Below are 144,179 nucleotides of genomic sequence, written 5' to 3'. Positions count from 1 at the left end.
GCTGATAAAAACAGAGAGATATTTAAGAATTCTAGTAGCAGTGCAGTTTTCGTGGTACAGCAGGGTCACAGGATATAACTGATAAAAACAGAGAGATAGTTAAGAATTCTAGTATCAGTGCAGTTTTCGTAGTACAGCAGGGTCACAGGATATAACTGATAAAAACAGAGAGATAGTTAAGAATTCTAGTAGCAGTGCAGTTTTCGTGGTGCAGCAGGGTCACAGGATATAACTGATAAAAACAGAGAGATAGTTAAGAATTCTAGTAGCAGTGCAGTTTTCGTAGTACAGCAGGGTCACAGGATATAACTGATAAAAACAGAGAGATAGTTAAGAATTCTAGTAGCAGTGCAGTTTTCGTGGTGCAGCAGGGTCACAGGATATAACTGATAAAACAGAGAGATAGTTAAGAATTCTAGTAGCAGTATAGATTTCATGGTGCATGTTAGGGTTAATGATGTAGGGAAAGAATATCTGATTATCTTATTGATAAGTATAAAACATTGATAAGAGCTTTTAAGGAAAAGGGTCATAAGGTCATAACTTTATTTTGTCAGGAATACTGCTGAGAATAAACTGTGGGAATGAGATATTAAGTAGGTCACTAGGATTTAATGCTAGGCTTAAAATCAACATGTAGGGATGAACAAACAGGCTGGTCGGATTTGTGGGATAATTTTAATGGAAAGTTAATGTAGAAGTAGATTTAAACTAGGGTTAGATAGAAATGAAGACCATGATATTAGGAAGACAGAATTTATAACTGACAGAAAAACATGTACAACACGCATAAAACATACGTATTTAAATATCTGTCATTAATTGTTACTATTTTAATACAGGAGTATTTGAAATAAATCTCATGAGTTCAAAGCAGTTGTGGAAACTGAAATGTTGGCATTATATGTATCACTGAATATGAACAGTTTTGATAAAATAATTTGTTTAGGAAATACCAAGCTGCATAATGTTTACTAGTGATAGAGTATTGAATAGAAGGGGAGGAGTAGCTATAAATGTGAGGAATGAATTACATCCTGTTGAGTTTCATAATAAATTTAAAAGAAATTAAATTTACTGGAAATAATAAGGACTAAGAGGACTATAGGAAATCAAGAGAGATAGTTACAAAGGAAGTTAAAGGGGGAAACGGTATATTAAAGAGGACTGCTGACAGAATATATCAAACAACAAATATATATTAGGTAATGATGGGTAGGCAAAATATTAGGATGGACATTGGGCCTGTGAAAAATAGTGGGAAGCTGATCTCCGAAGATTACACAATGTAACAAAATTTTACTTTTCTTGTTCCTAGGTAGAAAGTGTTATTTCCCAATTGCTTATACCTAAAGTAAATGGAAGAGACCTAATTTTCTCTTCAAACTTTGCTTTTGTGACCTGGGTAATGAAATGTTCAAATTTACCCATTTTCCAGAACATTTCAGGTAGATTCAGTGCTGAGTAGCTGATAGAAAATTTTCTCGAACCTACAAGAATTGTTAATAACTTTCTAGAATGTTGTAGAATCCTCAAAGTTGTGCTGCTCCATAATGGGAATAAGTATCCTTCTCTTCCTCAGGCTCATTCGGTGCACCTCAAAGAGGAATACAACAGAGTCAAGACCTTGCTAGAAACCTTGAAGTATGATGAGTATGACTGGGAAGTTATCGGAGACCTCAAAATGGTGGCATTCCTTATGGGTCTCCAAGGAGTCTTTACAAATTTTCCCTGTTATCTTTGCCTCTGGGGCAGCAGGAACACCGCGACGTACTACAACAGAAAGTACTGGCCACAACGGACCTAGTTCACTGTAGGGAGGCACAATGTCAAGTGTGAGCCACTAGTGAACCTACAAAAGGTGTTGTTCCCACCATTGCACATAAAATTGGGTCTTATGAAACGATTTGTTACAGCTCTTGATATGGAGTCTACAACCTTCAAGTACCTTCGAGACTTCTTCCCTAAGCTGTCTGAGGCAAAGATCAAAGCTGGTGTCTTCGTTAAACCATAAATAAAGAAGATCCTGAAGTGCAGAGAATTCCCCAAGAAGCTCAGTAGGAAGGAAAAAAAGCTTGGGGCGGTTTTGTCAGTGGTTCGGGGCTTCTTGGGCAATCAGAAAGCCGAAAAGTATGTGGAACTGGTTGAGGCTCTGGTGAAGAACTACAGCAAAATGGGCTGCAGGATGTTCCTGAAAGTTCATATTCTTGACGCTCATCTTGATAAATTCAAAGAAAACATGGGAGCATACTGAAAGGAGCAACTCGAGCGCTTCTACCAAGATATACGGGACTTTGAACGCCGCTACCAAGGAATATATAACGAAAACATGATGGGAGACTATATTTGGGGGCTGATACGTGAAAGTGATTTACATTACAGTCGCAAGTCTCGAAAAACTACTCACTTCTAAACATTTTTATATAACTTAAGTATAAATACATGTAAATCTTGATTCATATGTTGTTTTATTCAGATCTCATGTAAATGAAAATGTGCAAATTTGCCCGTTTTTATATAGAAAACAGGTTAATTTCTAAATTTCATTATCCAGATCACAAAAGCAAAGTTTGAGAGGAATAATGGTCATTTTCTGTATTTTTAGAACATAAGCAATTAAGAAATAACACATCCTATCCAGGAACAAAATTTGTGTTACATAGTGTTATGAGTGATAAACTTGTTATGTGTCTTCTTCAGTTTTTACGAAGAAAGATGCAAGGAGTATGCCCTAACCAAAACACTTAATGTATGAGTAAAAATACTGATTTAAAATATATCATTTTATTTTCTGAAATTGTAAGAGAATAGTTGAGAAATCTCAAAATTGATAAATCCCATGGACCAGACAACTTTTATCCTAGAGTTTTAAAGTAACTTAAAATTTTATTTGTGAACAGCTAGCTAATATTGTCATTGAACAGTGGAAGAGTATTAGAAGATTAGAAGTTGGCTGATGAAGTGATAAACATTATTCAAGAAATTATAGAACAGTTAGTCTTACTTACTAGAGTTTTAAAGTAACTTAAAATTTTATTTGTGAACAGCTAGCTAATATTGTCATTGAACAGTGGAAGAGTATTAGAAGATTAGAAGTTGGCTGATGCCAGACCAATATTTAAAAGAAGTGATAAACATTATTCAAGAAATTATAGAACAGTTAGTCTTACATCAAAAGTTGGAAAGATTTCGGAAATTGTGATTAAAGATGCATTGTAGAGTCGCTTAAAGCTGTTTGATATAGTTTCATCGAGCCAATATGGTTTTACTAAAGAAAAGTCTTCTTTAACAAATTTTCTGACATGCTTTGACGATGTTACTGTAAGACTTGACCAAGGAAGTACTATGGACTTAGTTTAAGTTGATTTTTCAAAAAGAATTTGATAAATTAACCCACAAGAGACTTATTACGAAAATGAAATATGTTGGTGTAGAGGAAATGTTATTAAATTGAATAGAAAAAATTGGCTTCACATTAGAAAGCAGAGGGTAGTAATAAAACGAACTAGATATGGCTGGATCGCAGTTACAAGTGATGTTATTTATATTAATGATATTAACTCTGGAATGACTAACATAATTTCAACGTTTCCAATTCTGTTAGTCATTCCACAGTCATATGGAGATTTAGATGATTTGATGCATTTAGGCAGCACTTTGCAGATGATGATTAACCATCCAAAATGTAAGGTGAAACATGTAGGTTTTCACAATTGAAATTACTGTTAAAATTTCTATGTGAATATATTAAATAATGCGTCTAAACAGTGTATTGTAGCTATCAACATGGCTAATATGATTTTGGGTAGAATCTATAAAAATATTGAAGACAAGACAGCGAATATCATTGTTTTACTATTATATCTCTTTTAAAACCTCATTTATAGTACTTGTACAGTTTTTGGCTTCTTTCATCAAAAAGGACATTGAAATGTAGGAGAAGATTCAGAGAAGAGCCTCTAGGCTCTTCGTGATATAGTACGTGATACGTGATATAGTAGGATTGTTTTATGAGGAGAGATTAAAATCTCTGAACTCGTTTTATCTGGAGTGAAGAATGATCAGAAGAATTTTATGGAAGTACTTAAAATTATTAAAGGTACTGATAACACAGATCCATCCAATTTTGTGTTTAACTGTAAAAATAATAGGATAATGGGGCATAAATTAAAATGTTGGCAAACTTCAAGTCGTCTGTAGTTTAAACAGTATCACTTTTCAAACATGGTGGTTGGTTTTTGCAATAAACTTCTTTCAATTGTGGTGGATGCAGAAAATTTACTGAGTTCAAAATATTGGTTGTAGTTAGGAACTGAAAGGAACATTATTAATAAATTCCTTTCTGTCCCATTAACATTTTATGAAACTTATGATTACTTCCTGATTACTCTTGACCATTAGTGTTACTTTGTTAGAACATCCTTGACATTTTTATGTGTAAATGCAGAAGTTCCCCTGCTTAGCATATAACGCTTGACTTCAATTTTTCAGTGTAGGTATTTTTTAATATTCATAATTGTGAATGAGTCAAAATAAGGAAAAAAAGTTAACTCAATAGGAAAATGATATTTTGTGAAATTTTACTATAATAGACCTGAAAAACTAAAAAATGGATTATATATATGAATTTGCACTTGAAATGTTATAACATTGATGAAAAGCTGGACAACTTACCAACTTGTTACTTAAACACTTTACTGATGTAGTTTTATTCACACATGTAACACTGAAACATTAAATATATACATGTTACCTAATTTGAGTAAGAAGTCATTGTTTGGTAGTCAATTCTTACGCCATTTGTGGCATGGGCTACCTTAAACTTAGATGATATGCAATGCGTTACTCATCAGCAGTAGTTTGATAAAGTTATCTTGGATCCGTTCTTCACCAAATGTCGCATTACTTCATCACCACGTTACACAAGACTTTTCTTCAGTAGCTTGACGTTATGTTTTCTAATAAGCTGGAAGGAGAATTTTCACATTTAATGTATTTTGTTATTCTTCCTCATGCATTCTCAGTATGACTCCTCGGCTCTTGCATCTGAGATACTGCGTTAATACTGGAAAATTCAGTCTAACTTATCTATACGTATTTTTCACTAGAGATTTGGAATTAGTTTCCTAACCTACTTATTTTTTATTTAATGTATCACTCTTGAAAGATTTTGAAACCATCTTTTACATTCTAAGTTATACGTAAACAGTCCTAATGCCAGTTTAAAGCACAAGTAATTTCATAAACAGTTCCTCTCAACTGACTGTTATTTAGCCGTTGGGATTGAACTTGCTATTCCTTTATCATGCTGAAATGTTCAATATATTGGTTATTATTTACCATATTCTTAACCAGTATATACTTGATTCATTTTCGATCAAATACACCTAGGTAATATCTTCTTATATTTAATTAAAGTAACAGAGTTTACTGAGGTAACTTGTTATTTTCAATTAAAATACATGTTTCTTCAAAAGATTCAAAACACATATTCTGACATCCGGAAAACAAAGAGGGAAATTCATTGCAAGAACTCCATTTGTGGAGGGAGAGAAATATTAAATCAGAACTTTTTATTATGCACGTCAATAACATATGCCGAAAATGTGATTTACTTATTTTGTTTTAGAAAATTATACTTTTCATAATTTCTTTGTTAAAAGTTAAACATTTATCTTAAATGACGCAGGATAAATGTAAAGCCTGAAATTCAGTGTCACTTTTAGATTATATTTAGAATAGGTGTGGTACTTCTATCGTGTGGATAATAATTTTGAGCATATAATTATACAAGGTATGAACCTGTACGCTATCGTCGACACTCCTTACTGTGTGTGCATTGCTAGTTTTACAACACATACATGCACACATACACAAAATGTTCCAAAAATACTTGGTGAACTAGTTACATAGTACCTTTTCGTTGCAGGTATTATTCATAACATGATAAAATGTTTGTTAACAATGGAAGGAGAGGTAGTGTATCATTTAAGCTTTGTTTTTTAACAAATAATTAGTTTGATACAGTAAGAGTAAAAATTCTAAAATGTATTTGAAGTTCGCCATCAGTAACAGCTAGTTAAAGTGGGACCACTCTATATCCAGAAAGCTTTGAATAAAACTGAATAATTTGGTTTAATACATCATGTATCCAGAAAATAATACCATTCAAGTACCGTTAACGCAGAACAAATCTATGCAAATGACCTGGTTTAAAACCATTAGAAAATGTCCATAAAGTAATATATTTTAAAGTAAAATCTAAAAAAATGCTAATATATACTTATAATTTAGATGTAACTCGGTATGAAAAGGATATAAACGCTAAGGCGCTCATTGTAAATAAGAATTTGCTGTAAAATATATAGAAAACTGTAATTTTCATTTCCCTACTTCATATGTAAATTCTATAAATTTTCAAATATTTTCTGATATATTAAAATAATTATTAGTTTTTTAGTGAAAGATTAATTTCTACGTTCTACTGGATATTTTCTATAAACTTGATGATGTTTCAAAAAAAGAGCAAATATTTATGTAAATAATTTGTATTCTGTCTGCTTTAACCTCATTTTGTGCACTCATGAATTAATATTTATTGTGTCTTCAGCTATGTGAAAAAATATAAAAAAGCAGAAAAAACAACGACAATATACGATATATAAAATAAATATAATTAATGCATTTTCAGTGTTATTTACAATGGCTCAATTTTCTTATTCTATTTGTTTCTCATAACACAGGAACGGAATCAACAAATGAAACAATCTTAATATTAAAATTACTAGCAAAACACACCCTAAATATATATAAATCTCTCTTCCAAGTTGACGAAGTGTTCGCGACAAAACAAGAGGTATGAAGCACCGTAATCTTAAAATTAACTATTGCACTACTTGATATACAACTTCCGAATAATAGACATTCTAAACGTTATTCAAGAACGTTTGATATTATTCTATTATCGTGTGTACATTTTAGACACCTGTATCAATGTACGATTAAATTGTGTTAAAATTTACTTTCAATTTCGTTAGTGAACATAATATTGACAACATTTTATGAAATTGTAAAATGGAAATATTGAGCTACAAGAGATTCATTCTTGAGATATAAATCGCTATTTTACTGACCTTAATACAAATGTTTTTTTTTTCAATTACATTTCATGTAAATACTTACAGGTATGTCGCTAACAAGATCATTCATTACTTTTAAATAGTTTAGGTTTTTTATCTCGGCTTCTGCTTCTATTAGAATCTGTGATATATCTCTGAAGACAACATGTAAAACTAGTGCTTAAAAGAAACAATTTTCAAACGATGCACAAGTAGTTTTGAAAATTGTTTTTTTTTTAGTCAGAGTGCATTAATAAGAAACTGCTGGGTATAATAAGTATGTCTTTATTCATATATACATTATACTGATGTAATTATTGATTTATTAAATAACAACTAACAATACTGTAATGTAGCAATCTGTCTGAAGCAGTTTGTTTTCTTACAGTAGAGGGGATATAATCACATAATATTTGAAATTTATGCCAATTTTCTTCAATGTTTGGATAATTTTTCAATAGTTTGTGTATATAATATGTCAAAATAAATGAAATTTTATCAATCACCATGTATGTGGCACCTATTTATTTGTATTTTTGTTATTAAGCATAGACATATACAATAGGTCATTTATGCTATGCCCGCCACGGGTATCGAAAAACTAGATTTTAGCGTCATAAACTTTCAGAATTACTGTTGAACAACTATAGAGCATGTTTCACCTTTTGGCATATAGTAGTGTGCAGTGTACGGTTTGAAGAATATAGAAATTCATTGTACATGCTGTATGAACTCTAAACTTACACAAAAGGAATATTACTGAGTATGTCAGAATAAATTTTACATCTGATTAGATTAAAATACTCCTGAGAAAGTGATATTACATAAACAACTCAACTATGGGATACTGACATAAAGATAGTACGTTGTCATTCACAGGTTAGTATACAAGTACGTTTTTGAACTGATGCAGCTACTGATATATCTAGATATAATATAACATTTACTTAGAAACTTTGTAACAGTCAGTAATTTTTATTAATTTTTTAATATCATATTAAATATTAGAAAAGTTTGTTTGTTTGTTTTCTGAATTTCGCACAAAGCTACTCGAGGGCTATCTTTGCTAGCCGTCCCTAATTTAGCAGTATAAGACTAGAGGGAAGGCAGCTAGTCATCACCACCCACCGCCAACTCTCGGGCTACTCTTTCACCAACGAATAGTGGAATTGACTGTCACATTATAACGCCTCCACGGCTAAAAGGGCGAGCACGTTTGGCGCGATGGGGATGCGAACCCGCGACCCTCAGATTATAAATCGAACGCCTTGGCCATGCTGGGCCATTGGAGAAGTTCGGTATATAACATTAAAATACAATAACAACGAAGTCTCATGGCTTCTAACATAACTTTTCTTTCTTAGGAATAATTTGAGTACGAATACTAAAAACCTTGGCTGTAGCTACAATGAAAAAAAGAGTTTTAATTACTAAAAACGAGTTGTTGCTTTACAGCTCTAGACTTATCTTCAAAATTTTTCTTCACCATTATTTCTTACAGGACAATAATTTTTACTCCTAAAAATGGAGATAACATGTTTCCGTTTTATAGAGTAATGATGTAAGTAAATTTTGAGTCTACTAGTTTCACTTCTGTCACAATCTATCAAAGAATAATTTCACTTCTGTTCAACGAGAACCCAAAAATAAAATAAATGTTTCCAATTACTTCCTATCTATATAGTTCATGTTCTAGATATAAAACTACATTTTGATTTAATGACCTTAAAGTGCCTTGTAATAATTAAAAACAAAATCTGTCTACTGTAAAAGTTGCTGGTATTGTACTTGAATTAATTAAACAGTTTAAATAATTCAAAATAATAGCGATGTGTTCTTATGTATTTTTGTAAACATGACCACGTTGTAAAAAATAAGAATATAAGAATAATGAGCTTTTGATACGAACATAAATATGATGAAAAAATATTATTTTAAAACCAAAAACAAAGATATGAGTCATTAAACGTTCAAATCTAATAAGTGTGTGACAGTAAATTGTAAATGGTGCTATAACCGTTATAAAATCTTTAGATTTTCAATAAAGCAAAATGTATTAAAAAGTCCACATATACTTAAGTAATCCTGACATTTAAGGTGGTAATTTCATTTGCATGTTTACTGAATATCTGATTGCCAGAAATTGCCTGTACCTTTTGTACACGAAATTACGACATTTTTATTTCAGTTTCAATCGTAAAATATGAATTCAATTTGGGCAAACCAAGCTCTTTAATAAAAGTGTTGTAACTTCACTTTTATGAACCTCACCCATTATCGATGAAGTTCCATACAACAATCTTAGGTAAGGATCTAAATTTCATTAATATATTATTCTCTACACATGTCCCGAGATATACTGTGAACTGCAAGTTTCTTCATACCTTTCCCTAGAAGCTCTAGATTAAATGCGATGAAAATTTAGATACTGAAAGCATTTTGACTTAAACGAACTTCTGAGGTTTTCTATTACATATCTGGACAAACCAGACTTACACCTATTTAGCCTAGCACACACACTCATTCTTCGCTTTCTGTCATCTATCTGTAAAATAACAGCCCTGATTCAAACGCAATTATTATTTTTGTGTATTTGTGGTTTAAAGTTTTCAGCAGTCTAAGAAAGGTCTTGTTTTGTAGCTCTCAGCTTTATTTTCTGCTTATTTGTAGAACACTAACGGCTTTCTCCTTCTGAATGTTGTGTCGTTTGGTTTTCTAAACTTGTTTGTTTTTAAGATATGCTAAAAATTATGCTGAAGTGAATAAGATATATTGATGTTAAATATACTGCCATTTAGTACTTAAATGACTTTAAGCAAGCACTCTATTATATGTTTAAACATCCGAGCATCCCACACAACAATGATGAAATTTGAATTAACTTTTATACCCACAAGTACAAATGTCATGGAGATATATTATCCCCTCCACGAAAGCTACATTGGAACACTGCGATGAAAACCTTGGCAATGTGCATTTACCACATTATTGTGACACTATTATATCTCAACCAAATACCTTTTAACAAATTTCTACAACAGAATCAACAATGACATTACAAAATTATGTCTTAAGTAACTTTCTTTCAACAAATTTCTGCAATGGAAACTACAATAACATTCCAAAATTATTTTTCAAACAAATTTCTTTTAACAAATTTCTACAATAGAATTAATAATAGCATTCCAAAATTATGTCTTACCCAACTTACTTCTAAAAATGTACACGGCGCCAATGTCATATGAAACAACAGCATATATCAGTTACTATTTATAAAATTAGTGAATTGTCTAAATCAGTAATTAGAAAACATTTTTTGTATGTGTGACTGTATTCCGCTGTCGAGAGTAATTTGCTTTAGATATATCATCTCACCTTTAACTTATTATTTAGAATAAACCTAACTTGTATCAACAACCCTAATTAAAGATAAATCAAAATATTTTTAATTTATCTTTAAGTTTTAATCTTAATCATTAAAGATGAAAGGGCGGTGTTGAGGTTTAATCTATTTCCTTCTGTCTAAATTAGATAGAGAGACTAACAGATTTTCTAATATATTATCTTTATAAAAATATTTTGAAAATTAATTTCACCAAATGATTGTTATCTTATTAGAATAAAAGTATAGCTTTCAACATACACAGTATTTAATCAAATACTCAAACAGCTATTTCATTAGAAGAGAACTATGAAAACTAGCATAGTTGAATTTATATAAACACCAGAGTGGACACTGCATAATATTAGCACTTCAATCATGTAATGTTGTTATATATATGTTTTTACTTTATCAACCCTTGAAATAACATCTGTAAAAACTTTTAAACAATATAATCTTGCAATAAAAAAGGTCTTAGCGCTCTGCAGTAAAATTTATTTATTTTCACATACCACATTTAATAGTTCAAATACTCAAAGAATACAACAGTGTTTTGTCATAAACAAAAAATCTAAACAGAGAAAAACTATATATTGTAATTTCAAACACCATCTATTTTTCAATGTTGATATAAATAAGTGCGTTCATGCACGTTTGTCTTTAAAAATGTTACACTTAAAATGTTACATTAAAAGATAAACTAAAACTCTTGGGAACAACTGTTCACAAAAACGTAATGCATAAAATGGTGATGGAATATTTATGAAAACACTTCTCATGAGCGCTCACAAGGAAACAGCACTTTGATCATGGAAGGAAACGAAAGTAATAACTTTAACTTCCATACCAAGTTTTGTTAAAATCAGAGGAGTAGTAGACCTATAGAATATTAAGGATCTACAACCCATCACATTCATCGTACATTAAAACTTCACGTGTGGGAGTATGGATGGGCGTGATAATTTTATATTAAGATAAAATATGTTTGTTTGTTTTTGTACGCAAAGTTACACGGGGGCTGTTTGCGGTAGCCGTCCCTAATTTAGTAGCTTAAGATTAAAGGGAAGGCAGCTAGTCATAACCACCCACTGCCAACTCTTAGGCTACTCATTTACTAATTAATAGTAAAAGTGACCGTCACATTATAATTTTCCCACTGCTGTAAAGGCGAGCATGTTTGATACGACGGGGCTTCAAACACGCGACCCTCAGATTACGAGTCGAGTATCCTAACCACCTGGCCGTGCCGGCCCCGAGAAAATAGGAGTGCTCAAGCTCATAGTATCTCAAATCTAAATCCAGTGTTCATCCAGTTTGGAAAGGCAGTTTTTTAATAAAATAATAATGAATAAATAAAACAGATAAATGAAAACACATTTTTAACACTGAACATGCTAGATAAGCATGTTGCTCCTGATAAACTTGTTGCTCCAGTCTTTAATAGTTACAGATTGGAATTTCACCTGAAAATGTTCCCCTGGGGGACAGCAGCTAGTTTACTAATTAAAACACTAAAGTCCAGAGTTTGATCCCCAACATGCACACAGCAGATAGCTTATTGTCGCTAGGATCAAAACAAACAACTATTACTAACAACAGAATAATCTGGCCTGGCATGGCCAAGCGTGTTAAGGCGTGCGACTCGTAATCTGAGGGGGCGTTATAATGTAACGGTCAATCCCACTATTCGTTGGTAAAAGAGTAGCCCAAGAGTTGGCGGTGGGTGGTGATGACTAGCTGCCTTCCCTCTAGTCTTACACTGCTATATTAGGGACGGCTAGCACAGATAGCCCTCGAGTAGCTTTGTGCGAAATTCCAAAACAAACAAACAAAACAGAATAACCTTCCATCCTGATTAATATAGTATTTAAGTGCACTCTTAGTGATTTAACTTATTTACAAATACGCAATGCTATTGCTCTATTGTTTAATTGACAAAAGTTTCGATCCGGTGTACCTATTTCAAACTACCCTCTGTAAATGTTACCCCCGTAATTTGAAATAGATTTCATCTTACCCCTTGATTTCAAACTACTCCCTTCCTGATAGACTCGTTTCAACGGTTTGTTAAGATGCTAGACGTTTTTATCGCACTCAATTTGTATAAATGAAATTAACACATTAATAATAATGTAAAAATTCGAATATTTATCATGTTCTATATCTCTTGCTATCAACCACTCATTTTTATTTCAGTGCGCAAAAAGAAATATAAAAAAATTAATATGTATAAGTTACAAAATATTGAATGAAGACAGTATGTAGACCTCGTGGTCTGGCGAGGACGAGCCCTTAAAATACCTTTTATCTTATATAAATCATCAATTTTAATAAAAGAAGTAATAGGCCTCTTGCCTATTATCATGTACTTTGATACGTACTCGACACGTACTACAAATATTAAAAGCAGTCATTATGTTTGTCGTTTTGGCGTTAGAAGAGGGGGTAATTTAAAATCGATTTCATGTTACTCCCCCGGTACTCTGAAAACGATTTCATATTACCGGGCGGTAACTTGAAAACGGGGGTAATTTGAAATCGTTACACCAGCAGGGCAAAGTGGTTAGAACGCTTGACTCTCAAGCTGAGTGTTGTGGTTTCAAATACCCATCACACCAAACATGCTCACCTTTTCAGCCGTGGGGACCTTATAATGTGAATATTAATTCCACTATTAGTAGCACAAGAGTTGTCAATAGATCTTGATGACCAGCTGCCTTCCCTCTACTATTTCACTGCTAAATTATGGACGGTTAACGCAGATAGCCCACGTGTAGTTTTGCGCGTAATTGAAAATAAATTTTATAAAGTATGAAGTTTAATCTAAATTTAATTACCACTTATTAAATATTTTCAGCATTTGTTTTGAAAAGATTAAAAGAGTACCCATTAAAATACAGTCCATGGTAAAGAAGTATTGTTGTTACGGTCTCTTTGTTTTAGCTGTTAAATGTACGATGAATACCATACGTTATTTATATATTTATATATACATACATAAAATCTCTTCATGTGCCCGTTTGTTTTCACATGTTGATGTGAGGAAATTTTCGAAGAAAAATCGATGAAATTCAGTAAAGAAACGTAAATGGATTCTACAACTGAGTTTTAATGAATAATGGACTGAACGAGCGATTTTTATAAAACGACCATTTCAATTTTAAAGCAATAATTCATAAAAAAAAAGCTCAACCGAGCTAAAAGATAAGCAGCCAAAACAAGATATTAAGCGTTAAACTAAGATGACAGTTAATTCTTTGATTAACGAAGATATTTCAGTATTGAAAGAAGAAGGTGGTCCAAACCCCCTTTATAATATTATTTTTCTGGTATGCATGTATCTAAAAAGATTGTACGATTTAGAATTGCAAGATGAGAAAAAAGTTAAGAGCCTTATTAATGAGGTCCACACAAACTGAACCCATGTTAACAGTGGTGTACCTCCGAGACAATTGACTCGGCCTTTGATTTTTTTTATATACAATAATGATATTGATGAGAGTATAGATAGTAAATTAGTGATAGTTATATACTCGCCCTTTTAGCAGTAAAACATTAGAATGTAATGATCGCTCTCACTATTCAGCTAGAGTACTACAAGAGCTGAAAGTAACTAGTGTTGACTAGTAGCTTCTCTCTTGTCCATCACTGCTAAATTAGAGTCAACTAGCGTAGATAATAATCCTCAGACAGCTTTGCGCAAAATTACTAAAAACTTTCGTAACACATTTATTAAATATTGTGCTAAAGAACAACGGAAACAATTTGATAAGTAACAGTAGATAATAATTTTAATAAACTTCAAAACTTCAGTTTATTGTTTGTTTTTATTTCAATTTTAATTGGTGTTTTTCATTTTCTCTTTGTGACCATATTAGTTACATCTAAACATTTCTAATGATGTTAATTGGATTGTGTTTAGCTGGAGACAATGTTCTGGAAACTTATTTGACCATCTGCTATGCATAACTTGTCTTCGTTCCCAGCGTAAAACTTTAATGAATAGTAGTTGATGCATGCCGGATAAATTAAGGGCGGCTAGCGCAAATATCCCTTGAGTAGCTTGGCGCAAAATTAAAAAGAAACAAAAAACAATCGTTGGAAAAAATCGTTGTTAAAGGTTTAACATATTTCATTGGATCGCAATAAAATAAAATCTCTTTAGGTAATCTTGAACTTTTTAAATATTATTGGAAATATAAAAAAAATTTGCGGTAAAGCGACGTTGATGTTAATATTCTTCAAAACTGTCCTTTAACACACCAGGTATTGAATAAACAATTGAATGGCATGACTTGTAATGATTATTTGAGAAGTGGAGAGCTCACGCTTGTGGAAGAATTAGGAATATATAGATTATCAGTGATAGTTTCAACTCTGTGCGGCCCGGCTTGGCCAAGCGTGTTAAGGCGTGCGACTCGTAATCTGTGGATCGCTGGTTCGCATCCCCGTCGCGCCAAACATGCTCGCCCTTTCAGCCGTGGGGGCGTTATAATGTGACGGTCAATCCCACTATTCGTTAGTAAAAGAGTTGCCCAAGAGTTGGCGGTGGGTGGTGATGACTAGCTGCCTTCCTTCTAGTCTTACACTACTAAATTAGGGATGGCTAGCACAGATAGCCCCCGAGTAGCTTTGTGCGAAATTCAAACAAACAACTCTGTGCTGTATAGGTGGCTTGGTCTCCTAAGAATAGGAATGTTCAGCATGTGTGGATGTAACAACTCGTGGAAAAAGAAAGGCAAAACTAATGAATATAAATTGCTAGGAGTTCAATGTTGCACACGTAAAGGTTTTAGTGACGTTAATGACCTAGAATACTTTTTTTCCATGTCTATGAGTCACATAGACAATCCCATTTTTTTTCGCGTGATTGAAGCTATGACTTACTACTGTTTGTTGCATGGCTGTTGTGACAAAGACATCTACGCTCACACATTTCTGCATGACCGCAAGCAACTTTTGTTGGTGAATTCTTTACCATCCGTTCTTAGGGCTACGTGTATTACTTAACAGCTAGCATTTGTTCGTAAAAAGAGGTAAAATCGTGTAATTAAATAAACTTCTCAGTTCTTAGACAATGGTGGTTACTTATCATCACAGGTGTGACTCTTTTCTGCTACGGTTTAGGTTCTAGTCACTGCAATTTTAAATGTGTACTTTCTATGGATCTTATGTGACATAGCATCTGTTAGTTGTTATATCTGTAAGATTCGTTATTGCCACTGTTATGCTGGCGAGAAAAATGAATTTTTCAACAATACGAGAGTAGAGGATTGTTTTTGATGTTCATAAACATGAGTGGCATGCTGCACATGTAACAATGATAAAATAAGGAACCGAAATGCATACGTTAAGCTTCGTCACTAATAATTTTCATGACAAGTCACACTTTATCAACACAATCTACAGTAACGAAAAGCGATGACTCAAATGACTGTTATTACCCATATGAATTTGTTTGTTTGAAGTTAAGTACAAAGCTACACTATAGGCTATCTATGCTCTGCCCACCATGGGTATCGAAACTCGGTTTCTAGCAGTGTGAGTCCGCAGACATACTTGTGTGCCACTGGTGGGCAACCTGTATAAATACCTATATTTATCTATTTGTTAATAATATGTTTTGTTATGTTTATAATTGTATCAAAAGTATTTAAATCAGAACATACTCTTATTAACATATAGGTTCGTACATGTTAATGGTCACCAAGTAATAAGCAATGATATTTTACGATATTAACCTGTCATAAGTGATTTATGGTATATATCATTGTATTTATCGAAATGTTCACCCAAATCTGACAAGTGTTATCTCAATATCTTACTCTAATCCTTACTTTACAATATAAATGTTGAACATTTCAATTGTTTGTAATTTGTTGTTTTTATGTTTCTTTACTATTTCCAGAGTTTTATTTGAAATATCTAACAAACAGTCTTAGAGTTGTTACTGCCGTAAATGCGAATATTGCAAAAATATAACTGTATTTAGGAGTGAATATTATAGAACGTCTGTTTATTTTTTTATAATTTATAGAAAAATGTGAAAATAAGCGTACTAACAAATTACTTTTTACTACAATAAACATATACACGTTTTAAAACTAAATAATCAACTAAAATTAAATTTTAACTTGGATGTTTGTGGATAAACAACTAGTTTCAACGTATTTTAAACAATTAAAATCTTATCTCATATTCGTTAATTACTGAAATTATTGGGAAGGAAAAGTTCCAGTTCTGTTTTTCTTAATTTTGTTTTTAGATAAACAAACCTCACAATGAGCTTATTTCGCTGTGCTGATAAGAGATATCGAAATGGGTTTTTAGTATTATAAGCCTTCAGACTTCTCTCTGAGCTAGAGAAGAGTAACGTGAGATAGGTTTTATGAAGCCTCTTTTTTTTTTACTTAAAACAACATAAATGTACAATTCGTCATCATCTAAAGTATTTCGAAATTTCGTTTCTGAATTAAATTTACAATTTTAAACCTCAGCATCATTAATCCTTTTAAATTGCCCAACTGCACGAATGTTTAGATACATAATGATAAATTATGTATAGTAAACCTGCACACAGCATGCTAATTACTATTTACTTACAATTTAATAAGCTGTAAATACTCCACATTTCCGAATAAATTAGACACTATACATTTTTATGTAAATTATTGAAAATAAACAGCCTCCAGTAGAATGCTACCAGATATTTAATGCAAGCAGACGTTCACAATATTATTTTTAATCAAGACTTTTCATTTTTGGAAACAAGTTCTGTGTTCCTGTTTAACACAATTTTTGTATTATCTTTGTTTTTATTACATTTATATTTTTGAAGTATTAATAAAATCTTAACCTGTAAAATAAAACCTATGAATCTAAACTTAAGAAATGTAAAAAAAAAAAAAGATCTTTAGAAGAATAATTACAATTCAGATGCTCCGAGGAAACGTTTTTATAACGTGCACGTTTCTTATTCATAGAAATCATAAAGCAGAGAAATTGTAAAGAGAAAATCGAGCATTCTTCCTGGTATTGGGTAAAAGGCCACATCTACACAGTAATTGGCAGACACAATGTAGTTGCCCTATTGATATTCTGTACTTTTACTCAAAGGTTCTTAGAATTCCTTATTTCTTCTCACAGATATTTATTCTTTTCCATGTATGTAGCATTACAGCTGACACTCATTTTTCCAGGTTAAAAACTTTATCGCCTTTCATGTTCTTCTGTTGGTGTGATTTCTATTTCAAATCATCAAGGTACAAAAAGTCACATTTTCAGTAATAGTTCTCAATGAGATAAACGCTAAAACATTATTTTATTAATATCTTTCATTTTTATAATGATGTGTATTTTGTGAAAAATTAAATAATTAAAACTCGTAATGTCATTCTTTAATTGTTCTCATTACATAAAAACTTAATGTGTATATTTAGAACAGGAGTTGCGATGGTTAATACCATTATCCTAACTTTGTTGTTTGTTTGAGTTTTAGAAGAAAACCACATTGGACTATCTGCTTTATTTATTACAGTAAATCGAACCTGATCTTTTAGCTTTATAAGTCCATAGATTTACCACTGTCCTATCAGGAAGCTTATCCTTATAATAAAAAAGATACATGATGATTTTTTCTTATAACTCAGTATCAGTTTTATGCAATTATTGGCCACCACATCTTGAAGTCAAAGTGTAAATTAACAAGTGGAGCTGAACGATACCCAGTAGTTAACATGTTGAACTGTGAAGTTGAGTTCTGTTGTTTGTGCAATGTTATCAAACATGCTCTCTGCCTTTTTAGAGACTAATGTAGGTTAAGAAAAAGGCTCCATTGTGAACCTAGGAAGATCTAAAGGTTGGTTGAGCCAAGAAAGATCAATGATCTTTCTTCTTTACATTCGTGGGTGCGTTATATAAGTGACAGTTAATTTCCACTATTTGGTTTTGTTAGTTTGTTTGTTTTAAATTCATGCAAAGCTACACGAGGTCTATCTGCGCTAGCTGTCCCTAATTTAATAGTGTAAGACCACATGGAAAGGAGCTAGACATCACTACCGACCGCCAACTATTGAGCTACTCTTTTACGGATGAAGAGTGGAATTCAACGCCACATTGTAACACCTAAACAGCTGAAAGGTCGAACAAGTTTGGTGTGACAGGGAACTGGACCCACGGCCCTCAGATTACAAGTCGAGCTTTAACGAAACTGATCAAAACCTTTCTTGACTCTTCATGTAAAACGAGTATGTAATAGATTTTCACGCGAAAAAATCGCAAGAAAACCTTTACTACCTTCATTACTTACATAATAAAACATATAACGTTTTCTCAGATTTATCTCTAGACAATGCAGAGCATGCATCGGAACCAGCAAAGGGAAAGTTAATCGCTCGGATTAACGCGTAGACGTGCGGTCGAACGCACTGACTGTTTGTCCGCCGCTCGTCCAGAGCGTGCACCGAAAACAGTCACCGGTATATTTTGCCACTGTGACCTCTTTTACTGAGGAACGTCAAAAACCATCATCACGGGAAGCGTCGAATCCACCGTGACAGGTAAAACGACAATCTCTCCGTGACAGGAAAACGCCACACAGTGTTTCTTGAATATCCTTCATTCAGCGTTCTTTTGCCCCTGTAGTTCATTTTCAAATCATCATTATAGGTATACTTCCACTCCGCTAGGGAATATCCAGACACTATCGGCAGTCGTTTTTGTGTGAAAACGAACCGGAACAAGCCCACAGGCCCCGACCATGCCGGAGAAATAGCTGAGAGGAGGCTGAAGATTCATTGTGTCCAACTGAGTAACGTTTCTCTTGAACAAAATAGACTTGTTTCGCATATTCAGCATTACCGTTAATAGACAAATACCTCTGTTAGAATGATAAAACTTTACTAGCTAAAGATTACTCTTTTCTCAAGTTATACTTGTGTCCCATATCCCTTCCATTCTCACCATTTAGTAAGATTAAAAATAAAAAATGATGCACAACAGTATTAGATCCCTCAGCAATATTAAACACTTACACCAAAATAATTCCCAACTCTTTTTAATTCAAGAGAAAACAGTTCCAGATATAATAAACTTTTCATTCTGGCATCAACCTAGAAGTCCTCTGAACCCTTTCGAACAAAGTACTAAGGAAAAGCAGCAAGATGGAATTCAATACTGTAAATGTGCCCTAACCACAGACCTGTACAATGAATTTATAGCGTCTTTGGAATTGTATTCAATATTTCTATATGTAAACCTAAATTCTATTTGTCATGCCACTAACAACTACACATTTCTTGAATGGCTTAAATCACTGATTAGTTAAACTAATATCATTTTCTTTCATAACACTTTTAAGATTATTCACATCATAATATTATTCTTAATTTGAATTATGATATCTAATATGCATTCATTACCTTACATTTGTTATAATGAAAATTCATCTGATATTTATTTGCCAAGTTCATCGAATAATTATTCTCCTGTTTAGTAGCAGCAACATCCTCATAACTAATAACATCCCAAACCTTAATCTTATTTGCAAGTTTAAATAATTGATTAAAAGAGCGTTGAGGTATTTAACTCGTGGCATTAATATAAATTGACTAAACTCCATTTATAACAACCATCAAACACATTTTCTATCCAATCAGTTGCTCCACCTCACACTCTTATATATATATCTTAAAAGGCCTTTTCAATGTCCTCTGAAAATTAAATTACACCAAATCCACACTCACAACCCCATCTACGTAAGTAATAACCTCTTCAAGCGATACCAAGATATTATGTCATAAGGCAAGTTTGTTTTGTTTTGTTTTGTTTGTTTTTTTGGAATTTCGCACAAAGCTACTCGAGGGCTATCTGTGCTTGCCGTCCCTAATTTAGCAGTGTAAGACTAAAGGAAAGGCAGCTAATCATCACCACCCACCGCCAACTCTTGGGCTACTCTTTTACCAACGAATAGTGGGATTGACCGTCACATTATATAACGCCCCCACGGCTTGAAGCATATTTTATAAGATTTTCAAAACTTTTCCGTTACTGATGTAAGACTAATATACCTATAATTATTGGGAAAAATGTATTCTTTCCATAAAAAAATAAGTCACATTGAACAATTTCCAGTACTCTGGCACCTACACACTATTCGTGCAATTAAATAAATAGTAGAAAGTAGCTCACATATTCAATTCATAAACATTTTCAATTGTTTGTTTATTTTGAATTTCGCCCAAAGCTACACCATGGCTATCTGCGCTAGCCCTCCTTAATATAGCAGTGTAAGAAGAAGGAAGGCAGCTAACCATCACCATCAACCGCCAACTCTTGGGCTACATTTTAAGAATGAATAATGGGAGTTATTGTCACATTGTAACGTCCAAGCGGCTAAAAGGGCCAACATGTTTGGTGGGACGGAGATTCAAAACTTCACCCTCAGATTGCGAGTGAAGCGCTCTAACTATTTGACTATATCAGGCCATAACTGCTTCAATACTCTAAAAGGAAACATTATCTGGTCCAGGAACTTTATCGTACTTTCGTCTTCCCATTCCCCCCCATCAATCTCAAAATTAATGTTGTCATCTGTTTTTATTTTTTTCCATCTAGCAACTGTTCAGGGTGAACAATATTTCTTAAAAGTTTCATTAGTGAAAAGCGAAAAAAGAAAAATCTACAAACTCTTACTATTAATTTTTACATTTTCATCTACTAGTTCTTCATATAGTTTTATATTTTTTTAAATTTTCTCTTTGACCAACTCTCTTGATTCTCTACAAATTTCTAAATCTCTTATTAATTAAAACTTCTTAAATTTGCAATACCTTTGTTTTTTAAGTTTTGTTTTTTATACTCATTTTAGCCATTATGGTTTTTATTTGATGCCACTATTTTCTATATGAAACACGGTTATCTTAAATGTGAAAAAATATGCATATAATAAACGTTTTCTACTTTTACTAAGTTCCGTGCAATTAATTCAGTTGTCCAATTTACAGCAAACAATTCTTGTTGGATACCAACAAATTTTGAATTTGAAAGCAAAACACCATTATTTATATGCTTACATACACAAAACATCAAACCTAATTTAACAGTTACGACTTTTACCCAGATATTTTCTAGTCTTTATCCTATTAACAATTTTTATATTAGAAATTTAAAGTATATCTAAATTAGCGTTGTTCCTGGTAGAAAGAAAGACATTTTTAACAGTTCCTAAAAATGTGTCCCCTCATGACTTGACATTGATACTTCATAATATTTATTTTAGAAATTAAAATCCTCCATTATTATAACGTAATTAAAGCTCAATTACTTAGCTTACTGTATAATTTCTCTTTAAAGTCATCATATTCATCTGGTAATCATTAACAAATTACAACTAATTACTTTTTCTCTTTATTACCTCAACAGAAACCCAAACACGTTCCACCTCTTAATGTTAGCACTTATATCTTACATATTATTTACTTACACAATCACTCCTTACCTCTTCTAGCACTCTCTTCCTGTCAGATAATTCATAACCCTGTACTTAAAAGAAATTCCTGTCATCAAAACTTTATAAGTTTAAACAAGTTTCAGTTATTTCTACTACATGAAAATCCTCTGTATCGACTAGCAATTTATTTCTTATTCTTCTAGAATTACAGTAATAACAGGTTAGTCTACTATTAAATTATATATCTACTCTTCCTCTCTGTAAATTTCTCTACATCTTACTTTCTTTGTTATTCTGGCCCATAATGCTGTTTAGTAATGTTTCAAGTTGCCCTAATAGCTAATTTTACAGCTATATAATCTAACCAAACGCTATTTAACTCTGAACCATCCTCTCTATAAATATCTCCTGACTAATAGAAATAGCATCATAAATCATATTATTTAACCCGTTCATCCAGAAACATTAACCAAATATTATCTTCCCTGGTGACTTACTTATGAATTCATTTCCACAATTAAGTCTTAGTATCACTGGCAAAATTAAATTACTATATTTATTTAAATGTTTTTATCAGTCTCATTTGATATATCCTTTCCTACATTATTGGACCCAATGTGTATTACAAATAATTCATCATCGCTAACACCCTTCACTGTATCACTTCCACCCTAATTCCTGGATAACATAAACCAATTATTTTCTTATTTACACCAGAGTCTATCGTATCTACGTGCTGTACCAAAGATTCACTGATATCTACAATTTACTTCTAATTATCATTTATTTTATTATCCCTTCGTCTTGTTCTCTCTCCTTCTTCTGCTCACTCATCTGCACAAGTTGAAATCTCTTACATAACAGTTACTAGTCATTGCAACTAACTTTACCTTTTTAGCACTGTTAGTATAAGTACTGTTTTCAACTTCCTGAAAATACTTATTGCCTACTCTACTCTTTGTATACAGAAGTTAAAATTTTACTTTCGCTTCCCACAGTTCCTTCTTTATCTATTGCCTCTACTCCATTTAGAATAGACATTTTTTCTACACCCTGCAAATTATTCATACAAAATGCACACCTCCACAAATACCTTCCTTAACTGCTTAAAAGAGCATGCCGATCCCGAGTTCCAAAATAAAGCCTACTTCTTGTACTTTTCACACCTGGTAAAGTGTAAGCCACACAATTCTTAACCATTGTATACTGAGTTGTAAACTACATTAAATACAAAATAAACAACGTATTGCCCTTACAAAAATAACATTCTATACCCATTATACAACCTATAGCTCTATATTTGAAAACAAAAATTCTGTTATCAAAGTTGCTTAAACTTTACCAAGTTTCAGCTATTTCTACTCCCACAAAATTCTCTATTTCGACTGCTGCTCTTACGTTATTTATTTCATATATTTCTAGCATTACAGTAATAATTATTTACCCTACCATTAAGAATCTTCAACTTTCATATACGCCTTATAGCCACCCTATTTAAATATAAACTATCATTCTAAAATAATCTCCTTTCAAAGAGAAATAGTCACATAAAACGAATCATCCAAACTGGTCGTCCATTCTGCCCAAGTGACTTACTTATAAAATTCATTCCCATAATTTACTTTCAGTAGTATCACTGACAAAATTACGTTATTATGGTCATTTTCTTTAAATGTCTAAATTCTAAACTAAATGTATTATCGACTTTGGATATTTTGGTTTGTTTGTTTGAATTTCGCGGAACTCTACACGAGAGATGTCTGTGATAGCCGTCCCTAATTTAGTAGTGTATGACTAGGGGAGAGAGAGCTAGTCACCACCACTCAACCCCAACTCTTCGGATACTCTTTTATCAACGAATAGTGGAATTTACCGCACACTGTAACGCTTCTAAGGCTGAAAGGACGAGCATGGTTGGTGTAACGGGTATTCGAACCTACGACCTTCAGGTTGGGAGTCGAGCGTCGTAATAACCTGCTTATGCTAAGCCAACGCTGTTTTTTTATTTAAAACGTTATATTTTATAATTACATTTTCATATCAATTTTAAGATTGTTTTATTTAAATAACATATAGTTTCAGTCATAAAATACATCAGATAGACATTTCACTGGTAATCTTTATCGCTTTCAGAAACTTTGAAACTTTTAAAAGTATAATAAACACTTAAAAGGAAGAAATAAACTTTTTTTTTCAATTTAAATGATAACGAATAATTACTTTTACTACATGTTCAAGTTGACTTTAAGTTTCTTAAAGGATCAAAATTATTACGTTAATTGTTTTTATGAAATGTAAAGTCTATTATAAAATATGTATTTTTATTTCATAATTACTAAGTACAAAGTAGTATTCTTATGCCCCACCTGGCACAGGGGCATGTCTGCAAACGCCCACTGCTATAAACCGGCTTTCGATACCCGTGGTGGGCAGAGCACAAATAGCCCAATGTGTAGTTTGTGTTTAATTACAAACAAATAAATCATTCGTATGCTCCTAGTGACTCAGCGTTAGACTGAAGGCTTATAATGCTAAAAATCAAATTCTGAAGGAAACGGTGAGCCCAGCACAAATAGCCCACTGTGCAGTTTTATGATTTATGACAGAAAAGTTTTTGTTACATTACAATTAACAAAGTTTGGCTCAATACCTTAAACAATAAAAAAGCCTCTTTCGAATTATTAAAATAACTTTTATATATCCTGAATATAATTAATGTTTTTTTTTGTTTTTATTGTTTTGTATTCAAATGCGTGAGAGTATATAAAGTTCACTTTATGTTTTAGTTCAGGTAATAAAGAAAAGGTAGCCAAAGTGAGATTCGGTTAAGTTTTGCCGTTCCCGCGTTTTCTAGAGTTGGTTAAAAGTATTAATTAAAAGCAAAATTAGAAATTAAATGTATTCATATATTCAAAAAATAGTTTTTCCTTTGTGGCTTTTAAAAAGCATATAAGGCCTTTAACTTTCCGAGTTGAATTAACATGATTACAATAGACTTTCTCTCCTGAAAGACCTATTTGAGTAATAGCATAGATTTTCATGTTCAGAAAGTAAAATACCCATTTTACTTAAAACAAAGAAAGCTAATTTAATTATTATTTTACTTTTTCCAGTCTTGTCTAGGAAAAACTTATTAATTTAAGTTCCTGAAATAAAGAAGGTTAAAACTATTATACAAGCTTCCTTAATAATCATAAACGCATTAATGCAAACAAGAAACACAATAACTAACCTTTGAAAATGACTTGAAATAACGAGACATAAGCTTCTGATTAAAGTTATTTGTTTTTGAAAGTAATTTATTCATTCTGTTTACTTAATCTCTTGATAAACGCATGAATTCATTGCAGCTTGTACGCAAGACTGCAACGAGTTGATAATTTCTTCTCCATCTGGTGTTAGCAAACATTACTTGTCTAATAGGATTATTTCTCAAGTATGATTAACTTATTTTACATTCCAGGTCGAAACGATTTTACATTCAACTGTTGTTGTTTACACTTCCCGTTTGTCCTACATCTCAGCCCTAAATATTGGAAACAACAAAGAAAATGTTTCAATTTCTTGGCAGTTTAATATTCTTTGCAAGACATAATATACAAGCTTGATACTTCTTTCAAATGTTTAAGTTGAAAACATAACAAACTAAGTTATCGATACGTGATGTTAAACTTCAGGTTAAACCAGACTGAGATAACACACATATCCAATTTGTTATAAAGGATGTGGACAAAAACAAGTGTTCTCCTTGAAAATGTTGCTAATTTGCTATATCTTTTATTAAATAACATAAGGAATAAGTAAAATTGTATATTTTTAGAATGCACTTGGTGATATTTGTTCAATTATAATCTCAAATACTTATTGTAACACCCTTTTCATGAATTTACTTACATTTTATCATAAAATAACGTTGTTCATCTGCTTATTCTAATTAACCTTCAAAATACAATTAAAATCTTAGATTACTTTTATCTATTTTTGGAAATCTATTTGTACTTTATACTCTATGCAATAAAAAAATTTAAATAATCAGGTCTGTTTTTTTCAAGTAATTTGAATGCTAAAAGAACATTTAGGAAATATTTATATTTATGCTGAGTTAGTACGAAGCGTCTGTCACACAAATTTACGTTTTCTTTTAATTATGTATTTGGTTAAGCACATCAGTAGATATTAGTCTCCATTTTATTAAGTTACATATTATAATTTATCTCGGACAAGCTTCCGATTTATTATATTACGTATTACTATTTCACATAGCCGGAAATTTTAATTTAAAAGTTATTTGAATGTCGATATGCATCAACTTTATGATATTTACCAAAGAGACTAATATTTGCAGATTTTTTTCTTAACACGAATGTATTTCTCTGTACAAACAACAATTTTATAACAACATTTATTACAAATAGCTACTACAAATAATGATTTGTATAGAAAAGGTTTAAAAACGTACAAACAATACTGAGTATTCTACCTGGTCTGGAACTGAATATTTTATAAACAGTTCACGATGAGCGAATTTATTTTGTGTTGACACACAGGTTCGTTCCACTTGATGGGACATCAGCTGTCTTCTTCACAAGAGTTATTCTTATCGACTAAAATATGTAATGCCCTTGTGGAAATGCTAATGTCCGAGATTAATTCTCTGAAGTTAAACGGTTTGTACTAATCGAAATCTATAAACGTTCCTGGTCAAAAAATCTGTAATTTTTCTATCAGAAAGCTTTTTCCACAATTACAGCTTTTGAGATTTTTAGTATACTAACTGTATCAAAACCAACAATAATATGAAAACTACCTTTTGGCGCGTCGATTTATAAACTTTATGCAAGGTTCTCGAACGTTCAATTGACAACAGTATTTTACTTACACACATAGTACATTGTTGATTCTTACAGTAGAATCTTCTACAAATTTTAGGAGTTGGCGGAACTTTAGCAATACACATTTAACAATATAATTTACATGAATTTATAAATATATATTAAACTGAAAGAAACATAGATTTTGAAATATATGTACAATATTAACTCTGTTACAAGTTGTTAACTTTCTAAGTTCATATTTTAATCCTCAATTTATGAACCTTTTAATTAAAAATTGAAAAGTGCAAAAGACGTCATTATAGTAGTTTGAGAATCTTATCGCGTATCGGAAAGAAAAAGGTGCTAAGCCATTTCATTTCTTATTTTCAAATTTCCAAAATACAATAAAGACTATAAGGTATATCAATAGTGGTATATTTTATAAGGTAAGGCCTTATTATATCTGTGTTCTATAGCTAAAGTTTATTCTCTGACGTTGTTTTCGAAAATAAGACATGTTGTTCAAAAATATTTCATGATTTTACACAAAAATATCACATTTTTATGAAAAAAAACCCTTTTGAGCTATGTTGTTATTAGGTTTTATCTGGTGTTATTTACAAACAAAAAATAACATTGAACAAAATGCACTTTCCTCAATAGCTTGAATGTTTGAATTAGTTACATCTACATAAAAATAAGCCCTGGGCATGTTGCCTCTCTTATAATCATAAAACTTCTAGTCCTGTGCCATATCCAGTGTCACTTTTCCTCTAGGTTCAGGCTGCTCATCTTACAAGGTAAGAACTTCTCTTAGGCAAGAGGTTTAGAAGTCACGCAATATTGGATGTATCCCATTTCCTTTAGCTCAAAGAAATTAAACCGTATCACTTTTACCGTAATTTAATGATAGGTTATCACATATAAGTGGCTTTTAAAGGTCACTAGATTTACACTGGCAAAGTATGTGGCGAATATAATTTATATGATACATGACTTGGAATTTATTCCGATTGAATTTATGTATTGTTTGTTTGCAGATAATTTTGTTAATATTTTGTTGTATAAAAATTATCATATGTTTCTCATCTCTGCAATAATTATTCTCTAACACATTTTCTTTCAGAATTTTTGTGCATACTGAGCTCATACTCTAGACTTAGAAAGTCAGTCAACCATTAAGTTCTTCTTGTAACAGTTACTCATGGAACTAATCCAGTTTGTTAGTGTATTATGCATAATTTCATGAGAAAGAGTGCCTGCTATACTGTAACGTAGTGCCTTGTGTATAGAAAGCACCAGTAGGTGAGATGATGCACCCATAAATGCAACATCTGTTATACTCTAGAGAGAGTGGCTATCAGTGCAGTGGATGATACCTATATCTTAAGATGCATACATTTTTCTCTTCCCATGTCACTCGTTTTCGTTTTTATAATGCCATATAGAAAATATCTATCATTTTAGAACAGGGCAAATGAGATAAAACTACTTTGAAATATATTCAAATTTAAACACAAATATATCTCAAAAAATGTATCAAAATCCACTTTCCTTAAAAAATCTTTCTTTATACATGAAACTATCTGAATAAATAGAAAATCACCAAACTATTACTCTTGTTAAAAACACACATTGTGATCTGCAGTTGGTTGATGGAGCCGTACGACACACTACCATGTGCTTTGATTACAAAACCAGACCCACCCACATTCTCTCTCTTCTGGCGAACCTAAATTAACATGAGGTACAGACTACCAAGAACAACCACAATTGTGTGAAGCTTGAGAGAAAAAGATCTAATGTAACAGTTTTTATAATACTCTTAGGCAGTTGCAATATAGAGCAGTTCTACCCTAAACTCTGGTTGGTACCATTTGCGACCATCAGAGAGAGGCAGTAAATGCTGCTGGTGGACTACATCCATTCACAAGAAGAAGTCGTTTAGTTAGCAGGTGACACAGCAAGAATAGACTGATGAAGGTGAACCCAGGAGTAAATACTGAACCACTCAGGACAGGGAGGTATTCTACCACGGAAGTCATGAGTCAAAAAGAAGCCTAGATCATAGAATGTCAATAGATTAACCTGATAACTTACTATTCTATAAGTAGAGGGCAATAATCTAACACTTATCCACTTGTAGAAATACCTGTGTAAACTCACTTCACTAAATTCCTGATGGTTAGTACATCACAAGCTGAAGTGTGCTGAGAATTTTTGGACAAGAGATTTATGTTAAAAATACAGTGTAATGATGCAAGAGCTCAATTAAATGTCACACTGATATTTAATGATGCATTACAAAAAAGAAATGCAGTCTTTACTGTGAATTTAGATGGATCAGCTTTCATTGTTATTAAGTTCTTCCATGAGATATAGTTAAAACCAGTGGCAGCTGGAATAGTAATAGCAGAATAAAAACGCAGAAGGAATAGAAATGAACTATTGTTCTGTTCCATGAAACTAATAAGGCCCGAGTCGGAACTATTTGTCAACTTGTACTGAAATTTCGGTTATCAAACCATCTCTATTATAGCTGTATGGGGCTTGATGTGTGTTTGTAAAGACGCGGTGGTAATAGACTTCCTGGTTGATACAAAAGTTTTAAAATATGCTGAGTGATTTCACCGTCTATAAGACTCTCTGAGTTAGCTAACTGTTTCATGGTATTACCTGAAAAGGAGAGTGAAACGAAAGGAAATGTTGATGTTAATACATTTTTGTAGTGATTGGTCTATTTTCTACCCTATTTTTTTCTTATTATACACAGGACTCTGTTTTTGGAACAGCCAAGCAGCACATAAAAATACCTGATTGCATTTAGGGTAGTTGTGAGTTTTTATTAGTGGATGGCAAAAGTGGAGAGAATAGGCTGTGATAGGCCCAATACGAGTCCCAATGAGGTTTGGTGGTATGGGATATTCATAAGTAAAAAAATTCATTTTCCATATATGGTATATATGACAGCACATGTAATCCTATAGAAATGTAACTGTAACATCACAGCACCTTTCTCATTCTCTTTCTCAAATAACTTTTCATGAGGGATTATTGTAAATACGTTATTGCAATTTTTACTGACAATTCTAAGCAATGATTGAACAGAACTTGCTTAATTTTGCATTTTAATCCTATTTTTGCTATATAATATCAAGTTCTTAACCTTTCACTGTATCTTATTTTCAAATATTTTATTGGGGAAATATTTCAGTTGTGATGGCTGACTCAAGAAACCACTTTAAAATATAGAAAGTCAGTATTATGAAAGTTTTGAGAAATTTCTGGATGCACTACTCAGTAGTCTTGACAACTACGATGGCCGACCTAAAGTTCAGCAAGGTAAAGTTAAAACCGATGGGCATAAATGAGTTGCTTGCTAATTAATCAGATATATAGACTCTGAGTTGCCCGTATATTCAGTGGATCTTATATCCTAGATCACCAGCCATTGGATTGTAAATATAGTATTAACAGAGAAGATACTGCTACGGACCATGTCACCTATTAACAACTCCATCCCAACTGAGCCCAGTGTGCTTAAGTAGCACACACCAAAATCTAAACGGATCCCTGTGAATCCAGAGTCAGTTAAGTCTACCTTTACTCATCCCAGTATGCTGGAACGTCCAACCAGTGGGTGTCAGGGAGAGAATTGCCGCAGTATCCAGAATAATTAACATCTTCGAAACCAAAAAACAACCATCGCGTAACATGTATTATAATAAAGTTCATCCAAGTGCTGGAAAAGTTCAAACATGTGAGAGATGACTCACCCAGTGATGGTTGTACAAACATTAGCAGAGGAAGCTCTCACAGTGTTCGACCACAACATAAAAGCATCCAAGTTGATTGTTGTACCTTCTTTACCCACCAAAAGGTCTTAAACATAGCATCTTTGTTTATTGATTTGCAAACTGCTGACAATGTTCCTAACTGAAATTGATTAAAGAGCAACTGCCAAAAACAAGCAGGCAAGTTTTTTGGAGTATTGTTTGTGTTCGCAACTGCTTGAATAAAGATTATTCCATTGTGTAATATATTGCTTCCAGTTTCTTTCTATGCTTCAAACTTAATCAAAGTGATACTAATTCAGATTTTGCTGCATTAAACATCTTCTAATGGACTCCAGTTATTATCCAGTTCCTACTGTATTGGTTAGATGAAAATAATTTACTCGAGAAATGTCAAAATATGTAAACAGGAACTTCATAATAACGCAGTATTTCTATGTCTAAATAATACAGAAATAATGCTAAAGACTTGAGTGTTGTTTTTTGTCTTTAATATTAGGTTCCAGAAGCTATCTGAGAGTTCTGGTGCAATTGATGATCTATTTAAAGTTAATTTCTTTATGATTTTTGTTGAAAATATCATTATCAACTTAATTTTATCAATTACTATTATTAGTACCTAAAAACACTTCCTAAGAGCTAAATCTTAAATGTGATTTTGCATATAAAGATTGATTAATATTTGGCCCGGCATGGCCAAGTGTGTTAAGGCGTTCGACTCATAATCTGAGGGTCGCGGGTTCGCATCTCCGTCGCGCCAAACATGCTCGCTCTTTCAACCGTGGGGGCGTTATAATGTAACGGTCAATCCCACTATTTGTTGGTAAAAGAGTAGCCCAAGAGTGGGCAGTGGGTTGCGATGACTAACTGCCTTCCCTGTAGTCTTACACTACTAAATTAGGGACGGCTAGCACAAATATTCCTCGAATAGCTTTGTGCGAAGTTAAAAAACAAACAAACAATGATTAATATTTACTGAAAAGTCTTACTAATAACTTTAAATGATCAACATCATGCATATGGACAACATTATCATTCTGATGTAACAAAAGTATTCGCGCATTCATTCCGTTGAACAACAAACAAAAAAACATTTGTTATGGCACAGACTATTGTGCAAACATCTAGCAGTTTGAATTCAGTGTTACATCAAAATATTGACACATTTGGTTTCCTTATGTCCTTTTTCGCTTAAAACTCCTCTACCACAATGGGGTACTTGAATACAACCTTTTAATAGTTTATATATGCCTACTTGACCATCTGGGTTAGAGAGAAAGTTGCTAACAGGTGAAATGTTATTATTATCATTACACAGCTTTAGGCACTTTTAAATCAGTGTTTTAACACCTAACCACTTTAACTTTAACATATAATAACTTTTAATTAAATCTGCGAATTTGATCTTCAAGACATTTTACAAGACCTGCATCCTATGAATGTTTGCATTTAAATACCCTGTTTTTTAATACAGATGTGATACAGATGTATGACTGATGAGCCTTTATTTAACTGAAATGATATATAGATTAAAAAGAACTAATCAAATGTGTAAGGCATTTTATGTAATAATATTATATGATTCTATCGGATATGTTCAACAACATTATTTATGTACCTGAGTTTCTTTGGTGATTTAGTGTGCTAATATGTTCTCGGGATGACTTAAGTGTTAGTATGAAAAAACTGAACTAAAACTTTGTGAAAATCACAGAATTAAATCTCATAGAAAATGAGTTTTGTATAAAGGAAAGAATGCTCCAGCTTCTTAAACTTGTGAGAATAAGTTTTAAAATATGATTTTTAGACACTTAAATGGTCAAACAGCAAAGGCTAAATGTAGGCCGAAATGTGTAATCAGTGCATGCTACTAGTTAATGAACTTAGTCAGCTTTGATTCTCTCGTTAAATGATACAAGAGGGTGTCTGAAAATAATGCCAAAAATTTGGACGTAGCAACCAAAAAGTAAGTCTATTAATAGATCTGCTTCTGGAATGTTACTAGTCATAATCATCTCTAGTTGTTGTTTATCGAGGAAAAAAAAATACGAATCAAGTTTTTTTTGCATTGTATGTACTGTTTTTTGAGTAGCCATAAACATGTATATAAAAAGATCACATATCAACAGCATTGCCAATATGGATACAGTACGTTATTAAATTATAATTATTAAATATTAAACTTTAATATGATCAAAATTTATTGATGAATGAAAATCTGCCTCAATGATATAAGACTTCTAAACTGAACAAAATGAACACCTTTTCGTCCTTTTGAAACGCCACCCGTAAAAGAGAAATTGTAAATTATCTTTTTAACTTTAGCAACATAGTTTAGATTATGTCTAGAGCCAGAGCTAGGGACACTCCGCACTAGCATCCCCGTACCAATCAATATACGACATCCCACTTGAAACAGCTACTAATAACTCTTATACACTACAAGCAAGAATATCCGTCCCTAGTGACGCGAAAAGATTAAGTTAGTCTATCAGCTTAAATTATTTCATGGACTATAAAATCTTAACTGTGTTGAGCATTTCAGTCACGCTGAGACTCGCTCAGTAATAACGTATGATAAATCTACATGTTCATTCTTTAAGATACGTCATATTTTGAATAATGAGTCCCACAACAGCACAGTGGTATGTATGCTGACTTACAATTACAAAATCCGGGTTTCGATACCTTTACCTTTCGTTAGCCAATTGTGTAGCTTCATGTTTAATTACAACAACAATTGAAATGTGAATTGTAGTGTGATTAGTTCCTAACAATTTAGGGTACAATTGCCTGCTTACGAAATAAAATTTGGCGTTAAAATAATTTATTTCAGAATTCGCGACATAAATATATATGATTATTCTAATAATAACGATATTTAACCACTTATAATTAATATTACTACTAACTTGTGGTATATTTCTTAAACAATTTTTACTTTCTAATCTTTACAATAGACATATTTTAAATATTCTTATCATAGTAATACATTTAATACCCATACTATTCTATGAGCTATTGGTTCTTATTAAAATGTAGTCGAATTTCTAACAAACAAACTGTTTCTTGCGAAAGTATTTGAGTTGAAATCATAAGAAAATATTGGTAGTTTTAAGTATTACAGGATACAAGCACCAACTAGGTTATGCATTTTATTTAGAAAAAAAAACAAGTAGACACACTTAGCTTGACAGAGTTTAATAAAACGGTGAAATGAGAAAATAAATGTCACTCAGGCTAGCACAGATAGCCCTCGAGTAGCTTTGTGCGAAATTCAAAAACAAACTGACACGTGATGAATACCTTTTAAGCTTTACAATAAAAAGTTTTGTAGATTTTACGCAAAAATATTGGAGTGCTATCTGCGTTAGCCGTCCCTAATTTAGCAGTGTAAGACTAGAGGGAAGGCAGTTAACCATCATCACCCACCGCCAACTTTCGGATTACTCTTTTACCAACGAATAGTGGGATTGATCGTCACATAACAACGCCCCACGGTTGAGAGGGCGAGCATGTTTGGTATGACGGGGATTCGAACTCGCGCCCTTCGAAATACGAGTCGAGTGCCTTAGTTAGCTGGCCATGCCGGACCAGGCTTTATGGATAAGTTCCCGTAAAATAAATAAATTTACAATTCGATTAAATTAGTGATAATTACCACTTACTATTCCTATATTACACTTACGTAGGACGTATCGGATTCTTATTATAGCAGAACAAGCACTAATTCTTTTAAAGAGCTTGTTTGTTTTTTGTTTGCTTGTTTTTTGTTTTTAATTTCGTGCAAAAGTACACGAGGGCTATCTACGATAGCCGTCCTTAATTTAGCAGTGTAAAACTAGAGGAAAGACAGCTAGTTTTCATCATCCACTGCTAACTCTTGGGCTACTCTTTTACCAATGAATAGTAGGATTGACCGTCACATTATAAAGTCCATTTTTAGTGTGAAAGGTAATTCGAACTCTCGACCAACAGACAGAGCACCCTAACCACCTGTTCATGTCAGGCTCTTTTAAGAAGCTATAAAAATGTGTCCACCAAGAGTATTAAAACACAAACTTTAGCGTTATAACTCACGTTAGTGGACTTGTCGTTTACAATAGTTATAGGAGGATCAGGGTTATGTTTATTATTTACAAGATCAGAGATCTAAACCTAATGAGTCGTCCTCCTGTTGGCAAAGAACTTGTATCAAGGTGTTTCTTAAAATATGTCGTTTAAAGTATGCTTTCACAGAGAAGAAAGCACCATACATGTTTGATAGGATTGACATCTGGTGATTTGTCTGCTTACAGGAGTGTCATAAATAAGTCATTCGTTTAATAACTCTGGTTGAATGAGAAGTCTCATCCTGCTTAAAAGCGTTAAATTAAAAAGGTAGATGACTTGATCAGCAGCTGTATATATTAGATGCAACTGTCCTTTTGCATACCACTAGTTATAGTTACCAAATTTCACACAGAAGCAACCTTCACGACAATAGAAACACTTTTGTATTTTACTATGGTTTGAAAGAGATTCAGCGATATCTTCTTGGAGTAAATTTGTTGTATTCATGGATGTCAAGTGTTCGGAAAATGCAGATTTATTCAAAATCAAACTAAATTCCAATGTACAATATTCCTGGGAGATGTGGGATAACTTCCTTTCAAACTACTCTGCCTGTGTAGTATATATTATGAAGTCAACCTGTGATGATATTAGAGTACATTCACATCTGTGCTGTTACAATAGCGGTCATTTGACGCTAGCCATTATCCACACTTCTTCTTACAACACGAATAACCCTTTCTGTTGGTTCTAGATGCCCTATCGTGAACGTTTTTGTTGTTATTCTAACTGGAACTAAACTGTCAACCATTGTTGCTACGGGCAGTGGTACTTAAGGTGATTTATTACTTTCATCACTCTTCCATCACCCACCTGTAAGACCTCGTGAAAGTACGAATAGATCTTAGAATAGTGCCTTTTTTTATGTTTGTGCGTATATTGTGCTTTTTACCGAGCTTTTCCAGGATTTATGCGTCAAATGGCTTCGTGTAGATGGTCGGTTAATATTTTTGGAATGTCTTTTTATTCGTTTACCATGCATACATATATATTTCTTACACGCCATTACCCATTTAATCTGTTGCTCTAGTTTTAGAGTGATATTTATGTTTCTACGCCTACTGGTTTATTAACATTAGAATTGCAGCTTTGATGGTATCATGATATATATATATATATACATTTAACAAAAACACAAAATGTTTCCTCTTGTGCATACAAGTACCAGAACACTAAAAGATGATTTATATATATATAGACATATATATATATGCTAACACTTCATTGGTGTTTTAAAACATTTACCTATAATAAGTTAAATGCTAACAAGATGAAGAAGGCGATGTAAGGCACCATATTATTATAAGGTGTTAAAGAGAGACAATTTTTGGATACAGAGTGACTAACAGAAAACGAATACATAAAATCAAACCTTTACACACAGAGATGATCAGTTTATATTTACCAGGTTCCCCGCTGGTGCAATGGAAGTCTACTGATTTACAACGTTAAAATCAGGGATTCAGTTCTTCCTAGATTGACTCAGCAGATAGTGTGAAGTGACTTTTGCTATAAGAAAAACACAAACACAGTATTTACCACAGAATGTTAAATGGCAAACACATTAGTCCAGTGTAACGTAACTTGTAAATTAACATGAGAACTACATATTTTAATACAGTTACAAAAGCTGAAACGTAACCATCTTAACAAGATTCAATTAAATAGTGATGTCGAAAAAACCCACTCTTAGAGAAAAATATATATGTAAAAACAATGATGGAAGAAGGTCGAAACGTTGTTCGCTCCTCTACGTAAAAAATCTTCTCAACCCAAACCAGCCGTTTTTACATATATAAGATTCGGTTACTTATTCCATCAAACCAGTAGATGACGTTGAAAGAAAAAAAAACATATTAAGGATGATGTTGTTTTCGTTTATGTGAGTCAATTACTTTAATACGAAACTACAGACAACGAACTAACTTAAATCATCCGTAATTTCAAAAAAGGATATAATACAGTAAAGTGTTAATGTACGTTAGTTAAGTTTCCCGGTGCGAAAACGGTTAGCTTGTTTAGTCATAACACTAAAATTCAGAGTTCGATTACCGATAGTGCACAGAGGGCAGGTGGCTTTACGCTAAAGAAGTGAACAAGTTTAACAAAACTATACTGCTTCAGTTTCTGTACAAGATTAACCCAAGGAGAGTAAATAGCCTTTTCGTATTTACTCTCCCGGAACACTGGTTTTGGTTAGTGGAGTAGAAAATAAAGCTGACACAAGGTGATATAGCTTAAAAACATAAATACCTGAAAATGCTGACGTATTTTATAAAAAAAAAGAAAACAAAACTTCCATCATTTCAAAAGGTATTTAGTAACTAAGAAATGTAATTTTAGATAAGTTCCAAGATACAACTGAAATTTGAAACGTTTGTAGACCTCAATTTACTTGTTTTGAATTTCACACAAAGCTACACAAGAAAAGGCAGCTAGTTATCATCACCCACAGCCAACTCTTGGGCTACTCTTTTGTCAACGAATAATGAGATTGACCGTCACATTATAACGCCCCCACGGACGAAAGGGCGAGCATATTCGGTGTGACGGGAATTCGAACCCCCGGTCGTCGAGCATCTAAACCACTTGGCCATGCAGAGCCTACTTCAGTTACAACCGGACAGAAAGTCTAATATTTCAACAAAGGTAACTGTTGGACCAAAAATTAAGAAGAGTTAGTTTTGCAAGCGAATACAAAGAACCTGTATTTATTTCCATGTATTAGTCACGGGAATATGTAGTGTATATCGTTATATTGTACCTTACCAGCTAATGAGGAATGTACTGGTAAATGTTTATGGTGTACAATTTCACTACAAAGAGGAATTTATTACAAGATTAAAAAAGAACGTGTTTCGACAACTAGTAATCAGATACAGTATATCAAAAATTTTACAATTAATGTGTTTTAAGCCCTCATGAAAACTTTCTACTTATTGTATTTCCTTATTTGTTTATAATAATGTAATGGCTCACACAAATTATAAGTTATGAACTTACACGTTATGCTACTTACAATTGTTTTACTATCCAAAAATGTAATACGTTTATCTCTTTTAATGAATTTCAACGTTTACGACAAATTAATCTATTATTTTTCCCTTTCATGTTTTAAATAATTAATCCTTCATTTTTGTAAACACGTAAGAACATCATGCACTGGAATAAAATGGATTTGTTCATAGCTTTCTATAAGTGGTTAAAACGAGTGCAATGCGCAAGCGTGTAGCACGTCGCATATGAATTAGAGTGTTAGGTGGAGAAATTGGCGGCTCACGTGGGTTAGTAAAACAGAACACGCCTGGTTTCCCTCAGTGACGAAGAAGACGAGAGAGTGAAGACACTACCGCAAACCTTGAGATATATTTTGTTGGTTTCACTTCCAGTTCACCTCATCACTTCTTGAAAATAAGAGAACAGTTTTGTATCAGGTTTGTCCAACATTTTTAGAAATAAGTTATTCTTTATAGATTGAATATTGCATTATTTTAAAATATGGTCTATTCCTTTGCGACGAGTATTTTAGTAAATACGCGAAAAACGTCCTTCCACAATAAAAATATAATCACTTTAACAATAATTTTTTTATTGTAGTGAATTGAACTTGCCTTCTGCTGTCTTCAAGAATTGTGGAATATATATTTTCCTCTTACGATTAATCTTCGAAAAGAACTTAAGGAGGCCCGACATGACCAGGTAGTTAAGGTACTCAACTCGTAATCTGAGGGTCGCAGATTCGAATCCCCGTCACACCAAACATGCTCGCCCTTTCAGCCGTGGAAGCGTTATAATATTACGTTCAATCCTTCGTTGGTAAAAGAGTAGCCCATGAGTTGACGATGGGTAGTAATGACTAGCTGCCTTCCATCTAGTTTTAAACTGCTAAATTGGGGACGGCTGGCGCAGATAGCCCAAGAGTAGCTTTGCACGAAATTCAAAACAAACCAAATCAAACTTAAGTAAATTATTCTAAAAAACTAATCACTTTGGAGCATTTTCTAATAAGGTAAATTCAGTACTAGTTATTTTGAAACATTTTAAATACTCCCCCGCTGGCACAGCGGTAAGTCTACGGATTTACTACGCTAAAATCAGGCGTTCAATTCCCGTCCGTAGTCTTAGCAAATAACCCGATGTGGCTTTGCTATAAGAAAACACACATTTTAAATAAGGATAGCAAAATAGTTAGTTTTTTTTTTAATTTAACGTAAAGTTACTTGACAACTAATTACACCAGGCATCCATAATTCAGAAGTGATTAAAGAGGTAAGCAAAACTACCTACTGTCAACCGTTCTGTACCAACAGAGTCAGATTGAACGTCATGTTATATATATTCTGCAGCTGAAAGGCTAATGATGTTCGGTGACAGGATTCGAATCCTCGGTCAGTAGATAGCAAGTGAAGCATACTAACCATTAGGCTATGCCAGTTTGATAAAATAAGTACACCGACCATAAATATAAAATAATAAGTAAAGACGATTTTTCGTATTCATCATATCGTCACGATCTTTGAAACACATCGTGTAATGCAGTACTTAGCACAGCAGACCATGAATGCAAGGGTTCATGGTTTGCTATGCTAATTATTAGATCATTTTGAGACCGGGAGGTGTCTGGTGAAATCCTACATTTCTATTAGGTTAACCCAAGAGTTTATTGTGAGTAAAATGGGCTAGCCAAGATAATTCTTATGTAGGTTTGCTCGAATATTCGAAATTACACAAATATGTGCTCTTTAAAACTGAAATATCAAATTGATTTGCCGAGTAATGCTTTTCCACGTTAGTTTTTTTCTTCATTCTGAATTTGAAAAAAAATCGAAATATCGATCATTTTTATATATACTGACAATATTTCAAATTTTTGTTTCGTTGGTTAGACGAAGGATCACACTGATCAAAATTTACAGCATTTATTAAAATAAATAAATTACATTTTTTATCGATATATTTTTAAACAAGCAATAATTTTGTTTTAAATCTGTCAAATTAATACAAATTAAAATATATTTTTGCTGGTTTTCTCTCTGTTTAATTCTTAAATTGTTAATCTGTAATTTTGAAATTGGTAATTATTGTTATTTTTACTCGTTTAAAGAAACGTCGACCCGTATTGAAATGGGAGTTTTGAAGATCGTCTAATAATCTTTATTAGCAATTGCTTTAGTATTAAATTATTCTTACTGTTGTTCAGGACTCGAATTAGCTCACAGAACATGTTCGCCCCTTCATCTGTGGAAACATTTTATTGTGACAGTCAAGCTTACTTTTCTTTCCTACAGAGTAGCCGAAGAATTGGTAGTGGGTGGTGTTGAATAGTTGTCTTCCCTGTATCACTTCTAATTGAGGAACGGCTAGCACAGATGGATCTCGACAAATGTTGTATGAACTTAAAATCAAATAACTAAAATCAACTATCTGTTACAAAAATAGTTAGTTCTTAAGGTAAAATAAATGTAAAATGTTTAAATATATACATATATGTACATTTATTAATCATAACAATAACGAATTCTCTCGAAAAATAATTTAGAAACTGAACAAAAATTATCAATAACTAAAACTACGTTATCTGTTATAATGTTTGTTCTATTATCTAATCCCAACCACCCATAAAAATAGATAAAGTCATCTAAATCAAAGCCATTTCCGTGAATTTTTCTAAATGTAGGAAAAATGTAGGAACCATTGATAATGTATAAAAGAAGACAACTTATCTACATTTTCATTATAGGATTTCCACATAATTATTCAAATTACGTAGATTTTCTTTCAGGATAATGAACAAATATTCCAACAAAAATATTTAAAATACTTGGTTTATCTCAGTGATTGCACCAACACATTGATTTCTTTAAGTAGAAGTATACTGCCTTGCCAGAGGTAGAAGTGAATTATTTTTATTGATGTTCCCAGTGACCAGGTAATTTATATTTTCTGGCATCTTTTTGGAAGCATTTTATACTTTCTAAAAAAATTTGTTTGTAATTCCTGACATGTGACGATTGAAATACCTTACCACCTGTGGTTTACTTCTTTTACTTTTGTAATTGTTATAACAAACTATGTTGGAGGAATATTTAATGGTGTTAACGCTTGTCTTTCTAAATGAGCAATTTGATGTTTACTATTGGATTATTTTACTTTAAAAATAATTTCAAACTGTACATAAGAACGCTGTTATATTACTTGTTTGTTAAATCTGTTAATGTTTTGACTAGGTGCTGTTGTTAAGTGTGCATGCTTAAATCTGTAATTTTATGAGGTAATGGTGTATTTGGAGTGTTTCAGACAAGTCTTGATAGTATAAATGGCACAGTAGTAGTGGTAGTAAAAAGGAGAGAAAAGTAGGTTCAGCTAGTTCACATGATAAAGCAAATGATGTTCGAGGTTGAATTTTTTTTAAAGATAAGCAGAGAGGGCTGTTGTTGATTTGATTTTTCATCTCGCCAGTTCAGTTTCCAAACGCCTTATCTTTTAGACACTGAATAAAAATCATTGATCTACTTCTAACCTTGACTTACATCCTTCTATTCTGTCTGTTTGCTCTATTGATGACATTTTATCTTGATTTGAGAGGCATTGCTTTATACTTTCATTTCCACTTCATTGATGTCCATTTGCACATTTCCTTGATCTTGTGTTTGGTTGGATTGATTTTTGTTATAATTCTTCTTTAACTATTAAATCTGATCTCGTATCTCTTCCCTTAAATCGATATCTTTCGCTTCCAAATGATCTTTTCTCTCTCTTGGTCGTCATTTAGTTAGGTATCTTTCTTCTGGATCTTTTTTCTACTGTTTTATCGTTTGTATTAACTTTTCAATCTTATTTCAATACGTGATATTGAAGATTCTGCTATTCAAAAATATTCACTCTTTTTGACATTTATGTTGTAATGGCTTTGTATTACTGAGCGAGTTTTTTTTAAATTATTTGTTAAAAAGAAGACTGGAAACACTATTCAACCTAATCATACTGAAAGTATCTTATTTGTTTGACTAAAAATTTCACAATGAACACTTTTCATGCGTTGAAAGCACATTTACATATTAGGTTTCAAATTTTAAGAAAAGAAATAACTGTATTACTTTAAAACCTCTTTACGTACTAGGATTTTATATTTGATGTTTTGCCATTTTGTAAAATATACTTAGTGAAAATTGCCAAAAACAATGTATAAAATTAAAATTTACATTTTTGAATATCTTTTAAATCTGTCACTCTCAAAGAATAAATTCTTATTTTCTAAGAACCTATCATCCCTGAAAAATACAGTTAAACGTGTCTTGTTTTTATCTCGATTTTTTTTCTGACTATTTATTATTGCAGGCGTCTATTAATAAACATAGGGTAAGGTAATAAAATATTGGGAAGAGCTAGTAACTGAAAAACATATTTCAAAATATAGTAGTAACAAGCACATTTTATGTATCATTGCATAAAACATGATATAAATTACTTGTGTCTAGTGAATAACTCGATGTGAGAAGTAACTTATAGTTCTCATGAGAATATGAATAGGTGAATAGCCTGCAAAGAAGAACAATAGAATTAAGTGGACAGTTAAACGACTTTAGAACAAACTACACGCCTGGTATTTCCTATAGTATTTTAGACGTTACTTTTGTTCACTAATTAAAAAAAAATTACTAGTTTGAAAATACAATAACAAGCCCTCAGGTATGTCTTATAAAAATTAAAAAGAGGAAGATAAAAGAAGCATGATATTCTAGCTACTCCAGTATTTATATATTCAATGTTAATTATATTCAAACAACGCATATAAGTAACATAACTTCTAATTGTTTGATATTTATTAGACATAAATTATTTTCAACCAAGAATATCGTTTGGAAAATTTTATTACCCAGTCTAACCGTCTTCTAGTGGAATAGCGTAAAATCTACGGACTTTCAACTTCAAAATCTGGAGTTCAGTTCTCCACGGTGGACCCAGCGTACATCCGAGTGGTGCTTTACTCTAAAACAAACAAACTAACCTATCAATAAACCTGACATCATTTTGAATGGTCAGGCTTCAAGTCACTGATACAATTGTCAATTTATAAGGCTTTCTTGCAAGTTGTAATTGAAATCGTGACTACTTCAATGGCCAAAATAAAGTTTCAAAAATATTTTAGAAAAACAAAGCAAGTTGAAACGTATTGTATATATAAAGCTAAATGTTGTGAATACAAATTAAAAATGAAATGATTGTTTGTAGTTTAATATAAAGCTACAAAATGGGCAATCTCAGCTCTGCGCATCACGAGTGAAACTGTGAAACGAAATGAAATGTTTGTCATGTGTTTTTTTAATTAAATCCATTCAAATGTTTTTAAATTTCGTGAAATACAGAATAGTCTGACCCATATCAAATTATACGGATCTAAGTCGATTTGGGGTAATATTTAATTAGCTTTCCCTGCGTTGAACATAACTTAATTGAGTAGTTACGCTCTGAGAAGCAATAACCGTGACTCCCTCTCATGTATAGAAAGGATTAAGTCAAAGTTCATGTCAGTCTTCATATTACTTAATGTGAAAATATGTTAGGATTTTGTATTTTGACATGACTTGTTGACGGTTGTTTGTATCTGCTAAATCTTTATTATTGTTTGTAGTAGAATATGTGCGATAAGTATTTAGTTTTGTGTGTAATCTTTTGTTATTTTATTCTTTGGTGGATATTTATAAAAATTTCTTTTGTTTGTTGAAGGTAGTTGGATGTTTTAAGGATTTATTTGTAGTATATTTTATTAGATTACAACAGTTTTAAAGTATTTTAGCACTTACATATTAATCTTTCTCCTATATTTTACGTTTTAGTTTTAACTACGCAATTGTTATTTTGTTCCCTCTTGTACAATATACGTAATAAAACTGTTATATGTATCACTTTTTAAATTTATATCATATTATTTTCTATCAGGATCCGTCTTTTCTCAATCACAGATTCTTTTATTTTCTACTCGTTGATATTTTTTTCAAAATTAACAAGTCAATTATTGGAGATGGCTTGAATAATATTGAAAAATGTTAGTAATTAATCTTCTAAAAGGCTTTTAGGTTTATCAAAAACTTATATTTTAGATGAATTAAAAACTATCTTCATCTGGAATTGATCAAATAATGTATAAATTCTACGATTTATATTGTTCCTTTACAGTTTATAGTTATTAACAGTAATTTAAAAAACAACCATCTAAATTACACTTCAGAGGCTAATTTTGTATATCAAAGTTAAGTCGAAAATATTTTCCAAAATATAGTTTTTAATAAACGGGAACAGAAACCCATACTAAGACGTCAAGTTTCCTGTCATTGTTTGCATTTGTGATATAGAATTTATAAAATATACTTGGCCCCCAGTGATTCATCAATAAGACTACATTCAGGCTAATAACCATAAAAATCGGGTTTCAATAATTATTGTGGACAGAGAACAGAGAACCCAATGTATAACTTTTTGCTTAGCAACAATAAATGCAACCAAATCAAATTATAACTTTAATATTATACATGAAAACCAATTATCTAACCTGAGTTCGAGGTCTATTATGTATATAAATTATACCTTTTTTATTTCGGATCAATGAGAACTAAAGACAAATGTATCTTAATTCACGCTTAATTATATCACTGAGAGCAAAATTTATGGCAAAGGTTACTTATTTAACGTTTATTGGCGCAATGGAACTAAACTAACTGCGCCAAACAAGTCATAAAAATGCTGTAAGTGAAATACAATAAAATCTAAAAAGAAAATAGCTTAAAAGGGAAACAATGCTCAAGTATTAGGTAAGAACTAAATAGAAGTAAAAAGGCTAATGAAAATCAAAAAACATAAAACACAATGAAGTTGGACTATGTCTCCATCGTCGTCCAATGTCAGTCGTAAATAAACCCTTAAAAAGGTGCCTTTAAACTGGTGCCGCTGCTGACGTTTGTAAGGTAGCACGAAAGTAAAATGTGAGTATTTAAGACATCAATATCACAAAGGCCACACGTTGGTAGATCTATCCAATAAGAAAGAAAATGATGAATTAAAAAGTGTGACCAGCTTATAGCCTAACTAATACAACTTTCCCCTTCCAATCCTTACGGGAAAGAGATAGTTAAACAAGAATACAAGGTTTGGTTTGAAAAAGCTTGTTATGAAGATGCTCAACCCAAATAGACTGCCAGTTGGCATAAAGCCCAACCTTGATCACAAGACCAAAGTCCATATATGGGACACGCACAGCTCTTACAACACCAGAGCAGACAGATTTAGTTGCAATGTCAACATACTTGTTCCATAGAATACAGACATGGATAGGCATCCAGAGAAACTGTATAAAACAGAAGATATAGAAAACTGATCAATCCTTTCACAATGTCCATAAGAACAGGGTTGAAACTAACTTTTAGCAGTTCAGGAACCAGTAGAGAGTTAAACAAGTCAGTGTCAATAGTACAGTTAGTGTACCGATTAGTTTCTACTTGATCTAAGACAGAGAAATGGCATACAGTTCGCCAGTGACACGGAAAGAGTAGAGAGAATCCTGTGATTCACCACTGAACCATCCATATAAGCAAGAACAGAAGAATGGTTCATAAGAGATTCAGTGAAAAATATATAGTATTTCAGATACGCAGTATCTGCCTTCCTCAGATTACTTAAAGAAAGGTCACAGGTGGGGGATGGTAATGAGCTAAAGCGGAATGACCTGATCATTGGACTCAGTAATGTCATCCAATAACAGACATAAATCAGCCAGCTCTGCCGGATACAAAGAAAAAAACAACCCAAGGTTGGTTGCGGTGGTGAGGGTCGAAGCTTGAAAGCATATTGCAATATTTGTGGGACTCAGTTTACACACACTGGACTGGCAAAGTGCAGAAAGTCTCCGTGCAGTGCTAAAGCCCCAGATAACGTACAGGATCCAATATCTTCAAGGCAAAGAGTCTGGCAGATTCACAAATCATTGACAGATCTATGAGGGCGTAATAGATCTTGAGCATGGAATATTTACCTGCTCCTTAAGAGGCAGAATATAGAGAAGATGAAGGATGTTCGGTACATTTGTACACTTGACACAATGGTGCTTAAGGTGAGAAATGAAAGTAAGCTTGTGATCAAAGATAAGCCCACAGAACGTCGCCTCAGAAACCATAAGAAAATAACGCCACTAGGACAGAGCTCAGGTTTGAAGTTTAAGCCCTTTTGGTGGCAACAATGAATTCAAAGGGATATAGAAGAGAAGGTAAAGCCATTTACTATGGTCTACTTCGACAAGCAACTGTGGGGTGTCTGAAACAGCTGCTCAATAAACTTCATATTGTACCACTGGAAAGAAATGTGAAATTCATTAGTATAGAGGTTTTGTGCTTAAACTATAAACAAGTAAAATTTTTTCTCAATGCAATACGTGTAATCTCAAAATTTATAATTTTAGTCATTTGTTCTCAAGTTCAACATTCATAATGGGTTATCTCTGCTATTGCAGATGAATATTTTGTACATGTGGGGCTAGACCGTTATAATTCATCTTATTGAACTTCAATATGGAGTATGATACCAGGATAGCAAATGTATACTTGAATGCTTAAAAGTAGTGTTGATAAGGTCCTGCGTCGTTATCAATCAATCCTTTGAAAAAGCTGTTATCAGATCACTTTTAATGCTTGACGCTGCCTAAGGAGAAGTGACGCATTTCTCCTACACTCTCAGTGAGGTCGTGTAGCTGAATACCAGTTAGCGTGAATACAACTTTATCCAGCCAATATACAGTTCTTAAAATTTCTAAGTTTCGTTATACACGAGGGCCAATTACACCAGCACGTGGCAACACCAAAGGCTACTTTTTAGGATGTAGAGATAGATACATACTAAAATCGTTTTATTGCACTTCATACCTCCACTACTACAATATATATGTTCCTTTATGAAAACTGGCAGATCTGGTTCTCATCAAATGTGTTTAAACCTGATATTGGGCTGCTTAGTAAAGGGCTACTAACTTTTAAAAATATTACCGCTCATGTTGCTGTCACCTTGAAAAATAATTATACATTACAAATGTACCATTTTATGTTTTGCTATGAATAAAATATATTTTGCTGAACATTTGTTAGATAGACTGTCTTTTTGAGGTTTTATTCAAATTATCTGCACGCTTACAAGGATCTCGGGTGTGACTTCGAATATCTCATTCAACACCAAAGCATTGTCTCTTCGATTGCTGCGAACTCGAAATAACAAATAACAGTCGTTTCATTGTATGTTGGATTGTCCACTGTATCCATGTGTACAAATTACCATCTATTAAGTTTGGAATCATTTCCATATTCTGCTAATGACACTTGGAGGCACTAGAAACGATTTGCAACAGCCTAATGAAAATAACTATCTTCTATTTATCCGATTAATGGATCTCCCAAGGCTGTTCATGAAATATTGCTAGATCTCTATGTATTTTCTTTGAGATCTAGCAATGGTGCATGAAAAAGTTGGAGTAATTTCAACTCTGTAATTCACTTCAAAGTGACGAGTTAACTTTTTTATTGATTCCACTATGTGTGTGCATACTCACATAGTATTAGCTGATCTACTAGTATATTGTATTTCAAACAGATAATTGATCTTCAAAAAACTGACTTCTACAAAGACGAATTCACAAGATATTTGTGAAGGACAGCTCAGTAAGCTAATACAGTAGTAAATTATATTTCTCATTGTTGTTCTCAGAAACTGTTCTTTGATAATTTACTACTTAATTGAAGGCTAACGAATTAATTAACATTATTTCCACAACATTTTCATTGCTTGTAGATATCCATTTAATTGTTTACAGAAACATATATACGTCATATTCTGATCCGAGTAGAAAATTGTAAAAGTACGCAGCCAGAATGTTTTCATTAGAGGTCAACAACTATGGAGAAAATCTTGTGATTTAATTGGTTCTGTTTAGTCTACGGATCAATGATATCATAAATTAATGGTGTTACTTGTTTTTTTCTCTTGTGCGTGGATGATATGATTTATCTGTTTTACAGTCGTTTTATTTCTTAATAATTTTACAACTGCTCCAGTCTATCTTATATTCCATTTCAGTTACTCATTTAGTAGTAGTTTAAGTGCTGGATTCCTTAAGAAATTGTTCTGTGTGTCTTCAGTTTTATTCTTTTCTGGGAAATTTGCACTTTGGTTAAAATACTGACACTGGATATTATGGACAAAACAGAAATATCACACAACTTATGTACATAAAAAATCTTAACACAAACATTGAAATGGAGATCTGTAATGTATGTTTGCTCTTGATCCAGAAACATATACAGCCCTGCAATACATCAGACAATTAAAGGCAGAAATATGAAGACCCCTCCTTGATTTATTTCTACATTATAATGATATTTAATAACTACGTCACATGTACCTAATATATTGTACTATTTTCACTAATTTGGCACATTTGTCAATGAATTATTTCGGAAAACTGAAAACACATGTAACATTATTGTAAGGATAAGAGTGCAATTTGGGAGCCACAATAGATGTTATAAGAAAGTCACAAACAAGCAGCATTAAGTAATATTCGGTACCGAACATACATCTTTTCAGACGCACTATAATGTATTAGAAAGCTGCGTAGCGACTTCGTAAATATAGCGTTGACTATAGCATTTAGCCATCTACAGAGTACATTGATATTACGGGAAGAACTGTTTCTTCGTTGTACACAGTGAACAATCTATGCGCTCCCTTCGAGGATATCAAACCTGATTTTTAGCATTGAAAGCCTTTAGACTTATCTTTGAACCGCTGGCAATATTATGGGTAGGATTCAATCAATTTTTTTTATTATAGCTTTAGTTTTTTGTTGTAAATATTAGCATAGCTAAAACAGTCTTATTGTAAGAGCTAAAACTGGTAATGTTCCACATTTACGTTAAATGTGACCTGTATAATAAAACATTCCTTTTTTTTTTTTGCAATTCCGGACTATGACTGTTAGATACAACATATGTCCAGAAACTAAGTTGATATAAATACTTATTTGTTTCATTAAACTCGTTAATTTTTTAAATACTAGTGATGTTTTTTTAAGTAGATAAATTTCCTAAATCTATTTAGTGGACTTTAAAAGACTAATAATAAGCATATTCTCCAACTGAAATATTCAATATTTATATTTTCAACAAAGCACTCGCAAAGTAACAAATTTTGAACAACTGGTTAAATCATAGTTTGCAATTATTGAATAAAGTAAAGGTTAATATACTATTAGGGGAAAATAATAGTACAAAACTGTGAGCGTGCAATTATTTCGCAATGAATGGTGGACAGACAAAATAATTGTTAAAGTGAAGTCTGAGTTGTAATATTATATTTTTGCAAACCCTCTGTAAAACAACACATGCCCAATGCATAGACAAGAAAATAACATATTCACATAACATAAACAACCCAAAACCTGTTTAAACAGGCACATACAAAACACACGAATTGTAAAAGTAATATGTTATTGCTTTAGCTTAATATAGTACCAAAAGTAATAAATAGTAGCCATAGAGAATAAGTGTTAAATATACAAGACTTTTCAGCGTAATAGTTACTATTTAGCTTATTTAGTGACCACATAGTTAAAATATTTCTTTTCATTACAAGAGTTTTAAAAGTAATTATTTAAAGGTGATAGTTATGACAGTTTTCGTTAAGTAACTCTGTTCGAATCGCTCTTTTTTCATGTAGGTTAATTGTTGTAATTGGCTTTTGTTATATTGTTGGCGTCACATTACTCGAATCTTCGATTTTTTCTCGATTTGATAAATTGCACAAACAAATGATAATTTATAAATGATAGACGATGAACATAGCTTTTCAAACCTATATAATATGTTAAGTTCGCGTTACGTTTTCTAGCAAATCATGGAAGTCAACAATGGTAAGATGTTAAAAGTTCATGTCGCCAACAGAAAAAAATAATTTCAAAGCAATCTCAACATTATAAATCCCAAAAACTTATAAATATGATTCAAGCATTTACTGAGATGATTCCTTTACATTTTCGCATAAAAAATATTCAACGTAACGTTTTGCCGTAATCAAGTATTACGGTTGTTTAACTTCAAAACAGATTCTAAAATAAATAACTTGATTTGATCACCTCCAAAACTCACATTATCAAAAGATTTTTTAGGAATATTCATTTGGAACTTATAATATTTTTTTTAAGCACATGAGCTCCTTTACGCATATATCTCAAATGTTCCCCAGTTTCGCAGTGGTATGTCTGATAACTTACAACGTTAGAAACCAAGTTTCGATACCCTTGGTAGGTACAGCACAGGTGGCCCATTATGTAGCTTCGAGCTTAATTAAAAACAATTGCTATCAAAGTAGTAATTAATAATTTTTATCATTACAATTAGAAGTCCCTTTCATAAAATTACCACATACATTCCGCTTTTAAAATAATCTAAGCTCTCCAGTTATCTAAGCTTCCCTGTAACACAGCGGTATGTCTGCGGACGTATACTGCCAGAAACTGCTGCTCAAATTATCATTTTATTATATCTTTATATACAACAGCCTAGATGTTTGTTATTATCAATAACTGAAATTGTAAGAGCAAATACCATTCTTTACTGAAAATCGCTAAAGATGAAAGTGCAAAAACACCTTTACATGTTCTCCTTTACGTCGATTTTCCTTCGGAGAGAAATATAAAAAGTGCATTATGCTTTTCCGGCGAGATTCAGTTTCCACTACGTGCAAATAATTAGAGTAGAGTTGATTTGAATTGTATTAGTCACAAATTAACTCATTTTTGTTCAAGAAATATCCTTGAAGGTGGGATTACATAACAGGTTTGTGTCTCTTTCATTGTAAAACTAATATTCAGATGGGGCCCGGCATGGCCAAGCGTGTTAAGGCGTGCGACTTGTAATCTGAGTGTCGCGGGTTCGTATCCCCATCGTGCCAAATATGCTCGTCCTTTCAGCCGTGGGGGCGTTATAATATGACAGTTAATCCCACGATCCATTGGTAAAAGAGCAGCTCAAGAATTGGCAGTGGGTGGTGATGACTAGCTGCCTTCCCTCTAGTCTTACACTGCTAAATTAGGGACGGCTAGCACAGATAACCCTCGAGTAGCTTTGTACGAAATTCAAAAACAAACAAAATATTCAGAGGGTGGGAATGGTAGTAGTTTTTGGTTTAACTGACTGATAAATTACAAAGATAAATCTGTAAGTGATAATTAGTGGTATATTTATAAAAACACATTGTGAGATGCATTAAAATAAGTTCACAAAATGGGTAAATTTGATCACAGTTCTGATTCAACTCTACATATGCCTTCCAGTGACGGAGCGGGCTTCGATATCGGTGGTAGGCAGAGCACAGGTAGCCCATTATGTGGCTTTGGGCTTAACTACAGGCAAACAAATCTTTTGTATGGCCGACATGGGAAGGTGGTTAAGGCGCTCGACTCGTAATATAAGTGTTACGTGTTTGAATCCCAGTCATACCCATATGTTCTCCTTTTCAGCCGTAGGGACGTTATAAAATAACAGTCAATCCCACTATTAGTTGGTAAAAGAGTAGATCAGGAGTCGGCTGTGGGCGATGATGACTAGCTGCCTTCCTACTAGTTTTACACTGGTAAATTAGGGACGGCTTAGGAATATGTTTAAAGTTTTGAAAAAGAGAAACGGAAAGTAAAACCTTCATATTTGATAATTAATTTTAAACATATAATATTCAATGATTTAGAGATTTTTAAAATTATTCATCAATCTCTGAACAATAATATTTTTCTTTGTAATAACTTAAGATCTACCGTCAGTTATAAATATAAAGTTCCAACTGGTCCATTAATATACAATTATAAGTTTTTAGCTGATTTAAATGTGTATTATGTTAATAATTTATCTTGTGAATTTGAAAATAGTTGATTTATTGATACTTTCATAAACATATTATTGCTGTAATTTAGATATTATATAAGACAAAATATTACGTGAAATAATCAAAAAGGGGCTAAATACAGATTAACAACAAAATGTAATCAAAATAATATTCTAAAATATCTTGAAAAAATATCGATGAATATATTTTGAAACGTAATTATATTACAGCTAATCTCCCTAGATGGTGTTTAGAATGGAAGTTACATATACTTAAAAAATAAAATTATCCCACATAAATTTCAAAAGTAGCATATAGATTTATCATTTAATCAGCTAAAAATAATATTAAAAAACTGCAATAAATATGTTATAGTTCCTATTGATAAAGCTAACTGTATTATTGATATAATTTACAAACAAATTCTATGTATTAATTATAATAAAATATATTAATAATACACAAACTTTTAAACTTGTTAACCAATCCAAAGATACAGTAATTAATAATTTCGTTAAATCTTATCATAAACTTTTTCTAAACATAATTCTTATGCATATTTGCCGTTTCTTTACGCTATTTTAAAATTACATAAATCTCCGATTAAATTTAGGTTTATTTCAAATTTAATAAAAACAATTATCAAACAACCAGCTATATTATTATATAAATTGCTTAATATTTTACTCGATAAAATAAAAGATGTAAGTATTAACAATAAAACACATACGTTCTGGATAATAAAAATAACCAATCTCTTTTGGATTGTAAGAACGTGTGAGCAAATAAATAGTATTCAAACATTTGATTTTACAACATTATATTCCACAATACCATTAAAAGATGTAATATTTGTTTTAAATTCATTAGTAGAACAATATTGTTATATTTTTATGGAACTGAAAAAAAGAAAATATAGTTTAAAATCGTAAAAGATATATTTAATTTCTGTATTTATAATAATTTTATATTTTTCAATAAACAGGTTTTATACAAGTGATGGGAGTTCCAATGGAAGCTAACTATTCAATTTGTGTAACAAATTTAGATTTATGTTACTATGAAAATATATTTATTGAAAACTATGCAAATCCAGATATTTTTACTTTAACTTACAGATATATTGGTGATTTAATCTGCATAAATAATTCTGAAATATAAAATGTTATTGATACTATTTATCCAACGGAATTATAAATTGTAAATACTTTGATTTATAATACAGATGTGCAATATTTAATTCTACATAAAATATTTTGATTCTCCAATTCATGGTTTACCCTCGTTATACAGTAATGTGCTATACCAATTTATTATAAACATTATATCTTCACAGTTATTCAGATATTGTAAAATTTGAAATAAATTACAATAATTTATTAATAATGTTGATATATTGTTACGAAACTTAATAGTTAATGGATTTAATAAAGAAATTTTAGATAAAAATTATTAAATTATTCTGTAATAAATACAAGAAAGTAATATCAGAGAAATATTACAAAATATTATTTTTAGTGAAAAATAAGGTCATCTAAGAACTTGACACTACTTTATGTTGTTGTAAACCTTAAGTCGCATATAAAAGCACGTCAATCACAGTAAACTATCAATTTACTGATGTGGTGTTAATTACTGCCGCTACCTTATTCTCATTTTTTATTTATTTATTTGTAATATTTTTTATGTTTTTCTTTTCCTTATTTTAACGTCGGAGAACAGTCATCTTCACACAACTGTCTGCAGGCAGTGAAGGATGATATAGATGTGGAATGTTGTGGGCTTGAGCACCATCATTTCCTTATTCCTAATTTCTATTTTTTTTTTTTTTGCGAGACCAGCGAATTGGAGATTAAGACTGATAGACTTAATGTGGATACTACTCCCGCAGTCACCTCCAAAACCTAGGGTACATTTTATAATCCCACGTTGTAGCTTGTACCCTAGAATTAGTTTCTAGTCACCTTAATTAAGTGTTTTCGAGTGTTTTTATTATTGTGATATTTCACCAATGTAAGATATGTTACATTTAGATACAATACGTCAAACAACAGTCACACCAATATATTGTCCTCTAGTGATAACAGAATATTTCAGTTTGTTGGTAAATTTATGCCTAACTAATTACTTGTGAGACACATGTATCACTTACAAAGTCTGTTTCTGTTGTTGTCGATACGAGGATTTTATATAGGTCTCTTACTATAGAGCATTAGCACATCTTTTAAGTATTGTATGCATCTGTTATAAATTAATGTTGTTTCTTTTTTGTTTTGTTTTCTTCAATATTGAAGTTAATATGTTCTCGAGCTAATGCATCAGAGATATAAAAAAATATTGTATAAATACAACAGTTTAAAGGATGGTATGTTGAAATAAATAAATTGGTATCTGTTAAAGTTACTCTTTCATTTATTTCATACGTTATGTTCATGATAGAATAGAAACATAATTATTTCTAATGTTGGTGTTACTTTACTCAGATACTTACTATTCTGTAGCAAATTAATGATCTTTTGTGAAACAGTGTTAAATGTTTCATTCTTCAAGAAATTTTTTTTAGATTTAAGTGCTTATCTTCAAGAAGAACAACTTTCTTGATGTAAGATTAATTAATCCATGATGAAGTCAATACTGCCTCTATGTATCTCATAATCATTTTCCATTACTTATCTTTAATGCCGGGGTTAAAGTAAAATGACTTCGTTGTTAGTGAGTTAATGGCTTTAATTTAAAGTAAGGTGACAGCTTTAAAGACGATAAATTTTGAATTCACAGAAAATGAAAGAGGTAATGCTAGAGGTGCCGTCAATGTCCTTTGTAAAAATACAGAGATTTACAGTTGTCCAACCAAGGGATAACATTTAACGTTTATAAAGTTATTAACTTTAATTTTCTTCATATTCACAATTGTTGTTGTCTCAATTCCCAGACATTAATATAAAATAAAAAGGTGGAAAATGAACTACATTTGTAAGATATATTCTAGGTCTCTTATTAACGATTTTTAAAATGTTATCGTATAGATTCTAGCAAAAACTCAAATGCATTAGATTTCTTTGAAACTTCTAAATTGTTATTCTTTCTAATTTTAAAGTGATTTTAATTATTATTCAGTCCCCCACTGGTCAGCGGTGAGTCTATGAATTTAAAACCCTAAAATCAAGGGTTCGATTCCCCTCCGTGAACTAAGCAGATAGCCCAATGTGGCTTTGCTATAAGACAACGCACACGTACATAGTTCTTATACAGAATGCCTTTCAATGTCTGCTGACTAGCTTTGGTAGCAATATTTTTTTGCCTGAAAATGACATAAATTGCACTATCCCCGTGGGAATAAGTTTACAAATATAAACAGACAGCTTATTCTGGGGATGTTCAGAAGCCGAAACTAATCTGTAAACTCCTTTTGATCTTTATAGATAGAAATTGGTGCATTATAATTTAACTTGTACGTTTCAGAGTTATAGAACATTTAAGAAAATAAATTTAAATCATGACACTGTATGTTGTTAACAGGAGTGATAGTTTTAGATTTTAGACCTTCTGTAGTTCAGACTGTGGTAATCCAAACTATCACATATTTTCAGTCAACGTGCATTTTAGGTTTTTTACTTCATACACCAAATTTCGACACAATCCATTAAGAAATATTTCAGATATATCATCTCTAATTTTAAATAAATTTCTTCCTCGACTCGGCATTTTTTGTTAAATTTGAAACATGATGGTGGGTGAAACAAAATATGCCACCCGGCAAACTAATGAATAAACATTTACTGTAAAAATTTAGTAATTCTATGATTATAGGGACGAGTTTGTTCCTCAGTTTTGATTTCTTTCTTTTAGATCACACAGTCAATCCTTTTATGGCTGAACTTATTTTAATACCCAATTACGAGTCTCATTTCGTGTAAACATAAACCACATGTGTAAATTTGTTTAAAAAAAAAACAGTAACATTATTTACCAAAGCTTTACCTAAGAGTAAAATTGCAATGCTTTTAGTATTTTTGCCATTCTGATTAAAGACGGCTGGCTTAGAACTGCAAATTTATAAAACGATATGACATGTAGATACATAAGTATTGGTTAGGCCAAAGTAAACAAGATTGTAAATCTATAGCTCAAGTGTTCAAAATAATTGTACAGGTGGACGGTAGTTATTTATTATTCACTTCTACCTATTCAGTACTAATTGCTCCCCAGTGGTACAGCAATATATCTGTGGACTTACAACGCAAAAAACCGAGTTTCGATACCCGTACTAAGCAGAGCATAGATAGCCCATTGTATAGCTTTGTATAATTCAGAACAACAACAACACATATTTATTAACTTTTGTGAGATTATCACAATTAAAGAGCGTTTAGCATCACGTAATATTAACTTAAGCAATTAGTTTGAACAATTAGTACATCTGTATCAAGCATTATTAGATACTGTTAATATAATTTTTGTGACGTCAGTATAAAGTAAGATATTAACACTTTTATATAGGAGAAACTGTCAACATATATATTAAAAAATCTGGCTGGTTCTGTACGGTAAAGGAGTGTTCCAAATAATAGGGTTGGGATTTTAAAGCTAATGTAATGTTACTTTCTTATTGTGTTTTGTTGTTGTGTATTGACAAAATTTCATTATACCTAATCAAAAGCATCTTGGGTGTTAAAAAACAAAACTAAACATTTCTTCGTCACATCTTAAGTGTTTCGTATTAGAATACCATTACCTCGTCACTACATAGCCATGTTATTTTGTTCTTACTTGAACAGTTTTCACTGTAAACGTATCCAAACGCATATCCAATTCTCATTATTCACCATTAAACCATAGTGAACACTAAAGTTCTACGTTCTTAATGAAATGACTAAATTCAATGAAATAATTGTGTTTTTCAATATCGAATTTTGAGGCGTGTTTTTGTTGCTTTTAGTCAAAATTATATTAGGTTTCTCAATCGTAAAAAAGGCAAAACATTTCGGTAGTACATTATTTTGTTTTCATAACAGTCACAATTATACAACATACACACAGTTAGATCAAGTTTATTTACTCTGACGAATGTAAAGTAATAAGGTATTTCCATACTTACCGAAAATGAACTTACCAATGCTCAAAATTCTATTCTAAAATGTGTCTGTGAAAGTTTATAATTGCTAAATTAATTTGCTACTTCTAGCTATAAAACCTAATTTAAGTTTTACAAAATCTTCACGGACTTCTTAAAAACAATTTCGTTTTTAATACTAATAGTGCAGGGGTGCATTTATTAAGGTAAACACTAAAATAGTGTAATATTAGCAACAGATACGCTTTTCTGTGTAAAAAGAGGGATTTCTATAGTCTAATTTGTTTGTTTGCTATTAAACGCAAAGCTACACAACAGGCAGTTGGTGCTGTGCCTACCGTGGGTATTGAAACCATGTTTTTAGCTTTATGAGCCTTCAGACTTTTCGCTGAGCCACTGCAGTGATACAGACTAATCATTTCTGGTATGAGCTTTTTTCTATTCGAACTTTACGAACACCTAACATATTTTATTTCTTTACTTAAAATATAAAAAAAATTAGAATACGTTTCTACCTTGCTAGTTTTAATACCAACACCAGCTGTCTTTGCAATACATTTTTACTTGTTGATATCTCTTCATCATGAGAATTTTCTCTGTTATAGACTTTCACTTCTTATTTTAATTGTGCACTATTACCTTGAAAGAACATGGTGCATTTTATGTGCACAAGATTCATTATTTACTTTTTTATTTTAATTTCGTGCAAAGCTACTCGAGGGCTATCTGCGCTAGCCATCCCCAATTTAGCAGTGTAAGACTAGACGGAAGGTAGCTAGTCATCACCACCCATCGACAACTCTTGAGCTACTCTTTTACCAACGAATAATGGGATTGACCGTCACATTATTACGCCCCCACGGCTGAAAGGGTGGTCATGTATGGTGCGACCGGGATTCGAATCCGCGACCCTCGGATTACGAGTCAAACGCCTTAACACGCTTGGCCATGCGGGACCCACTATTTTCAAACGACAAATGAAACTATATAAATGAACAGTAATGCAGTTTAAATTTGCTTTCGTTTAAGCACAAGAACTCGTGGCAAGAAATAATGAATGTTTAAATACATCATTTCACGCAAACTAATCTAGGAATGGAAAAACAAAGTCGTGATATCCGTTTCAAGAATTATGTCAAATTAATCATAAATGGTGCTTGATGACGGCAGGAAGTCACGAGCGCCTTTTTTATGCAATTTGAATTACTTCCAAAGTGCACACAAAAAGAGGAGTGAACACAAGCTCACGCCCATTAAAATTTGCAAAGATTGGGCGTATCTGAAAAATGGGCGAGGTTCTGTGTTTAATGCATGTTTTTATACGTAAAAATTAGACTCATAAGTTACAGTCAACGATTGGAATGGTTTGCATCATAAATGAAATTTTCGTGCATTTTGCACAGAATTGCCCTTTCTTCTAGTCAAACTGCTTTCACGTGTATGCACAGAGTAAATCCTCCTTTAATAAAAAATGTAGATTGCCACGAGAATTATTCGAAATTATTGATAAGTTCCATTACAAAATATGTGTTTTATTAATTACTGTGACTAAAGTATTGACAATATGATCTGTTTTGTTTTGTTTTTGTTTATCCTGTTTCTATTTAAAACTTAAATGAAAGTACATTATGCTAAAGATAATAATTGAAATGAGTAGTTACAATGATGCATACCGATATCCCATTTTTACCTGTCTTTCATTACATAGCAAATTATAACATTAATATAATAACCATAACAAGTGATTTCCTTCTACATTATATTTATTCAAACATATAAACTCAGAAATCTATTAACATGAATCATTAACTTAAGAACATAAAATCGCTGAGCTTCTTATCTGGTATGTTCACACTGAATATTTATCTCTGTTCTCTACTTATGATTTTTACTCTAGCTACATAACTGGTGAGAACAGCATGTAGTTCTTCAACAGTTGTTTTTCATTTGTCGGTGAGTCTTTAAACATGCAGTTCTGAACACGGTAGATTAAAATTTATTTTAATGTAAAACCGGCAAACTACTTGACAACCACAGTCAATTTTGGCATTATTTTGTATTACGTTGGTTTGTAGCTAAGCTCAATGCTACACGATGAACTATCTGTGCTGTGCCCGTCATAATTATGTATCGAAACACGGATTTTAGCATTATAAGCCTTCATACCTACCACTTTGGCACTTACATAGCTAGTGTAATTCCCGAGAACAAGAGCTTTTGAGAAAGTTATTTAACAGCTATTTCGGACACAAATTGCTCGTACTTCTAGACAATAAAGACGTGTTCAGGTATGGATATAGAATGTCGAAGACGGGTATACCAATTATACTTAAATGTTTTGAATACATAGGAATACGGATCAACATAGGTAGAGATTCACACAAAGACACAGAATTAGCTATTTACACTCTACTCACTGAGAGAAATCGTACCCAGAACTTTAGCGATGCAAGTCCATAGACTTACTTCTGACGAGATGGTAGATTTAATAAGGAGATCTCCAACACGCTTCACTACAACGTGATAAGTAAAATGCAAATTCATTTTACTTTTAAGAATCCATGAAGACAAAGATTAATGATATAAGCATCTAAGTGTCCTGGGTAATAGGATATAACTTAATCAAGGAAGATATACGCCTGGAAAAACAACACAAGTCAGTGAACAAGATGCTCGAAAGCCATATCATAAGTTTCATTTCAGTCACTTGCCTCAAGCACCTGGAGAATAAAACGCATATTAATGATATTCTATATGAAAAAAAAAAAACATCAGTCACGTCAGTATATGCAGCGCCTCTATATTTTTATGTAGATATACTGTTGAAATTGGCACTGGAAAACTGTCTTCCCTGGTCAATAGAAATATTATGAAAAGATGCTGCGGAGAGAAGGAGTGTGCACTCAGTATCAAAACTTTAGGATGACACATTTTGCAATAGAAATTGTGTTTTAGGATTATTATCAAGATGCATGGTCTTCAGACAGAACATGACCGAACGTGATGACATAAACTGTAAAATCTTGGTGACGCTCCAATATCGTTTAAGTATAACGCACTCAACCTCCGCACTACATTGTTTGTTTAAGGGGTATAGAACTACAGTTTTGTAGTTTAATTTACTAACAAGTATAAATATTTAGATTAACTATAGCCATTTCCAGAGTAAATTGCCTTTCTGTATTTCGCAAGATATTTATATATATACCTCGATATCAACGCTAGAAACTGGGTTTCGATATCCGTGGTAGGCAGGGTAGAGAAAGCCCATTGTATAGCTTTGTACTTAACCACACGTATATTTGAATCTTACGTTCAAGTATTACTGAGATACTAAGATATGTTTCACTAAAAATAACAAAATTGTTCAATTTTTCCAATATTTTGAAACTTAATGTTTTAGACAATGATGTTTAAAACAAACTTTCTCAAACTAGAAGATCTGAATAAAACTGTAAAATAGAACGAATTTGGAAGTTGTAAAGTCATGGTATGATGAATTGAACTTACTTAAAGATACTGGCAGGTAAAGTCAATTAAAGGTCTTTCAGTAATGCCTAATTGTATCTCATTTTGAGTGTAATTAACAATGCTGACGTAGTTTAATGCAATCGGAAATAAACACTCATTTAATGCCTCGCTGACTATACTGGAATTAATTTATGGACGCGTACAAGTGTGCTCCAATATTTTAGCGGATATCCACCTCATAGTTAACTTAGCGTGATTATTTTACACTTTGTCGGTATGCAAATTCAACATGAATAATATAAGAGAAATGTTTAATTCTGAGATCCTTATACTTTACAAAAATACAAGTTATGAACGCGGATTGTTGTCCGTCGGGGTTGAACTTACTCATTTTTTCTGTAGATCTATACAGGGATTAGCCATTCGATCGATTAAATTCCGTATCTGTATAGTTGCAAATATTGAAAATATAGTTTACAGGGAAGTTTTGTAAACAACTTCTTCAATATGAATTTGATAGTCCTTAAAGTTAGACTGTGGCCTGAAATACCACAACCATGTATATATTTTGTAGAATTTCGAAATGTCATAATTGCAGAATATCATTTTGGGAATCTGTGTCTTTTCATCTTTCGTATATAAAAGAAGAAAAGAAAAAAATAAATATGGAAAAATTATATATATGTAGGTGTAAGGGCTACTAAAAGAGACTCTATGGATGCATGTTAATTTCTGTGTATATTTTATTAAATTTAACAACTTATCTACTGCAAAATATTTGAGTCATAATTCTTATGTAATGTTTTGAAAATAAAATAATTAAAAATAAACAAATTTTAAGAGTTTTGATATGTTGTTCTATACAAACTAACTCCCCCAGTGGCATAGCCGTATGTTTGCAGACTTATACTACTAGAAAACGGGTTTTGAAACCCATGATGGACGAAGCAGAGATAATCCTTTGTGTACCTTTGTGCTTAACGTCAACTAATGAAAATATGTAACATTGATATACTTCAGAAAAATGTATGTACAATAAACTGATTTGAACATGGTTTTATTTTAGTTTGGAATAGGTTTACTGTGTTATTTTCTATAACTTAGTTTTCAATTTCAATGGTTTGTTGACTTCTGACATGGATGACTAATCCATACTTTTGAAAGAGGGATACTACAATGTTGATATGATATAAGCAAGTGCATAAACGGCGATGGTTAATTGAAATGTATGAAAGTGAGGTGGGAGCTTCGAGTATTAATGTTTGTAGACCATCAGTATGTTCTATAGTAACTTGTATAAGTTATTTCTGATAATATATTCTGTACAAAATAACCTGAAACGTGTTCTTGCATATAATTAATGTTGTTTTGTGACTGATAAAATTATAATAGTGTTTTCTTTAGGAAAAGTAACTTCTGATATATGTTCAACTAATCTTGTGGTGTGTTAAGGAATTATAAACGAAAGTCATTATTGATTAAAACTTATGAATGACAAATATTTTCCACGTAAGACTATGTAACTGCTTTTTGTATTACACTGGTCAACAAAGTTTTTGTTGCATTTATATCAAACACTTGGTATTACATAATTTCTTGCCCTGATTTCAGATCAAGTTAGTTTTTTCCTCAGTGCTCTACTTTTTTTGCAATCAAGGTATTTGAAAATCTCAAAATTTCATCATCATCACATTGACGTCGTAGTCTATCATGAAAAATATGTGATAAAATATGTTATAAAACTCTTTAATATAGCTGGGTAATAAAAAAGAAAATGCAGGATAGTATAAATGTATTCAAGTTATTTATATAAATTCAATTTTATATCAAGTTATAATTCAATTTATTTATATAAAACTGATTAGTAGATAAGACATTTGCTACTACGAGGAGGCAAAGCTCAATTGCAGTCTACTCAGGCATGAATTTCCGCTTGTAGCTCTTGCGTTTGTGGACTGTCTCAGGGCATTCTCGTTTAATGCTCCAGCAGTAATCTGTCATCATATGTTTGTCCCATCTCCCTTGGTAACGCTCTTCCATGGTCTTGAGGTCCTGATGGAACCGCTCGCCTTGCTCGTCACTTACAGCTCCTGGGTTCTCAGGGAATCTATCAAGATGACTGTACAGGTAATGGTGTTTGACACTCATGTTACATCCAAGATCGCGAAAAGCTGACAACATATTCGCTACAAGGGTTTCATAGTTGTCAGCTTTCTTATTACCGAGAAAGTTTGCTATCACCGCCACAAATGAAAGTCACGCAGTCCTTTCCTTGTCGTTCATCTTTCTGGCAAATTCTTGATCACGCACAAGTGCACGAATCTGTGGTCCATCAAAAACACCTGCCTTGATCTTCTCGAAGGACAAACCAGGGAGCACAGAAAATATGTGTTGGAAGCATTCACCGTCAGTATTCAACGCCTTCATAAACTGTTTCATCAAGCCCAGCTTGATATGGAGAGGAGGAAATATGATCTTTTCTCGACTGACAATTGGATCGTTGACAATATTTGGCATACCTGCCTTCAGAGTCTCACGTATGAGCCACTCCTTCTAGTTCCAGTGCTTTTCTCGAGCTCGGCTGTCCCACATGCAAAGATAGCAGGGGTACTTTGTAAATCCTCTTTGTTGACCTAGGAGGAAATTAACCCTTTGAGGTCCACACAAATTGTCCAGTTGTGCTCGTGGTATTTTAGTAGGTCAAGCACAGTTTTAATGTCATTATATTCCTCTCGTAAATACACAGAGTGTCCAATTGGAACAGCTGCATAGACATTGCCATTATGAAGTAGCACGCACTTCAAACTTTGTTTAGAACAATCTAGAAATAATCGCCAGTCATTTGTATGGTATACTGGCATCCCTAATTCCTGAAGAAGACCTGAGATATTATGACAATAAACAAACATATTCTCCTCTGTAAAAAATGGCACAAAAGCCTGCTCCCGATTTCGGAAGTATGACACTTTAGTTGTATGGCTCAGCTGATTCTTTTCTTGCATCCTGGAAGCTAACACTTCAGCTGCATTTTTGGAGAGACCCAAATCACGCACAAGGTCATTCAACTCTGGCTGGCTAAACTGTTGAGGAGTTAATGACTGTGGGGTCTTATAATAAGGATCGCCAGATTATGAAAGTATTTCTTGAGTTTCATCACAGTCTCTTGCTTTTGGTCACTACCCACATCTTCAGATGGAAGAAATCCTTTAAAAACTGGGATTGGGAGCTCATCAGAGTGCAGAGTAGGTCGGATTGCTGATGGGATACTAGGATATGAGATTTTGTGTATGTTTTTCTTGCCAATGCCCTTTGTATTGACCAGACAAAAATAGCAGTCAGTTGTGTGGTCCATCGGTTCTCGCCAGGTCATGGGAATTCCGAAAGGTAAACCCTTACGTTTCCCTTTTGTCCAGTCACGCAGCATTTCCTCGCAGTTATGACACACAATATGTGGGGCCCATTTCTTGTCTTGGTCACCAAGAGCAAGTCCAAAGTACGCTTTATAAGCACGCCTCACAAACGATGTTATATTACGCCTTTGACGAATAAGCGTGAAGCATCCACAAATATAACAGAAAGCGTCCGGCTTGTTCTCACATTGACGTCTCCTTGTAGCCATGATCAGATCTGAAACAAAATCAAAACAATTTTAATATCTCTGTTGATAACATAAACGTGTAAGTAATTAACACGTTTCCTGCGATGGGACTCACCGGTGTCCCACTATTGTCTTACCTTTAACTAAGTTACAGGCTAGAGACAAGTGTAATGACAACCTCACGTTATCATAGCTCATGCAGCACTGAAGCTGCCAGATGTACAAGAGCATCGCAGCAGTTGCCGGTTTGCCAATATAGGCATCGCAGGAAACGTGTTAATTTGACCACAAACGGCTAGAATGAAAAACTTAAAATTGCATTAAAACTAGAGCATGTAGAGCTGAACCGTTTCCATATTTGAATTTAGCAGGCCACAAAGGGTAAGAATGAGTAAACAAATCTTATGCAACTGAGATTTCGAAAAAATTTGTTGACCTGTGTTATTAATAAATGTATATGTTAAAACTTGGATCAGAAACAAAATTTATATATATTCTGTTTTTAACAATCGGTGAACATTCCGTTCGGAAGATGAACATTAGGAACTTCACACAGGTATTACACGATTCACAAAAACAGTAAAATTAGAAAACAGGATAACGGGTTTCATTTTTATTTTATACGGTTAGAAAAATGGGTTGCAAATTTTATTTTCCAAGATTGAATATATCTAAAAATAATCAACTTTTAACAGGAAAAGACGCGTAATTTCTATTTCCAATATTTCAAGAAACCTATAGTTAGCCATTTTAAGTTGAACTGAGAAGTGTGTATCTAACCCACCATTATATATATCATCAAGAAAGAAACATTCGTCTTGAAAATACACCGTAATAAAAAATATACGCAGATACTGGTGGATATTTTGTTACATTAATAACACTATACTATATATAAGGTAATATAGAGGAAAGATTTTCAATAAAAGTTACAAAACTATACCGAGAGTTAATATACAATAATTTAGCTTAATGCCATGTTGATTATTCAAATGCCATTTTGAGCTAGATAATTTCCTCTCGTTTCGAAATGGAGGATATGGAGGATATAGCCGTAGCTATATCTCCATCTCTCACGGTTATAATGTTTTCGTTTCCCTTGCTACTCACGATTTGCAAATCTAATTTCTCTAAACAAGCAAGTGTTAAGGATAAAAATAATGGTTGTGATGTGAACTGATCTTTTATATCGTGGAGGATGTCGTTTTGACGCCAAAAAAACAGAAATGGGCATTTTAAAAGCCGTTTCTCTGTTGAAATGTAGGACATATAGATTATGGGATTTCTGTCAAACGAACTACGAAACGAATTACAAAAAATAAGGCAAAATGGATGAGAAAACGTTATATAATAGTGCTTTTCCTTGTGTACTGAAGTACTGATAGTAATAAAAGTCAGTATTTCAATAACAAACTCTTTTAATGTTCCATAAATGGCAGTTTAAAAAAATTGTTTTTTGGGATAAGATCAAACGCTGTTATACTATTTGGAGGTATTGATGTAAACCGTGTCCCCAAATAATGTTTAAGAAAGGAGCTTTGAAATAGCTTTTCACAATTTTTGAAGTGAATTTTAACTGATTTCATAGCTGAATAAACTATTGAGAATTGGCTAGGCTTACTGGATATTTTCGAAGAAAGCCTCTTCTTTTCTTCTTTTTTTCTCTCTTTGTATAGAAACTTAAATTGCACACACTTTAAAAAAGAAATACCAAACTAGTTAAAAACATTCGAATAAGTTTACTCTTTTTGTTTCTGTAATTCTCAAGCGAAATTAAAATAGTTTGCAGGTGTCTGAGTATTTATGTGTGTGTTTTGTTATAGCAAAGCCCCATTGGGCTATCTGCTGAGTTCCACCGAGGGGAATCGAACCCCTGATTTTAGCGTTGGAAATCCATAGACTTTCGGCTGTACCAGCAAGAGGACCGCGTATTTATGAAATTTAAACAAAGGAGAAAATTATAAGATCTAAGTACGTTCCATCCTAAAATATCATAAATATTTGTCTATAATGTTGTTAAACATCCACTTAATCTTGCATATACTTTGCTATTTATGTTTAAAAATTATGTACATTTATAGTACCACAAATATGTATTTTCTAATGTGTTACAATATGTATTGTATCAAAGTTCATTAAGCTATAAGTGAACTCTGATACAATACCACACATACAGTTCTCATATTTTAAAGTTTGCTAGTTTTAAGTTTATAAACGCTTATATATGCCAACCATATAACATAGCCTGACATCTTTAGTTCAGTCTGCAGATTGCACGTTCAAATCCTTATGCCTAACTAACATGTTCGTCTTTCCAGCCGTGATGGTGTTATAACGTTAAAGTCAATCCCACTTTTCATTGGGGAAAGATTAGCTTAAACGTGACAAGGAATAAGTGTTGACAAGCTAGCTGTCTTTCCTATGTAGTCTATCACTTCGAAATTAGTAATAGCTGGCGCAGGTAGCCCCCGAGTAGCTTCACGCGAAATTCAACGAACAAACACTTTGCAACACAGCAAGAATGTATTAATAAAGATAAAAATATGACTGAAAATTTAGAAACGTCCAACTGAAACATCGGAGAACGCACCTTATCAGAAAGTATACTTTTTGTTTTTTTCGCTTTCTATCTAAAACCGAAACGGATAAGTGAATATAAGTTATCTCCCTTTATGGTTTATTTAGCAAGACGAACGAAACAATATGTAGCAAAGAATACAAGTATCAACCGAAAAAACCTACAGATTGCAGTCTTTACATTATCCTATGAATTTCTCTTACGATATGATTCTTGTTTCATATTAATACAAACCAATATCTTCCACCTATACAATGATTTATTGACCATTATATATTAGTTCTTTCTCACTCTAATACTTTTTGTATACTTGATATAAAGACAAAAATAAGAATAAACACTACAAATACGTAGTTAGAGTGTATTGTGTTTTTTTTTCTTATAGTAAAGCCACATGGGGCTATCTGCTACGTCCACCGAGGTAATCGAACCCTGAAGTTAACGTTGTAAATCTTTAGGCCTACCGCTGTTCCACCGAGAGAAACAAACTTAGAACACAGGATGTGTAGAGACTCAGATGTCAATTATCTTTTTATAACAATGATATTAATCTGTGATTTGATATATAATTCTGATTTTTAAAGAGAATTACAACAAGGCGATGATCATTAGACCAAAACGTTAGACGTTTTGAAACAATCACTATACACGGGCACGTGTTTCCAGTTGTTACCCTATCTCTTGCTAATGTCCCATGAAGAAGAAAAACAAGAGTAAGTAGCGACCATATGTTAAGCCATTTGTTCAATAAGAAGTGTAGTAAAGTACATGCGATCCTAAACTCCTGGAATTGATAGCTTGCATTATTTATGGTTCAGTTCAGCTGTTTGGAGAACAAAAGAATAGATGTTTATATCATAATAACTGGAAAAACTTAATTGTCTAGCATCAAAGCCAATTACATAATGATTTGTTTGTTTGTGAATTTCGCGTAAAGCTACACGAGTGCTATCTGCGCTAGTCGTCCATAATTTAGCAGTGTAAGACTAGAGATAAAGCAGCTAATCATCACCCACCGCCAACTCTTGGGCTACTCTTTTTACCAATGAACTGTGGTATTGAACGTCACATTATAACACCCCTACGGCTGATAGGGCGAGCACAATTGGTGTGACAGGGATTTGAACCCGCAACCCTCGAATTACGAGTCGAGTGCCTTAACTACCTGGCTATACTGGGCCTACATAATGATACTTTGTCAAATGTGTCTCAATTAGACTAAGACTTAAATGTAATGTTTCGTTGAAGTGTTTTATTATTTCTTTCGATGTTCTGTACAACTTACTTTGAACATGTATAGCAGTTTGGTTTGAGTTTTGAATTTCGCACAAAGCTACCCGAAGGATATCTGAGCTAGCCGTCCCTAATTTAGTAGTGTAGGAGAGAAAAGACACCCACCGCCAACTTTTGGGCTACTTTTTTACCAACGAATAGTGAGATTGACCGCACATTATAACGCCCCTACGGCTGAAAGGGCGAGCATGTTTTTTTGTGACGGGAATTCGAACCTGCGACCCTCAGATTACGAGTCAAGCGCCCTAGCCACCTGACTATGCCAGGCCACCAGTATAGTAGTATTATAAAAGTACATGGAGACACGAAGATGAGAAGATAAACGTAAGATGACATAAATGATATTTCTGAATATAAAGTATGTGCAGAAAACTAAATTTCTTTCAGCAAAAATATGTTGTTAAAGGAACTTGGCTCGAGGACTTTCACATTACGTATCGTAAACAAAATATACAGAGGGTATAAAAATTAAACATATCCTTGTTATATACAGGCTAAATAATATTAAAGGTGGTTATAAAATAAACAGAATAAAACCTTAATAAAACTAAAACCATGGAAAGACTTATATGTAAACATAGTTGGAAAAAAATTAAACTCGGATGTTATGTCATGGTAAGGCTAACAAGAAAATAAAGAGATGGTTTGAAAAAAGAAAAAAATATATAGTAGATGACGAAACTGTTTCCAGGTAAATTTGATTTCAGCTGTTAAACCGTAAATCAACATCATCTCTTGCAAATAAGCCAGTAATGACCAGGATTTACAAAGTTTGTAAAGTTCTATATATCTAAGTGATATAAGATTGACAATAGTACCTGAACAATTTGGTAGTCACCAGATTCAACACAGCAATGAAAAGTCAGTTTAGGTTATGTCAAACCGGAAGCAGAGATAACACAAAGTCGATAATTACTCTATAACTACAGAAACGTATAACTCATTATTTAAACCTAACATCCACATATATATTTGTTTTAATAATAACAAGCATATACATGTGTATATGCTAAGTATATGGGTTATAGAAAATAATAAACTAACGTATTTCTAAAAAAAATAAATTATTTTTTATTGGATGAGAACAACTTTTCTTGAATTTTGTATGTTTACAAATGTATTTGTTTCTTTAAAATTGAGCACAATGTTAAACAATGAGCTATCTGTGCTCTGCCCACCACGGATATCGAAATCTGGTTTCTGGCGTTGTAAGCTTGCAGCATACCACTCTGGCTCTGGGGGAGGTTACGAATATGATTGACTATAAAACATTCATGGTTTTACAAAAGTGAAAGAAAATACAAATCTAGAATTAGGTGAAAAAATTACACATTATGACATAGTTTGTGTAAAATAAAATAAACTCATTTTCAAGAATAAAAAAACGCCAGAAAAGCCATATGTTATTGTCGGTGACAAGCAAAACTCAAGCGCAATGCTAAGTAACGTATTTCGAAGTGTTAAGAGATATTCTGTATGTCACTGCTTTTCGACTAAGTCAGACAGCTTTATTGATAATATTTTCTATAACCCTCAGTGTAACTAAACCTCCAAGAGACAAGATTCATCCTTAGGGTTTCTATGAAAGCTTTCATCATAATTGGTATAACAGCTTTCCCAAGAAAAGTCAGCTCTGTAAAAGAAGAGATGGACAATATTAACAGAATGTGGCGCTGAAAACCTTAGGCATCTAAGCAGCTTTTAGTTGCTTTAGATAGAAAGTATGAAACAGTTTTATAGCTGGGATATGCTTCACGCTGTTTAGTATACCACTGATTAAACAGTCTGTTTCCTGCAAAATAATGCCATGTGTTAACATTAATAACGACATAAAAAACATTTAGAGTATTTGTTAATTCCACAAAGAATAATTTATCTACGTTTTGTTTGCGATTGCGCATGTGTCCTCATCTGCTTATAACTTTAAAGCCACTGGACTAATTATCATCAATCCTGACATTCATCCTATGGAGTAACATAGAAAGTTAGAGTTGGGATCTAACCACCCTCTGTCTTCCTCGTGTTTTGAACGAGCGCGTCAACTGAAGTATACATCAAGGAATAGTATCGTCTGTGTGTCGGCTTCTCAACTAAATTTATCATACACTTAATCTACACCCCTCTTTGAGAGTATCATACGAAATTCAACGTTCAGTCTTTCCCATTTCATGACCCAGAAGACTGCTGTACGTCTGTGTATCCGCCTTTAAATCCTACAGTTTTTTTAACTCCACCAAATTCCGTATATGCTTTTAAGACTGACATAGTTGACATTATGATCTGACTCTTATATCACGTGACCCTTGGAAAACTATGTAATCCTCAAACTATTCTTTTGATTTACACCAAGCTTTGAAGCCACCTAAGGACATCCCATGGAATAACATATAGAGTTGGTTTAGGGATCTGACCACTAAATTACCACTAAAGTACATTAAGCTAACGTCTTAATATATATTGATCTCTACCCACTGTTAAAATGTCCTTAGGTCAATCCAAGGGATCACAAAGAGGGATTAAATACAGTTCTGCTTTTTTATGTTTTTCGTGGGTGGAGTGTGGAATCTTTGTCCTTCCAACATAAAAAAAACAATGTAAAAAACAAACAAATAGTAATACGTTGAAAATCAACTATAAAATGCATACTCTGTGTGTATAATCCAAACCTGCTTTATTTACTTCTTGTTTTACGAAATTCTAGCAACACTATTGCAAGCTAAGGTCTGTAAACAACTTACATGAAAATTAGATATCATAGTTCGAGTTAAAATAGCGACTTTGTTTATAGTACCATAGTCTATATAACATACAACAATCTAACAAATCAATTACTGGCTTAAATAATTCAAATGCATTCGAATATTATATGAAATTTTCTTCAACATGAATATTCAAGTCGCATCTGAAGATATTTCGTCGAGTTTGAGATGAATTAATTACACGTTCTTCATTTAATGCTGCTTAATCTATACGCCAATCTAACGAATGTAGAATGCAGCTTAAAAACTCTTTTTCCAACACTAATATTTTTTTAATTTTTCCTATGTATTTTAATTGTACTCTGTTATGTCTTTCTCGTGTTCAGAGCCCTGGCATAGCCAGGCGGTGAAAGCACTTAACTCTCAATCTGAGGGTCGCGGATTCGAATAGCCCTCATGTAGCTCTACGCGAAATTCAAAGCAAACCAAATTCATGCACTGGAAATATTGATTTCACTAAATAGTTATTTTAGCACTATAAAAATATATATGTATATATATATACCAGCTCATTGTGTTACGTTAAACACTTTTAACACGTGTTTATATATATATATTAGCTTATTATAAATTGATCCAGTCAAACAGTTAAAGTTTTTTTTTTTCAATTATTGATGTCCTTAGAAAATATTTTGATATTAAATTCGAAATTGTTGTATATTTGATTAATAATAGGGACGTAACATTCACTACACAGCCAAAAGTATGTGAACACCCCTTCTAATTATTGGGTTCGACTATTTCAGCCACATTCATTTCTAGCAGGTGCATAAAAGTAAGCATGCAGCCATGCAATCTCCATAGACAAACATTGGCAGTAGAATGGGACGTACTGAAGAGCTCAATGACTTTCAACGTGGCACTGTCATTGGATGCCACCTTTCCAACAAGTCAGTTCGTCAAACTTTTACCCTGTTAGAGATGCCCCGGTCAACTGTAAGTGCTGTTATTGTGAAGTAAAAACGTTTAGGAGCAACATCCTTTCAGCCACAAAGCGGTAGGCCACACAAGCTCACAGAACATGACCATCGAGTGCTGAAGCGCGTAAAATGTGTCTGTCTACAGCTACAACACTCACTACCGAGTTCCAAACTGTCTCTGGAAGCAATGTCAGCACAAAAACTGTTCGTCGGAAGCTTCGTGAAATGGGTTTCCTTAGCTGAGCAGCCGCACACAAGCCAAAGATTACCACGAGCAATGCCAAACGTCGACTCGAATGGTATAAAGTATACCATCATTGGACTCAAGAGCAGTGGAAACGTTTCACTATCTGGAAGTCTGACGGACAAATTTGGGTTTGTCGGATGCCAGAAGGACGCTACCTGCCTGAATGCATGGTGCCAACTGTAAAGGTTTGTGGAGGAGGAATAATGATCTGGGGCTGTTTTCATGGTTTGGACTAGGCTCTTTAGTTCCAGTGAAAGAAAATATTAATGCTACAGCATATAATGACATTCTAGAGAATTATGTGTTTCCAACTTTGTGGCAACAGTTTGGGGAAGACCCTCTTTTGTTTCAGCATGACAGTGCCCCCGTGCACAAAACGAGATCCATAAGGACATGAATTGCCGAGATTGGTGTTGAAGAAATTCACTATCCTGCACAAAGCCCTGACCTAAACCCCATCGAACACCTTTGGGAGAAATTGAACGCAGTTTGTGAGTCAGGCTTTCTCGCACGACATCAGAGCCCGACCTCAATAATGATCTTGTGGCTGAATAGAAGTGAATCCCCACCGCCATATTCCAAAATGTAGTGAGAAGCCTTCCCAGAAGAGTGGAGATTGTTATAGCAGGAAAGGAGGAACCAACAACAAGCACAAATGGGTGTGATGGTTGGGTGTTCACATACTTTTATCCATGTAGTGTAAATCAGTTTAAAACCTATTAGTTGTTTTATTTTCATCACTAATCTAATTTCGTTATATTTTGAGTTTATTAATGTTTGAACATATCGTATTTCAAGACACAACTGAATGTGTGTTGTGATCTGTACAGCTACACAGAAGATTATGATTTTATTCGACTTTTCCAGTTTTCTTGCTAATATCAAAATAGAAGGCAATAGATGTCAGATCTGATTGCTTAGTTACGACGCTGCTGTGTAAATGATTTAAATATAAAAACTAAAGAGAAATAAAAATTTAAAATGTTATTAACATCTTTCGTTAGTTTTTTTATTTTTTACTGTAACTAAAATCATTTTAATAAACTTCATAAAAAACAAACGACACCAGTTTTTGGATCACAACAATTTATGTCAAATACATGGTATTATTTTCTTAAGGTTAATTAACACACACACACACACACACACATATATATATACATATATACACATAATAAGAATAAAAACGTTGCACGAATTGAAGAAATCCCTAGAGTAAATTTTATATTCCACATTATAGCTTATACCCTAGGGATTTTTTCAATTGATGCAGTTTTTTTTTTCTTTTGTTTCAGCTTGTTTTATGTTTATAACAAACTAACATTAGTCAGTTGTTTGGATTTGCAGTTTTTATCGTAGTTCTTCCTTTTGATTTTGAATTATTTTACGTAGCCTTTCAGTATTAATATTATATATAAATAGAGATTAAGTATGTCGTATCGAAATAATTTTCGACCCTCATTACGTCCTTATAGTTCATGTTAACACATCCAGTACTACACTATCTGCTGATATGTAATATATTTTCCATTGCTAAAGACTACCTTAGTCTGTTTATAACACACAATTCCTTCCTTATACTTTTCGTAATCTGGTATGCAAAAAAGGCAGTTTTCCAACACCAGTCTGAATAATCATCCCTCAAAGGTTTGTGTTCTTGATTATAGAATAACATGAATACCTTTTTCATTTTACAACTGCTTGCGATATGTAATTGTTGAACGGATATGTCGTGGGAGCAGCTTGCAAACATAAGACTTGGGTCAGTTATGTTGTGTACAAATGCTTGGGGCAGGTAAATGACTTTTGCTAGTTACTGCTGCGATTATTAATTCTTACCTATTACAAGGAGCCGCATTTTGCTTACCATGCCTGATGTGCGATGTGCTACAGGTCTCATTGTAACTGGTCTTGGTAACCTAAATTAATCCATATTCCTTTGTTTTCCAACGACTTGAATGTGTGTGTAATATATAATAACATATACACATATCTTATGTCAGTGTTCAACTTTCGGCAATATACTATTGACCTTAAGCCAATAAATTTCAAAATGTAATTCTGATGCGTGACGTTTCAGATATAGTGGATTCAACTCTCTCTACACATATATATATGTGTGTGTGTATTAATTATTTATCTTAATCAATGTTCACTTTGTTTATTAAATTGGAAAGTGGAATTTAAATTTTCTTTAAGAAAAGCTTTATTTTTTGGTCAAAGGTAAGTGTAAAACCTTTCAGTATTAAGTTTACACAACAGTTTTAAATATGTGACTAAGTTAAACATTATTTGTAAATATTGTGGAATCACTTTTTATTTTCATTTTTGTTTGATCCAACGTTTGAAGAAGACGTTAAGACTTAAAACTTAAATGCTATTTCCAATGGTTAGAAATTTCTGCTGTATTAGGATACATACATGTAAATCTTAGGCTTCCTAGTGAATACTTCTCTCGTCTGGTCTAACATTTTCATTTCATAACGTTATCAATATTTCAAAAATAACAATTCTTAAAACCTTAATTTTTCGTGAATTGCTGCTTATAATTAATTATATAGCATAGAGACTGATTCATGTGTTTACAAATTCAGTTTTAAACCATCAAAAAAGACATGAAATATAAATAACACAGACACTTGTGTCACCTCCTGACATAGCCAGGTGGTTTGGGTGATCACTCGCAAGTTCAGGGTTGTAGATTCGAATCCCTATCACACAAAACATGCATATTCTTTCAGCTATGTGGACGTTATAATGGAACACTCAATCCCGCTGTTCGTTGTTAAAAGAATTGCCAAATATTCGGTGGTTGGTGGTAATGACTAGCTGTCTTCCCTCTAATCTTACACTGCTAAATTAAGAAAGGATAGCCCTCGTGTAGCTTTGCACAAAATTTAAAACAAACACTAGTGATTTAAGACGCCTACTCACGAAACTATTATTACTAATGTTGTGAATAAAACCTTATGATGTTCCAAAATTTATGAATGGTAACAGTCTTCATTATGTCCATATTCCTGTCTAAGTTTATAAGAAATAAGTTTACGTGTTTTAACTCACCAAACATTTGTGAATTACTTATAATATCTGTTTTAAATCCAACATCATTTTAATACTAATGATAAACCAAACTTTTTTATAAATTAATTATGATAAGCTTTTTACGAAAATAAATTTTACAGAGTTTGTTTGATTGTTTTTTGAATTTCACGCAAAGCTACTCGAGGGTTATCTGAGTTATCCGTCCCTAATTTAGCTGTGTAAGACTAGAGGGAAGGCAGCTAGTCATCACCACCCACCACCAACTGTTGGACTACTCTTTTACCAACGACCGTATTGACATTCACATTATAACGCCCCCACGGCTGAAAAGGCGAGCATGTTTGGTGCCAAAGGGATGTGAACCCACGACCTTCAGATTATGAGTCGCACGCCTTAACCCATCTGACCATGCTGGGCCTAAATTTCACAGAGAGAGAAAGATATAGATTTTGATAGTATAGCATATTTAAATTAAACACAACAGTTAGTCTGAACTAAATAACTCCGAGGTTAGTGTCAATTACCTAAGCATGGCGCTTCTTATAGATAATCGATAATTAGTTATAGTATCATTTCGCAAATCATATTGCGTGATAACCAAAATATAAAGTAATAACTTGTAGCTGAATTATTCTTTGCTTGCTTCTCCAGTTTAGCAGCTTAATTAAATCAAAATCCTTAATTCATTCATTAACGTTACATTGATTAATTGTTGTTAATTTGTTGCGTAAGTAAATCCAAATCATCTATTGTTGTGTCCAGTCAATTGCAAATAAATTACTGCACTTTCTTGATAATTACGTAAATATTACCTACGATCGGTAAGAAAACTACTTCTTAATTAGTTTTTATGGATTTTGTACTAATGAATTAACATATGACTGATAGTGAAAAGTGACCATCGAAAGTTGTTACTGTTGTCAACTTCTATTTATTTACTTGGCTGGTTAGTTTCTTTTACATTTCGCTCAAAGCTACACGAGAGCTATCTGCACTAGCCGTTTCTAGTTTAGGAGTATAAGACTAGAGGAAAGACAGCTAGTCATCACCACCCACCACCAACTTTTGGGCTTCTCTTTTATCAACTAATAGTAAGTTTGACCGCACATTATGACGCTCCCACGGCTGAACGAGGTAGCATGTTTGGTGTGACGGGGACTCGAACCTGCGACCCTCGGATTACGAGTCGAATACCTTAACCACCTGGCCATGCCGGGCTGGCCGGTGAGTGGGTTGTTTCAAAAAATAAACACAAAGATACGCAATGGACTACCTGTGATTTACCCACCACAGGTATCTTAGGTTCTAAGTCTGCACAAATACTAGTATGGCTTTATTTACTTAACTGCTACTTTTGTTTGAATACTTCCATCATTTAAGTTTACGTAATAGAAACTTCTTGTTATAAGTTATTTATTTAGATACATCTAAATGATTGAAAAATTATCTTAAAACTATATTTTTTTGCCGGGCTTGTGACTCTATAACTTTAAAGTTATGTAGAACATGTTCCAATGTAGTCTGTACGAAGAGCTATGATAAAGAGCTGAAATAAAGAATGTTATTTTATATACAGGATAATTAAACTTACCAAATTTTTTGTTCACAGTGCGTCTGGTAGACTCGTGTTGTATATTTGAATTTGCTATTTTTCTGCCAATGGAAGATTCGTTTATTCAGATAGAACTTTTGGCATTTCCAGTTACGCATAACCCAACGAACAACACACATAGCTACTTCAAGAAGAAATATTTTGCATTAAACTTAATGCTTTTATAAAACATATGTTCTTAAACCAGCTACTTTTGAATATAGTGTATATTCTATTTAGATAAACATTCTTAAACATATATACACGTATTTTTAGTATAACTAAATTTCTTAAGTTTTAAACTTCGTTGTGTCGCTTATAACCACTACTGAATATCTCACATGTGAGAAATATTTTTAGTAGTTTCAACAAACTTTCCAATATTGTTTTGTTAGATTAAGTTAAAAATTCGGAACTTAAGGATAATCAAATGCAGTTTTTATTATGTCAGTCAGGACTCACTTAATCGATAAATTAGAGTAAGATGTGTACGATATCACTGCATTGTTTACAGTATCTATTAACTGTGTATATATCCAGTCTTGACTGTAAATGCCTAAACCTCGCAGTGACAACTTTCGAACTAATACAATATGAATTATTATTTAAGAGTTTTATTCAGTTTGAGCAAAGTTGTGAAGCATCTGAAATTTATAGTAACTTATTTTCTCGGGAGACTGTACATATAATATGATATATTCAAGGAGATTCGTGAATTCTATTTTAATAGCATTTGCTGGGTATAGTTGTGAATCTCGTCAACAAGAACAGTATTTATAGAACGCAATAAATTAAGTACGGTGCTGTTTTCTCTGTATGAAGGGAAAACATTTTACTGGATTTACACACGCTTTGAAAGTTTTCTGTCAAAATCGTTCAAACTAAATTTATTCTTAACTCTCTTTTGTAAAGTCTACTTAATCTGCTCAGAATACATTTCTATTCATAAAAAAAATAACTTACTTTCAGCACACCTTAAGAAATGGACTTCCTTCATCTTTACTATAAACTTAACACACAACTTTCTTGCTAAGAAAACAACTTCACCTCTAATATTTAATTATGTTTCAAGTTATTTCTGACATTTGTTATTACTTACTTTCGAAAACAAAGTCTCACTGTTAAAAAGCGCCTCAATAAGCAACATAGGATTACACTTTCTTATGTCTCCAATTCGTCAATTCGTATCAGCAACTATTTTCTTTTAACTGGTGTTCTACTTCGAATCTTCCTTTAAGAGATCGTATATATAGATACACATGTGGTAGCTGTAAATACATCTTATTGGCAAAACTTCCCGCCATTTACAAATACGCGATTAATAGATCTGAGCTCAAACTTTAAACTCTACCTAACTTCTCTGGCCCAACAAAACCAGGTGGTTAAAGCCTTTGACTCGTAATCCGAGGGTGGTGGGCTCGAATCCCCCTTATACCAAACATGCTTGCCCTTTCAGTGGTAGGGCCTTATAATATCACGGTCAATCCCACTATTTGTTGGTAAAAGAGTAGTCCAAGAGTTGGTGGTGAGTGGTGATAACTAGCTGCCTTCCCTCTGGTCTTACACTGCTAAATTAGGGACGGCTAGTGCAGATAGCCCTTGTGTAGCTTTGTGCGAAATTCAAAACAAACCTAACTTTCCTTTATATTCTCACAACGAAATATCATCACACAATTTTATTTATGTAATAATCAGAAACTGTTAGCAAATTAAGGTTTACGTATTATAATTGAAAATTCTAACCTCAATATAAATTCAAACTCTTTCTTCTTTGCTTTACTAAAATATCATTTTTTAATTGAATGTTTTATAATTTCTTGTATTTTTCTATTATTAATTATGATGAAAGTTGTTCAGTCTTCATAAATTTAACTGATGCCGTGGCTCTTCTATTAGTTATCAGACATCTTTGTGCCCCCCAGTGCCACAGTGGTGTGTCTGCAGACTTACACACTAAAAACCGGGTTTCGATACCCGTGGTGAGCAATAGGCTATCTGTGCTTAATTCAAAACAAACAAACAAACAGGACATCTATGTGATTCTCAAAACTGCAATGTTCAAACGATCGCTAAAGCTTTGCACATATAGTAATTTACTTGTGCACTTTTACCTGGTGGTTAGTGTACTCTACTTGACGAGGCGGTTAACCAAATTGCAACCTGTATTCGAACATGTTCTCCGTATCTGCAGCGAAGATGTTATTAAGTGTCGAGTAATCCCACTTTTCACTGGTAAAAGAACATTCTAACAGTTTAGCAACATTTTTCTCCGACTAGAAAAAAAGTATGTAATGTACACTTATAGAGATTTAAAGTGGTGTGAAAATCCAAAACTTGTGTTTTTAAAATAAATACAGGCTTGGTGACATACATACGTAGTGAAATATATGGAAGAAAGAACCACATGCAAATTTGTAAAAACCACGTGTAGTTGTCAAAAGGGAGATGCATTTGGAATGTTTTTCCCCTATTTTTATTTATCGTTGAAACATTTGAAGAGAAGCCTCCCTCTAGTGGGCGTAGCGTAAGCTATCTATAAACTAATGTTTATTTTCTCAAAAATACGGCGCCTGTTTCCTATTCGAATCGCTCAGTTTGTACTATTACGAACATTCCCAATGTTTTACTGGTTTTTGCCGTTTCAAACATAACTTTTAAAGCATTGGTTTTTTGAAGTAATATTTATATTATTTGAATTTAATAGGGCAAAGGCAGTTTAGTAGAAATCCATAATATATTATTAAGTTAACAATTACATTGTTATAAAAACACCCAGACGTTCTTAACACTGTATTTCATATGTTGATTGTAAAAGACCGTTTATTATCTAGTAAGTTTCTGTATTTCTAGAACAAAAAAAAAATATCACATGAATAGCCTATCTCGATTTACATAACATCTTGGTACAGTTCTAAATATTCAAAACTAAATGACAGTTATTTCGACAAGAATGTATACATTTCGTTAAGATACGCTTTTTGATGGTGTCACACGTAACATACACGTTTTTTATCATTAAATATGTCCCAGACTGTGGTCTTAAAAGATTTAGTTTAAAAGTGTTTCATAGGAGGCAGTAGTATTGCATATAAGTGACTTGAGATCAAGAAACACAGGGTCACGCTGTTTGTTGAGACAAGTGGTTTAACTCAAAGAATCAAAGTTGAAGATTCATATTTTGACTGATCAGCTCAAGAGACCTACCAATACAAAAAAAAAGGTATCTTACAAACATTGATGACCAAATATAATATAATATAATATAATATAATATAATATAATATAATATAATATAATATAATATAATAATATAATATAATATAATATAATATAATATAATATAATATAATATATAATTAATAATTACTAATTTTACTATAATTACTAATTTTATAATATTATAAAAAAAGTCAGAGCTGATAACATACTTCGTATATTTGTGCTGAAATAAACATACTCTACCTGGTGTTGTTTGTTGTAATTTCGATTTTGTCAAAATTTTCGACAAAAATTGCATAAAGACTCACTGTGCATAGCCGACCCTGATAAAACAAAGTTAAAATATTTCATTACAAACTCTTGGAATAATGTAATTGGATAGTTTGATTTGATTGTTACTCTCACAACACAGCTAGGACCCCAAAAATGAAGCGCGTTTATGTTGCATCGGGCTGCGAACCTCGGAAACGTTAATTCGCTTTTGCTATTTCTTAGTTATTAATACAATATGATTTACCCCTTTTTCATGTTTAGAGAGTGATAAAGTTGTAAACTGAGCAAGCATAATTCAAAACGAGAAACAAAGTAGCACTTTATTAATGACAGAACCGTTTGTGAAAATAAACTTACCTACTTAAACATTTTATTCAGACTTCTAACGCTCAAGCTTTAACAGAACTTCATAATTTTAAACACTTGTCACAGCACACTGTATCACCGTCACGCCACACATGCTCGCCCTTTCAGCCGTGGGGGCATTATAATGTAACGGTCATTCCCACTATTTATTGGTAAGAGAATAGCCCAAGAGTTGGTGGTGAGTGGTGATGACTCGCTGCCGTCCCTTTGGACTTACACTGCTATATAAGAAACGGCTAGCACAGATAGCCTTCGTGTAGCTTTGCTCGAAATTCAAAAAACAAATAAACCGTACACTCTAATTATGAGTATACGATAATTTAAAATTTGACTTTCTTTCATTGTCAAATTAAGAAGTAAATATATAAAAAATATGAAAGACCGAAGTGTGGTATTTTAAAAGAACTAAACAAAAACGTTAGTTAATTAAAGTGAAAAAATACCGTCATATTATACACTGCTAGCCAAAATCTTAAGGATTCTCTCTCCAACATACCAATGCAGCTAGCTGTTGTTTGACGCCCCTGTATAACCTGAAGCTCCATTGTTCCATGGAAGGAGAAAGCATCCCAGATCATGATGGAATCTCCTCCACTGTGTCGTGTAGAAAATGTCTCCGGTGGGATATCCTTATCGTGTCAGTAACGTTGGAAACCGTCTGGACCATCCAGGTTAAATGTTTATTCATCAGAAAACAAAACCTTCATCCATTTTTCCTTGTCTCATGTTTGGTGCTTTTCAGCAAAGTTTAACCGAGCTGTTTCGTGGTGTGAAGGAGGCGTGGCCTTTGAAGACATTTACGGTTTTTAAAGACTTTCTCTCGTAGATGCTGTCTTATTGTTCTTGAGCTGCATTCTGCGTCCGTAAGAGCCTTAATCTGGTTCGACGATCGGCTGGTGTCTTGCCGGACAACCAGTCGAATCCTCCTGCTTAACGCCGGCGACATTTTCTTAAATCGACCACTTGAAATTCTCGTTCCGTATCCCTCAGGGTCTTTTAAGAAATTTACAACAGCAGTTTTACTGCGCCCAATCTCACCAGCGATGGCATGTTGAGAGAGACCTTGCTTTTGCAGCTCGACAATTCTGCCACGATCAAACTCTGTCAACGTTTTAGCCTTTGCCATGTTTTTACCCAATGTAACACTGGAGATGGCAGTGGGAGATGTTGACAACGCTAATGCTTGAACACAAATGACTAAATTTCGTTACGTGTTTACCAATTAACGCTTAGTTTCAATATGATCTTAAGTTTTGACCAGCTAGTATTTAGTCTAATTTCACAGTGTTCGTTTTTTCCCTATTAAGTGCTAAAAGGTTTTTTTTTATTTTCCCTTTTCCTATTTTCATCTTTCGAAGCTCTACTCAAATAAGTGGTTGAGTCTAGCAACGCAAAATACATATTGTTTTCCATATGTTCATTGGCCTTAAAATTTTGGCCAGCAGTGTATGTATACCTTTGTGAATGTATTGCCATTTTAACCAATAAACAAAAACTCACAATGTAAGAAAAACGCATGAAACAAATAACTGATGGTTTTACGCTTTTTGCCATGACGTTATGAGTTGTACATTCATGAAAATAGAGACTTTTTAAAAGTAGCAGGCTAAATATAATGTAAACAGTATATTTCATAGCCTGCACAACAGTATAAGCGCAATCTTTTTTTTTTTTCCTTGTCATCAAGCCATGCTCCGAAAACATACTTTATAAATTATTTGATAGATCTTCTAACCCATAGATATATTAGAAATACAGAAAACTTACACTTGCGTTTGAAGTATTACATTTCACTGCATGAAATATTTTGCTTGTGCTCAATTTTCTTGGAATAAAATTACTTATAACCAATTTCTGAAGTTGGAAAACATTTATGTATAAAATTGTAATGTTAAACATCATATGGTGAAGCTGTTATTTGATGTTCTTTTCTACAGTAGAGCACAAGATAATGAAACATACCAATATGGGTGGATTTATTATTGCAGCATTCTGCTATTCGGAAACTTCTATGGAGAAAGTAAAGAATAACTTGTATACATTTAATCTTGGAGTACTTTTTTACCAACATGTGACTGATTTGATTACATTTTCTACGCAAAATATAATCACACAAAATTAAATATTTTATGATTAATGAAAGCAATTCTTTACCCTCGTCACTTTTTCAGTCCTTTTTTATGTTCAGAAAGGTTTGAGTTGAGTTTAACGAATCAACTTTGGAATTGACATTTGAAACTCATGACAACAGCACTTTTTTCTTCGTCCCAGTGTTCAGCTAAGGATAAATCCACGTTTCATCATAGTAGACATTTTGAGACCTATTTTTCTTTCTCTTCTAAGAAGCTCAGTTGGGTTAAGCCTCGTGTCTGTACACGTGTGTTATTTTCGCTGACAGCTGAATTAACCGCATGGGCTCACGAACAACACGAGGAAATGATCGTAAGAGTACAAAACAGGCTTTTTAGCAATGGAAACAGGCGCTGTAGCTTTGAGCAAACAAACATTAAAGAAGCTTAGAAATAGCTATAGTTACGTATCAGTCAGATCTTTTTCTATCTTTTTCTCTGAATTTATTTCTCCATTTACAGCTGTACTTGATTTCTTTAAATATTCGTGCATCAATTAGTTATTTAGATATCACTTTATTTGGGAAATTGATTTTCCATAAAACAAAATGTGCCACAGTTCATCTATGTATGTCATTATTGTTGTCTGATGAGCTTTAACACCGTTAGCCTTAAATGTAATAAAATGCTATTATTATTACATTCTGACGACTATATAATGCAGAATGTAAATCAGTGAATATGCAATTAAAACGATTTTATGCGTCGTAAATATAAAAACATTACATTTGCCTTTTTCTTTACAAAAAAGGTTTAGATAATCAAGAAAAATTAACTGTGAATTAGCTACATTGCAAACCATAAAACACAAAGTACTACATTCTACAATGTCCATTACAATTGGTTAATAAGAACAGTGACGATGTTTGGTCTTATAGTATAAGATTAAGTCTCGGCTGAAATATTTTTTGTTTGGGAATTTCGCACAAAGCTACTCGAGGGCTATCTGTGCTAGCCGTCCCTAATTTAGCAGTGTAAGACTAGAGGGAAGGCAGCTAGTCATCACCACCCACCGCCAACTCTTGGGCTACTCTTTTACCAACGAAAAGTGGGATTGACCGTCACATTATACACCCCCACGGCTGGGAGGGCGAGCATGTTTAGCGCGACGCGGGCGCGAACCCGCGACCCTCGGTTTACGAGTCGCACGCCTTACGCGCTAGGCCATGCCGGGCCGACGGCTGCAATATATCAATAGCTATACTGTAGTTTTGGCATTGCAGTTACGTTAATGTACTGTGTATTTTATGTGTTTCTATTAAAGAAAACGCACTTCACCTCATCTGCCGCGTTTTTCAAAATTGCAGATTATTTTATTTTTATTTTTTGTATAACCATATGAATTATCTCTTTTTGTGTTATTGTGTAGGTTCTGTGGGTTAGTTTGTTTTTTTTACAAGCTAAACTTATGGCCCTAAAGAAGAATCTCATATTTGCGATGGTATGCATATCTTCATCAGAGGTTTGTTTTTAATATCGTCCATGTGTCGTCTACTGGAAATTATTTCGCTGTCACCCGCTGCTGAACATGTAATGTAGCTATTTTAGTGACATACCAGTAATGTTATAGAGAAAAAATGTTTTAAATTTTGGCGGATATTTGAATTTGAAATAAGCTGCAAGGAGATCACTTATTATTAGGACGTTTTGTACGAATAGTCTTCGTCAAGCAGTCTCCGTGTTTTATAAGATTTAATGTTCGAATAAACTGATTTAACTAACACGAAATAGAAATGCTAAAGCAACGGGGCAAAATAAAAAAAAGAAAGGTTGAGATTATTGGATGGCAAAGATAATGAAATATAAATAGCTATAATTTGGTTAAGTTTTAAAATAGCTACAATGTAAAAACAAATAAACTAATCATGTACAAACTTAAGAAATATACACAATAAATTCATCATTCTTACATATAAGAAGCCAAAGTATAGATATATATGGTGTTTCAGGAACTAGTTATAAGAAGCTAAAGAGTTCATTGTGCCGTACAGTACTCTAAAAGAGATCGTTTATGATGAAATATATTGCAATGATTTTATTAGAATTAGAAAATTTAACATTCATGAATTTTTCAGTTTTTTCAGTTAACATATGTAAATCACCATGCACAGTTTTCACTCACAACACAAATATGAGATCCATTGAGCTTGTAAGGTCATTGTTAAGGTTCGTTTGTTTGCGTAATAGCAGGTGATGTAACACGTATATTCTAATGCTAAAAATGAAAGGAACTTATTTAAAAGAAATCGTTCAGTATTTAGTCATATTAAATAATGTAAAAATTATTCAAAATTAAATCAAAAGTTCCTTAAACATTTTGATTTAACACTTACCAGTCGCATAATCCATGTTTTTCTTATTTATACGTCACCCAAATGGCTCATCAGTAACGTTAAGTTTGCTGTACTCTGTGAATGTAAAACAAACAGCCAATTACGTAAGTTGGGCTTAACAACAAAATAAACGAACAAAACACACGAACAGAATGATGGAATGAGAAATTATGTCAATTATAGAAATGTGTCATGTCATTCATATTCTTACAGTATCATTAATCTTGTCATTACAATTATAGAAATACATGCCATATTATTAATTTTGCTATAAAATTTGTTTGTTTATTTGTTTGTTTTGAACTTTGCACAAAGCTACTCGAGGGCTATCTGTGCTAGCCGTCCCTAATTTAGCAGTGTAAGACTAGAGGGAAGGCAGCTAGTCATCACCATCCACCGCCAACTCTTGGGCTACTCTTTTACCAACGAATAGTGGGATTGACCGTCACATTATAATGCCCCCACGGCTGAAAGGGCAGGCATGTTTGGCGCGAAGGGGATTACGAGTCGCACGCCTTAACACGCTTGGCCATGCCGGGCCCGCTTGCCATCACAATTATAGAAATACATGTCATATAATTAATTTTGCCATAACAATTATAGAAATACGTGCCATTTTATTAATTTTGCCGTAACAATTATAGAAATACGCGCTAGGTCATTAATCCTGGGATTATCATTGTCATGTTATTAATTTTGCCATAACAATTATAAAAATACGTGCCATGTTATTAATTTTGCCATAACAATTATAGAAAAACGTGCCATGTTATTAATTTTGCCATAACAATTACAGAAATACGCGCCAGATCATTAATCCTGGGATTATCATAATTTCAATCGGCGTAGTTTAGTAAACTATATCTTTAAAATGTTGTGTTGAACGTAATGTACTTATAAATATACGGTTTATGTATTGATTGGTTTATCATATACATTTATGGTTATTACTATACTTATACTAACTGAAATATTAATGCTGAAGAAATTTTAACAAGAATTGAAGGACTTCGTCAAACGAACTTCTTTAGCTGGCATCACCAGTTACGTTATCTACAATAGTGCGTTACCGCTTCTTCATAAAAGTTCTGTAGGAAAAAAAAAATTTTTTTTTAGATGCTCCATGTCTAGAACTCATTTTTTTCTTTAACAAAACTGGTAATTTGCTGGTGAAGGGGCCTTTTAAAACAAAAATCAATGAGTTTAAGATAACCTCGGCTTAAATAAGCAGTATGTCAGTTATTGACTGATCAGGAGTGTGTCAAAGAATTGATCAAATGCCACTAACCATTAAGTCTATTAAAGATATATGAGATATGAGTAATATTTTATATAAGTTTGAACAGCTGATGACTTTACTGGTATGACAAGCTAGGATTTCTTGTTCTACGTATCTACTCTATGTGGTTTCATTAAATAGACATGTAGCTTTATTAAGATAAAGGTGTTTGAGACAAATTACAATAATTTAACTTTTGTACACTGGCTTAGTTACAATCCCCTCATTTTCTGTATTTCTCGTTAGAGGAATTTCATCAGTGAGATTTTTTTCTCTTAAACTGGTACAGCAAAAAAGCCAGTTGGTTGTGTTGTCCCACTGTGACTGTGTAGAACCTCAGATCTAGATGTAATCGATCTCATTAGCTGTAGCTTCAAAAATCAGTGTTGTGGGCTTCGATCAGTCCTGTGTTATTTGTGAGATGTTCCAGTTCTGTAAATTCTTCAAGGATTTTAAGCGTTCGGTAAACCAAAGATTCAAAACTGTTTTTGATAATAAACTATATTAATGAAATTAATGTACTAGTAATTATAGTAAGTTCGTAAGTTCCAACGTCAGCAATAAATGATTAAAACTGCTATAAGTCTTTAGATTTTTTTTACAAAAGCAGAATCTTAAGCTGCGATTAAAACATTTCTGTGACTAACTTATACACTGAAAATCTTCTTCTTTTTTTTTTACAGTAGTTTCAAGAAAAAATACTCTTTCTTTTGTCTACTTTGTGTATCGGTGGAGCTGCTTCAAAAGCATACACGCGCTTTAATAGTTATTAATCTAATCGAAAACTTATTAAAAAAGAAAAAAGCTAAACTTTATCTGTTACAAATATACATGAAAAACAACTTGTTGGGAAATTTAACTGCAAAATGTTTGTTTGGTTTTGAATTTCGCGCTACCTACGCTAATCGTCCCTAATTTAACAGTGTAAGACTAAAGGGAAGGCAGTTAGTCATCATCTCTCACCGCCAACTCTTGGACTACTCTTTTACCAACGAGTAGTGGGATTGACCGTCACATTATAAAGCCCCAACGGCTGAAAGGACAAGCACGTCTGGTGTGACGGGGATTCAAATCTGCGACACTCAGATTACAAATCGAGCGCCCTAACCCCCTAGTCACGCTGGGCCTTCATTTGCAAAATTATAATTATTCAACGAATAAAAATTCATTTCAATAACACAATCAGCAAAGATACTTCGTAAATTTATGATATTTTCTACATTATAGCATTTGTTTTACATCATCATAAATTTACAAATTACAAACAACTCTCTATTAGTTTTTCATTTAATTATATTTATTATTTTATATTTTCTCATGTTGATGAGATTTGTCTTAATCTTATACGCCGATATTTTATTGTTACTTAACAATAGTTTTAAATAATACTGATGCTTATAAAACCACGATTACTTATTGTAATTTAATACGTTATACGCAGATCATTCAATAGAAATAATACGTATCTTTAATTACATAAAAATGAGCATTTCACTTGTCGTACGTCAAATAAAAACGAAAACAAACTTTCAGACAACCTAAATTTTTTCTTGAAAACAAATACAGCGAGCTTAAAATTAATTAAGTAATCCTAAATTGTAAATTTTATATGAGCTTGTATTCATAGATATATTTCATCGATAGCAAATATTAAGTTACAGCCATTCAGTAAGTTTACGTTATATGAAAGGTACTGCTCAAAATATTTGTTACGCTGCCAATTTTGACTAAAAAGCATAATGTTAGCATGAAAGAAAAGTGCTATTGTTTTGTATTTCACAGTTGTTTTATATATCGAAAACATTTAACAATCCTTGATGCAAAGTCCTTGGAGAAGTATATATGTTTAACATTTTAATGTTGTTGAAGTAGATATTATAATAATAAAGTTTAAAACAAACTGATGTATAATTTCTTAAAGGCTTAAAATTATTTCATTTATATTTTCTTCAGACAATGTTTCGAATTCTTAACGCAAAAAAATAATGTTCTGTTTGTCTTGATTACAATGAACGTGTCTGTTTTCACTTCATGCAGATCAACATCAGATACGATTTAGAGCCGTATGACTTACTGATGGAAAAGATAATGACCATCATTAGGAAGTATCTTTCCTTGACATCTTGTTAAGAGGAAGAAAAGATTGGAAGAGCTACACGGATTACTGCTAGATAATACCAATCAATAGACTTGTCATTTCTCTACATTAGATAACAACCACAGGATTTAGCGAAGTAATATCTAGGAAACATTCTTCGATTAGTAAAAGCATACATTATTAAAGGTATGTTATTGTGCTCTGTTTACTCACCAACAAATAGCATTTCTTGAAATTAATGCTCTTTTTTAATTTTTAGCAGAATCAGTTTTGCAAGGGACTAAAAACAGAAAATTTTAGTTCGTTTGACATCAGTTACTAATAACATGTCTTTATAACAAAAAGGGACGTAAAACCCGTAAAGGAAAGCTTGAAATAAAACTTTTAATGCTACCAACGTAAATTATAAACGTCATTATATTTAAGTTACCATACTTAAAGCACAATCACATTTAACAACTTCCTGATGTACGATTCGGTGATAAAAATAATTGTAGAACTCTTACAAGACGGATAAAGTCATATAGAATATATAACTTGATCATTAATTTCAAATACATTTTCAATTTAAAATCTTCGGTAAGTTTGCTTAACATGTACACATAATTGGCATTTCTTTCCGAATAAGAACTGGATTGCATTTACAATTTGAAACTGTTTCATTGCTCTCACTGCTTTATTTTGTAACTGAACTAGAGTGTTTTGGATATAGAAAAAACACTATATTTCTGGAATCCATGAATCCTAAGTGCCTGCAAAACTATTGGTTTAAGAGCAAATATGCATAAACAAAAATCACCATATCAACTATTGTTCTTGAAGTTGTGATTTTACAAAACATGAAGCAGATAGCCCAATGTGACATTGCTATAAAATAACATAACACATACAAATCATGTTGTTATACAAACCCTTCTAATACTGCTCGTGAGTTTCGAAGTGACTTTATTTCAAAGATATAAATAGAAAAACGTTAATAACAATATGGTGTCCACTAATTGATTAAAATATATACAACTAAAAGAAATTAGAGGCTAATTGAATACTTCTATTTTCTATCTATCACAATGCACAACACAACTACTATTATTAGATTCTGTCAAAGGCACATCTGACGTGAGTTTCATGTAAAACATGTAACAGGTCTTCTGAATCTGTATGCACATTTCAGTAGTATTGAAATAGAATGAGCATAGTGTATTCTTACTTAATGGTTTATGCAAGAGCAAAATGTGTAAAAATATCTATACTGAAACATGCTAGGACCAAAAATATACATGTTTAGACATTTCGATAATATGATGAGAATAGTTTCATTAGAATCTGATCAAATGTAGCTAATCATTGCAAAGGTGTAGACGCTTAACAAAATGTGACTAGCAGAGAACGTAGTCATTAAAGGTATAAGGTAAGATATTTTTGACAGTTTTGCAAGAAAAAATATTTAACAAATAGGCAGTCGAAACTAGAGAGCTTAAGATTTTCAACTGAGTCAGAAGCTTAGAAAGTAAATGCATGACAAGTTATCATGTAAACGATTAGAAATAGGTTTCACAAAGTTAATCACTATACTAAAAGATAAGGGATATTTTTTCGTCTAATTTATCGCCGCTAAGCAACCCGTCTTCAGTTGTGAGAAGATCGCGTGTATTACCCAAACAATATGTGGGCGAATGCTTTTTTTACTATCGAACTGCGCTACACACTGTAGCCAGATATCAGGCTTGTACATGTTTGAAGAATGACCTATAAGTGACCCAATCTCAATTTCTTGGAGGAAGATACGTGTGTGGTGAGAGTGGAATACTGATTCTGGCAGAGATCAATAACGGTGACCATAATGGTCCTTATGTGCTACGACATACCACATCGAACGTTATACGATGTATAAATACATCTTAGCAACCATTTTTGTGCCTATGCGCATGTACAGGTGTTTATAACTTTTTTGTACCGGATAATAACGCGTTTCCTCACAGTGTTAAATTGGTTAGCTTCCTACTGTAAAAAGGTTTCAGAGTAACTGGATTATTACCCGTATGATATCATAAGACGTTAAATCCACCTCTCAGGGTGTTGATAAATTGGAAACAGATCTGGTGAAGAACTTGCCACATTACCGTATCACCTGCTTCGTTAAGTTATTACACATTATGAATATAGTAATCGCTGTATTACTTTAATTAATGGCTGGGGTGATCATGCGTTTTATAAACAAAATATTTCTGATTAGATTCTAATTTAAACGGAGCCTTTGTGAACATTGGTCTTGGTGACAATAGTAAATATTTACATATGACATCATTTTACTGGACTATTGAAACTTAGTTTACAGTTCAAAGATGTCATTGACATTATTGGCTATGCTAACTATAACTTTTCACAATGTTATAGCCTGAATTTGAAAAAAAAAGTAAAAATTACGTTATTTTATCCCCGAGATGGTTTTGTAGTGCAACTCAAAGAAGATAAAAAGATTTAGATATAAGATCGTAGATAAAAACCTAGTACACATCTATAGCGTAAGTATAAAGTGAAATTATATGTACGACAGTAGCTGACTCCTTCAATCAATCCTCTTTATACACTACAGCTTCAAATAAGATTATGGCTATATCGATTTCTGTTCATCTATGTACGGCTTTGGACATATCTGTACTTTACGTTATTCAATGACTTTTTAAAACGTAAAAAAAATGAAAAATATCATGCAAACTTACTTTTTTGTTTTATGATCTTTCTGACATAGCTTTAGTACAAAGATATGTCTCAGATGGCATAAGTAACATAATATTAGTAACAATTCAACAAAGAAAGCGTACACTTACAGTGTGTTAATCATGTTCTGTTCCAAGGTTTGTCCATAACGTTAGACAATGTTATTGATGATGGTGACACTGTCCACCTTGGTAATGTTTTTAGTTTTTTAAAGGTCATTCATCTTTTTAATACCATTTAAGTTTTTTTAATTTATACTTTACACCTTTTTAATGTGGCTTCGTTTTAAAATTCACAGTTCATCTAGTTCACTTTGAAATTAGAAACTGGCCATAACATTAAGTAACTCGAAACCAGGACTTCAGGTGGCTGACGGTGGCTTTTGTACTTACCTGTTAGTCGTCTTGGAGAGTTATGATTATTACAGTTACGTGACAGAAAGTTCTTTACAAATTGAATTACTGTAGTTTTTCTCTTCACATTGTAGACTAAATGTAAACATTGGTTTTATGCTATTTATTGATTTATTTTTTAACTTTGTTTTGTTTTACCCTAATTTCCTTTTATGAATTTTACTGAATTTACTTTTACCTTTTTACCGGATGTTTGGCGTAGATAGCCTAGCTGCTTTGTGCCATAAAACACTAAATCAACCAACCAACCAACCAACCATGGTGTGTTAAAATGGATACTTACTATTTTGATTTCGCAATTATAGATTATAACTAATAGGTTAGCTCAGAAGTCGAGCGCATACTAAATATGCAATAAGACAGCAAGAGAGTCATTGAAATATGTTACAAAATTCACATTACAACGAAAATTCAGTAACTACTATTTAAAAAAGTATAAATTAAATTTATGAACATTTTCTGTATCTTTTTCTATTAATCTCATACAGTTGAAGATTAGTTTCTGCCTATAGAGATTGAATTTTGTTTTTACGTCGCGCCATATTCTCACGATTACTTCTAGCCTGACTTTTAAAAATTATTAGCCTTTCAATCATTACCTTTTTCACTGGATTGAAATGTCTCAGCACTAAAATATTAAGATACCAAACATTTCATCTGGAAATGGCGAGAAACGTTTTGGTTGCATAAAATTTTACAGTAAATGAAACTAATGACTAATTAACTTCATCCTACATAAAACCACTTTTCATATCTTACCTTGATTAAAGTAACTAACTTCTAAATAAGCTCGTAGTTAAAGTAAAAATGGCAGGTAGTTTTTAATCTAAAAACGAACAAAATAGTAAAGTAAAACATTCATCTTTGAACACGTGGTTTATATTTCGAGACTAGGAATGTTTTATTTTATGTTAAGTAAGTACTATAAGGTATTTTATTTTTTATTTCCAATTAGAAAAAAACAAATTTTTATGAACAAGTTTGTAATACTTAATATAAAGTATATAAAGAAGAAAAATTGATATTGGAAAAAAAGATTAATATAATAAGCACGTTTCATAGAATATTTTCCGTCATGTTTTCGTCCCCGCTAATACAGCGGTAAGTCTACAGATTTATAACGCTAAAATCATACGTTCGATTCCCCTCGGTGAGCTCAGCAAATAGCTCGATGTGGCTTTGCTATAAGAAAACATACACGCACACACTTCATGTTTTCTGAGCAAAGATGACAACAGAAGCTAGTTATCTTTTATATCATTCTTTGATACCAGTTGACACTGGAAATACTTTAGCTTATATTATCCTATTTGCCAATTATAGTCTATCACATTCAAAAGAGAAAAAATATTATTTAATATGGGATTTGATATTTCATATCATTATCCACAGTACTAAAATATTTTATTTGTATTTTGTAAAATAAATGTTAGCAATTTAAAAACAGTAAAATTTCCATAAAATCTGTCAGTGCTGTTTGACTTAAGTTTACTAAAGATAATACATAAGAAATCCCAACATTGTGGCAGTAGCTCTTGAGAAGAGTATTATAGAATTAATAGTTTCGTTTTGAGTTTATTTTTACGTAGCAGGTATCATCTTATTCTGAAATACAGCTTTTACAGTAAAAAAGATTATTTTTATAACAAGTACAATGTTTTGGTCATTGGTGCGATCATTGTCAATAACACAAGTTCTAACGGTAAAGAACGTTTTAATATTTAAATCAATATTCAACAATCGAATAGTTTGTTTAAATTTTAGAATTGGTAATGGTTACTTGTGTATGTGCACATCAATTGACGTGAATTGGCAGATTATTTATGAATGAATACAAAACCAAACAATAAAAAAAATAACATCTTATGAGAAATACTTGCAAAATATTAGATATATCTAGGGAAATAATGATCAAAAGCATATAGAAATATTGGTTAACTATAATATTGTTTTATTTTATTAACAAAGCATCTTTAATATTTCTGCTATTAATGTCAGGTTCATGTTTCAGTACTATGATATTAAATTTATAAAAAATTATGGTTTTATATGTTCGTATCCTCATAGATTTGAGAAGAGGAATTTTAATGTTCTTTTCACCTGAACTTCATGTTGTGTTTAGTTTCACTTGTATATAAGGCTGAGCTATTTTGCAGTTGCTTGTTTGTTTTGTTATAATGCACAAAGCTGTACAAAGGACTATTTGTGCTCTGCTCCACCACGAATATCGAAACCCAGTTTCTAGCAGCATAAGTCCGCAGACGTACCACTGTTACTGGCAAGCTTTTGTAATTATTTTTCTAGTGATTTGAGATCCTTACATAATTTTCGTACGTATTTAATTTTATTTCCAGGAGTAAAGATATATCTAGACGTTAGATTAAGGTTATATAAACATTTGTTAAACTGTTTATGTTAACAGTTTCTTTATAAGAAACAGTGCAAATAATTACTTTTCCTTTGTTTTATGTTGTTTTTTTATTTGTGCGTTTAAGTGTTTTTATTCTGTGGTTTTAAATGTGTGTTTGTTAACATTATTTATTTCTGTGTTTTTTTACTTCGTCAGTAGTTTCTGTAACTACTTTAGTCGGAAACAATTAGTAAAACATTGAGTCAAGTATTTAATTTTTTCATCAAAGTTTTCTCAATTGCATATAATATATGCTAAATTTAGGAGGCTTTCTAGACTTCTAGCTTCTAGTATGTTAGAAAACCAACCTATGTAATTTCCGCTGTATGTGGTTTTCCTTATAATTTCTGTAATGAAGTTTTCAGGAATTCTGTAATGTCAACGTTTAAACAATTTATCGTGGATGTTGTTTTTATTTTCAACTGGGAACTGTATGTCTTTATGTAGATTGTTTACGTGTTGAAAATATTGTGTTTGCCCATCTTGACAAGATTTTCCTATATTGAAAATATTAACATACTTTTATCAAAAACTTGTAAAGGACTAGCAAATGAAGTGCTTCATTTAGCTGGCTTTTACATACATGATAAAAAACATGCTTGAAGATAAGGTTGAAAAAGCATAAGAAACCCAAGGGCTAAATCAATAAACATATGAACAAAATCAACTAGTTTGTTTTTTTTCTTAACAGAATATCACTGTACTAAAACATGAACCTCAAATTAACAGAAAAAAATCAAAGAAGCCTTATTAATAAAATCAAACATTCTCATAACTTACAAATTCCCAGATACATCTATATGTTCTTTTGATTGTTATTTCTCCAAACATCATTTATTTATGCGAATACTTCACGTAAAATATTCTCTACACACACACACACACACACACCACGTCGCTTGTTATGCACATGCATACGTTAAACACTATCAGTTCTAAATTAACCACTATCAGTTCTACGTTCTAAACATACTTCTAGATTACTGAATGTTAATTTAAATTCCAAACCCTTCTTTACTGTTAAAACTTGTATACTTAAGAATGATTAATCGAAACGCTGTGCCAGTTCTAAAAAAATAATGTACCTTAGTGTAAAATATGTAACTTGTAATAAAATAAGTGTTATAGAATAACTATTTGCCAAAAACTTTATTATTTAATAAAGCATTTAAAGAAACGAACTGTTTTAGTTTTATAAATGTTAAAAGATATTTCACTTAATTCTTTTCATTATCAATCTCTTAATGAAATGGTAAACTTTGGTTTTATATATGATTTGTCTGGTATACGTATACATATATATATATATATATATATATATATAAAATTTCGTACATAGACAACGCATTGATAAACATTGTTGTAAGAAATACTGCAAAACTTTTAACAACTCGTAACATTACTAAATAATGTAACGCATTTCAGAACTATTTTCTAACTAGTTTAACTGATTATATTAATTCATATACTTCGATATACTGCTGACGCTATTCTTTTAAAACTTTCTTTTTATTTCACTAGTTTTAATGCATTTCTTTCTATTTAAATTAAAATATATCTAGCAATGTCAATATGAAATACTACTTATTAAAAATATGAAATATACAAATAATTTTATCTCACATAATTTTTTTCCCAATAAATAATTTTAAAGAATACTCTACAGAGATTTTCAAAAGAAATTCAGGGGCAATAGGATATCCATATTTTCGTTGAATGTCCGAAAATAATATTTCTCTTGCATCATAACTATTGAACAAAATCAGCATCCTAATAGCTAGAGCGCCCAACTCGCTATCTGTGGGTCGAGAGATCGAAACCTATCGCCGAACTTCTTTGTCCATAAAACTATTATAATATAGATGTCAATCCGAACATTTATCAGTAAACAAATAACCCAAACGCTGGTGGTGGATAGTATTGAATAGCTGCCTTCGTCCTAGCCTATAGATACAAAATTGGAGACGGCTAGTGTAGATAGCCTTCGTGTAGCTTGGCGCGAAAATTCTATAAAGTAAAAACAATACACTGGTAGTGTTTATGTGATAGAAGAGTTCTAGTAGTTTCAGAAAAAAAAATTAATACAATGTTAACAACAATAAAAGTAAATGAGGTGTGTTATGTTTGTGAGCTTATCAGTTCAACCCAATTTTTTATATCATAGCAATAAATCATCTAGAAAAAAAATCTCTCTCTCAAGACAGTCTATTCAATGTAATCATTAGCTTCAAATTCATGAGCATCCCATCGAGGACACTTGGCGCCATTTTCGGCATTTGTTCCGGTTAAGCGTTTGTGTCTCTAGAAATTGAAAAAAAAAGTGTTGCTGCTTTCTTACTATCTTAAATACAACACGATTCACTCTACGATTGCGTTTTAAAGTACATCAATTATTTTGCCCTAGTCTAGAACATATTAAACAGATTAAAGATTGCAATTTACGTTTTAACATAATTGAAAGTGTTTGTGCTTCCATAAGAAGAGTTACACATACAAATAAATAAAGCAACTAGTAACAGCAAATAAATTCCGTTTTTATTTGATTTTTGTTTGTTTGTTTCTAAGGAAATTCATTCTACATATGGCGATATTTTAATAATTCTTTGTTTTATTTGTTCAAAGCATTGCAGCACAATTTCACAAACATGACTGATATAATAAAATTGTTACAGTTCTTGATATCACAATTCACAATATTGATATCACTACACGTAATAATATTAATAATTTGGTAATTATAGATCACCATTTGTTTGTAACTTATCACTGAGAAAAATAATGCTATTGTTCAGTTTTCATTTCTTCTAATTCAATCTTTGTTTTGTTTTCTTTATTTAATTAGCTCTTTTGCATTATATAACTAGAAAATAGTCAATGAACCTCAAAATAAAAATAACACAATTAATGTTAAAAACAAAATACAATAACGTGAAAGATATAGATAGAAATTTGTGTTTCGTACAAATATAATCATAAAACATAAGGTCTTTACTAGAAACGCTATCTAAACGAAAAATATATTCCAAGTTAGTCAGTATGATAAACATGTTTCAAGCAGTGTAACTGTAACCGGGTTACAAACAAATTGTCACTAATCTGATTTAGGGCTTTAGCTTGTAAAGTAGTTACTGTTACACGTTCATTTTAATGCATGCGTTTGTTTCATTTTTAATGCATGAGACGTATATTATTGAACATTCGAGAATCTCGCCTGTGTATAAAAGCTAGTTATCACAAGATGCGGACAGGGTAATATAATATTGTTTGGTCGCTACAGTCATTGTAGTATAAGCCTCGAAAGCTGTAATTGTGATTAACATCTATTAATCGGAAAACTACAAAATTTGATCAAGAAAATTTATAGATTTCGAACATTACAAACCATTCAACTTTAGAGAATTAAACTCGGACGTTAGTATTTCTACGAGGATATAAGATATCTTCCTCGGTAAAAATAGTAAGTTCATAAACCGCTTAAAGCCAGCCGAAAATATAGCTAGCCAGTATTCTCGTCAAGAATGATTTCTGTGTATTAACATAAAAGTAATTTACGCCTTGTACACCTAGAGCGTTGATAAAATACTGAGTTCCAGACCAGAAAGAAGATCGAATATTGTTTGTGAGTTTGTAAAATTTGTATACACATTTAATTATTAGTAATAACTGTTAATATTTATTGTATTTTATACATTAAAATATATATGTGTGTTAAGAAAAAATTGTGTATCAATCTTAATACATATCGACATGTAATTAACTTCTAAATTAAAATTTCGAGCTATTTGGAATCGTAATATGTAACGTACGTAATATAAGTTTGAGACTCGTCCAAAATATATTATAATACATAAGAAGCTGCACTTCTACAATAATAATTGGACGTTGAGCAATTGTTGAAAATATAGGACAAACTAACTAAACTGATGTTTTTACCAATCTTCTTGCTTTATTCAAACAGCGTACCCTATACGAAATGTGAAAACCATTTAATTTTCTACCCAATATTCATTTGTGTTTGTTTATTCGTTCATATTAACTGAATATATCCTTTTTTTTAAATCATCTAATAATTTGTGCATTTCAGTGTTTACCAAGTCACCTATATAATTTTTAATTCAGAATCATCTAAAATTTAATTTTTTTCCGCGCTTGAAATATTCACGAAAAACTTTTAGAATAATAAACAAGAAGAAAAAAACAACTGAAAATAATCACGTTTGCTGAATAGTTTATAAATACTGCTCGTGGGTTGTTTTATTGAGCAAGTCGACAGATTCATAGGGATTTGTTTATTTATTTTGGGTTTAAGCGCTATTTGTGGTGTGCTTCACGCACCACGGGGATATGATCTGAGAATTTCAGCGTCGTGAACTCAAACTCTGACGAGTTCAGTTTGTACTTTTTTTGGTTACATATTTAAGGTTGTCTTACACGTTTGACTAAATGTGAGCAACCATGTTCTAGCGGCGCAATTATGTAATTTTGATGAAGGAGAAAAACGTTTAAAATATGGTTACTTCAGATCTTCGATTGAAATCTAAAATAGCTACAATAAATACAAATGAAAGAAAAAGCGCACAAACATTTCTGTTTACTTCTCGTGATAAATATAATTCATACGATTGAAAAATGGCAAGTAGTTATCACACACTGATATTTTAAAGAGGCATCTGCTGGCTAATTGGAGGCAGTTATTAATAATGCTCCTGTCTCTTTCATAGTTTGGTGGATATATGTTATAGGCCCGGCATGGCCGAGCGTGTTAAGGCGTGCGACTCGTAATCTGAGGGTCGCGGGTTCGCATCCCCGTCGCCCCAAACATGCTCGCCCTCCCAGCCGTGGGGGCGTTATAATGTGACGGTCAATCCCACTATTCGTTGGTAAAAGATTACCCCAAGAATTGGCGGTGGGTGGTGATGACTAGCTGCCTTCCCTTTAGTCACTGCTAAATTAGGGACGACTAGCACAGATAGCCCTCGAGTAGCTTTGTGCGAAATTCTAAAAAACAAACAAACAAACAATATATGTTATAATGAAAAATTCAGGATAAATAAATTGACTGAAGATTTGAACATCTTAAATCCAGTCCACTAGTAAGAATTTGTAGACTCTCTTGAGAATGTATTCTTCAGCCGACTAGTTTATACATTATTAATGTTTTAGTTTAAATAAGAAATTTTTAAAAATTCGTTTTGTTTTCAAATAGCCCTTCTTGATTTCGTCCCGAGAGCGTTAATGAAAATTATAGGTTAGAGATTTGTTGGATTTTGATTTTATTATTATCATTATGCATTGTTTAGTAGTAGTAGTAACATGTCACAAAACTTCAGGTAAATAATGTATTTGCTTTCGAATTAAACATAGTTTAAACCTACGTAGACCATTTTAATATATCATCTTATATGGTATTTGTTATTTCGTCCCCTTGACTCAATTACTGTTAAAGCCATTATATGCTTTGAAAATAAATTCGATATATGTATACCGTAATTTAAAGTCAAATGCTTAAATGTGATTTACTTTTTTAGGTACATAAGACCCAACAGATTTCTTAAATTATCTGTAAGGAAATGTTACTTTTAATCAAACGTAAAGAGCACAACTTATATATTTATCTACAACTTCTGCTAACATTCTGTTTAGTTAACCGAAAAAAAATTACATCGCTCTACTTTAGTAGCACAAACAGTAATGAAAACTACAACAACACTTAAGCTTAAAAATAAAGATCACGCCTGAAAACAAAGTTATTTGTACAGTTTCACAAAAATTATAATGTAATCATCAGGAGATATATTATTCCTAAATTAACACCTTTTAATAAATTACGTCCAATACTGTGGAACATGTAAATCGGTTAACATTTAGGATAATATCGTGTTTAACATGTTTAAAGTCAATACACTTATTAGAAGCATGTATTAGATAAAAATATTACTTTGAGCTAACTGACTATCTTGTTATACGTTCTTTATTATGTAACATACCAAATGTATAATAATATATGAAACATTACTCTGTTCGTGCAAAGTTTGTGATTTTATATGTTCATTTCGAATATTCGTAAATAGTTAGAAGGCGAATTGATAGAAGTACGTTGCTAGGACATCATGATGAACGGCCGCGCCGTCATAGAGTTGAAATTATAGTTTGATCCGTGATGAACAGTTACGATGTTCTACAAGATGTCATAGCTCAGTGACACAGCGATATATGTCTCAATATATAAATAATTTCTATTTAAATAAATAATTTATAATTAATTAAATGTCCTTAACACTGATTCATTAGTTAATTACATTTCTTTACGATTTATATATCGTAAAATGACAATATAATGAAATAATAAAAAAATCATTGTTTGATTCTTTAAATACTTTATTGACATTTAACAATTTATTAGTCAATTGCATTTTTGTTCTAAAAGAACTATATCATGAAATAATTAAAACTCATTGTTTAATATTTTTAAACTGTTTAGGATATTCACTAAGATGAATATAATAAAATGTTTTGGACGCAATAGTTTTTAATAAAAAGTATATTTTATCATAATAAAGATTTCTCACAATTTATTCTACATAAAAAATACACGTATATTAAAGATTATTTATATGAACATGTTTATGTGGAATAATTACCATTATTTTAATGACTGTCCATAATATTCCAGCAAATCAGAACGAACTGCTAGACCATCATGACAGTACATCAAAAAAGTCCTACAAAACAAATAAGGTGTTGCGAGAGCACCTGGACAGTGACGGATGTAATTTGTGTCTCAGCATGCTTACATTTAATAAAATTAAATTTCTAATTCAACAGCCCTAAAATTATAACATCATACAGTAATTAACATACTTTTACTAATTTGACCTCATACAACAAATATTACAATTTAATTGTTAATCAAACCTTTATTGTGCAATAATTAAAACTTACATTTTCACTAGTTTGACTATATGCAATATAATATTTCATATTATATTTGTTCCTTTATCTTACAGGAGTTTTACAAAGATGGAGTTCCTCATAGAAAACATGTCAAAAGCATTATTTAACGTACATTTTATAATTCGTTTGAATAAGATCGCAACTTATATTGTACTGTATATTGAATACGTTTAATTGTTATTATAAAGTAACATCACTGTTCATAAATCTTTAAAGCCCACATTAGTGATGTAACGTGTTTACAACAGAGTTTTAATCAAAATATACAAAGTAGCTTTCTTCTTTCTTATTGGCGTCATTATCACTGATATCATAGAATTAGAAAACATATAAAATTGTACATTTTATTTCTCCATTTTCTAAGTTCGTAAAACTAAGGAACTTGTATGATATCGAACTGATGTCAGACTAGTTCAAACATGATACAGAGTTTTTAGCATGCATATAAATAGTTATTGTAAGATGAAAGGATTGTGGTAACACGTAATCAAAGTCTGCAGTTAACCACATGTAAAGCTTTCTTATACAGTACAAAATCACCTTCAAAATATTGACGTCATTGTTGTCTCCACCAGCCTACAATTAAACCCACAGTTTACCAGGTCTGACTCATTGATAGGCTTGATTAAGAAAATATATAAATTTAGAAAAACAATCAGCTGAGAACGATAAAGGCCAGTTCTGAGTTGCCTAAGTCTACATTGCAATACACAATCAAACTGGTTAGCTAGACCAAGGACTTTAAATTATAAACCAAATAATTACTTTAAAATGTTTACGTAACAGAAAATATAGAAAGCATTGTTTATCATTAAACAAAACATTAGTTGCAATAATAATCATTGACAAAATTAATTTTATTACTCAGCATACAACTATTATAACTGTGCCCGAAAAAATGTAACAGTGTATCGGTCTATTTATAATACATTTTTTTCAAAATTAAAAGTCGATTTATCATATGGTTTCAAACTGAAGTCAAGAGAGTTAAACTTTCATGCAAAATATTACCTTTAGTATTAGTTGTAACAGATAAAACTTCCATTTAAGTTTACGGAAAGCTTTTATTTAAAAATACGTAAATTACATTGCGCTATCATTATGTATATCCATATTAATATTTAAAATAAATGGTTCAGACTCTACGTAATCATATGTTTTTTACACTGTAAGTAAAATATTGCCCAATTTCGTGAGGATATACACACTGTATCGAAAGTTAAAAGTATTCAATCTAAAAAGACTATAAACAAGTAAAAAGATGTTACGTGATCGGTCATATGACCGATCACTTGCCGAGAGAATTAAAAAGGTTAGGGACAAGTTATTCATTACTATAAAAACATACTTTGCTTTTGAACGTGAAATCCTCAAAAAACGTAACTTAAAGCCTTTTCCAATTAAATTAACATATTTATCTGGATATAACCAGTGAAATAGTACACCTCGAATATTACAAATATATTTATGCCATTATAAGATCAGCCTTATTTTGCCGGTAGAAACTGTCCCAATTATAAGTAAGCTAATAAAATACACATCACAATAACAATCTAGAAAATCAGGTTCTCCTTAAATTAAAGCATTTTTATTAAATTCATTACGTTGTTTCTCAAAACATAATGCATCTATCAACATTAAAATAATTGTTGTCTATGATCATTTATCCTGACCACCCTAATTTTAGAGTTCCATAAAATCGTTATGCCTGAGACTGTACTTCGCAATGTTTTCCTGCTGCTCCTATAGCCCCTAAAGAAGTATAATACAATTATTATTAGGAAAAAGTGCTAATGTTGCTTTTAAAAACCTTCAAAAATGTTGTCGTTGATTCTATTCAGAAGAAATATACTAAGTCATCTGGGACATGTGATCCAGTTTGTTTATTCATCTTCTTTACATAGCACACAATAATAAACAAAACCGAAAAATTTATTTAAGAGCTGATTTTCATAACCGCTCTTTATTTCATAAACACGAAATTCTAGCGTCTTGGTTTGATTTTGAGTAAGTATATGTTCTTGAGTTATTTTATTCAACTTTAAAATCTTCATAACGAAGAGTCTTATTGATTGTTCTGACAAACAAATGATTTTGGTTTTTAGATTCTCAGTCGTAATTCTCATTTTTAAATCTCTAGGTTTTGTTAGCGATATCTTGCTTGTATCTCTTTTACGTTTCAGTTTAGTAATGAACTCAATTCAAATAGCCAATATATATTGCAGGTTTGTTTTTAAACGTATTTTAAAGAAAGAAACAATTATCTTTCTTAGTAATTTATGAATTGTATTTTTTACTTTGTTTCTATATGCATAAACAAAGTTTCTGCTTTAAAATTGTAAACATAAATGCTTGAATATTCTAGGAAGCCAGTAGGCTACTCATTTCACTCACTGTAAGATATACACTGATAGTTTGACACATATATCTATTATCCAATATTTTGTAAGCGAGAGAGACTTCATAGAGTATCGTCAAATTCCTCTTCTGTGTTTGTGTGCGCGTGTACCAAAGTTGTTCGTTTAAGGATATCTCTAAAGTCTTAACATAAGAGGACAGAAGAAATCCAAGTTGATGAAAAAACACCAGTGGTAATAAGTCAGTGGGGTGTAAGGCTATGAGACGTCAAATTGTTGGGTTGATGAAAAGGTCGGTTGCATCAAAGGTTTGTTTACGTAAACATCTGCCTTATGTTTAAATACAGGTTTTTAGTCTAGTGTATTGTAGAGTACGTAGAAGATGTGCTACATGTATATCTAAACAACCCTTACTATCTGTTTGCTTCAGCTATTTCATGATACACGAAACTAAGTACTGTTTGTAAGAAGTCAGAAAACACCCGAGTACTGGTACACGTTTCTGTCGTATATTATATTATACATACGAATATCGTGTAGTGTATAAATGTTATTAATACAAGCCTAGCTGTCGCAATAACCTCGTTAGCGGCCATCGTGGTAACCAGAATCGGGCCAGTATGATATTTCCTCTGGAAAGATGAAGCTCCGGATGGCTTGGGGATAATATTAGAGAAAGCAGGTGTAGTTAATCTGATTATTTTCTCAACCAGTTGATCAATACTTAAAGTGCGAAAACTATATGTAATCGTGCTGAATTGAAAATCAGGAAAAGAAGACAGAGATAAAAGAAAAGGTACGTGAAAAGCAAGCTTTTGCCGAGAGACAAAGGGACAAACTGATTTGACGTGTGCAAAATACATTAACATTTTTAATAAGTTTCTTACTTCTAATATTAATATAATTTTTCCCTCTACAACTATATAGGGTTTTGTTATGAAATCCTTACCACATTCAAACATGTCTTATATATATATATATGTAAGTATATACCTATATTTTTAACTCATGCACAGTGTTTACAATTAGCTTCGATAAGTCAACGTAATAATGGATAAAATGAATATGTCTACCAGTAAGAGTATTATGTTTAATGGATTACAAAAATACTTACTGATTCGAACTAAAACTCCATTGTAATATTCCTCAACATTCTATAAACATGTTTTAAGCATTTATTGAGGAAATTAGTTTTAACTTTACTTTAGTAATTTATTCAGTTTATGTAAAAATGGTTGAAATAGGACAGCTTAATAATAAACACAACATAAGAATATAATAACATAAATAGTTCTTGTTTTAAATAAATTATCCAATATGAACTATACTTGTGGCCGAATATGACTCTATCAAACTTCTCTATGGTTCATGCTTTAGTAAGTGGGTTTATAACGCTATAATACGCGTTTCTATACCTGCTGTGGGTATTTAACATGTAACTTATTTGTACAGCTTTTAACTAATAAAGCTTTTTAACAGAAAGTTTCAATATATACAGTTAAGATTAAATTTCTTGAAATTACAGTTATTTTCTAGAGGCTTGAATAATTTTAAGAAAACATGAAAAAAATGATGACATAAGTAAATTATAATGAATACTGTAATTATCACCGCTGCACTTTTAATTTTACAAATATAGCTATCTTTGTGTATTTTTTCTCAGAAGACATAATCTAGCAAAAATAACATTAGCGTGTGAACTAATTCGTTAAGATTTCACAAGAAAAGCTTCTTGTTTAGTTTCCAACTCACGTTTCTTCCGTCTCAATCAAGATTTACATCGTTCTCTTTTGTATAGAGAAATCTTTCATCATTTATTTACTTTACGTCTCTAAATGCATAAATCTTTATTACTAACGTTCTTTACTTGCACTGGAAAAAGGCAAAAGTTTTAAACTAAGAGAAAGCACATATTTTATCGTTTAATACCTATAACATAGTACTGTTCGATGTTGTTGCTATAGCAACATAACAAGCTTTGACGTCAACAATACTGTTGCATTGCAAGGTTATAAGCTCTCCTTTTCCTAACTTATTTCTTTGCACTCTTCCAGATTTAGGCATTCGAAAATTATGAAATGTGGAATCAGTCGTGTGCTTATTGGATAGCCGACTAAAGTAACAAACTTGTTTATATAAGCTTAGTTTGAAAAATAACTCTTCAAAGGTAAGAAAACGTAATGGTATCGTAATTCGTTTGTCCTAAAAGCAATCATTGAGATTCATCGTCAAAGTATGATACACAGCCCAAAAATAAATCTGCACAAACTAGATTATATAACCTGTAAAGAAAAGAAATACGTGATGTTGTTAGAAACGTTAGTAGATATCCTAATACATAATGTTTTACTCTCAGATTCTTCGTGTATCATCCAGTCTACTTTTCGTACATTTACTGAGAATATTAATTCATCTTTTAACGTTATCAAAATATCTTACACGCTTATGGCCAGAAGATTAGGAAAACTTTGATTTATAATGTGATATTAACAGAAATCTGTTTTATAGCAGATTCTATATTGCGAGTCGTGAATATTATATAAGGTTTCCAGAAGTAGCTTTGTGCATTTTTTTTATGTTTAATATTTAGCTCTGATCCATAAGGGAAATTGATAATAAAAACATGACCATATTTAGTTAATAACAATTAGTAACGCGTTCAAAACAGTAGTAAATGAGCGTTATCTATATGAATCGATTCACAATTTAACGGCTTAATAATCGAATCATGGTGTTTATATATATATGTATAGATGGGGTGGAAGAGAAAGGATGGCTTCCCTTGAAAATGTTATTCATTTGTTATATTTTTATTAGATGACATAAAAATATGTACACCTATATGTTTTCAGACTGCACTCGACGCGATCTGTTCAAGTATGATCTCAAATTCTAATTTTAATACTGGTTTTCGTAAATACCTGAACTTTTCATGATTTAGGTTAAATATTCTCATAAAAATTGTTGAGCATCTGCTTTACTTTCTTAAATCTTCTTTTTCATTTAGCCTGTAGGTTATTAAATATCTTAAGGATTTAATTAATCCCTCAGTATTTCTTTAACCTTATGTGCATGTTACATTTCCTAAGTATATAAGGTCTTAAATGTCAACTAGCACTTTACTGTATATATATATATATATTTACTATTTTTCTTTTGGTGAGGATTTAATAAAGAAAATTATACACATACATATATATATATTTGTAACGTATTGTAATTTATCTCTGACAGGTCACTGATTTATTATGTTACGTATGCTAATATGTTACGATTTCAAATGGCTGGGAATACTAATTTGAATATCAAAGTTAATCGATATGAATATGTATATAAATTATGATATTTGCCAACAAGATTTAGACACACAATTTTCTTTTTTAGCACAAATATGTTTTATTATACAAACAACAAAATAATTTATAGTAACGGTTATTACAAATAGTGATTACAAATAATGATTTATAAAGACAAGTTACAAACAATATTTAGTCTTCCACCTGGTCTGAATGAACGAAGTAATTCCATGCTGTTACACAATTTCACTTCACTATGCCAGCTAGCTGCTTCACTCGCAAGTTTTTTCCCGACGAAAATATCAAACGTTTTCGTAGAAATACTAATGTCTGAAGTTAATTCTCAGAACTTAAACAGATTGTTATGTCCGAAATATATAAATTTTCTTATTCAAATATCTGTAGTTTTCCGATTAAAAATTGTTTCTCACAATTATTGCTTCCGAGGTTGGTATCATACTGATTGTAGCATATCAGCAATATTAATCAATTTGTGTGTTGCAACTTATAAACTTAAGCGAAGTTCATGAAAGTTCAGTTGGCAATCATGTAAAAAATATATTCTTGATTCTTACACTCGAGAATCTTCTGCAAATTTAGAAAACAAGCGGGACTTTCACAATATAAATTTAATATAATATAAATTACATAAATCTTAAATATATACATTTCATTAAAACCAACATAGAAATTAAAGTAAATATACATTAATAAATCCGTTACAATATATTTACATATATATATACAAATGTATATATTATTAAGACAATAGTATCTTAACTTTTATTGCTTACATAAATGACATTTAAACATTAAACAATGCTTTAATTGTTCTTTGTACATTGCTAACCTGCACCTTATAACTTTGAAAATTTCGAGAATAAAGGTGTTATTTTATGTTACTGTGAATACTTAACTGTGCGTTAAAGACGTTTTTCTTTAAAATAAAAACAATGGGTGTTAAAATGGTAGTAAAAATTAAACAATTTTTACATGTTTACATCTTAATAAACTTACGAGTGTGAAAAAGTTAACCTAATAAATACATATATACGCAGTTAACTTTAACGTTATATCATACAATTATTACCGAGTTCATTATATCCTTAACGTACAGACACAAATCAGAACATACCTAAGTAATGTTAATGCTTATAATACTCATTCATGGACAAGCATTAACGAAAGTTTACATATTCTAGCATTTAGTTTGAGAAATACCAACAACAGCATGCGTATAATATATTTGACAAATAGTCAGATTTTGTCAAGGTTTCTATAAATTCATACTAGTTGTGACGGGTTTATTATGATATATCTATTTTAACATAGACATTTGTTTAGATGAATTTATATTTACAAATGTGCGTAACTTATATTGTTAAACCTATATTGCGAAACCCAGCCTATTCACTAAAGTTGTAGGAGATTGTCAAGCGTAGGAATGAATAATATATGTGTGTAATTAAACACTGATGTATCGTTGATATTGTTGTGTAGACTGTAATTATTACAAGTCTCCTTATGCCTATAAATATAATCAATACCACGCGCCAAAATACAATATATATTATTGGTTTGCTGTAGTTGGTATACAGTATTTCTCGGTAGCTATAAGTATGATAAACTACGATAATAAAACAACAAGAAGCTCAGGATTATAAGATCTTTAAAGTGGAAAGTATTTAACGCATTTTAAAATGTAGACAAAATTTATACTTATAATCGAATTTAATAACAGGTTATTAATTGATCTAACTGAAATGCGTTATAACTTACTCCAGAAATTGGAACAAGTTAACTGACTATAAAATTCTTTCGGTATATTATAAAGCAGTATTTGAACTTATATGGAACGTTTACTTTCATTAAATAACATAATTAAACTTATATTATCCTAAACTTAAACTTGAAAATTTTCTCATTAATTGTATAACTTATAAATATCAACACATTTTAAAAAAGAATATAAATAATGTAATACTTGCATATTAAAGAATGTTGTGCTTGTATTTCCATTCTTGTCAATCGTTTTTGTGCGCGTGTTGTACTCCGGACATTGTTCAGACTCAACAGTGCAATGGCCTTAGTGATTGAAAGAATGGTGTATTAATAATACATGATTTACCGAGTGTTTTACATATCGTATTTTAATGTATTGTTTTTCACGTAGTTAATACTAAGAACAAGTTAGTGTTTTCTAAGACCAATGAGAAGTTTAGTTATCATTCAAGCTCATTTTTAAGTCTAAAACATTGTATTGTATAATAAAAATATTTAATCTGGTACAGTTTATTTGAGGGGACACGTCATTCTGACGAATTTGTTTTAATGAGTTTGCTTTAGAGTTTGCGCTTTATTTGGCTCAGTCGTATAAACTAACATCTGAATTTTTTATGTATTAAAAAGTTGAAACTGGGTTCTTTTAAAATGATATAGTGGTTTTACCCATCTTTTATACTGACACAACAGACAAGATTAAACATAAAATACAAAAGTTAAAAGAGTTTATTTAAAATCAAATGGTAAGTTTCAAACATTTGATTTGAAACAATTTATGTCTCTTAAAGATAATTTTGTGTCGTGTGTCAATAAAATAAAAAGTAATGTAATTTACTCAAATTTTTTAAACCTGCCCTTTTATTAAAAAAAACAAACTATACATACGAATAAAATTATAAACATGAAGCTATAGAAATTCAAGTGTTACGCAAAATACAAATTAGTGAACACACTACAAACTTTCAATCATTTACTTCTAGAAGTGTTTAACTAGAGTTTAATTGTTATCAGTTTCATAGCGACTTCAAAAATATTAAATATTAAAAATGTTTTATCCTAAAGTGAATATACGTTTAAAAGTGGTGTTGATAGTATTTAATAACTTTTACGTGAAAGAGTTAAAATTTAAAAGCAGAAAACATATTTCACTGTTTTCATCATGAAATCCACACTTTGCACGATTTCTTTGTGCCTCAGTTCGAAAAGCTTTTTTTGTTATTTGCTCTAGCCATCCCTACTTTAGCAGCGGTAGGCTAGAAGGAAGCCAGCTAGTCAACATTACTCACCGCCATTTCTTGAGCTACTTTTTTACCAACGAAAAGTGGGATTGACCATGATTATATAACGTTTACACGGCTGCAAGGACGAACATATTCGGTGACGTGTTTCTAACCTGTGACTTTCAGATTGCGAATAGAACGCCTCAGTTATTATGTACGTTATGATTTCTTTGATGCTGCAACAATTCTATGCGTTCAGTATGGTCAGGTGATTAAGGCACTAGATTTTTAATCCGATTGTTGCGGGCTCGAATCCCCGTCACACCAAATGTGCTAACCCTTTTAGCCGTAATGGTGTTATAATGTGACGGTCAATTCCACTATTCGTTCGTAAAAAGAGTAGCCCAAGAGTTGGCGATGGGTGGTGATGACTAGCTATCTTACACTGCAAAAGTAGGGACGGCTAGTGCAGATGGCCCTCGTGTAACTTGTGTGAAATTCAAAAGAAATCAAACAATTCTATAAGGCTAATGAAAAATACTGATGTTATGAATATTGTAAAACTTGTAGGCCGAGTATGAAGAATTAGTTTACTCAACATAACATTCTGGTTATTCTCACTTGTCACATTTTATTTATTCAAAAGGTGAAACCTCCAACGTTAAAACAAACAAAATTTAAATTTTGTTGAATGAGGAATTGATAATTCTCCGAAAAAATAAAAACAATACTTCAGTCTCTTTGGTGTTTATTTAGTAACTACATTACAACACTTGTAATATATTTTTTTCTAATTCCGAATGTTTCACCAGAATCAGAACTGAGCTGAATAAGCGTATTTCCAGCTACATTTAGCTGTCTAACTAGATGCACTGGTGCTGGGAAGTACATATGTCAAAATATTCCACTTGCTCTTAATTCAAAATAGCAGTACCTCACAGCTGTACTTATCTATACTATTTTGGCGATCTATAGTGGACAGTTTTGCCATTTCAGTAAAGAAAATTGTGTTGCTCTCGTTTATAACAAATAAAACTGAATAAAATGCAATGTTGGCAAAAATGTTTAGATTTCTATGTAATCAGTGCATTCAGCACAACAGACATCTCAAATGTATTCGAAAGACAGCTAGTATTCATATTAAAAACATTAATTAAAATACAAAACAACGTTTTGACCTTCTTAGGTTATATTCATGTTTACAAAAACAGTTTGAAACTGACCGTTACTGGGGATATGTCTTGGGAAAGAAAGTGTGAACGGGTACGAATTGTTGGGGGAGTTACAGTTAATTAATTAATACAGGCATAAAGGAACAAAGAGTTCAGCTTCACTGAATAGCCAGGGGATAATTTTTCTGCTGGATGCTCCCATTGCATAGAAACCCTAACAATCTCGCCATTAACGTATTGTATTTAGTCTCCTTTGCTTAAAAACAATGCAATTTTACTTACTGAGACAATGTTACTTAATTTAAATCCTTGGTAATTTTTTATTTCTATTGTTTACAAAAGTTTTAATGAAACAAACACAAGAATACGGATTTTAAGATACTAATTATTTTTATCACAATAAATCTAAGATTCTACTTTATTGTTTGTAACTATGCTTAAAACCAAAAAAATGTATAAAATATCAATTCAGTTTTAAGCCCATATTATTTCTGAACGAAACTATTTTACTGTTTTATAAACAAAGTTTAAAAAGAAACAACCTTTTTAATCAATGCCGACGAAAAAAATAATAAGTCAATTATTTTTCATATTATCTGTTTTTATATTTGATTTTATACTTTCACTACACAGAATGATAAACAGTATTAGGTCATACTTCAAATAATATTCTCTAACACAAATAACAGCTAAAGTACCATTGTATAACGTCCAACATTGGTTTAAAAATCATAAAGAAAACACTCAATTACATCTACAATAGATAAAAGTCCATTTCTATAACATTCCATAATAGTTACAAAACTACCATATAACATCTCATAATAGTTCAAATTACTTTATAACATCTCATAATAGTTCAAATTCATTTATAACATCTCATAATAGTTCAAATTCCTTTATAACGTCTTATAATAGTTCAAATTCCTTTATAAAGTCTCATAATAGTTCACATTTCTTTATAACATCTCATACTAGTTCAAATTCCTATATAACATCTCATAATAGTTCAAATTCCTATATAACATCTAATAATAGTTCAAATTCCTTTATAACGTCTCATTATAGTTCACATTCCTTTATAACATCCCATAATAGTTCAAATTCATAACATTTATTAACACATACTTTTGTTACTACACATCGTGACATAAAAGTCATTCTCGGAACGCAACGTTATGGAAAGACAGAAGATGGTGTTGTTAGTGGAATACGTCAATCGATGTAAACTAGTCTGAATATATAAATTTGTTTCATTTATCTTGTAAGATCACGTGGAAAGAGGATAGAGATATTATTGTGTGCAGTTTGTTGTTTAAGTAATCTACAGTTTTCACGTGACTAGTGTATTCCAACTGTTACTTGAGCATGGAAAATCATTTTTAAAAAGTTCAACTAGTAAATGAATCGAGGTTAAACATTTTTGTCACATTTATTCTAAGCAATGATCCTCAACAATAAGGTACGTTTGTTTCTTTTCAAATCAATGATATTTCTAAAGCTGGTTGCTAATTGTGTGTGATTTTGTTATGCTTTACTTCTTAATCTTTTAAATTCCTATACTGCAAACTTATTTTTTTATATATTTTGTCTGCCTCCAGTTCAAATAAATCCTAAAGTACAAACCCCCCCCCAAACATTGTATGCTACAATGGTGGAAAATATATTACAGTTTCACGAAGTAGAAGCGTCGTAGGTAGTTTAATACCAATATTTTTGATGTAAAACTAGTGACTAAAATCCATTGAACTCAACATGTTTGTTGTACGGCTTGCACATCTAGTTTGTCACCATGGCTGAATAAGAAAACAGCAAGTAAGCCATTTACATTTCCCATGATATGACAAGAGTCCAAAGCTTATCTACTTAACTGTTATTTTTGCAAGACTAACGTTTCTGGATATATCTATGCAAAAGTAAACAATACATTAGATATCCAGGTATTGCATCTGGATGGAGATGGTCTTTTAGTGGCACATCCACCACATAAACTACCTCATCTGATCATACAAGAAAAACTAAATGATCTGACTATTGACTTGTCTCTATTAAAGCCTTTCCATGAAATTGCCATCAAAATTGTGCTTTTCGCTACAGCATGCAATATAATTTGTGTTTCTCTATAAATATTGATGGACTAATAGAAGAATAGATACTTCCTATTGACTCATTTAAAGTCAGTATGAAAGCTGTACTTTTGCACAATGGAAACACTAATCCTTATATTCCTGTTGCTCGTGCTGTGAACTTGAAAGAAATTATCAAAATATTACATGGTCTTAAAGGCAATTTTCAATAAGTATAGTTATTAAATAAAATGTTGTTATTTTCACAACATATATAAATATTCTGAATAATTCTATCATAATTAGAAAACTTGAGGTGATCGATAATTTTCAACGTTTTTTATAATCATAATCTTGAAACCACTCAAAAACAGCTGCATATTTTCTAGTAACATAGAAGTTTTTTCTTAATGCTACCAAATAAATTATTTATTCACATTGTCAATTGAGTAGATTCATTTATGTGCTTAAAATGTATTAAAAGTATCAGAAAAATGTCAAACAAGTTTTTGTTGTTAAATTTATTTAATCGAAATAAGCTCTATTGAACACAATATACATCTTCCAACGAGTTATAAGTTTCTAAATGCCGTTTTGGAAGAACTGGGTATTCTTTGATGCTTTGAAATCTTTGAAGGCACTTTCAGTTCACCTTTCGTTTGCAATCGTTTGATCCTTTAAAAAATGCCTAATATTTTACAAAGTGGTAATTCGTAAGAGGAAAATCTGGTAAATATTGTGAATAAGGTAAAGTTTCATACTAAACTTCGTTTAGGTTTTAAACAGTAACACATGAGACATGAGGTCGAACATTGTCATAAAGGAGTATGGATCCTCTACGATTGACTATAGCCAGATGTTTTCATGACCACTTTTGATGAATAATTTCAAGTTCATAACAGTATTTCTTTGCTGTATTTATTTATTCTGGGTTTAAAAATGAATAATGGTTCACATCTGCTGACAAACACCAAACACTAACATAAACTTCTTAGTGTAAAGAGCTGGTTTTTGCACATGTTTTGGTACTTCATCATAGTCAAGCTACTGTCAGGATCGTTGTTGATTGTCACAAAGAATCAATTTTTCATTGCAGGTGACAATTCAATAGAGAAACGGGTCATTTTTGTTACGTGTAAAGAGGGAGAAACCAATATCAGCTCGTCTTGTTTTATGATTTTCAGTAAATTCGTAAATTGCTCATTTATCAAGTTTTATTGCCTTACCAATTGCTTCAAAATGTCTGGAAACTGTTTAATAATAAACATTAAGTTTGTAGGAAAGTTCTCTCATGGTTTGACGGGTATCTGATTCAACTAAGACCTTCAATTATTCCTCATTAATGGCTAGGCCCGGCATGGCCAAGCGTGTTAAAGAGTGCGACTCGTAATCTGAGGATCGCGAGTTCGCATCCCGGTCGCGCCAAACATGCTCGCCCTTTCAGCCGTGGGGGCGTTATATGTCACGGTCAATCCCACTATTCGTTGGTAAAAGAGTAGTAGCCCAAGAGTTGGCGGTGGGTGGTGATAACTAGCTGCCTTCCCTCTAGTCTTACACTACTAAATTAGGGACGGCAAGCGCAGATAGCCCTCGAGTAGCTTTGTGCGAAATTAAAAAACAAACAAGCAAAACAAACTCTTTCTCCGACTGTCTAATAATGCCTGAGTTGATTTTTCTATGACCTTACTGACGGCAATTATAAAACCACATTTCCATGTTTGTTTTATTGCCCAAAGTGTGAACCATTTATTGGTAATTTGATTTATATTTTTTGTAATGACAAAAGTTCTTACAAAAGTTCACTTTGGAAAACGAGTAGTAGCAGTCTGGCTAGCCTGTACGCTAAGGCTCTAGACTATTAATCTGAGAGTCGTGGGTTCAAATTTCCTTCACACCAAACATGCTCGCCCTTTCAGCCGTGGGGGCGTTATAATGTACGTTCAATCCCATTATTCGTTGGTAAAAGAATAGCCAAAGGGTTGGCGGTGGGTGGTGATGACTAGCTGCCTTCCCTCTAGTCTTACATTGCTAAATTAGGGACGGCTAACACAGATAGCTCTCGAGTAGCTTTGTGCGAAATTCCAAAACAAACAAACAAACAAAATTAATGGCTATTTGAAAAAGGCCCCGAGTCTCATTTTCAGGCTTGTGTCACCAGAGCAAAATCTCCTAAATCAACGCTGTGCTATGCGCTTATTAGCTGTGCCATCAGCAAATCCTACATGATTGGTATCGTAAGCTTCTGTCGCCGCATTGTGACCAAGCTTGAGATCGTACAAGAAAATTACACGAATATCAATTTTAACCACAGTGACAAAATTCAGTATAAATATGAGTTAGTTTCTGAAATAAGAAAACTAAAGTGAGTTTCAAATGAACGAGACAATATGCCATATTATTCTGACAAATTTGTGACAATGCTTCTCTTTCAGCCACTAAAAATCTAATTTTAATTTTTTACAAGAAAATTCGACATTTCATAGGCAACACCTTGATATGACCATCATAATTTGAGTAAAACTGAAACGATATTCGTGTTTTTCACCAAAGTGTTTAAATGAGGATATGTGCCTGAATAATGGAAAATAGTTTAAAAGGTTTATTTGCAAAAATATCTTAAACCTTGATCATTTGTCCACGTAATACCTTTTATATGTCCATACTGAGGAAAGTTGTGAAAAGTGCTTGAAAATATCCAATTATTTCATTAATAGAAACACTCGAAAAACTCCGATACATAATTTGTTTCAAATTTAATTATTCTGATAACGAGTTTGTATATATTGTACATTTTTATTGGTTTTTAATGTCAAGAAAATAAACAAACTGTTTTTCAAAAGCTAACCTATATCCATTCAGTCTACTTTGCTGCCAATTCGTAGCTCTTTCTACCCTATTTTTTTGTGATTAACAAAAACCAACAACTCATGCTATATCAACTGGATGAAAAATATAAATTATGTCTTTATAATAACAAATAAAACAAACTATATTTCCTCCAGTTAGGACAGACATTTATTGTATACTGGGTGGAGTGCCCATACCCATGGTTAATGAAAGGTTATAAAAGGGCACGAAATATTGCCTCCATTGTATGTTATTATAAACAAAACGTAAAAACGGTCACAAAAACTACAAAACACAAAATGTGAAATCACAAGATTGCATGTATCTCCACACAAGCAAAAAAGAAACAACTTCATACCAAATTTAAAGATCCGTCAACAGAGTCAAAATAGTGATAAAAACGTAAATAAACGACCATAAAATGTGCAAAACCGAAATTTGTATCTCTCTAAGAACCTAATGAGTTTCCATACCAATTTTAATGAATATCCATCCACACGATACGAAGTAGTTACAATAACATACAACAGACAATATATTAGTCTGAATGCCAAAAGTCAACAAAGTATAGAAAATCAATAACATTAACACTCATGATACATATTGCACAAGACTTCAAATGTTTTTCTTAATTTTTTAATATCAAATCACAGTTGTGATGAAATTCCGGGTATGGAATGAACAAATGAATAGGCATACGTTTACCAAATTAAGTAGTCTTATGTAATTTTAGTCATAAATGTAAGGTCTTTGGTACTGACTAATCACAAAATAAGTTTCCCATTTTAAATGCTTAAATGAAAACCTAAATACAGCCACTGCAATTATCATCCGTTCTAAACATATTTAATTGGTTCTCATAATCTAATTTGTAGCGTCCGTTTTGAGATTCTCCAAATTTCATGGACTATTCTGATAAATATTCCCCTTGAGAAAACTCCAGAGCCAGAATTCTGCTATTGAACCTCGCCTGCCATTTCTGTCTGAAATTATCAGTAAAAGTGTCTGATAAAAATGTTTTAACTGGACAACAAACATGATGGTTGTCTCGTCTTATTAGAAAGTTTGTTTATTTCTTTGTTTTAAAATTTTCATAAGACTACTCGAAGGCTATCAGTGCTAACTGTCCCTGATTGAGCACTGAAAGGTTACAGAAAAGGCAGTTAGTCTTTATCACCCACCAACAACTCTTGGACTACTATTTTACCAAATAATATTAGAATTAACTATCGTATTAGGGCACCACGACTAAAAGGTGATAATGTTCAATGATGTGGATTCTGTCTCGCGACCCACAGGTCACATGTGAATCTAGCGTCCTAAACATCAGAGTATTATTAGGTTGTGTTATAAGCACCCCGATCTCATAGGCTTGAAATAGAATAGGCTTAAAACATTTTCTCATAACATCCTCTATTTCCCGAAGTGTCATTTAAACCGAAACGAAGAAGGAATAGTTGATGAACGTCATACTTGTGCCACTCCATACTATAACATAAAGATAATGAATCGACTGCGGTAAAATGTGGGGGTTTTCATGAACATAGACATAACATCTTCAGATTGACATATCCATTAAATGAGAGTCTTTACTGAAGTAGTTTTATTATCTTATTTTCACGGGTAATCGATCTCGCCAAAAAAAATATGCACAGTCAAGCTACAAAGGAATATCTCTATCTTTAATGGCTTGCACAGTTTTAAAGTGATAAGCTCGTGTAGCTTTGCGCGATATTCTAGACACACCAAAAAAACAAACTTTGACTTTAATATTTTTTTTAATTTATTGTTTACTCTGTTGTTTGTAAGAGATCGTGTTTATAACAACGCTACTTTTACTTGCCAATCCAAATGGATATTTCTCAGTTTGTTCTGAGGTGTTCTGAGAAGCCTCCACTACTGTTTTTAAGGGTAAGATAATTGTCTAAAATTAATAAAATGATATATTACGCATATAGTTGCTTCTTACAGTCAAAATATTTTGTAATGTCATTTGTAATTATGATTTTGATCAAAGTGAAACAACAAACTGATAAAAAGAAAGTAAGAAGATAGATAAATACAACTCTAGCTTGGATCAAATCAGTTGTGCAAAATGATATAGTTTTAAGTATTGTATTATGACTGAAATTTTCTAAATGAAATTTAAGCTTTTCAAAAATTTTAAAAACACGATTTTTTATAATCATTCTATCGACTAAGATGTGACAACTACGACAAAATAATTTATTTTTTATCTGAAAAGATGTTATATGTTTATGCAGTTATTGCAGAATTTAAAGCTGACTTAAACGTTGAAGAACACATTACTTTGAAACCATCTTCATCTGAAAGTATTTGAAATATAATTATCTCAAGATTTCTAACAAGGTACTTTTGTTGCTCAACTAATTTCTGAAAAGTTTACATTGTTTTAGTAGTTAAAGATACATTAGTGGGTGTATAATATTTACTAACGGATATTAATGTGACAACGAACGCATCAATAAATTATGTCTTTATTATTTAACTACAGTTTCTATCACATACTTAACAACTTCTTATCGGTAAAACCTACAGCGTGAGTTTATTATCTGTTTCAAATTCTTTCGGACATTTGTAATATATTTTGTTAATTAAAAGAGCGTATGTTGATATCGAAAATCCGAGAGGTATTAGACATGTTATATTAGCTGCAGAAGATGGCTTTAAAAGGTGTTTTTTGTATTGTGATAATCACTGCTGGTGCCCTGAACTTCCAATGCATACTAATTTACTTCATTACTAACTTAAGTTACTGAAATAAAAACATTTAAATAACTTTAATCTTTTTTAAAGCCTGAAAAGTTCTAAAAGTCGTTAATTTATAATCGAGTACGTACAGATAACATGTATGCAAGTTAATTTTGTTAATTAGTTGTACCAAGACGATATTCTTAGAAAAACAACAACAAAACTACTCAACATGTTTTTCAGAATTTTTTTAGCTTGAATATTAAGCTTCATTTAATTCACTAATCAGTTTTAGAATTATTGAATTAATAGAATGTTCTTTAACATAAATAAATGGCTAAATCAGCTCACAAGACCAAATTCAAAACATCATCAGTACTACTTCCTTCTCTGTGATACTACCTATAATTTATATAATCCATTATCTTCCTGGAGAAAGTTTTTATTTATTTACAGTGTATTAAGATTTATACTTCTAAATAAAACTCATATCAGTTATGTGTATGAAACCACAACATAACCTTGGTGTGTTTCCACATCTATAAGTTTAGCAAACTATCAAAACTAGTTTATGTATATCTATATTTACTTGAAGTCATAGAGATGATGAAAATAAAAGTATAGTAATTATGACTATTGTAAGGTGTGTCTATTGTCAAATTACAACCTATATAGAGTTTAAAACTAATCCTTGTTTCAGAATTATAATATATATATATTAATATGTAAAAATCGTTGGGACATATTATTATGTACAGAAAATTTGTTTTGATTACAAGTGAAAATATCTTTCTTTTTCTTTCAGGTGTCCTGTCTTTGGCTTGAAAAAATTATATCATGAATGACAAGAAAAATACAAAAGTTTATATTTTGAACATAGTTTGTACATCGTTACTGTTTCGTTGTTGTTGTTTCTAATTTACAAACACTAATATGTTTTATTTTTATTTTTAAGTGCTATAGAGTATAAGTTTATGTTAGCAACATCAATATTCTCTGATTTGCTTCCTTAAAATATTGTCTATTCTCCATCTCGAGTCGGATAATTAGCAAGAAAACTTTCAAATTTATGTTTAGTTTATTAAACATTTAAACCGTTGTCGCGTCCTGTATCAACACTATGAACAACAATTTTAATATAGCTACAACCATGATGACAGATTTAAACAGTACACATGAAACGAATATATCAGTTGAAACAGACCTCACTATTTACATACCAGACCCTTCAGAAATTCAGAATTTGCTCAACATTACACGAGATGTACCCTTTAAATACGCGATGCCCTTATTTGGTTATATCATGCCATTCTTACTTTTAGTAACAATTGTAGCTAACACACTTATTGTGGTAGTTTTGGCACAACGGCATATGCGCACCCCAACCAACTTGGTTCTTCTGGCCATGGCCATTTCAGATTTATTAACACTGTTATTTCCAGCACCTTGGTATTTTTACATGTACACTCTTGGAAACTATAGCAAGGTACTTTTTCCAATTCCTGCCTGCTATTCTTATCATTACATGTATGAAGTGATCCCTGCATTTTTTCACACAGCTTCTATTTGGCTCACACTGGTCCTTGCTGTTCAACGTTACATTTATGTTTGTCATCCCACAGTTGCCAGCACGTGGTGCACTGTCCCACGTGTTATTAGGGCTATGGTATTAGTTTACCTAGTAGCGTTCTTCCATCAGTCTACCAGGATTTTCGACCGCGTCTTTCAGCCAGTACAGTACAAATGGAATAACTCGGTTCATTCTGGTTGTATGTATCACACAGCAAATTGGGTGAGAAATGTTATCAATGAAAACATCTATTTTACTTACTACTATGTTTTCCGTATACTATTCGTCCATATTGGTCCTTGCACTGCTTTAGTTGTGCTGAATGTACTGCTTTTTAGAGCTCTCAAGGAAGCTCAACGGAAACGAGACATGTTATTCAATGAAAACCGTAAGAGCGAGTGTAAGAAACTGCGAGATAGTAACTGTACCACACTCATGCTGATCGTCGTTGTGACAGTATTCCTTGCTGTGGAAACCCCCCTGGCGGTCACCACCCTGCTCCACGTTATGCAGAATGCACTTGAACTCCAGGTCGCTGATTACAACGATTTGAATGCCACCATTTTGTTTACAAACTTCTTTATTATGCTCAGTTACCCTTTTAATTTTGCAATTTATTGTGGTATGAGTCGACAGTTCAGAGAGACTTTTAAGGACTTATTCATGATGGGTAGTCTTGTTAGCAGACGTGAAGGCTCATCAAGATACAGTCTCGTTAATGGACCACAGCGAACCTCTGCTCATGAAACTGTGTTATAAACAAAACTCAACTCCTTCTAGATTTGGCAAAATATAAACAAATATTAATAAGTAACACATAATTTTTAAAACTGACCTGATAGAACCATAATCAGAGGATTAAATGACAAGAAGAAACAAAGTTTCAAGAACGATTATCATTTCGAAACGATCTAACGTGTTAGTGCGAGTGATTTAAAATAGATTGAGACGCTGCTGAATTATACACCTTGAAACTTCAATATGGGTTTTATTGTCATTCGGTGTGTTATATGTTGTACGTATTGATATTATTCAGAAACGTACTGTTTTATTAAATTTAATGTTCTTATCTATTATTCTCGCGATAGGTGATGAACTTATACTAATAACTTGGGGCTCATTAGTGTAAGTACACCTAGCCACGACGAAAACAAGGAATATCTCAGTGTAATGGTTAGATTGTATTTATTTTGTATTAATTATACGTAATTTGTGAACTGAATATTCTCAATTTACCAAATTTTGACAGAACGTTAGTTCTATGTCATTTTCGAAATTGCCATAAGTTTCTGTTGATTTTTATGATTATGCTTGTGGTTATTAAAGTGTTTTTCGTTTAATAAATATTTTATTTGCTCCCTGGCTCGTTGTTTATCATTTAAGAACAGAAGGAGAAACCTTAAAGGTTTCTTAATCAAATGTACAGCTTATCCATGGTAAATCTTGAATGTTTTAAGGATAAGGAAGTTGTAGTTGACGGTTATTCATAGTTTGAATAATTATCTTGGAAGACGTTAGCCAAAGTACAATGATACTGTTCATATAGCTTCTTCTAATTTGCATATTTCTTGGTTCCTTTTTTAGATTTTTGGATATGTACCGCAGATATAACTTTTCTTTTTTTTCCAGCAACCGTATTGATAGGCAATTAAAATATATTTAAATTGGTAATTATCTCTCTCAAACAGTATAAGAACTTTTGTACTCTTGGATTTACAAAACAATATCAAAGAAACCAAAATAGAAGTGTATAATTCTTTGAACTTATGTGTTCGATTGACAAATATTTAAAAAAAATCCACAATCTCAGCATTACTCAGAATTAGGAGTTGTATCCTATTTTATCTACAACTTGAGAATTCAAGGTAATTATTCGAGCAAAGAATGATAATATCCATAGAACATTCAAATTTCTATCCATTAACTTCATGGAACCTGAGCTAGATAACAATGACTGCGAACTTATACTGCTGGAAACCGGTCGATACCCGTGGTGGACAGATCACATATAGCCCTTTGTGTAGCTTTGTGTTTAATAACAAACAAAAGCAGAGAAGTTATGATTTTCTGTCATTAAAGGCCCGGCATGGCAAGGTGGTTAAGTACTCTACTTGTAATCTGAGAGTCGCAGGTTTGAATCCAAGTCATGCCAAACATGCTCGCCCTTTCATCTATGAGATGTTGTAATGTGATCGTCAATTCCACTATTCGTTGGCAAAAGAGTAGCCCAGTAGCCCAAGAGCTGGCGATGGGTAGTAATGGCAAGCTGCTTTCCCACTAGTCTTACACTGCTAACCAAATTAGGTACGTCTAGCGCTGATAGCTCTCATGTAGCTTTGCGCGAAATTCGAAACAAACGAATATCATTGAAATATAATATGTGAAGGAGATAATACATTACGTTTAAAGATTTGTTATTTCCAAGAATTTGAGAAGAAAAAATATCAGCATTAATGAATAACAAGTTTAAACGTTTCCACTAAAATATATATCATAATAACAGCTTCCTAGTTCTATTATATATTATCACAGTGACTTTAATCATGAAATATATTTGGATCAATTTATATATTTACTTACGTTATTTCTACTGTGTCAAGCAATTTCATTTTACTGCTAAAGTGCCCTGGTTGTTCTGTAGTACATGTAAGTCTAAGGGTTTATAACTCTAAATTCCGGATTTTGATACCCGTGGTAAATATAGCACATAAAGTCTAGTATGTAGTTTATTCTTAACAACAAACAAACATACTGCTAATATTAGTAAATAAAGTCCTCTCCATTACAAATACAGAATCTTTCTCTTTGTAATGTTTTAACCAAATTAAAAAGTTGCTATTAAATCATGCTAAAGTTCTCAGCTTTAACTACCCAGTAAAATGATAAATGATTTGATATAACACAAACTGGCTCAAGATTTTCTTTTATCTTTTTCACACTATGTTTTAAAACTCTATGTTAACTACTAAACTTTAGTATTTAGTGAGCAATGGTGTCTCTATTTGTCAATTTCCATTAATCTAGAATATAAGCTTAATACAGGTTAAAAAAAAAAAAAAAGACTTCTATCGTGACGTAATTATAAAGCTCAAAGGCTTGGCCTCACGTAGAAAGTGTTCATTCATGACTGCGTAGAACATATAATTTAAAGGTTTTATTAGTGAGTTATAAAACCTCATAATATTTTATTTTAAACGCTGCTCACACTTTTACGACAACTTCAACTAACAGCAACATAAATGATTTTGAGATGATTAGGTCGTAAAATGACAGTTATCTCAAATGTTTTGTTGTTTTTCGTTTACAGTTACTTTTATGAAGAAAATGTATCGTTAACTTATTCATTTACTTCTATACTAATGACATATTTCGTCAGTAGTTTATAAAATATCATTTATTGTATTATTCGTCAGATATTGTAGAAATTCTTGGTTTATTAAAATATATCAACCGACCGCGATAAGAGTAAGGTTGCAATGTGAGAAGAAAAATTAAATAATTTGTAAAATACTGACAAATGAATTTACATACCAATTAAAATACAAGGGATTTAATGTTCTATACTGTAACTTCTACACCGTCTTAAACTTTGTAGTAATTAATTGTAATTTATTTTGTTTGTATTAGTTTATCAATTTTAGATCACAATATATGAAACAGTTCTTAATTATAAGCTAAAATATTTACTTCCATAAGCAGAGGTTATTTCTTAGAAATAAAGTTTAACTTCTGAAGAATGAATACGGTTTTAAGAACTAATTTCAAATCATGGTTGTATTAGCATTCTTTGGAGTAATTAATGGATCCAAATTGAAAACTGATTAACAGAATCAATTTAGTACTTGATTAGTTTAATAGTTTATTTTAACTATCATTTCTATCACATGACCCTTCTTTTACGGGTTAATTAAAAGAAATAGGAAGCAACGACCTTTTCCCTGTTTTTCTGTTATTGATTGTATATGTAAAAGGGATGTCAGAAACGGAAGTATTAGTATTACTAGCTAAAATCATCATACGTGAATTGTTACTTAAGGCATTAAAAAAACCGTTCGAATTATTTTATGTTGTTCATTGGCGGATGAAAGAAACAATATCATCAGAGCGTTCAGAAATAAAAGTAGAATTTCCTTTAACGCAATGTTTGCAAGAGAGTTGATTCATGTAATGTAGAATATTAATACACTCAAATTGTAGTTACATATAAGTTTTACAATATGTTTAGAGAATCGTTTCCTTTTACACTCACTAATTTTATTAAATGACTCCTGAGGTTAATCTGAGTCGTATAGAATAAATTATGTGGTAAACTAGTGCTATTAAAAATTTAAATGGAAGTTGTGGAAGCAAATATAAATTCAGAATAAAAATGAAGTCAGAATCTTTAACTTCTAAGAGCATATTATTGGCACGTGGGTTAATTGGCCAGACCACAAATTCCTAGGGTTGAGACACAACTAATGCTAATCCCTAATTTTAATTATTCATCACACAAAAGGAGGCTAGTCAGCGACACACAGCGCCACAAATACCTTGTTTGGCTTCTTGAACTGAATAATTGTCATTTCTCAAAGCGATAACAACTGGAAATCACAGAGTCCTCAATTTGCAGTCCGATTTGCTAAGACAGTAAGAAGATTGTATTATTGGTTACATCACGCAATTTTTTATTTGCTACTAGATATTTAAATAGTATATTCAATATCTCTCTGTTTGAACAGAATAAAATTTAAAAGTATTTGTTGCAGAATTTTGAGCAAAGTTACGCAATGGCTACATACAATTAGTTGTCCTTAAATTTGAGTTAACATATTACAACAAAATTAGCCAGTCCTACAGCACTAATACCCAATTCAAGGGTTGCACTTCTGTGACAGGACATCACTCTTTCAGCCATAAGTGCATATTTGCGGCACCGGAGCAATACTTACAAATCCTCGAATTCACAATTAGGAAAAACTAACGACCTTATCACGCCTCGCTCACGCGAAAAGGAACTTTAAAACACGTGTTGTATTACCCAAGATGTTTACCAAACACGTGACTAGTGTATTTAAACTTCTTTCATTTGAAAATAGAAATCATTTTTAAAAAATTCAAACAGTAAATTAATCAGGGTTCAACATTTTTTTTACAATAATTCGAAACAATGCTCCTCAATAATAAGGTAAGGTTTGTTTGTTTTCAAATCAATGATATTTCTAAAGCTGGTTGTTATTTGTACAATTTTCTTATGCTTTGTTTTTAATCTTTTAAATTTTCATACTGTAAACATATTTTTTATATCTTGTCTGCCTCCAGTTCAAGTAGAGTCCGAAAGTACAAAAATCCCCCAAACATTGCATACTACAATTGTGGAAAATATACTACAATTTCACGAAGTTAAAGCGTCATAGGTAGTTTACTACCAATATTTTTGGTGTGAAATTAGTAACTGAAAAACCATTGAACTCAAGATATATATTGTACAGTTTGCACATCTGTTTCGACACACTGACTTAATAAAAGTTAGCAAGTTTGCTATTTATATGATATGGCGTGAGTCCAAAGCTCATCTACTTAACTGTTATTTTTGCATGACTAACGTTTCTGAATATATCCATGTAAAATTGAACAATTCATTAGATATCCAGATATTGCATCTTCAATGAAGTCAGTGCTTCATAGTTATGGTCTTTCGGTGTCACATCTACCAACAAATTAGGAAACAGAAGAGTTATCCTGCAAAGGAGACAATGAATCATCTTCATCTATTAATTCTATTTACGTGGCACCTCAGTGTAAGCTACTTCATCTGATAATACAAGAAAAATTAAATTATCTGATTCTTGACTTGTCTATATTAAAACAGCAGGAGTAACATTTTCTTTCATTTACAGCAATGTAATTTTTACCTCCAATAACAAAATTTTCAACTTACCGAAATTACCATCAAAGCCTTGCTTTTCGCTACAGCATGCAAGATACTTTGTGTTTCTATTGATGGACTAGTGGAAGAATAGATACGTTCTATTTACTCATCTAAAGTTAGTATGAAAGCTATACTTTTGCACAATGGGAACATTAAGTCACTGGCTCCTGTTGCTCATGCTGTGAACGTGAAAGAAACTTATCAAAATATGCATATCATACATTCATAAATGCAATTTTCAACAAATAAATAAATTTATTTAAACCTAAAAAGTTGTTACTTTCAAGATATATAAGAATATTTTAAATAAAACTTTTATAATCAAAAACAAGGAATATCGCTAATTTTCAACATAGGTCTTAAAATTAACAACGTCAAATTACTCGGAAACAGCTATATTTTTCTAGTAGTAGGTAATTTTTTTGTTTTTGCTCAGTGCTTTCGATCAATTAATAATACATTTTAGTAAACAACTGAAATGTACCCAACAGTATACATTCTGAAATTTTATGTATTTAAAATGTAGAAGAACGAATTATCTAATGAGTTCAAAGCGAAAATGTTAAATTAATACCAAACATGCTCGCCAATGTGACGATCAATTCCACTATTCGTTTATGAAAGTGTAGTTTCCAAGTGTTGGCGGTGGGTGGTGATAACTAGCTGCCTTTCCTCTAGTCTTACACTGCTAAATTAGGGACGGCTAGCGCAGATAGCCCTCGAGTAGCTTCGTGTGAAATTTAAAATCTAAACAAACAATCCAGAGAACAATTAATTATATACGTGAATAATTTATATTATTAAATTTAAAGTACTAATTATAAGTACAAGAGTAACATTTATAATGTTTTTTGTGGTATATCTTGGTATTATTTTGTATTTTAAATTAACAAATAAAATACCCGTTCGTGATTACATATTAATTATTTCGCAATGTTAAGTTTTGGAATTAATCAGTTGATACAGCTTTACTTTAAAGATGTATCTGTTTCCCACCAGAGCTGCGCGCGCCAGAGTGATTGAGTTGCAGTGATAATAATTGAAGGTCTAAAGCTAGAGCAGTGAGATGGCATTCATCATGGTCAGCATTTTCTGGTGTGAGGCTGTTACACAAGCAAGCAAACGTTTCTTTTCTCCAACACACTACTATGAAACGGTATGAACAATTATTACAGATTTGCGATGTTCAATTTGACTTCTACTATACATCATACGTGTAGCTTAAGGGTTTTGTAACTAATAGCTAGTTTTCACTTTAGTCTTTTAAAATTTGTCAAAGACCGAACTTCTTGTTTTCGAACGTAACTCAGATAATTTATCTTAATAATACATACCACTGTTCAAAAACACTCAATCCATATGAATTATATTACTTATGTATCGAAATGGTAGTTTACACGAATTTGTTAATGTACACTTAATCCAAATAACTTATGTTAATTATATATATATAATTGTAAATTTGCTCTATACGAATTAGCTTAATACGACGACATTTGTTCACGTAATGAAAATATAAATATAACCCTCACACATAATCACTAAAATGAGAAATAATAATGTAATATGAAGTGTTAATTACGAAGTATGCGCTTCTTTGATAGTTGTATTGACATCATTGTCAGACTATACGTACACTCTCGAAATAAATAACAGTAGTGAATAAAACAAATTCTGTATTCTGTGTGACTTTAATTAAACATAAAATAATTAAATATGGAATCAAGTCTCATCACAGTACTAATACCTGGTGTATATTGGTATTTCGTATTTTCAACCTGAACACAGCATTTTAAGAAACGCATGAGCTAAACGGCCATATGCGAGACTTAACGTTCCAACAAAGATATTATTAGTTTAAAACTGCTGATCATAGAGAAACAAATCCGCAGCATCCGTCGTCTACACGACTGTATTTAACTTTATAGTACAATTAATTGTCGGGATTATACAACTCGTAGAGCTGGAAGACTGAAATAAGTTCAACCATTGAACCCTTTGATCTGCACTTTGTGCATTTAAATACAAAACACATTATCAAAAGAAGTTTCGTCCAAGATTTTTTCCTACTATATATTGAATTAAACTCACAAGGGTTATAAACAGTTACTTTCACCATTAAAAAAACAAACAAAGACTCAAAAGTGAGAACAAATGAAATCATACTCATTGCCCCCTTTTTCCGTAAATTACGACATTATGTATAAATACAATATCAAAGGTAAAAAGGAAAGTGTACATCCAAAAGTGTTCAGAGGAATACCACTTTTACTAAATACTTACATTACATAGCCAGGAATGTCTCATAATAACACCCACACGTATTATTTTGTTAGAATAATGAAATTCAATTATCTTTTACTATTTTGCCTAACAATTTCATAATTAAATTTCTGTCACACATTCAAAGCCTAGCCAAATGAAGTTACTAAGGCGTTGAGCTCAACCAAATTCAGCCATGATTTAGGTGAAATATTCTTTACTCTGCCTTGCTTGTTCATTGTGTAATAGATGTCAAGAATCTCCTTATAATTTTTATTTTTTCAGTTTTCTTTTGAAAACATTTTTAAGCTCTTGATCAAGTCAGTTTATTTCAAATTACTCCTTGCAATGAAATATTACCGAATTTATTCACTCGGAAGGTATATCTAACCAAAGATGAGTACATGTATGGCTACTAAAACCAAAGTTACATCTATTACTTTTGGGTAAACTTATTTGTTCTTGGTTACACGATTTTTTTTGCTGTTAAAACAACATTCTTTTATTATAACACGTAAGTCTAGGCTATTGCTTTATACAAATACTTCACTCCAGAATTAGTCATCCAAGATGACAGTTTATACATGATTTCAGTAGGAACGCTGTCAGTTTTTTTCTCATCCAAAAATTAATAAGTTGATGAAATTGTGTGTGGGGTGTTGTGTTGTACACAGTAAGTCTCTTTTTCAGTTTGAGATTTTTGACATGATCATCCCAATTAATCTGTCTCAGCTTGATGAACACATTCATCTTGACCATTTGAATATATTCTTCATTAGCCTATAACGTTATATATATATAAGATAAATATTTCGTGATATTCACTCATCTACAGTTTTTAAGGCATAAATTTAACGTCATACATTTCAATTTGACTAATAAATGCACTTTTATAGTCATACTAGTTGTTTAGCTTGGTTAAATAGAAAATAAACTTTTAAATTACTGTTCTAATCTTTGTGTGTGAGTAGACATTTCTCTTGTTTTCGAATTTCGCACAAAGCTACTCGAGGGCTATCTGTGCTAGCCGTCCCTAATTTAGCAATGTAAGACTAGAGAGAAGGCAGCTAGTCATCACCACCCACCGCCAACTCTTGGGCTACTCTTTTACCAACGAATTGTGGGATTGATCGTCACATTATAACGCCCCCACGGCTGGGAGGGCGAGCATGTTTGGCGCGAACCCGCGACCCTCAGATTACGAAGCGCACACCTTAACTCGCTAGGCCATGCCAGGCCCATGACATTTTGCATTTCTTTTAAAGAAAACTACTGACTGTGAAGTTGAGACTGAACTTTATTCACAATAGAAACATGTGTTTAGGTGTCTAAGTTACTAGATTGCAAACTTAACAAAGGGCTAGGATGTTCGAGACTGATACCCACGTATTTACTTGATTAAACATAATGTCCATGATGATATGATAATTCTTTTAACAAATTAGTAGCAAATGGCCTATAAAAGTGTTAGCTATTTTTAGGAATGACATAATTAGTATTTTTCTTGCTTATCACCTCAAATATCAATTAAAATAGCTGGTTATAAATGTTCAGGACTTATAAATTATTTAGTATGGAACTAGAATTTAACCATAGAGTCATCTTTAGCATTTCTTGTTTGGACACACTTCAATTGTTGTTTTATTGTATGTGAGAATGGACAGGCAATCTATAGCTTCTTGGTTAGTAGTCAAGTGCTTCCTCTCCCATGGAAATGTCAGATTACATTAATTATTATCGCTTTCCATGGTAAAGCAATCAACCTTTCTGTCCAGCAGGGTCCTAGACCACACTGGAAATCCATATACGTCATGAAGACCACTTTATTTATGGGAGTTGACTATTCATTTATCTTTGACCTTACAAACATGGAATGACTTATTGTCTTTTATACACAGCCACCGTATTATCATTGGTAGATACACTTTTGGTGGTATTCTAGACGTGGTCTCTAGAGAAACATTAGAGTAACCAAGCAGGCTGATATATCTCTGGCGAATTTAAGCTTGAAACTGAGCAGTTAACAACTCCTTCATCAACACACCTCCAAAGATGACTGTGAGTTTGACAACCTTATTTTATAGATTCTGCTCCATTGTACTTTATGTAAAAAGCGCTCGTTTAATCATGTTTCTATCATTGTTATCACTAGAATTCCAACTTATATATAGTAGTGAAATTATTTTACAGACCACAAGGATTACCTTGTTACAGACTATAAAATGTTTGAACTCTATCTGACGTAACATCTATGCTTCTGCATGAAAACTATTCCCAATATGCACTTTTCGTCTGTGCCAAATACACATATTTTATTTAGAGTAAATATCTTCCTACAGGAAGGATGACTTCTTGCCTTTCTCTTTCTGGAATACTTTTTGTTTACATCAACCAGTCTTCATACTTCATCACGACAGATCGAACTATAGTAGCTATTGAACCAAGGTTTCTCATCAATGCAACGTATTTTTTTCTTATAAAAGTTATATAAAATGATTAAGTATCTCTATTATTTTAAGGTTCGTCTTAGGATTTAATTTTTTTTCATTGTTAATCAGAAAGAACGAGCTCTATACATACTCAGTGAGTTTCATCTTCAGTGATATTCATTAACATATTTCTTTTGATACTTTATTTTTTTAACAGAAGAAGTCACCACTTTCCCAGATAAAACAGAACAAAAACGTGATAAATAATAGTCGATGGCCTGAAACCTGAACTCTAGAAACGATGTCAAAATCACTTTATTAAAGATAAGTATAGTGATCTTGATAACACTATACGTGGTCAAGATCAATTTTATATCTAATAAAGTTAGTTCTCGTGATAGATAATCTAAACTTACTTGATGTCCAGTCATATAAAAAACATTCTGTGTCTTCAAATATATAATAAAATAACAAGCAAGTATTTTGTGGAATGAAAAATAATGTATGAAGAAGACATAGAAGATTCTCAGACCTGTGATTCGTTCTTAATTCTTCTAAACTCCCTAGGAGCTATTGTTAAACTTGTATATCATACTAGTTGTTAATATTATGTACTTTGACCTCATAAGGGCCGTGTCACTAAACCACTGAAAATAAAGGAAATTTACATAAGAAAAAATGCACATATATTTATATACTATTGTGGATTTAGTTTATTAGTAAATATGAAGTTACATTTTGACATAGACAAAGTGTAGAAAATTAATAAGCGTATTGTCATGATGTTATAAAAACAGATAGGTTTAAAAATGTTGATACAAATAAATAAAAACACCATAACCCGAGTGTTTTTGAATGGTGAACCTTTCTTCTTCACAGAAAAAACGGGAATCTTAATAAATGTATGTTACAAGCAAAACTTCACAGAGCTATGCAAAAATAGTAGTTTGATTTATTTTATTTTTTATTGTGCATTACACTAAACAAACGTTGCAAAATTACAAAATGTAATGATATGCAGCAAGACTAATGTCTTGCTATTCATTACTTTGTTTAATCAGTTGAGAAATTATTTCAAACTGTTTCCTATGTGTTTCCCATGATGACTTTCGAACACACCATACTCTTGGTTAATTATATACAATGGTTTCTGAAATGGCTATTACTGTTTGACTAGCTTACTAAATACCATAACTTAAAACAACAGTGCAGCTGAGGTAATCCAGAAATGTACGGCACGACAGCAGTTATAGAAACAGCAATTTTAGACATGAGATGTTTTATTATTTCATATTGCACTCTTGTAAACAACGGGAATTCTTTTACACAATGGGTTGGTTATCTACACCTAAGCCCACCACGAGTACCGAAACTCGATTTTTATCGAATAAGATTCATCATACTTAGAATTCATAAATCATATTCAAGTGATATCATACCAATTTATTTAAGCCTTTTATTTTTAAATTGTTATTTAATTTTTGTTGTGCACATTGGTGTATAAAAGACACAGAAATACTAACAATAAACGACCTTATAACAACAATTGCAGATTTTTTAACTAGTCATAAACGAGCAACACCCGAATCAGAACTACTATTCTCCGAACAATTCCTCATCAAATCCACCAAGTACACTGATAGAAAATTCAAAGAAGCGTCTCATCAAACAAATACAGCCACAGATGAACAAGGACAGAGGATGACGTCCATAATTGTTTTATTATTTTCTTCTATTATTTTGTTATTTCACCCTCAACATTGATAGAACTTTTGTTTACAATAGGTAGCAGTTTCATATTTTAACAAACTTTTTCAACAATAAGCTTTAGTCAAAAGCTTAAATAACAAATTTTATTCCAACCCTTTAAAGCTGTGTACTATCAGTTTCAGTTTGTGCTTCAGTGAACGCTTCTGGAGAATTTGTAAAGTGATACGTTCAATGCTAACTCAAATAAGAACAACACTTTGGTACCATAAGGTCGTTTCTTTCTAGTCATGATATTTCTTCATAAAAATGTGTTGGATTTTTTATCCTTTCAATATCATATAATCTTTATTGCATATCAAAGATGCTTCACTTTTTCAATATTGTTACTTAACAACCTATATTATTTCGTTAATAATACAATTTTGAGCTACATTTGAAAGTTCATTGGAAGAATTTTTTTGTTTTGAAAATGAAGTCGAACATTTATAGGAACGAAAAAGAATACAAATAAAGGATTTGTTTGTTTGTTTTTAACTTCGCGCAAAGCTACTTGATGGCTATCTGCGCTAGCCATCCCTAATTTAGCAGTGTAAGACTAGAGGGAAGGCAGCTAGTCATCACCACCCACCGCCAACTCTTGGTCTACTATTTTACAAACGAATAGTGGGATTGACAGTAAAATTATAACGCCCCCACGACTGAAAGGGCGAGCATGTTTGGTGCGACGGGGATTCGAACCCGCGACGCTCGGATTACAAGTCGAACGCCATAACACGCTTGGCTATGCCGGGCCACAAATAAAGGAACTTTACGAAATAATTTAATCGTGATATATATATATATATATGTTTAAACGGTGTCAGTCTTCCAGACATACATCATATAATTTAATTTTCATTGCAGACAAAGCCTGTTATTAAACTAATGGTCTCTCGTTGGGACAGTGGTTAGTTTTCAAATTTTACAGCTTCTAAAACATATGTCCCATTTCTCTTGGTGGACGCAGTATGTAGACCAATGTGGCTTAAATTAATTTAATGAAATTGATGATCTTTGTCTGTTTCGCATTAAATTCTATCTACCATCTCAAATGTTACAAAGCAGGTGTAATAACATATATACATATGTATACTCTTTATCGTTATAACTCGGGCATGTGTACCATAATGATAAGCCGTCTAGGTTGCAGATGAGAAAGTTCAAATCTTCTACCTGTATATGCCTCTGAACAAACGATAAGTTTGCAGTTGTGGGCGCATTAAAATGAAAGCTGTGTTTGTTTCAGGTGCTACCGGCTGATTACCATATCTTTTTTTTTTTTCAAAGGTTTTATTACACATTTATAAAGTTTGTTTGTTTTAAAATTTTTGCGCAATGTTACACAAGAGCTATCTGCGCTAGTCGTCCCAAATTTAGTAACATAAGACTACAAGGAAGACAGAGAATAGATATCGCCAACTCTTGGGCTACTCTTTTACCAACGAATAGTGGGATTGATTGTTACATTATTACACCTCCACGGCTGCAAGGGGCGAGCACTTTTAGCGTGATGATGACTCGAACCCGCCACTCTCAGATTACGAGACTAGCGCCCTAAGCACCTGGCCATCCCAGGCTAATATTTATAAAGAGCAAACATTTTTTTATTCAGTCCTGATGTGGAATCTTCTCAATAAATATATTAAATTTAAACATTTCAAGATACAATCTGTAAAATGTTGCATAATATTTTTATAAAATATATCGGTTAAATTAAAATAGCCTGAGGTTAACTGTAGTGACATTACTAAAGTATTCTTATAGGGATTTTTTTTACTCTATTTTAATTTCTATTGAATGAGAGTACTTTTTTTTTCACAGAAATAATCAATTTTCCTTACGAACGCTAACAAATTGTTTGTTTGTTTTTTGAATTTCGCGCAAAGCTACTCGAGGGCTATCTGCGCTAGCCGTTCCTAATTTAGCAGTGTAAGACTAGAGGGAAGGGAGCTAGTCATCACCACCCACCGCCAACTCTTGGGCTATTCTTTTACCAAAGAATAGTGGAATTGACCGAAACATTATAACGCCCTCACAACTGAAAAGGCGAGCATGTTTGGTGCGACAGGGATGCGAAGCCACCACCCTCAGATTACGAGTCGCACGCCTTAACCCACCTAGCCATGCCGGGCCCTATTACTTTGAACCAGACATATTAAGGATTAATATTCACAATTCTTTTAAATAATATATGTATCTATTAATTCACATTCTGACATGACTTACATTTAGAAACTGTGCTTACCTCATATAAAAATCTTATAATCAATTTTTAAACTGATCAACAAAAACAAGAATATGAGTTTACATTCAATGAGCGTGATATTTGTGTACGTGATAATATATTTGATTTTTATTTAATTTAACGGTATAACAAATAGATTCTAGTTATTGAAAAATTGTAAATTAGAAATAGATTTGCTAAAGTATTACACATAATAGTTACAAATGTATTTTAAATATAGGAGGTCTAAGTAGTGAATACCTTAGTTATGTACACTGATGTGTCAATAGCAGAGAAACTTTGACTAACACCATCTAATGATATTCGGTAACTTTCATCAAAAATATTTGGAATGTTCTGTCCTTTTAGCATCGTATTTTTGTTGTATACTAAAGCATGCTTCCTTTTTAATATTGGTATTTAGCAGACTGTGTTCTTGTAATATCTTTCATAAATAACATAATTTGTGAAATATTATGTTCGAATCTCTTCAGACAAAATTTCTGAAAATGAGGTTAAAATCTTATTAAATAAAATAATACCATGTATTTAAAAGATTTTTTTTCAACCTCAACACACTTGTTATAGTCAAAGTCATCATCTGACAACCGTACGTCTTTACAATAACCTCGAAGTGTACATTTCATTAAATAAGAGCTCTATTCTAATATAATTATATTATCTAATGATGTTATGTTTAAAGTATTTCTTTCTTGCCCGCTTGCTTTCCGTAATACATCTAGTGAACGAAGAGACGGTTTATCAGTACTCGTTTCAACAATCTGCTCGCATTGAAATCCATAGATGCTACGGCCTTTACCTTAAACAGCATATTACGGTATGAGATAGAATGAATGTTGATGTAATTCTCCACTTGTTTGAAGTATGCAATGATTAAACAAGTATCTTGTGAAAGCCACTTATCTTCACATGATTTTTGTCGAACTTTATTCAAGAACAAACATTTTTTTATTATGATGCATACTGTTTCCTGGAGCATGTGGGTGGCTTTAACCTTTAGGGATATACATGTAATAAAATTTCACACCTTACTTACTATAGATATAATACGAACTGTTGCAGTGATCTCTCAAGTAATCCAAGCTGATTTCACATATGCTTGTCTCCCAATGCATGTTATGTGAATTTAAAATATTGATCTGAAAACATCTACACGACTTAAATGTCCGAATATTCTGCGTCTGAAAGCTCTGTTACATATCCTTCCCAAAAGCGATCAATTAAGTTTCGATAGATACCACTTCGTCGCGAATTTATATTGTCTTTGATTGTTACGTGACTTGATGTTTCAGACATTCACAATACTCTTCATATAAATTATTCAACACTCTGTATACTTTATCACCTTATGATTCATAATAATTTTATGCGGGATAGTAATGATCAGTTTACTCATAAGAACAAACTAAATATACTCGAGTTAGTTATATCTTGTACATATTTCCAGATATTAAAATACAATTAAAATTCAGAAAGTTACATAATGAAGAAAATGAAGATATTTTAAATTACAATAAATAAAGTTTATTTGCGACGTTTTAAAATTACTCATAAATTATTGCGAGTAAATCGTATTTGACTATACGATAATCTCAGAATATTGAATTTTATGTCAATACAACTTTTTAAATATATAATTCTAATAAAGAATTAAAGGTAAATATATAAAATTTTATATTAGAAATTAAAAGTATTATTAGATTAATAAGAAACGAATTTTTATTAGATTTATAAATTATACGTTCGGAAATATATACAAAACAAACAAGATAATGAAACAGGTTCTAAGAACTTTTGCAAATATTAGGTATTTGTGTTATTCTTGTTAGAAACTAAAATACACATGAAATGTATTAAAAGTATTATTAGATTAATAAGAAACGAATTTTTATTAGATTTATAAATTATACGTTCGGAAATATATACAAAACAAACAAGATAATGAAACAGGTTCTAAGAACTTTTGCAAATATTAGGTATTTGTGTTATTCTTGTTAGAAACTAAAATACACATGAAAATGTCACAACCGATATATAAAAGACTAAAGATCCTGAAAATTATTTATAAAGTTCTTACAATTTTATACAAGGAAGTTTTAAACATCTTTAGAAGATTATATTAACATAAGATTGTTTCTGACATAAAATCAGAAAAAAAGACATACAAACGTAATAATCTAAACCATTTCTCCAGTAAGATTTTATGAAACATTTAAAATCAAACAAAGCTAACTATACAACTAAATTCTGGTTTTAAAAAAATAGCGTCTTTCGAGCGAATTTGAATCTCGTATTTGAATAATGTAAGTTCATAGAATTACTGCTGTCCCACCGGGAGAACAAAAAAATATATACAATCAGATCTTTCTAATTAAAAAATATCAGAAACCAATTCCTAAAGTTCTTAGTTAGTGATAGATAAGATTTTATTTATTAGTTACATGCTACATATCAACATCTTCAAAACCGAGAAGGCGATAGAAACATTTTCGCTAATAATTATCAAATGTTTTAAACAACTGTATGAAAGCTAGTTTAATAAAAATAAGACAAATCTAAAAATCTTAAATGAAAAAGTTAGAAAGTAGTAAGGAGAGCACCAAAAATTAAGGAAACAAGATAAGAATAATATTACTATATTTGGTGGATTGTGCAACCTCATTATTGGTGTGGCTAATGTTCTACCTATTCCTAGTTCGTTTGATTTTTGTAACTTGGTAATAAAATAAGTAAAAAAAATAGAGCAGTTAAATTTCTGTTTTGTAAACTTTGTTTCAGCCACCAAGTAAAAATACACGTATATAATCAAATTATGCGACCCTAACAAAATGCATGACATCGTAAGGATGTGTGTTAGATATTGGAAGTGAGACATTATAGCTAAGTGATTAATAACAGAAGAACCAAAAGTAAAGCATCAAAAATCACTGATTTTGAACTCTTAATTTTTTTTTTGAGTATTTAGAAAGAATTAACTAACGATAAAACTCAATTTAGGTCTATACTTGAATCAAAGTTCAAAATCAAACACGAAGTAGGAATGGACGGAACGATGGCCACGCTCACCTTTATTTAATTTTTTTTTACATATGTCTAATAGATATTTTCGGTACAAAGTCTCGGGAGTAACTGGGCTCTAGGCTTATATTTCTCGTAGCTTTTTTTAGAGCTATCTCTCGACATTTCCTGGTTGTAGTTAATGTCTTTGATATAGTTTTTCTTCTATCTACCCACTTTGGCAGTCTTTTATTTGACCAGAATAATGGCTAAGGCTTACTTCGCATATTAACCATTACTGTTTTTAATCATACCTTTATTCCTGCAGTAACGATCTCTTCACTAGAATAAATACTTTCCAAATTATCAACATAAGACTTTTCCTATTTTCTCGTTTTATTTCCTTGAAAGATGTATTTTTAAAATCTGACTGATTCAAATGCAACCTTAAATGTTAATGGTTAATACTTAGTTTGAAAACATTGCTAAGGTAAATTGTACAACTTATTGTGTCTTGTTGTCATTCCAGAGCAAAGTTAACTCGGACTGTGGTAGTGGCACCATTCATTCTCACGTAGGAGATTCACGTCTTAGGCACCAAATGCTATGATAGGATTGCTTTGTCCAACACAAAAACCTCTTGTCATATGTAGACAACTGAAAACTTCTCTTTCACAGGTTAGATTATAATCAGAACATAGATCTCAAAAACTACTCAGTCTGCGTTTTCTCATCTAGCCGATAGAGCTGTATGCTAATGACGTAGCGCTTGCATATAAGCAGCTTTGACGTGAAGGCGCATTGTTGCTTGGAAACTCGAACAGCATGCTCATAATCATAGAATATGGCTATTAGTGCATTGTTTTCTCATTAGTAATGTTGTAAAATGGTTGTTGTAATGATTTGTTATTACAAAGGTATTAAGTTAAACTAAGAAAAATTATTTTAAGCGAGGTAGCATAATTCAATCATGCACATTTATCTTTGCTTGAGGCGAAGTCAGGAAAGAGCTATGTCTTTCCAAGACATTCAACATGATACCAACATTGACAGATTCTTGGTTTTGTGAAATTTTTGCTTTTATTCTATCAACATTCTCAAGTTTGTTGACTTGTTACTCAGCAGTTGGATTGTTTGCTACTCAACAGTGTGTGCAAATTATTTATATGGTTTTATTTCATATTGTTTGCAGTATGTTTAGCATTTAAAATTCCATTGCACATCTCACTCATACCTATGGTAAATAACACCATGCTTATGATAGTATAAAACGTATAATCACTGGATTAATATGGATAGGAAGAATGACTAAAGCAACTCGCAGGCCTTTTATTCAGTGTTGTGTGTGGATCTGAAAAGTGCCCACAGCAAAGTGCTTATTGTCAGCAAGAGCTATAAGCTGCAAGAGCGCTGTCAAACTGAACGCCATGGTTACCGAAAATAACATCACCAGAAATAGTAAAGGTATGTTCCAGAGTTACAATCCATGGTTCGACGTAGGGAGCAGAGCGCAGATAGCCCATTATGTTACTTTGTACTAAAAACAGAACAACAAAACACAACACTCTAACTCAAGGTGTCATTGCATTTGATCTGAATATATGTTTTATTACTTTTAATTAGATCGTAAACAAGGGAAAGAAATTCACTAACATTCGTAAGCAAAAAATGTTGACAAACTTCCAATCACGTATCAATGTAATCCTTTCATGAATAAATGATAAGCAAATAAACAAATATCACAACTATCCACTTTGAGTACATATCTGCCAGTTCCCCTCATACATTTCAAATGAACGTTAGGCCTTCATATACAACTTAACCGTCTTTTAACTTAAAGCAAAAATTTTAATTAGACAGATAAAACATATTCTTTTGCAGCAAAAAATTTAACTAAATGAACAAAGAATATTCTTAAAAACAGAAATGTGTGAATATGTAATCAAAAATGTTTAACTTTAGAGTGTAATATGAGTTTATTATCCTGGGTTTACTCGTGCTGCTCTCTCTTGACAAGAAAAGATAATAAATCCTTCTTCAGATTTTACATCATAATCAGGAGGTCCACCACAGTAGTATTAACTTCCGATCAGAGCAAAATTATAACTGAAATCACATCTAAGTACTACGTTGGTAGCTAGTATAGTTAATTAAAATTAATTTTCTTTTATACATATTTACTTATAAAAATTAGAATCCAGTTTTATTGATTGGGCAACCTTAATGTTAACAAAAACAAAGTTTTGTCTCTAAACACTGGAATATCTCATAAAGTTTTGCTAGTTTAAGAAAAGCAGGTTAGTCCTAAATCCATATACTGTACTAGCAACGAAAAAAAGCTTTTATAATAAAGTGTAATAATAAAATAAAATGATAAAACTACATATTTAAACTTACTAATCGAATATGTCAATAGCTTTAATAATAGAATAAACCAACTAATTAAACAAAATTTATAATACCAAGAAAATATAAAGTAAACTTTGAAAGTTCTATATTTTAGTAAATAATTTATCAAATTTCAATTTTTTTTTAATTGTGAGAGCAATATGGAAAACCTCATTTAATAAAAAAATATCCTTTATTTAGTTTACAGTGTTTATCTACTCTTAGTTTTCCTTAATTAGTAAATTTTACTTTACGAAGAATATAAATTAAAGCTCGTGCTCCTTGTATTGTGTTAATTACGTTTATACTTTTTCAGGGAAGATGATACACATGCTGTTATTTCTCGTTTCCATCTGAGAAAAAAATTTTCAGTGAATCATTTAAAAATAATAAATGTTATTAATTTCATATCTAACATAAAATAGAGAAATCGTAATTACCGAATTTGAAAGATATTTAAGAATGTTTACTTTCAAAATATCACTGTCTGCTAAAAGTCAATTGGTATAAAAGATAATGAATGTTATAAGTCCTCCGAAGTATTGTACAGTCCCAAACTTTAGCTTTAACACTCCTACGAAAATTGGGGCCTAATAGGACCCAGAGCAACTTGAAAGGTTATTAATATTAGTCTAATAATTTTGTATTTAAATGAAATTGCCATTAACTGACCCTATCCCTTTATATTTTAAGGAGCAATAATATTTTGACTTTTCAGACATTTGCGAAATAATATTTAATTTTTTTTTTAAAACATCCACTAAGGGTATTTTGGGGCCTATTAGGCCCCAGATCAAAAAACATAAAAATGACTTTATTTCCTGATTAATTCTAGAACAGGCCTGGGCAACCGAATAAAGCAAATTATAGTAAAAATATATTAATTTTACAACTTCTTTTCAAAAGATGGATATTTAGGATAATAACTCTACTCCAACATTAATTTTAGACGGTCCTGATTATTGCCTAGTTTGCCCACGCCTGTTCTAGAACATTCTAGAAACTTTACAGAAGTATTTAGAATAATATATAATATTCTTGAAGCTTCTAGAATATTCTAGAAGAATCCACAAATCCTATATATATAGGAGCTAAAATCTTCAAACCGTGTCAAAAATGATATCTCTTGATGAAGCTGTACATTTATTGACAAAACCATCCGACGATAAAAGTGAACATGATAATGTCGAAGACTACTCTGAAAGTTGTGATGATGATCCTTCTGAAGCCGAAAATGATGAACAAATCGCGCCGTACTCTTCTGAAAGTGAAGAAAGTAATCAAGAAGATCTAACTACGATGCCAGTGAACGAACTTTTGTGCAAAGATAAGAATTTTAGTTATTCAACAACACCTTCAAGGATCAACAGGGGAACCGCAGCTCTCAATATATTCAATGGGAACCCAGGCATTACAAGGCAAGCTGCTCCAAGAGTCTCTACACCATTCGAAACATTCAAAATTTTCATTTCTGATAATATGATGGAACAGATCATTCACTCAACAAACACCGTAATGAAAGAACCAATTTTTGAAGAAGACCTCTGGAAATGGATCGCAGCTAATCTTTTCCTTGGAATAAGCAAATCCAAAAATGCATCGATAAACGAAATGTTTTCAACCGAATTCGGTTTGCCATTTTTGCGAAAACTGATTACACAAGACAAATTATAAATATGTGCTCAAAAATCAGATTTGACATCCACTCTCAAAGAAATAGAGAAATCAAAGATGCCGCCATCTCTGGAGTCTGGAATTTTTTATTGAAAATTGCAAAAACAGTTATAACCCAAGCAAATACCTGACAGTGGATGAACAACTATGTAACTTCAAAGGAAGAGTTGGCTTCAGAACATACATTCCGACAAAGCCAGGCAAATACGGAATAAAGATTTGGTGTCTAACAGATGCAAAGACAAGTTACCTCCTCAACGCTCAAATTTATACTGGAAAGGTTGGAAATACAACAGAAACAAATCAAGGAGAAAGAATAGTCAGAGAACTGAGTCAGCCATTTCTTGGAAAAGGAAGGACAATGACGACAGATAATTTCTTCACAACAATGACACTTGCCAAGTACCTACGAACAAAAAGAACAGGACATGTTGGAACCATACGGAAATCAAGAACCTTCCTGCCTCCTGAAATAAATGCAAAATCTAGAGAGTTATCACCAAAGTTTTTCTACCATGACGACATCACTCTTCTCAGGCACTCAGACAAACCAGAAAAATATGTGCTACTACTGAGTTCTAAGCATCAGTCTGGTGAAGTAGAAGAGAATGGAAAGCCCGAAATCGTCAATCTTTACAATGCAACGAAGGCAGGTGTCGACACTCTCGATCAACTGGTGAGATATTATACAACAAAGAGGCGATCAAAGCGCTGGTCAGTCTGAATATTCTATAACATTCTAGATCTTGCTGCGTACAATGCTTTCGTTCTATACTCGACAAAACATCCAGAATTTCTTCGTCAACATAAATCAAGAGCCAGAAGAGAATTTATACGGCAATTGGTGCTTGAAATCAAAGAAATTTACTGCAAAGATAATGACAAAACAACCTCATGTGAACCGCCTGCAAAGAGGGCAAAAAGAGGACGATGCCATTTGTGCGGCAGATCAAAAGATAGACAGTCGAAAATTGTTTGCTCAAATTGTAAAAAAATGTTTGTCAGAGCCATTCTAAAGTTGTTTGTAATGAATGTTGCTAAATCACTGTGTTTCTATTGGAAAAATATATGGGGCCTGATAGGCCCCAAAATCACTCTAGTGGATGTAAATATTTTTTTCGTAGGAGTGTTAAGATTCAATTTATGGGACAAGTTAAATATTAATATATATATATATATATATTCACAGACACGCACATCTATATATATATCAATCTGTCCATCAGTTATTGGTGTGAAATCAACTTAAGCTACAATTAGTTAAGCATTAGAAATGCCAAAACAATTGCACGATGCAACACGTTTTTTAAAACTTAATTTTTAAAAAAATGCCAAGGTTTAAACATTTAATCATAACAAAATACATATATCTCCTAAGAGATGGCGCTATATAAATCATGACGTTAAAACTCAAGCTGTTTTGAAATGTATTAAGAAGTATTTAATTCAATAAATATATCTGGTTTGAGATTATTGTTTGCAAGTCACACCGGAGTTTATTTCAGAAAGCAAAATAATTTTGTAACCTGCTTCACATTTGTTGATTTGAAAAGAAATTTGTAAGCTTACACAGTTTAAAGACTTAGAATCTTCGTAGGAAAGTTGAAACAAAAAAGGAAAAGTCACTGTTATCATAACAGTTTCTCTTACTGATACTTAAAAGCATATAAATAATTTGCATATTCTAAAACCTTTTGTCACCAATAGGGAGGCTGGAATGACTTGATATTTATGGCACACAACTTGTAATATGCGAGTCATGACTCCGAATCCTCTCACTTTCAGCCATTTGTTGGTAAAAGAGTAGCCCAATGTTTCGCTGTGAGCGATGTTGACCAATTGATTTTTTCTTAGGCAATTTCTTCAAACGTAGAGACGGCTAGCTCAGGTAGTCATAAGGCAGCTTTGCGTGAAATCCAACAAACACTAAAAGAAGTGATCTATTAGGTTGAGGAATAATTCGTGAGCGTTTTTAAATAATTTCATTCAAGCATTACATGCAAGACTATACAATACTTCAATGCATGAACACATTACACCCAAAACATTTATTATGATACTTTATTTCATGTAATACCTAGGTATATAGTATGCATTGTTTTAAACGAAATTGCAAGAAATTAAATGCGAAAAGCAGATGGTGTCGAAAATGCTCGATTTTGTCCACTTGACAGTCCATTTAATGAGCTAAAAATGAAAGCAAAAATTAAAGACATATGAAAATCAAACACACCATCTATTAGAGCAAAACATTATCTACCAAATGACATGAAATATTTTGCGAAAGCGTTTCATTTATGAATATATTTGTTTAACTTGAAAAAACGCTCACGAATTATTCCTCAACCCAATAATTAGCAATTTTTTTTTTTAAATTAACAGTAATTACTCTCTCTCTTTTCATATTGGTATAACTTAATAGATCTCTTCTAAAGAAATATTAGGGCTAGACATTGATAAAAATTATGGATTGTTTCTAAAAGCTTAAGTTGCTGATAAAAACACAACATCAGTAAAATATAGTTTGGGAGTATCTCACTGCTTCTCCATGATCAGTTGAAGATTGGGTAAAATTACACGTATTTCGAGCTGTATGTAACACAAATCATTAGTTTGGTTTTTCAGAAAAATTGTGACAATTATGTCCTAATGTGCAGTTAAATGTTGGTTTGTGAGAGAAGCATCATACTTTGATATATTCATTTTTCTTTAGTTATGTAGTCAAATATATCTTTAAAGCGCCTCGGCTGGCACAATGCAGAATATGATATAAACGTGTTCGTTAACGCAGTACATGTTAAGAGTACAACTAATTATACGAAATCCTATTCGAAATGCTACCCAAAACGATCGTTTATGACACAACTATTTAACGGCTCAGTAAGCCTGACGAGATTATATTGAACTAAAAGCTTCGCTAGTGGCGTCGTACGACGGAGAGGGTTTAGTTAAAATGACATATTAAACACTTTTTTTTTCTTTCAGAATTGTGAAACCTATTGGGTGAGTATAACTATTTTAACAGTTGTTTTGAATAGATTAACGCAAAACAGCTGTTCAATCAATCTAATAAACTCTTCCTTCTGTGTAACATTTTTCCTCAAAGTTATGCGCAAAAAACAAGTATGAATGAATAATGTACTTTAGACGTTA

At 32.0% G+C, this 144,179-nt stretch overlaps 1 long non-coding RNA gene and 1 pseudogene across 3 annotated transcripts; one reads left to right on the top strand and one right to left on the bottom strand.

Annotated features, from left to right (window-relative positions):
• Positions 1 to 25,199: 25,199 nt before the first annotated feature.
• LOC143238712 (uncharacterized) lies at positions 25,200 to 44,784 on the bottom strand. 2 transcript variants are annotated; one of them, XR_013020724.1, is made up of 5 exons: positions 44,534 to 44,784; positions 42,547 to 42,659; positions 39,861 to 40,065; positions 36,076 to 36,179; positions 25,200 to 25,475 (listed from the first exon to the last, which is right to left on the bottom strand). It is a non-coding gene; the product is annotated as an uncharacterized LOC143238712 (long non-coding RNA). The 2 variants fall into 2 exon arrangements; XR_013020725.1 differs by lacking the exon at positions 25,200 to 25,475 and adding an exon at positions 26,391 to 27,630.
• Positions 37,914 to 120,723, top strand: LOC143238711 (sex peptide receptor pseudogene; annotated as a pseudogene). The gene is made up of 3 exons (XR_013020723.1): positions 37,914 to 38,104; positions 87,794 to 88,040; positions 118,607 to 120,723. The product of XR_013020723.1 is annotated as a sex peptide receptor pseudogene (transcript).
• The last annotated feature ends 23,456 nt before the right edge of the window (positions 120,724 to 144,179 follow it).

The sequence above is a fragment of the Tachypleus tridentatus genome, chromosome 13 (assembly GCF_004210375.1).
Source record: "Tachypleus tridentatus isolate NWPU-2018 chromosome 13, ASM421037v1, whole genome shotgun sequence".
Classification (NCBI taxonomy): Eukaryota; Metazoa; Arthropoda; class Merostomata; order Xiphosura; family Limulidae; genus Tachypleus; species Tachypleus tridentatus.
This window is presented reverse-complemented; position numbering and strand designations above follow the sequence as displayed.